The 123,171-nt window shown below is 40.2% G+C and overlaps 7 protein-coding genes and 1 long non-coding RNA gene across 17 annotated transcripts; 2 read left to right on the forward strand and 6 right to left on the reverse strand.

Annotated features, from left to right (window-relative positions):
• Positions 1 to 22,723: 22,723 nt before the first annotated feature.
• Positions 22,724 to 31,824, reverse strand: LOC148889476 (uncharacterized). Its single transcript, XR_016116955.1, has 3 exons — positions 31,222 to 31,824; positions 29,444 to 29,560; positions 22,724 to 23,903 (listed from the first exon to the last, which is right to left on the reverse strand). It is a non-coding gene; the product is annotated as an uncharacterized LOC148889476 (long non-coding RNA).
• A 602-nt stretch (positions 31,825 to 32,426) lies between these two features.
• mplkip (M-phase specific PLK1 interacting protein) lies at positions 32,427 to 33,973 on the reverse strand. Its single transcript, XM_089012519.1, has 2 exons — positions 33,563 to 33,973; positions 32,427 to 32,930 (listed from the first exon to the last, which is right to left on the reverse strand). The coding sequence occupies exons 1-2, from the start codon at positions 33,893 to 33,895 to the stop codon at positions 32,778 to 32,780; spliced, it is 486 nt and encodes a 161-aa protein (XP_088868645.1). The 5' UTR covers positions 33,896 to 33,973; the 3' UTR covers positions 32,427 to 32,777.
• Positions 33,974 to 34,443: 470 nt separating this feature from the next.
• Positions 34,444 to 73,819, reverse strand: tacc2 (transforming, acidic coiled-coil containing protein 2). Of its 7 annotated transcripts, XM_089012514.1 has the most exons (25): positions 73,243 to 73,819; positions 72,782 to 73,008; positions 69,023 to 69,088; positions 62,533 to 62,759; positions 62,206 to 62,313; positions 55,625 to 60,313; positions 54,605 to 55,084; positions 51,796 to 52,026; positions 48,537 to 48,637; positions 46,892 to 48,242; positions 45,737 to 45,794; positions 45,466 to 45,658; positions 45,161 to 45,210; positions 44,936 to 45,039; positions 44,685 to 44,838; positions 44,357 to 44,494; positions 44,046 to 44,138; positions 43,303 to 43,362; positions 41,656 to 41,796; positions 40,494 to 40,570; positions 39,618 to 39,661; positions 37,147 to 37,307; positions 36,949 to 37,055; positions 35,648 to 35,768; positions 34,444 to 35,446 (listed from the first exon to the last, which is right to left on the reverse strand). In XM_089012514.1, the coding sequence occupies exons 2-25, from the start codon at positions 72,890 to 72,892 to the stop codon at positions 35,381 to 35,383; spliced, it is 8,931 nt and encodes a 2,976-aa protein (XP_088868640.1). In that variant the 5' UTR covers positions 72,893 to 73,008; positions 73,243 to 73,819; the 3' UTR covers positions 34,444 to 35,380. The 7 variants fall into 7 exon arrangements, with proteins under 7 accessions (XP_088868640.1, XP_088868635.1, XP_088868633.1 ...); XM_089012509.1 differs by lacking the exons at positions 44,046 to 44,138; positions 62,533 to 62,759; positions 69,023 to 69,088; positions 72,782 to 73,008; positions 73,243 to 73,819 and having other exon boundaries at positions 62,206 to 62,376; XM_089012507.1 differs by lacking the exons at positions 44,046 to 44,138; positions 62,533 to 62,759; positions 69,023 to 69,088; positions 72,782 to 73,008; positions 73,243 to 73,819 and having other exon boundaries at positions 41,656 to 41,799; positions 62,206 to 62,376.
• Positions 73,820 to 74,950: 1,131 nt separating this feature from the next.
• On the forward strand, positions 74,951 to 78,151 carry LOC148889479 (uncharacterized). The gene has a single exon (XM_089012196.1). It carries the CDS (start codon positions 75,174 to 75,176, stop codon positions 76,866 to 76,868), a length of 1,695 nt encoding a protein of 564 aa, XP_088868322.1. The 5' UTR covers positions 74,951 to 75,173; the 3' UTR covers positions 76,869 to 78,151.
• A 2,469-nt stretch (positions 78,152 to 80,620) lies between these two features.
• On the reverse strand, positions 80,621 to 88,588 carry unm_sa35587 (un-named sa35587). Its single transcript, XM_089012198.1, has 7 exons — positions 88,244 to 88,588; positions 87,996 to 88,110; positions 87,779 to 87,913; positions 87,039 to 87,101; positions 82,180 to 82,265; positions 81,102 to 81,236; positions 80,621 to 81,020 (listed from the first exon to the last, which is right to left on the reverse strand). Exons 1-7 carry the CDS (start codon positions 88,337 to 88,339, stop codon positions 80,772 to 80,774), a joined length of 879 nt encoding a protein of 292 aa, XP_088868324.1. The 5' UTR covers positions 88,340 to 88,588; the 3' UTR covers positions 80,621 to 80,771.
• Positions 88,589 to 89,804: 1,216 nt separating this feature from the next.
• Positions 89,805 to 105,890, reverse strand: tmem63ba (transmembrane protein 63Ba). 3 transcript variants are annotated; one of them, XM_089012150.1, is made up of 24 exons: positions 105,585 to 105,890; positions 103,362 to 103,583; positions 103,198 to 103,277; positions 100,356 to 100,397; positions 98,330 to 98,417; positions 98,211 to 98,248; positions 97,971 to 98,113; positions 97,697 to 97,748; positions 97,496 to 97,604; positions 97,351 to 97,421; positions 96,969 to 97,049; positions 96,761 to 96,884; positions 95,915 to 96,048; positions 95,703 to 95,840; positions 95,448 to 95,601; positions 94,892 to 94,998; positions 94,684 to 94,770; positions 94,458 to 94,523; positions 93,799 to 93,961; positions 93,408 to 93,513; positions 93,098 to 93,265; positions 92,899 to 93,014; positions 92,743 to 92,814; positions 89,805 to 91,889 (listed from the first exon to the last, which is right to left on the reverse strand). In XM_089012150.1, exons 2-24 carry the CDS (start codon positions 103,557 to 103,559, stop codon positions 91,713 to 91,715), a joined length of 2,514 nt encoding a protein of 837 aa, XP_088868276.1. In that variant the 5' UTR covers positions 103,560 to 103,583; positions 105,585 to 105,890; the 3' UTR covers positions 89,805 to 91,712. The 3 variants fall into 3 exon arrangements, with proteins under 3 accessions (XP_088868276.1, XP_088868275.1, XP_088868277.1); XM_089012149.1 differs by having other exon boundaries at positions 89,805 to 91,892; positions 105,585 to 105,889; XM_089012151.1 differs by lacking the exon at positions 100,356 to 100,397 and having other exon boundaries at positions 89,805 to 91,892.
• A 165-nt stretch (positions 105,891 to 106,055) lies between these two features.
• Positions 106,056 to 107,539, forward strand: mrpl14 (mitochondrial ribosomal protein L14). Of its 2 annotated transcripts, none has more exons than XM_089011909.1 (3): positions 106,056 to 106,152; positions 106,456 to 106,537; positions 106,976 to 107,539. In XM_089011909.1, exons 2-3 carry the CDS (start codon positions 106,458 to 106,460, stop codon positions 107,343 to 107,345), a joined length of 450 nt encoding a protein of 149 aa, XP_088868035.1. In that variant the 5' UTR covers positions 106,056 to 106,152; positions 106,456 to 106,457; the 3' UTR covers positions 107,346 to 107,539. The 2 variants fall into 2 exon arrangements, with proteins under 2 accessions (XP_088868035.1, XP_088868034.1); XM_089011908.1 differs by lacking the exon at positions 106,056 to 106,152 and adding an exon at positions 106,191 to 106,261.
• Positions 107,535 to 121,007, reverse strand: LOC148889483 (calpain-1 catalytic subunit-like). Its single transcript, XM_089011906.1, has 22 exons — positions 120,382 to 121,007; positions 116,821 to 117,067; positions 116,167 to 116,236; positions 115,202 to 115,320; positions 114,998 to 115,131; positions 114,665 to 114,833; positions 114,199 to 114,282; positions 114,044 to 114,129; positions 113,864 to 113,938; positions 111,839 to 111,999; positions 111,591 to 111,760; positions 111,488 to 111,499; positions 110,688 to 110,899; positions 110,556 to 110,595; positions 110,384 to 110,449; positions 109,292 to 109,349; positions 109,097 to 109,161; positions 108,896 to 108,964; positions 108,743 to 108,821; positions 108,550 to 108,663; positions 108,393 to 108,451; positions 107,535 to 108,300 (listed from the first exon to the last, which is right to left on the reverse strand). Exons 1-22 carry the CDS (start codon positions 120,699 to 120,701, stop codon positions 108,274 to 108,276), a joined length of 2,436 nt encoding a protein of 811 aa, XP_088868032.1. The 5' UTR covers positions 120,702 to 121,007; the 3' UTR covers positions 107,535 to 108,273.
• Between the last annotated feature and the right edge of the window lie 2,164 nt (positions 121,008 to 123,171).

The raw sequence follows: 123,171 nt of genomic DNA on the forward strand, positions 1-123,171 counted from the left end.
GTACAGTAAAAAAGATCACTATGAAAGCAACCTGTGAAGTTCGTTTTGTCTGAAGGCAAATCAACAATGTCCTATCAATGAAATCTTTACAAGGTCTGGAGAGTTGCCCAGTAAATACAAACTCCAACATTTTGATCAGCACTTTCTTCCCTTAGCTACTTATTTCCTCCTCCATCTTCTGAAATTGAGGTCTGTGGAGTCAATTTTTGTTCAAATTGCATTTACAAGAAACACTGTTGACTCTAAATGCTGTTGCATGCTGTTTTTTTGGCCATGTGCAGGTCTCACTGGGTGTGTTTGTTGATTGGCCATACCCATCTGCACCATTCCGGACATTCTGATGCAGCAAGTATATGCCCTTGAAGATACATCCGGAGGAATGACAAATTCAGAACAGCAATTCAGTCTACAGTTACACCGCGTCTAAATAATGTTGCAGTGTGTCAAATGCAAATGCAATTTTGTGAGAGAAGAGGATGCACAAAACCGGGATAGATGGAGGACATTGATTCGCTGTGGCGACCCCTGAAGGGATAAGCCGAAAGGAAAAGAAGAAGAATAGTCAAATGCAATTTAGCTGAACAACAGTGAGACACAAACTGAGATATTTACATTGTGGACATAGGCATGGATACGAAATGCATTTAATTTTTATATATGACAACAGTGGGCATCACACACTGAATCAATTGAGTAATCATTTCACAGAGGGCTTTAATATTACCATTATCATCAACATTAGTGTATAAAAATCACACTGTGGGATTACACACAAAAGAATAGTGTTGGGCACATGACATATTTAAATCTTCAGATGCATCACATACGTGTTCAGCATTTAATAAGGGTTCCCACTGAATGTCACGACAATAGCCAACAACGGAGACAGGTCACTGCATCCTTAATACGCAAAGATATCTCAAACTACCCTTTTCAAAACACTAAATTGCCAAATTATCTACAAATACCATCTTGCTCAAATAAAGTAAAAACATAATAATTATACTATTGTTTTTTTATTATTGTATTATAATTATTATGAGACATTTAAAGTTTGTGACACTACTCTGTAACCTGTGGATTTCCCCCTTTTTCTCTTCTCTAATGACCTTTAATTGCACGTGTTTATGAAAAGGATGAAGGCACCAGACCCTTAAATAAGAAGTTGTTTCACACCAGGTGATTTTGGATTCATTGTTTGTTTGTTTTTCACTGACATAGCATTTTTCCCGGATAATATGAGACTGCCTGACTGGCATCTTCATCAGCACCTTTTCAAATTTCCTCCTGAAATTATCTTCAGTATCTTCAGTTACCAAAAGTGGTCTGTTATTTTTTTAAGATGTGTGTGTTTGTGTGTGAACATCACAGTTCAGTAGCACTACATGACAAGCTGCAGCAAAGGATGCTCTCAAGTAAATTGACAGGTGCACACAAAAAGCTTTTAATCCAAGAACTCTACGGTCAACGCTTGGACAAAAACATCTCAGGCACATAGCCGTTCCCATCTCCCCTGTGCGCAAAGACATTTATTATTAATAGAAGAAATCACAGGAAGCTTTTAATTGGCGAAGCTCTTGTGGGTGTCTCAAACGTAAGCGGGATGCTGTCACTGTCAATCAGCAAACCAGCTCAGCTCTAAGGAAAACGACGGGGTGTCGCACTTTCATGTGCACCTCCTGTCGACTGAGAAGGATGTAATTTGAAGATATCCATCTTCCCTCGTCACAATTTCTGATCAGCAACACCAAGTCCCAGGCTCAAACATACTAATTTGGGAATGACAGTTTGGGAATCACCAGAGGCAGGTATAGAGTCTATGGCACCATATGCAAATGTAAGGAGAGAATCAACTTGTCTGTCAGCCATGAACAAAATTAGGGAGTGGAAATGCATGACTACTAATAATGACTTGCCTCAGCAGATGGAAAACAAGTATTGAAGGATATATTGAAGTGGTTCGCAACCAAAGCCAACAGTCTGCATGCATGGGATGAATGTGAACATAAAGGCAAGCATCCGTGTTGGTGGAAAAAAGATCACTCATATAGGATTTCCGTTCCCATTTTCCATCCTGAATATTTGCATAATGATTGCTGATATATATCATCCTTCATGGAAAAAAGTCTAATGCATTGTAGTTAATAGATATGGTAATCATTTTTCTATTGACATATTTTTGTTTGTGTTGGTGAATTTCAAAGAACAAACTGTTTTTGTATTATAAATAACCCTAATAAAATAATATTTCTTGTTAACCTTATCCTCATTACTAATTTCCAAAGCTAGATATTGATATCCAAGTGACTACTGAATTTGTATAAGCAACACATTTTACGTGATAATACAGTGTATTGGCCTACGCCTGTATGTACATTTAATCAATGAGAAGAAACAATAACAATATACCTGGATAAAAAAAAATATTCACTAAGAAGCTGTGTGCTGCATTCTGTCCATACCTTTGAGTCCATTTGGTTCCTAACTCACATCTGATAATATTAATTCCTGAAAAATCTGACTCGCGCAGACATGTTTATCACACTGTAAAAATGCTGGTGTTGAATTAACACTTTTATCACTATCAAAGTGTCAAAATGCATCCATGCTATTCAGTGCTTAAAGGACACCATTTTTTGTTTCCTAACTGACATCAAAAAAAGTTTTATAGCACACCAATAAAAATGACTTCAAGTGTCCCAAAACTACTTCAAAACTATCTCAGAAAGTTTCAGTTTCAGAATGTCCCACCCCCTTGTTCGTGACGTCACACCAAGACGTCTTGCCCGGTAGGTAACATCACCAACTCAAAAACAAGACTTCCTGAATATTCAACGCGAGTCTTAAAACGTAAAATATAGCTATATGCAATGGAATCTCATTAAAATACGCTCAGTAGAAGTCATTTGAAGCCATTTTACAAATTATGGACACAATTTGTCCGGAGGCGTCGGTTGTCCTTTAAATAACACTTCTGAAAGTGTGCATATACTAAGTAGTGTGTTACAGCCACAAAATGTAGACTTGACAGTCTTCTTTCATCTCTTCTATGTGAAAACCGCCCGTCCCGATGCTCAAAATTAACGCTTACCTGAGTGGTGTTCAAGATGAATGTACAGCAGAGTTCAATTTCCCCTTGTGTGATTGTAACAAGTCCAATTAAAAGGGAAAAAAACTTTCATAAAAACAGAGCGAATTGACCCGATGAATTTACAATGCGGTAGACGAGCAGCACAACAAAGACAAAATGGCACTAAGTTAATATGATACGTTTCAAAATGGAAAGAAAAAGTTTGTAAATGGAATGTCTACCAAGTTGCTGGTTCCCATTGACACATTTGTCTTGAGGCTGGCTGGCACGGGGATTTGAAAGTTCCAATTGTCTGTCACATATTGACCCATGTTGGCTGACATCTCACACCAACCAGGTTATCTCCACTATATATATGTGTGAGTGTGTGCGCGTGTGTGTTTTCACATCCTTCTTTGCCACCGTCTGTCTCATGTGGCCCGCATGTGGCTTCCAGGGCCTTACCTCATTTGAACTCATCATGGCAACTTGGGACTGGACTGACAGGCTCATTTTCCACACTCTGTATGGAGCAGCTTAACAGCAGTGGTTCCATGTTTGCAGGCGCCCAGAGCGGTTTTATAATTAGCCACTTGCTCTCTCCCTCTAATGTGCCAGGAGTCTCTCACCATTTCGCTGGGTTTAGATCGCCTGGCAGATATGTAGCATATGCAAGCTACCACTGATGATAATAGTAGATGTATGGAGTTATGTGTTGACTTGATTTCACAGTTATAAGCTGAAGTGAGGTGACAGAAGGAGGGGAAGGCTGTCTCGCCATCATGTGTTGATAGCGCTCAGTCTCACAGCTCAGTGGGTGAGAATTGGGCCTGTGGCTTTTGGCTGATTGCTTGGATGTGAAATGGTTGTGTTTTAAGTGACGATGAGGCAAGCAAATTGGTGCTGTCAACCGGGTTCAAGTTAACCTTCTGCTGCTGGGGAAGTACGTTTCGTATATCTGTGGGTGCCCACATGCGTTATGGGGATGTGAGTACAGGTATATGCTGGTTTCAGCTGCAGGGTATATCAGCAGTCCTAGGCCAGAAGGTGAAAATGAAACAGAGAAAACTCTTTTTAATGGAGGGTTAGCAGGTTCATGTTCCTGATTCTGTCAATATCCAGGAGATACACACAAAAGGCGAATGAACCACCATTCCACGGGCCTCAAACACCTGATCAGTTCCTTGCAAAAGAACTTGATTGATGGTGGTCGCAGCAGAAAGTGGCTGTTTTTCTAAACTCTTGTCAACCATAAAAAGGGAAGCGCTCACGAACCAAGATTGAGGCAATTTTTTTATGCAATTAAAATTGTTTTGTTCCATAAAGAATTTTAGTTTTTTGAGTTCAGTTCATGAAAAATTGGAACAAAAACAACTGTTGCTTTTTTCCAGTACAGAGAGACATATATGTATATCAGAATCAGAATCAGAAAACCTTTATTCGTCCCACAATGGGGATATTTGCATATATATATATATTCCAAATGGCACCAGTCAAAGAACAGAACAAGTATTGCTCTACATAAAGATAGGTTAGGTGAGGAGACGCGTTCTAACTCCCTGGAAGTGAACACTTGGGTCATTCCAGAAAAGGGCTGCATTAAGTGAACTGTGAATGTTGGGCCGGGACAAGCATTTCTCCAGACCTAAACCCTAATGAGAACAGTGAAAGAACTCAAGGGTTTACACATCTACTACCTTGTTTATAATAATATGGCATAGAACAACCTTTGTTATGACAGATTTTAACATTGATGACTGTTCGAAACCATTTGTAGTAAGCTGTCTGACGAGCAACAAAGTAGATTGCATGCAATGAAGTCACGCTTGTTTTGCTTCTTGCTTTTTAGAATGGACGGCATCTGTTGTTCAGCTATGCATAAAGAAAGGATTGAAGATAGTGGTGGAAATGAAGCAATTACATCTTAAAAAATGACTTTGTATTGGCCAGCAGCTGTTAAATCGGTCAACCCTAGCAATAGCCCCCCTCACTACAGGAGGAGTGGTCTTCTCTGCACCACCATATCTATTATTCCCCGAAAAACTCCAAAGAAAGTCAGATGTGGCCTGAAGCTGGAGTTTGCTTTATAGAGTGTCGCTGTGGACAGAGATGGAAAAAGAGAGGATGAAGATGGGTCAGCAGGACCCCGAGGAGTGATAGCACAGCAAGAGGGGTCAAGAGATGGCTTTGTTACAAATGGATGTCTGGGATTTCCTTTGGCAAAGGCCAAGCAGGCCATTTCTTTGCTTGCTCCATTTTACAATTCTATGAACTAGAAGTCAAAGTGCAGACCTTCCACAAGGCCTAATTTAGGTGCACATCTAACAGACATTTCGTAGACATTAGAACCACCTCATCTCACTTGAAAAGCCAACTCGGAACCTTAGACTGTGTTCATTCACTGCTAGACATGTGCAAAAACGTGTCCACTCCAGTGCCAGGGTTTTTGTCATTGTCACTCAAATTAAAGGGCCCACAAAATATTGACTTTTACGACTAAATAAAAATTCTATGCAGCATAAGACACCTTACACTCTCTTCTTTCATCAGAAAATAAGAGTGAATTCCCAAATTATATCATACTGGCATTGTATGAGCTTGAAATGAGGGCAGCTGTCCAAAATATAATGCAATACATACACATTGGTTTATTTACCGTGTTATTTGTGTGGTTGTTTTCAGGGATTTATATGTGTGCTGCTTCATACTGACAGCTGTTCCTTGTGGTTTTAAACACCAGGTCTAAATCATCTTTTTTTCCATCAAAAAAATCCTTAAATTAAAGACGCAAAAGCATAAACTCACTTTTCATCAAATGACAACAATATTATATGGCCATGGGGCCATATAAGACCTCGCTAAATAGAAACCCCGTATCAGAATAGTTTTTGCACAATCACGCTGACTAACAAACAGGTAATAAAACCCTCTTGCTTGGTGAAAGTAGTCATCGTAGGGGCTGCATAATATCGAAACCTATTTGAGGGACAGACCTAGATATCATCCACTCACTAAGGTCTTTTCTTCAAGTGGTCAAGCCATAGAGGCAATCCACCCCTAAATTATAAAGTTTGCTGTTAAAGTACTGCAGCAAAGAGGGATTTTAAAAACTAGTACCAACCAAGTGAAGTGGAAAAGGGAACTATAATGAGCACACATCTGAGTGAGAAGAGCGAACGAGACGCTGGTGGCACGCAATGTGTGATTTCATTTGCAGGCATGGCTTCAACATTTCACTTGCTTGGTGTTGTTGTTACACTGTTACACTACCGGGAGCCTTTTCCACAGCTTCCGTATTGGTAATGCTTGACACGAGATGAATGTGTGATGATTCAAGAGAAAGTTATTCTCACTTCGGATGACTGTACAGGTTGAAGACCAACCTCTGAAATCTACAAGATGCACGTCTCCAGTTAGTTAAGCATCAGAATTCAGAGTACAGTGAAAAGGCTCTCAACCATTATTGTCCATTTTAGCATTGCTTGAAAAGAAATGCAAACCTGCTGCTAAGCAGTCGCAATAGTTTCTGAGCACAGTTGGGAAAAGTGCTTCAATTTGCGCAAGGTACATCATAATGGCAGGGCGTGTGCTTCATTCAAGCTCTCATGCGACGTCGGCCATGGTCACAGTTGGTGACTGAAGGCCCTGATTCATTTGATTGCATGTCAACTCAACTTTCAGGGTGAAGGAGTTTCTTTGCCAGTCAATTGCAGGTTAAGACGGAAATCAACCACAATCAAATTCACACCCTTGATCAATGTAGAGAAGTGGTTCCTCACCTTTTTAGCGGTAGTGATACTAGCCAGTTGACATGCACATTCAAAAGTTTCTAGGCAGATTCAGCCCAGAGCTGGAGTCCAATTTTAAAGAGCGAAAAAAAGTGTTCTTTTTACATTGTGCTATTTGAGATGAGTACTTCACTTGGTTAATTGCACTGTCAGTGCACTTTATAGCTGTATAGAATTTAAAAAAAAAAAAACGAATAAGAAAACCATTTTACCCTATGAACTGATATTGTACTGTATCTCAAATTATATCTGTGACGGGGCCATGTCATGAAACAATTTGGACAATGTGGCAATGTCCACAAGCAAATGAACACCAACTCTAATTATAATTTTCCATTGCAAGTTCAAGTGCTCCCAATTATTCCATTTGTTGATTTAAATCTAAAATGATTATGTTGGGACACATTTGGCCCAAGACTGCCATCTCTGTCTTTTAATGTTGCAGAATCACAAAACAAAGTGTTGCATTGCTGCTAAATGTGAGCTGTAGGCACAAGCAGCTATTTAATTGCTTTGGGTGCTGTTTTATATTCCGACTGTGTCATCCTCATAATGTTCTGTCGACTTCTGTCTCTTGCCTAATATTTCACTCTGTCAGTGCACCCCTCTTTGGAATTATGATTAAAGCATAGTATTAAAACACACTCACACACACACACAAATATATTGCAGTGGATCTAACTTTGGAAAGATAAATCTTCCTGCTTATTTTATTTCTTTTCATGACCTCCTTTTGTGCTTACCTTCAACCTTTTTTGGCCCTCTTGGCCACCTGAAAACAAGTGTTCACTCTCACCTAAAATTTTAAGCAGTTTCCTCACCACTGACCTGGGTTCAGCCTTTTCAAATGTAAGTGCTTTTTACGAGGTGAAGCCTGTTCTCGTAAATTGGAGTAATCCTATCATTAGTACACTGTTGAGTAATATTGTTTAAGACAAGACAGGACATGTTTGGATGAGCCCTTCACACTGTTCTCGCTGTGTTTGCGTGTGTGTAACTCAAGTATACCCAGCTGTTGAAAACTGTTAAAGTAGAGTCGTCTGTGGTTTCATCTTAACGTTGGAAATACTTTAATAGCTGTATGAGATATATTTCTGAAGAAACCACGAATTTATGCATTCCACTGTCGTTTCAGTTCAAGAATCAATGCAGGCAACCTTTTACAAGCTGCTCTGCTCGTATTCAATCAGTCACAAAATATGCATGTTCTGAACACACACAAAAAACAGCAGTATCTATATACTGTATTTTTTTGGTGTATAAGGCGCACCCAAGAGCCTTAATTTTCTTTAAAAGATGGCCCTGCGCCTTATACGCAGGTGCACTTTACATGTGAAGTAATATTGAACCACAACACGTCTTGTAACTACTGTCAGCAGTCACCGAATCCATTTCCCCCTGTAGGACAAGCCGTGCGTAACCCCAGCCTTTACTGTAGCGCCATATAATGTGGTGGGCATTATATTTGGAAAACTTTTAGATATTGATATAGCATATTTGGAGTTTTTTCATTCATTGAAGGTGCCCCTGAGAGTCACGTGCACATTCCATATGGAAAAAGTATGAAAGCATTCATTGGGGTGTGCGCCTTATACTTAAGTCCAAGATGGCGGCCGAGTAGTCAGCCATCAGCAAGTGCTCTCATGAGCCTTTTTTTTTTTTTTTTTTTTTTTTTTTGTGTTTTCTTCTGTCACTTTGTGTTGTGTGTCATGTGGACCGGATGCGGATTGTTTTTCAGAATTTTTGGCCACGACATTCATCAAGGAGGTAACTGTGCTGAGTGGTTGCGCCTTTTTGGTAGCACAAATATGCCAGTACTGTTTTTGAAATGGTGGAATAGCGGTGCCATTTGATTGTCATCGCTGGACACCACAGGCGCGATTGTGCTTTTTTGCGCCTGTCGTGGGCAGCATTTTCACAGCCCCACTTTGTTCAGCGAAAAGGTCGGTGCTGTTGGACAGTCTGCGCCTGGATGGATGCATGGCTTGAGGAATAAGAAGAAAGGAGTGTCAGTGTATATGTGGAACTGTGGCGGCTTGAAATCAAAGCAGATTTACGTGGGACAGGAGATGTGAGACAGTCTCTTTTCATGAATGGATGCTACAGCTTTGTGTTTGGTTCAACATTTAGTTTGTAGCAGACGTGCACATTCCACCATGACATCCATGATCCACTGGTGAAAAGGACGCTTTGATCCTTTCCTCTTTCTTCTAGAACTGCTTCTAGTAACAAAGAGGGGACAGATAGTTGTCATATTATGATTTTTTTTGTTCTTTTGACTTTAAGAAGGCGCAGCGAGAGTGGCTTTACAGATGCTCATGTATTTTGTTTTTCTACTTCTTTCATTCCTTTCATCACTTTGCTGCTGTGAAATGTAAATTTCTCCACTGCGAGACTAATAAAGGTGAATCCAATCCAATACACCGGTGTGCCTTATACACCGGAAAATTCTGTCTGTCTGCCTGCCTGCCTGCCTGTCTGTCTATCCCGGTCCTGCCTCACTTGAATAAATGTACTGTAAGTACCTACTGAGACAGTTGTGCATAATGAATAAATTATTACGAAGAAAATCATGAAGGAATCTGAAATAAAACACCTCTATTCTGACCGTATTTCCAATATTTCAAAACAATTTTAGTAGTTTCAAAAACATCAGCTACTTTTGACCAATATGGGAATTGTCATCAATATCATTAAAATGCAGTTATATATAAAAATCTTCTTGGCGTTTTGGCCCAGTAAGATGTCTTTTCATGGGGCCCCAAATCCCTGGCAGCGACCCTTCTTCACGGTTAATATGAAATTTACTATGTGCATCATACTGTGAGTTCCCGTGGTGAAAGCAGCTTTGAAACGAAGAAGTATCTTGTATTTTTCTCAAGTGCTCTGAATTAACTCCAGTGATTGCTACTATTTGCTGAGCTAAATTTTCCCATAGTGTGTCAGTTTGGATAAAGCAGAGGGAAACGGAAAACTCCAGCTAGAATACTTTCAAGTGTTTCCATCTAAGGTGATGAATTTTGAAAATACTCAAAATATTAACTTATTTGTCAAGTAACATAAAATGAAAACAATTGTTCGGAATCTGTTGAATATAGCTTGTGTTGTGTGTATGTTTGATTTTTAAACCAGCCTAATTTGTGGGTCATTGTTGGTGCCAAAATTATAAACGTGTCAAACTCATTTTTATGTATTTTATGTATGTATTTATTTTTGGAGAAAGTTTGAATTTACTTTGCAAAGTGTGTTTACATTTAAGTCATTCACTGCCATTCACAAATTTATTCGAGAATTGAAAATATGATGTAGGGTGCGATTCCCAAATTTTTTTCATGCTTGGTTGCTGATGAAGCGCTGGTCATGGCCGCTGGCAATGTTTTTTTCTTTTCCACAAGAAGGGAGTATTTCACTTTTTTTGCCTGTTTGCGCTTTGTTCTAGATTCAGCTGTTCAAGCACTATATAAACCAATATGCATGTATTGCATTGTATTTTGGACAGGCCACTCTCATTTCAAGCTCACATAACTCCAGACACATATAATTTAGGAAGTAACTTTTTTTCTGATGAAAGAAGAGAGTCTAAGGTTTCTAACGCTGTCTTGAATGTTGATGTAGTCCGGAAGCTCAATATTCTGTGGGTCCTGGAATTCAAGTGACAATGACAAAAATCGTGGCACTGGAAGGGACACATTTTTGCACATCTGGCAGTGAATGATACAATGTTCCTGTAGTTTAAATAAAAATGCTTCCAAATTTAACACAGCTCAGAAAAGTTTGTCTAACTTGTAATGAATAATAAAAACAAACATCAAGATATAACACCATATACTGCTGGTAACCTTCGAATTTTGCGAGCACATCCGCCGCATACAAAAATATAAAACGTGGCCCAATGAACCTTCACCTGTCATAGCACGTTGCTGTGTTTAACAAACGGTTAACTTTACCTCAAGTCTTAGTAACGAGGAAACCAACAGTAGAGTACGTCCCCAAGCAAGGATTGGATGCCTCACCACTGGTTCGTCTGTGTAAGCTCTCAGTCGTACAGGAGTGGTCCATCGATGACTTTAGTTCGCTGACGAAGCCTCTTGGATAGGAGGCGAAACGTCCGAAACCTTCACTTTTGTACAGATGACGGCTGAAGAAACCTTCTCATCGACTCACCTCTGGTTTCGACCATTTTTCCCCCCTCGACAAAGAAGTCAGAGTTTAACAGAGAAAAGCGATGAATACAAAAGAAAAAAAGGTGATAAGATTAACACAGGTGATTTGCATGCTTTCCCCCCTGCCCTACCTCACACACACACACGCGCACACACACACGCACACACACGCACATACATACATGCAAGCAAACTTCAAATATTATCTCATTTGGGTATACGGTACAAAAGTAAACATTATTTTGAGGCACCAGCACTTCACCTTAGGTTCTCTGTGGTTTCCACCTCCTTCACATTTGCTCTCAGGAGATGACGCTTTTTGCACCACTTCTGTTTCAGTGATCGCTGAAGTAAAGGCGGTCTATTTTTGTAATTCCCCATAGGATCAGGATTATACAAAGAAAGAGCTCTTTTGATGAGCTTTTTTTGTAGAATTACCTCCTCTACACCAATTTGATCTGACTTACAGGAGGAGTACACAGACTGCATCATGTCGGGGCACATATTTTTTCATGATATAGGTGCAGACATTTCTGTAAAAAAATATGTGAATCCAATTGCTGATGCGTACTGTTTGTGTGACAGTGGATTTGTCACGGTTTGCGAGGTGGTGATGGTTGTGGATCCCCAATAAGCAGGCAGGAGGGAGCAGCAGGTTGTATTTGACAAATTGTATTAAAATGAAGTCAGCAGGAACAAAATCTAAAACATCAAAGTAATATGAACAGAAAAATACAAACTATCAAAGAAAACCAAGAGTAAAAGTCTGCCAAGACAAAACAAACTTGACAGGGTGCAGAAAACACATGCACAGCATACAATGCAATGACCCGATACTGGATGGTCATGCCGGGAGTCCTTTTAACTGCCACTGATTGGAACGACCAACACCTGTGCGGCTGCAGGCAAGACCGAGAACGCTATCCGTTGGTCGCCATCCAGAACGTGGCAGTCTGCCACTGATCAGAACGACCAGCACCTGTGCAGGTGCATGCGGGGCCGACAGCGTCACCCGTTGGTCGCCAACCAGATTGTGACAGGGTTTGGTGTTTTTTTGTGATCAATGGTGTTGGGAGTGAGGAACTAATGGGGAGGAAAAGCAGGATAACAGAAGAGAGGAAAGGAAAGGTTGGGAGGGTGGAGAGGGACTGAACTTTGGAGCCAAAAGCAAATCGCATCAGTAACTGCTCCAGTCCAGGGTGAGGGCGGGATCAGTCAGCCGTACCATGAAAGTGGTATAATTAATTTTGGAGCACAATATCAACCGATATAATTGAGCAGTCTCCACTCATGAAGAACCTCTGTGTTGTCACTGGTGAGGCGCTAATTGATGGGAGAATAATGAGGTAAAGCGGATTTAGGGGTGGGGTTTGTGCAGGATATGATGATGGAAGTGCTGCTCGCACAGACGAGAACATATTTTTCAGCTTGGGTGGGTTCTGTTAGGCGGGTTTTATTTAGTTTCACCAGTGACGCACTGTCTGCTTTTATTCACACAAACGGCCATTAACGTGCGTTTGAGAAGCTGCTTCACCATCGTTTGGCCTGATATGAAAGAATTTAGCTGAAAGGGTAAAAAAAGAAAGAAAGAAAGAAAGAAAGAAAGAAAGAAAGAAAGAAAGAAAGAAAGAAAGAAAGAAAGAAAGAAAGAAAGAAAGAAAGAAAGAAAGAAAAGAAATCACAGGAGTCCACATGATGGGGATGGAGCGAGAGTTTAGGGGTTGCACAGGTCGCGTTGGGAGTTTCAATTGAGGAAAAGCGCAGGGTCAAGGATTTGTGAAGTGAGGGGCTGTGAGGAGGAGTGCTGGTGAAATCAGTTGGGGGAATAATAGGACAGCTAATTGGTTTTGACAAGTTTGGCGAGTTGGAAGTAATGTAGACATTTTTAAAGCCGAGACAAGAGAATATCCAGCAAAACTATGAGATAATCAGGGGTACCATTCAGGAGATGAATGGAAGGACAAGAGTGTGTGGGAGGGGAACCGAGCCATAACACAGACCCCGCTCATGACCCTGGTGGGTCTACGGAACCGGATCTGAGCCAATCGGGGGGCAAAATACTAAACGGAGGGAGCCAAAACCCTCTGAAAATCTGAGAATCTATTATTTTCCTCCTTTTTGTAATTTTTACTTACTTGCTAGACATTATCAATACGTTATGAATAGGGAAATAAGGAATAACAACACATTAGTAACATCATCAGGGCTATTTTACGTTTGCAGATCAATCACTGCACAGAAGTTACTCTGGGGTTAAGATATACACATATCTAGCACTTAAATTATTTAATTAGGATGAAAACTTTTTAAAATATAGTTTGGATATCATTGATGGTGTAGTACTACTGTATTTTAGCGATCTTTATTGGATTTACATTTTCGTTGGTAAAAATAAGCAGTAGCGATCATCTCCACAAAAAGGCAGAAACCTTCACATTTGCTTCCCCTTGTTTTCTGTGTGACTCCATATCATTCACATTAGTGCAGCTCTCCTCAAAGTAGCTGCAAGAATCAGCATGCGGTCAACTTGTGGTAGTCAGGGAGGGGGGGGGGGTCGGGGTTGGAGGGGGGGGGGAGAAAAAAAAGGACATATTTAAAGCTTTGCTGCCTTTGTCAGCTTTCACCTCACTTCCCCGCTTGTTCTTGTTTGCACAGTTTTTAATCCCGGCCTCCAACACGAAACGGTCACAGGTTTTGACAGCAGACTATAATGACCTAAATTGTTCTCGGTGGGGGGCGAGGTGTAAGCGAGCGTTTGAAGGATGAAAAATTGAGGTAGAATATTGTTTCATCAGAAACGATTTAGTATTTATTACAAATGTTTAATGCATTGCACAACACATTCTCCAGGGCTTCGACCAATTGGTAATTTCTAAATTTTATTAAGTGTGTTTACAGTTTACAAGTCTTCCTGAAGACGTGTCATGACATATCGACTTACACCAACCTGTACCTAGTCGTGGCATTAAAGGGTGGAAATGAAAACACGGATGACATATATGCATTTTCGGAAGTTTCACTTAATGTTTTAAGTTAATGCTATGTCATAGTTTATTTTTTTAAACGAAAAGCTACAATCAGTTGTGTGAAGAATGTAAGAGATTCGGTCGTACATTAACTCATTCACTGCCATTCCCGAATGTATTCATTGGCAAATTCTGTTGATGCAATTTCAACTGGATTCTATGTGAGGAAGAAACATACGGCATTGATTATTGATTCTAGGCATTGATTAAAAATCCACACAAAACAGTCAAATAATAGGTGACATCCGCAACAACTGTTTCTGAGATGTTCTAAACATACAGTGAGACCTCTACTTACGAACTTAATTGCTTCCCAGACAGTGTGTAAGGCGAAAAGTGTGTATTTAAAAAAAAATCCCATAGGAAACCATTAAAATCGGAATAGTCCGTTCCCAGGTTTCCATAAAATATACTTTTCAACTAAATAAGCCTTAAAACTACACACAACGTACCTTATTCTATGTATAATAAATGTGCTATTGTATTGTAATGAAAGAAATACACTGCATTGTATCATAAAGTCACTTTATTTACATTTGTGATGGTCATTGACGGCTTGATGGAATGGCGTTGGAGGTCGAAGGTCAAACGGAATTGCTGTTTGGAAAGAGAGGCACATTACATGAGGACTATAATTAAAGAAATAAACTGTGCTGTAAAATAAAGTTTTATTTACCTTTTTGATGGTCGTTGATGGCTTATGGAAGGAGAGTCACCTTCCATAAGGACTGTTGATAACTTAACCTCTGGTGCTGTTCGGTCGTGTGCTTCCGCCGAAGATCACTTCGCCAGCCGTGGTGGGTGTGTATTTTGAAAATAGTGCTTATTATAAGGTATAATTTTCAGAAATTTAAAGTTTGTAAGACGAAAAGTTTGTAACATAAGGTGTTTGTAAGTTGAGGTCTCACTGTACTGTACTTGAAAAGAGAGAAAACATATTTTCTATCCCATTAGGATATTTTAGAACTGTTTTGAAGAAAAGAAAACGAAAGGATATCTAATGCTTTAGTCAACACAAAAATGGAAACGGGTAAAATTGACATGTAACATAATGTGAGGGTTAAAAAAAACCTTTATTCATGTTACAATGAAGAAATTCCCAATTTACAGCAGCCAAGTTATGAAAGGAAGAAGTAGAACTGCTATGAAGGAACTGTGCAAACACCTTTGTGAAGTTTTATAACTCACTGGGAGGAAAAAATACATGGATCCCTAATTTGGGACAATTAAACCCACCTTCACTTTCACCTGCTGTGACTGCTTTTACAGTAGTTGCTTTCTGCACATCCATTGAAACTAAATGTCTCTTAATTTGCACATTAAAGACTCGTGGTGGGCTGGAAGAAAGATTTGGCATCAGAAAGATGCATACTTTCAATGCATCAGTTCATCAAATTCCTGAAAACAGATTTTGCAAGTGTAACGAATTGCTTACTTTGTTTATCAACAAAATCCCACCTCCTCAATGGTCATTTTACCCCCTTCTGTTAAACAAGGCTCATCTCATTAGTTTCTGTCTATTCACGTGACAACTGGCTTGTAAAGCTTGTAGCTTAGACAAAAACTGCAGCCTTTGCTGGATCTGATGTTCAAATTATAAAAACCTATATATTCCCTCAGGGCTTAAACCTTTCGAGTCTATATGAAATGGGTGCATCTCAGATCTCACCTCCTCATAGAACAATCAAATGCATCAATAAAGGTTTAATTAAGAAATGGTCCTCAAGAGCTTACGGGCCTTGGGGATTGGTGACAAAGAAAAGAACGGTATAGATATATACAAACACTTTTGTCATAAAAGACAATCCGTAAGCTTCACCTTTCCAAAGCACACGAAAGGGATATGTATTTAATATCTGAAAGCTTATGTGAATGTCACCAGCCATAAGGCCTTTTGTAATGAAAAAAAAAAAACTCAAATAAAAAAAAGATAAAATAAATGCAGCACTTTCCCCAATGACCAGACTGAAGAACGTAACAAGATTGATCACTGTGGAAATAAATTCCAAGTATAAAGGTATGTCTCCTCAAAATGACACTTTCCTTTATGAGTCATGGCAACAATTTCTGGATTGGTTGACACTCTCTGTGCTGCTTCCACCGCTCCATATGCTTCTCACATATCTGATTCTATTATAAACAGTCAGTTAATTTAGATGCTACTGGAACATCTGCATGAACATATTCACAGCCACACATGCACAACAACCCACAGGCTGGAATTAGCAAATGTCTCTCTCTTTCTCACTCTCTCTCACACACTCTGTCACTCTCTCGAGGATGCTGTGTCCTATTGCTGTAGTAGGTATGCTCAGGTGTGCTTTGTGTAAAAACTTCTGCATCTTGATGTTTGTGTCGGAGCATGTCTAGTCAGTCTGAGTTAGAGTATTTAGCAAATCACATTCCAGACTGATTCTGCTCTCTACTGATATGTGGTTCCATCATACAGACGCTCCCCAACTTACGAACAAGATACGTTCCGAGTGGTCGTTCGTAAGGTGAATTTGTAAGGTGAAGTTGTAAGGTGAAAGTGAAGTTGCTTCAGTGCTATATTTTGTGTGGAATGTACACTATGTTTAAGTCAAACACTGAATGGGGGAAGTATAAAACACAGACGCTCTAACAGTCGTAAAATAAATTTAGTAAGCCATTGCAGAACCTGCTGGCAGGTAATTACTGAATTATCTGGCAACAGCCATTACTTTTGCATCGCATGCTCCTGGAGCGTCAACTGGGAAGTGGGATTTCCTCCCCGCCCACATACTCTACAGTGTAGAGTCTACACAGTCAATTGTAAGCGAGATTGGCGGATCGGGCCCTGAACTCATTGGCAACACTTCAGCATAGGGCACTGTTTACTTTTTGTTATGCATCACGTCTTCCTGTAGCGTCAAGTGGGAAGATGGATTTTCTCCCCGCCCACATTCACTATACACAGCCAATCGCAAGCGAGCTTGGCCAGAAAAAGGCGCACAATAAAAAATTCTACTTAGAGCATCTCTGTCCAAATATTTTTCGACATACAGTACCCGCAAAAATGTTAGTATGTACTGTTTTCCGTAACTCGAATGTTTGTAAATTATGGAGCGTCTGTATTTCATTCTTGAATCAAGAATCAGCATGCATCAACCTCTTTGAATGATTGCAGGAATCCATTTGTTGAATTTATTATTGTTATTTTCATATTTCATATATTTTAAAGCACATCAGTACCATGGGACAACTGCTCTCTGTGTATGCATAGGAATGGGGGTCAAAACAATCTTTGCAAAGTTGCACAGTCCCTTTACAGCTGTTCCTATATTTTGTTCTTCAAGTTCTTCCTTTCATAATATACCTGCTGTGAGTTGGGAATGTGTTTATTGTGACAGAAATCTGTTTTTTTAATCATATTTAGAGATGAAAACGGACTGAATGAAGTGCCCCCTTCAAGCTGCCAACTTTACATCAGCCGCAAGTGACAATCTTCTTGTAATTACTTTTAAATGTACTTTGTGCATAGTGAGCTCCCATACGCACTCCAGCGTGTGACAAACACAGTACTTAAAAAAGTGAATCTTGTGCCATTTTTTTGTGGATGTGAACACAGATGGCTTGTTTTAATGCCGACCGGAGAAGCTTCTGCCCTTTCGCTTGAAACACACAAGATGATGCGCATATAGTCCTTGACACTATCACACTGATTTGCTTGAGACTTGCTGCTGGTCAACGCATGCAAAGTACTTTTATATGGAAAGAGTCGCAGATGTCGTTGGAGAAATGATGTAAAGTTGGTTAGGGAATGCCTTTCTGTACGTTCATGCGTGTCAGAGATGGTGACTCCTGCTTTTCATTCCTGTTTTTTGTTGGAAATAATGCCAAAAATCTCAACTACAGTATTGGCCGCATTACAAGGCACATCTTAATGGTGCATTTTAAAACTTTTTCCATATATAAATTGCACCAGATTATAAAGTGTGCCTTCAATGAATGACACATTTTAAAACAAGTTGTGACCATTATTTTCCTTTTTTGATGTCAAACACGAAAATAGAAATTGCTGAGGAGTGTAATGTGTGGTGTTTTCTGCATTTTTATGGGCTCAAAAATATTCCAGGGTTTTATCAGTTTATAGCAATACAATAATAAATATAATTTTCTGAGATTACCAATCTTTTTAAAACATTTTATGTTCCTTCGGGGTTTTCATGGAATATTTTGGCCTTGACATTCCCGAAATAAACATTTTTTTTAGAGACACTAATGCAAAAAAAAACAACACCATTCTAAATATTGTGCCAAAAACAAATATTATGGTAAAATCGAGAAGAAAAATTCACTTGGTGATTTTTTTTTTTTAGATTGCCGAAATAAAACGATTTTGATACATCCCAGCATGCATTGCGCACTACTTGTACGAGAGAAAATGGAGTCGGCGGCTGCCAGCTTGTGATGCCGGTTTGCAGCTTAGTATTACTCACATATAATGTGTACCGTATTATAAGGAGCCGGGTCATCTTTTGAAGAAAATGAAGGTCTTTGCGGGCATCTTATACACCGAAAAAAAACGGTACTACCACATTGACTACAGTATTTATTTTGTAATCTGATGGGTGGAGGGTGCCAGTGCACACTTGTTTGGTTCAATCATTTATATAAAAATAGCTCACCAAGCAGTCAAAGTGGTCCTTAAAACTTTATTTGATTTCTTCACAAGCTCTTTTGGGTGATCAAAGAAGGAGTTAAATGTTACATTTATGGAAAGACCGAACTTTGTTCAGGAGCAAAAAATAATGTCAAATTATCCATCTTTAAACCGGATAATATCACATAAGTTCTAGATCAGTCTTTTTCAACCTACTTTTGAGCCATGGCACGTTTTTTATATTGAAAAATTTTGCGGCACACCACTCACCACAATTGTTATAAAATGACACTCAGAATTTCATTACAATATAATTTTTCAATTTATTTTTACTCAATGTGAAACTACTCGGTAACTTGCTTTTAGCGCTGTCACATTTACCTTTGAGGTTTTTCCTGATAAGGTTGCCTGTTTCTCTGTATTGACACACAGGCGAACAAAATAGTCTGTCGGCTTGTTTTGAAGTGACTGGTGTTTTGTTTTGAGCTGGCGTTAAAGCTTGCTCTGCACCATGGCGCTGTTGGATAGATAGCTTCTCACCATACACCAGTCACAATAGAGTAGGTTTCGTCTCAAAGTAAGTCCATACAGAAGATAGTTTACACGAGATTGCACCGACTTTGCTTTCTTTTTCCCACCACTAATACTTGGGTCAGAATCTTGTACAGAGCCCACTTTGGAGTTTGCAGTTGTTGCAGTTGCCCTTTTTTACCTTCATATTATGTTGAGAAAAAAATGACGTTGATTGTGTTGTGTATCATTTTTATGCTCATGTAAAAATCCACACAAAACAATCAAATAATAGATGACATCAGCAACAACTTTTTCTGATATGTTATAAACATACTTGAAAAGAGAGACAACATATTTTCTATCCAATTAGGATCATTTTATAACTCTTAAAGAAAGAAAAAGGACATGATATCCAGTGCTTTTATCAACACAAAAAAATGGAAACGGGTAAAATTGACCCCTTAACATAATATGAGTGTCACTTTATCCTTTCCTTTGTGTCAGCTACCCTCACAGAACCTGGGCAAGCCACTTATGTTTCAAAGTAACTCAGGCAGGGGAGCACACATTAAACACAATTCTTCTTCTCCTCTCTTGATTCTGACTCACACTCTGTTCTTTCCTCTCCTCCATTTCACAGACTAAAAAGCCTTTCTGCTCCTTCGTCCGGAGTCCGGAGGTAGATCACTTTAATTCTGCTTCACAGATCTTTTTCAAAAAGACCCAAGACCCGGGGACCTCAGAACCGTTGACCGTTGGATGAACTCGGGTAAACCAGTCGGTTCCTGGACGCCTGTAACATGGCCATCATCTCACACGCTCTTATTGCCCCCCCAAAGCATTTTGCCCCCCCGCCCCGCCCCACCCTCACCACCACCACCCATCCCTTTTCCCTCTCTCGGCCTCCAAAGGCTTTCAGAATTTGAGTGTTTGCAACCACTTGTCACGTTATTTGGTCTTGTTGGCTGTCACTTTGCACAGAGAGGCCACTTAATGATTTAAAGGTACATGACCGGCATATAACTCATGAAGTCGTTTTTTGAGGGAGTGCATATTGTAAAGTCAGATTGAGGAGAAGTGATTATGAATATTAATTTTGTTTGCGTACCTTAAGTAAGGAGAGCAATCCATCTTTGTCATTTGTGTAATATTCTCTCTATTAGAACACACTCAAATATGTGTTACAGTAAAGTCTCGTTATATCGATATCGGATATATCGATAGTCCCGGTTATATCGATACTATTTCTATGCACGCTCAGAGAAAATTACATGCAAACAGGGTCGGATATATCGATAGTCCCGGTTATATCAATATTTTTTCGGACTCCCTTGAATATCGATATAACGAGACTTTACTGTACCACATTTTCTGTTGTACTGTACAAGGCGCACCCCTAATGAATGCTGTATTTTCAACCCCTTTCCATATATGTTAATGATAATCACAAATTGGCCAAGTCTATAAACCAGTGCTTTACGCAGGCAGAAAGATGAAATGTGTTGGGTTTATTTCCTCTTTCATTTTTTCCAATTCCTTAAAGGGCAGTCGGCGGGATTTGTGGTGATAATGTCTTCGGGTGACTGAGATTTGGGGATAAAACCTATTCCGATCGAAACAGCACACCTGCTACGGTGATGACCTTTGGCTAGAAGACATACTGTACATGGGTCATAAAATACTGACATTGTAACCATGTGCATGCTTCAATTTTTCGATGTGCTTTAGCCATTTGTTCCATTTATATATCTGCCTTTCAATGGATACCATTTTTTCTCTTTAGTTTACAAAGAATGGCTGAGAGTAGATTTTGGAATAATTTTACATAGTTTCATGTAAAAATTCTAATTTAGTTTGGAAATGTAGGTCAGGACTTTTGATATATCATTGAGACATCAGAGAAGGCCTTGTTAGCCTACAACTAGACGGCTTACTCCTGCAGTAGTGTGAACATTGTGTATAGTTTGTGAGGCCAAGTAGTGGAAATACTACAGTTCATGTGTAGTTACCTCTCTAACCAACTGGTAGTTGTAATCTCTTGCTGTCAAAGCTCGCCCATATTCCCTTAAATTTCCATTCTTGACAGTTCGAAGAACTGTTTTAAAATGAAGGTTGCACTATTTGTCCACGATGAGGTACTGAAGTACAGTTATGCTGATTCAATTCACCGGAATTGTGATGCTCCAACAATTGACTGATCCATGACTGTAACAACATCAAAACTGAACCCCTCAAGCAGTCAAAGGAAATGAATTCAGAGTGTAAATCAAGTAAACTGTCGAACATGAAATATCACCAGTGACATTATCAACAAGTAACTGCGAAGACACAATGGTCAGTTGGAATTGGAACTGCAAGGTCGGTTGGAGCCTGCATGTAGAAGTTAAGTGGGGTTAGACTGACTCCCAGTGGTCCTTATGTGAAACTCGGATTGAAAAACGCACAGCTCTTTCTTGCATTGTTGCAGCATTGTTATGCCCATTTCTCTCTGTATTATTTTTTAAACGTTTAAAAAATATTTATCTTTTATATGTTGTACAGTAAATCTTGAAAAGCATTTCAGTGTTGGAATGGATTACAATTCATTTTAACTAATCTGTTCTGTTTCAGTTATTTAAAAGTGGGTTTATTTTGCCTTTCAGTGTGTTCACCAATTTGATTTTAAATAGTTCAATGGAAACATAACCCAGCTGTTAATCGTTACCTGCAGGAACATCTAAACATTGGATAACAACGCATTGAAGTTTACATTTAAAGGACAACCAATGTTACTTTTTTGTTTTTTAACTGACATCAGAAAAAAATGTTTTATAGCATCTAAAATACCCAAAACACGCAGTATGATATTTTTAGTCAAATGCAAAACACCAATAAAAATGACTTAAAGTGTCCAAAATCTGCAAAAAAATTGAGCTGCGAATTGGGCATTTTCAGAAAGTCCCGCCCCCAGTTCGTGACGTCACGCCAAGACGTCTAGCATTGCTAGTGAATCAAAACAATGGCTTCAGATTCAGAGAATATGCTTTCTTGTTACACATCCAGTGATGAATATGATTCAAATAGTTCTGAAGAGGAAAACATACATGTTTGCAATCGATTAAAGAATTTATTTGTGCCATTTTGAGGCAACATTGGGGGTAAATCTCTCAACCAAAAAAAGAGGCACAAAATGGCGACCTCGTGTGGCCACCTCCGTTTCCACAGGATGATAAATTCCTTATATGGCGCTTGGACGCCCTCTTCTGGCCTTCTGGCGTCTTTTGAGTGCGACACGGGGTCCCCAGACCAAACAAGTACAGCAAAATATATTGACGTGATGGAACCGCTAGAATGCGTCTTTTTTACGGTCCTTTAGTGACGTCACGTACGGACTCGTTACCAACTCAAAAACAAGACTTCCGGAGTATTCAGCGCGAGTCTTAAAATGTAAAATATAGCTATATGCGGTGGAATCTTTGTAAAATACGCTCAGTAGAAGTCATTTGAAGCCATTTTACAAATTATGGACACAACATGTCCGGAGACGTCGGTTGTCCTTTAACTGTTGATCTGTATACTGTACCTCCATTTTGCTGGAATTGAGAAATAATTAGAAAAAAAGGACACCATGAATATAATTGTTCATGTGTTGTTTATTTGTGAAGACGTTGCAAATATGAACACAGCATTTATTGTACATTTAATTAATATTTGTACAATTCGACAATAGTCCGCACTGATCCATCGATCAGTAGATCTCGTGTGCGTGTGGTAGATGTTGTGTGTGTGTGTGTGTATGTGTGTGTGTGTGTGTGCGTGTGTGTGTGTGTGTGTGTGTGTGTGTGTGTGTGTTTGTATGTGAGTGTATATATATAATTTTGTTAGTTAGAGACTTCTTGCATCTGTAGCTTAGCTTTATTGATTGTCTTCCCAGTAATCACATTTTTGAGTTTGTAATGTTTCAACAAACAATATTGACGAAGGCAATGGATGCACATACACTATCCGGTTTTGTGTACTGTATCTCCAGCATTTATGGCCCTCACTGAGTGTAAAAGCTTCATCCGTGCGACATTTTTGGTTTCAGGCGTATGTGGATTTTCATTTTGTGCTAACGACTATCCCGTCACATTCCGAAATAGCTCATCAAACTGCTTTGAGTAGATGATGTGATAGTACACCAAACAACTTGGGCTCACCATTTGATTTTTAGCAACACTTGTGAAACATGCCGAACAGTCTAGCTGTCCACTTCAATCCCGGTGGGAACACCTGGTAAATGTTATTTGATGGTATTTCAGCACTTCCCTTCTCATTTTCTCGGTTTAAGAAAAGGCATCAGCCATAGCCACGTGAGAGCTTCTTAATGGCTTAAATTGTATGTGGTGTGCATAATCCAACCCGGCACACGTTAAACAAACTGCGCTTGGAAAGTTCAGAACAACACGTGTTGTAAATATATCTGTCAATGGCATTTTAATGGTCGGACAGTGAGGATGATGAAGAGTATATTATAGCTGCAGTCAGTTTTAAGACGTGATAAAATTCTTGTTTTCAAGGCCTACCAGAAAAAGCAGAGGGACAAACAAGTTAAAATAAACAAGGAATAACTGAGTGGGTGCAAACTGTCTGCGGCACTTGTGAAATTGCAGTCGCTGCTATAGCAGCAGTGAACTTTGTAGCTCTGTCTGTCAGCTTGTCTGCAGAAAGACTTGTAGGAGCAGGACTTCATCACCCCACCTGATAACAGAGAATTCAAACACAGGAAATGACCAGTGAAATATCGATCAACGGATGGATTAATCAAGCGAGAATATTTTTGTCACATTCGGATTTGCGTCAGGTGCGCCAAAAATGCCTTACTATACATGGTCGTTTTTTTCAGCTAAAAATGCCTTACTATACATGGTCGTTTTTATCGGCCAAAAATGCCTTACTATACATTGACGTTTTTTTCGGCTAAAAATGCCTTACTATACATGGTCGTTTTTTTCGGCTAAAAATGCCTTACTATACATTGCGTTTTTTTTTCGGCCAAAAATGCCTTGCTATACATTGTTGTTTTTTTTCGGCTAAAAATGCCTTACTATACATGGTCGTTTTTTTTGGGCTAAAAATGCCTTACTATACATGGATGTTTTTTTTCCACCAAAAATGCCTTATTATACATTGCGTTTTTTTTCGGCCAAAAATGCCTTACTATACATGGTCGTTTTTTTCGGCTAAAAATGCCTTACTATACATTGTCGTTTTTTTAGGCTAAAAATGCCTTACTATACATGGACGTTTTTTTTTCGGCTAAAAATGCCTTACTATACATTGTCGTTTTTTTTCGGCAAAAAATGCCTTACTATACATGGACGTTTATTTTCGACTAAAAATGCCTTACTATACATGGTCGTTGTTTTTTTTTCGGTTAAAAACGCCTTACTATACATGATCGTTTTTTTCGGCTAAAAATGCCTTCCTGTACATGGTCGTTTATTTCGGGCTAAAAACGCCTTGCTATTCATGGTCGTTTTTTGTGCCTAAAAACGCCTTGCTATACATGGTCGTTTTTTTCGGCTAAAAATGCCTTACTATACATGGATGTTTTTTTCCGCCTAAAAATGCCTTACTATACATTGTTGTTTTTTTCGGCTAAAAATGCCTTACTATACATGGTCGTTTTTTTGGGCCAAAAATGCTACTATACATGGTGGTTTTTTTCCGCTAAAAATGCCTTACTATACATGGACGTTTTTTTTTTCGGCTAAAAATGCCTTACTATACATTGTCGTTTTTTTCGGCTAAAAATGCCTTACTATACATGGTCGTTTTTTTGGCCAAAAATGCCTTACTATACATGGTTGTTTTTTTCCGCCAAAAATGCCTTATTATACATGGTCGTTTTTTTTCGGCTAAAAATGCCTTACTATACATGGATGTTTTTTTTCGCCAAAAATGCCTTACTATACATGGTCGTTTTTTTCAGCAAAAAATGCCTTACTATACATGGTCGTTTTTTTCGACAAAAAATGCCTTACTATATATGGTCGTTTTTTTCAGCTAAAAATGCCTTACTATACATGGTCGTTTTTATCGGCCAAAAATGCCTTACTATACATGGTGGTTTTTTTCGGCTAAAAATGCCTTACTATACATGGACGGTTTTTTTTCGGCTAAAAATGCCTTACTATACATTGTCGTTTTTTTCGGCTAAAAATGCCTTACTATACATGGTCGTTTTTTTCCGCCAAAAATGCCTTATTATACATGGTCGTTTTTTTCGGCTAAAAATGCCTTACTATACTTGGTTGTTTTTTTCCGCCAAAAATGCCTTATTATACATGGTCGTTTTTTTCGGCTAAAAATGCCTTACTATACATGGATGTTTTTTTTTCGCCAAAAATGCCTTACTATACATGGTCGTTTTTTTCGGCAAAAAATGCCTTACTATACATGGTCGTTTTTTTCGGCCAAAAATGCCTTACTATATATGGTCGTTTTTTTCAGCTAAAAATGCCTTACTATACATGGTCGTTTTTATCGGCCAAAAATGCCTTACTATACATGGTCGTTTTTTTTCGGCTAAAAATGCCTTACTATACATGGACGTTTTTTTTCGGCTAAAAATGCCTGACTAACCATTGTCGTTTTTTTTCGGCTAAAAATGCCTTACTATACGTGGTCGTTTTTTTCAGCTAAAAATGCCTTACTATACATTGTCGTTTTTTTCGGCTAAAAATGCCTTACTATACATGGACGTTTTTTTTCCGGCTAAAAATGCCTTACTATACATGGACGTTTTTTTTCCGGCTAAAAATGCCTTACTATACATGGTGGTTTTTTTCGGCTAAAAATGCCTTACTATACATGGTCGTTTTTTTGGCCAAAAATGCCTTACTATACATGGTCGTTTTTTTCCGCCAAAAATGCCTTATTATACATGGTGGTTTTTTTCCGCCAAAAATGCCTTACTATACATGGTCGTTTTTTTCCGCCAAAAATGCCTTATTATACATGCTCGTTTTTTTTTGGGCCAAAAATGCCTTACTATACATGGTGGTTTTTTTCCGCTAAAAATGCCTTACTATACATGGACGTTTTTTTTTTCGGCTAAAAATGCCTTACTATACATTGTCGTTTTTTTCGGCTAAAAATGCCTTACTATACATGGTCGTTTTTTTCGGCTAAAAATGCCTTACTGTACATGGTCGTTTTTTTCCGCCAAAAATGCCTTACTATACATGGACGTTTTTTTCCCGCCAAAAATGCCTTACTGTACATGGTTGTTTTTTTTCGGCTAAAAATGCCTTACTATACATGATCGTTTTTTTGTCTAAAAATGCCTTCCTATACATGGTCATTTATTTCGGGCTAAAAACGCCTTGCTATTCATGGTCGTTTTTTGTGCCTAAAAACGCCTTGCTATATATGGTCGTTTTTTGTGCCTAAAAACGCCTTACTATACATGGTTGTTTATTTCGCCTAAAAACGCCTTACTATACATGGTCGTGTTTTTTTTCTAAAAATGCCTTTTGATACATGGTCGTTTATTTCGGGCTAAAAACGCCTTACTATACATGGTTGTTTCTTTTCGGGCTAAAAACACCTTAGTACACATTGTTTTTTGTGGATGAAAAACACTACTCATGATTGTTAATGGTGGTGTACTCGTACATTCGCTTGATTTTGGTGCAGGCGGTGCAGGATCAAACCCTTCCTTTTTCCTGGGAATCCTCCATACTTCTCGTCAAACATGACCAATGTACTCAGCAAGTCAGAGTCACTTGTAGACTAGTGGTATACTCTCCGCCTTTGGCTGTGAGCAGTGTGGGTTCGAAACATGCATGGTAATTTGTCATAAAACAACTCTAAGCACTTTGATTCATTTTGCGCTGAACCTTTAATGGTTGTGGTCAAATATGAATAAAGTGCACCACAGGTCACCATCACTTGTAGTGTAGAGGTATACTTGCTCGCTTTGGCTGCAGGCAGTAAGGGTTCCATTCCTGCTGCCTTATTGGTCATTTATTTTGGCCTAAAAACACCTTACTATACATGATCGTTTTTTTCAGCATAAAAACACCTGAGAATACGTGGTCATTTTTTGCGGCCAAAAAGGCATACTATACATGATCTGGGTTTTTTTTTTCAGGCTAAAAACGGCTAAGAATACATTATCTTTTTTTCCGGCTGAAAACGCCTTACTATACATGTAAAACACCGTAATATAGTTGTTGTTTTTTTCAGGCTCAAACTGCCCTGGTAAACATTTGTTTTTTTTCGGCCTAAAAACACCTTACAAGGTTGCAGTGGCGAGCCGTGCATTTCACACCTTGGCCTTCAGTAGGGCGATGTCTGGATCAATCCACCCTTAATAACTATATTATGACTCTAGAACCTTGACTGCAGCTACATCTGCGACTGACTCATATAAAAAGTGTGGTGTGATTTACTACAAGTCCACTAGAGGGTATTGTTATCCAGGATGTAAGAGCTGCGAGAAGGCCTTGGTGTTGCCAACTCGAAAATCTAATAATAATAATAATAATAATAATAATAATAATAATAATAATAATAATAATAATAAAATTAGTGTATAAGCCCCTTTCAATTTGTTAAAGCAACAGTTTTTTCGACACGTATTTTATGCTACAGGACCTGCAGAACTGATTTGAAGGTGTCCAGGTAGTTTTCTGACACTAGTAACAAGTGAAGGCTGAAATGTGATTGGTTAAATGCTTAAATATGAAAACACATGTCTGGAAGCAGTGCAACAGGGGAAAAGTAATGAAAGGAAGCTGAAAGATTATTTGGAATTATTTATTAAGAATTCATGGGCAAATATAATTAGCATCAGTCTGTGATTCAGATAGAGAAGGCCTCGCAGGCCCTGACGCGCCTCCGCTGGTATATATGTATGCATGCATTCATGTATGTATGTATGTATGTATGTATGTATGTATGTATGTATGTATGTATGCATGCATGCATGCATGCATGTATGTATGTATGTATGTATGTATGCATGTATGTATGTATGTAGTACGTACGTACAGTGGAACCTCGGTTTTCGAACGTCTCACAGTTCGAACAAATCGGTGTTCGAACGCCAATACGACGCGTGAGTGCGTACGAGAGGGTGGGGTGCTGAGCGGCGTACGGGTGTATCGCTCTCTCCGTGACCTGTTGTCGCTTGCGGACGTGCTGCCTTTTGCTCTAGCGTTTAATATAGGTGTACGAAGAGTTTTAGCCCCTAATCATGCCTCCAAAGTAAGTAAGTGTTGCTAAAAGTGACAAAAGAAAAGTAGTGTGTACAACTATTGCATTTAAGAAAGAAATAATCGCAAAGTATGAAGATGGTGTGCGAGTGTCTGATCTGGCTCGGGAATACAGCATGGCGAAATCTACGATCAGTACGATATTAAAGAATAATGAGGCTGTGAAATCTAGTGATGTGGCTGTGGGAGTGAGAGCAAGTGTCATTGGATAGATATTTTAAGAGAAAAGAACATCTTGTATCCGCGTCATCCGTAGCTGTCACGTTCCGAGCGAGAGTGACGGCAGCTGACTCGGCGGAACGTAGTGGAATGTTTGGGATCCCAAAGCAGGCGGCAGAGACGTACCACCCAAGCAGGATGTTTATTCACAAATAAAAGAAAACACAGCGAGTAAGAAGGCAGGGGGTGATCCGACCCGCTTACTACGCCAAAAAGCAAATGACATACGAGGGTGCAAAATGACGCAATCCCGGAAGATGACATAAATTTATGGGACACAGGGAAAATACCTCGGACTGGATACACTCGCGCATCGAAGGAAGAGTTCAGGTACGGTGGCGAGATGAGTCAATCAATCGCGATGCCCCGTGTCCGTGATTGGAGAATTGACAGCAGGTGGAGGGCGGCTGGGAGAGGCAGCCCCGCGCCCCGCTGTCAACTCGCAAGTGACAGGAGCAAAGAGATGGTTTCGGTGTTCGAAAAAAAAATCGCTTTTCGAACAGGGTCCTGGAACGAATTATGGTCGAGAACCGAGGTATCACTGTACGTGTGTGTGTGTGTGTGTGTGTGTGTGTGTGTGTGTGTGTGTGTGTGTGTGTGTGTGTGTGTGTGTGTGTGTGTGTGTGTGTGTGTGTGCGTGCGTGCGTGCGTGTGTGTGTGTGTGTGTGTGTATATATGAGTGTGTGTATGTATGTATGCATGCATGTATGTATTATAAGCAAATACATTTTTTGCACCCAAGGTAAGAATAGAAAAAAATTAACAAGGCTGACGCGCTGTCAGTATGGGACTCACTGTTTTGGCCCACCACCACGGCACAGGCATCAGAGTAGCTGGGACATGTTCGGGAGCCTTGGCGGTTGCAGTCTTCATTATTTGAGCCCATACACGTGTAACATTGGAGAGCCATAGCTGGAGAAAACACAATAAAGGGAGGAATACTTTTAAAAATGTATTGGATCGTAGCATATTGATTAAGGACTTGTCAAATCTGACTAAAAATATTATTGAACCAAGAATGAAAATGATAGTAGATTTTCATTCATTTGAATTGGATTGGATATGCCTTTATTAGTCTCACAGTGGAGAAATTGAAACCAAAACATATCAATTACAAGTCGCCTCCCAAAATAAAGAAATCCGTTGACACACTGAATTGTAGGGCTCAGCGCCAGAGCTGGCTCGCTAATAGCTAATATCTGCAATTGCTAAGGATTGAAAATTAAAATGAAAACACCTTCAAAATATTTTTTTAAATGTGGTTCTTACTATTCATGCTTTAAATGCAAAATCAAAAAGAATCTAAATATAAATCCCAATTATTGTGGACAATTGTGAAAATGATAATGTTAAAGCAGTAAGGCAACGGTTCGCCTCCCTTTCGGCTGATCGGTACTTGCCAGCGCTCTGTGGGGAAAGTGGTGAATTTAATGATGATGTAAAAGTGTCAAAACAACTTTAATTCCTTAAATCCTAAGGGAAGGAAAAAAAGTGAAAATAAGAGGAAGAGAAACGAGAAATAAAGATATACAACAGGGGAATGGGGCATACTTTGTCAATACAGCCTTGGCAGTGTAGCAAATTGTATCATCAAACTTTTAATCAATAAATAACTTGGTACTATATTTTAGGGATCTTAGCTTATAAATCATCTATTTCGATAAAATCTTGTCAAGTAGTAGTGTCGACCCTCACATCTGCTTAATGTTTTTTCCCTCCTTTGAGGTCAATAAGAATGCGACCCCTTTCTGCCCCTTTTTTAAATTTGATGTGTAAACCTCCTTGTACTACAGTTGTCGAAAGCAGGGTTGTCAATATTTTTAAAACGGAGAGCTGCTTTTTGAGTATTGACTATGAATGAGGAGGGCAACACACTTCGGAAATAACAAATTTGTCCAAATGACATTTAATACTGCTGCCACCGTATGTTTATATGAATGGCATTGTTTTGAGACATTGGCTATGTTCATTATTTCTCACAATAATTAGGAAACAGATCAATGTCGATGTACAACACTTTGTTTCAATAAATCCTTGCTAGTGTTTGCATTTTCAAATCATCAATTATACAGCATTCAAAGAAAATCTTTATTTTAGCATTTAGACCTACTATATTGTGACATTTATGTGTGAAGATGAGTTACAACAAGTAATGTGCAGGTGTTCTACTCAGCATATTCATGCACCATTACTGCATTACTGCCCCAAGCTCTCTACACACATGATAAAAGCATTATCTTGCAGTCCTGTTAAGGGATTAGATGCTGGGATTGCATGCCATGTGCTAAACAGACACAAAAATAGCACATCTGATTGTGTTTTGCATGTTTATAGTATGTGCTCGAGCATATACATAGTTTTGCAGCATTCCATATAGTTCATTATCATTTAACTGTTATGTTTTGAATGTAAATAGTATATGCAGTGCATTTTGGACTCATGCCTACATTCTAGAAGATTAAAGAAAACAAAACCAGACTCATCGCCAGAAGGCAACAAAACTGTGGATAACTAAATCAATCATGAGGTACAACAACGTTAGAAAAAGACATGAGACTTCAAGAAAAACTTACCATATGATGTGAGCATGACTACGGAAATCAAACTCAACAAACAGGACAACAAAGCTCTCATGGTGGTGCCGCGTCAACGTAAAGCAGACGAAAAGCACCTTAGAATCTACCACTGAGTCTTACAAAACTTAATCTGATCTGTCAGACAAGCTAATATGATGCAGACACGATTATCAGACCCTCAATAGGTCCCCTTCTGTTCTGACTTTCTTGTTACTGTTATCTCCTCAAACGGACACTGCGTGCAGTTTGAGCATCTTTCTTGTAGCCACGCCCATTTGTTGTTTTATTTGTAGTACTAACTGTAACCATATAACACCGCTAGAGGGCAGTGTTCTCTACACAATGGGGAATAAGAGCATTGGTGGGTGGGGGCGAGCGAGAGTGGTTGGACAGTTCGTGTACGTGTAGTTGCGAAATTGCAGTGGACTGCAAATTTCTTCATTGGGACGAATAAAGGTTTTCTGATTCTGATTCTCTATCATGGAGTTTTCATTCACGATAACACATCCTCATGTCTCATGCTTACTTCATCCCTCCTTAAACTGTGGCTGACCACTAAAGAGTGCATCTATCTTAACTCATTAAGTTTCTATGACACCTAACGAACAAGATACGTTCCGAGCGGTCGTTCGTAAGGTGAATTTGGTTGTAAGTTGCCTCAGTGCTATATTTTGTGTGGAACGTACACTATGTTTAAGTCAAACACTAAATGGGGGAAGTATAAAACACAGACGCTCTAACAGTCATAAAATAAATTCACACCTACTGTAGTACGACAAAATATATACTTGGGTCTTCAGTAAGCCATTACTGAAGCTGCTGGCACGTAATTACTGATTTACTTGCCAACAGCCATTAATTTGCACACTTCATGAAGCCCACATACTCTACGCAGCCAATTGTAAGCGAGCTCAGCGGATCGGGGCCTGAACTTGTTGGTGGCCTGAACCTGTCGCTGATTAGTCAGCCTTGATGTCCGTCGCGTAAATATCCAGCCCTTGAAACCTCCAATGTGTCTTTGTGCGTGTGTGAAGTACATTACGTAGCCAATCGCAAGCGATGGAAAAAGGCACGCAATACCAAATCTAATTTACAGCATCAATATTTTAAGACATACCCGCAAAAATGTTCGGATGTACCATTGTTCGGAGCTCGAATGTTTGCAAGTCAGGAAATTAACTCGATACATGCTCAGAAAAATGTTTGTTTTAGATCCATTTAATAATAATCATGTTCATTACAAATACATGGTTTTCCCAAAATAAAATATGTATATGTGCAATTGCAACACATACCGGTAAGTGTGCAAAATATCCAACCAGCCTATTTTTTGCATTCGGAAAAGCTGCACCATTTGACAAAAAAAAATCTGTACATTATCTGTACTTTACATACAGAACAAAGAAACATGGAAATAATTGTTTCTCATACTGATAAAGAAGGAAAATGTGGCATTTTGTTCACCAAAAATAACACACAGAATCTCAGAACAGCGCATAGAACTAACCCGATATAAAATGTCGACACACCCGGTAAACTGAATGATTCTTGCATTAATCTGGTATCTCCCTGCTATTTGCTGTTATCTGATATTGATCCTGTTTTGGGATTGGTGGTGTTTCAGTGTGTTTTGGCTGCAGTGCTGCCCAAGGATCCTCCAACATGGATGGACTAAAGTATCTCTCGATCGGGCCAGAAGACTCACTCTGGAAAGACAAACAAAGAAAGCACTTTAGTCACACACATGTATGATTGATTTCTGCATTCAATGATCATAAAATTTGATTCAACTCTTCATTAGTGTGGAAAGACAGTCAATTTAAATCATAACACACACACACGCATACTGACAGACAAGACACACAATGGGAAAGCGCCCAATTGAAGACTTGTATTATATTATCTGGGTACAATATTTGTTTTCAATTTACCGGTTGTGCTTCTGAATATTCTGATATCGCTTTTATGAGAACATTTAAATTCGCATTAATAAAACATCTCTCCAATTTATTGGTGCAAATACACAAGGGACACTTTATACCGGAGAGACCTCAAATAATATGAAAATACTGCAGCGTCATCAATGTATTCGAGTTGGGGCTACTGTGCTCGTGGCAACGTAAAATGGCCGCTGGTGGCTTCGTTTCTCGCTTCTACAACAGTCTACCCAGGTATGAGGTCGATCGTCTCCTACAATTTTGAAGATAATCCATTGTGTTTTTATATTGCCAGTACAGAGGTAAATCATATTTTGGTTTGAAAGCCTCGCATATGTTGTCATTTCATTCCGTCGGATTCCTCGGAAGACGGCGGGCACCATGTCCCTGTTTTGTGTTACCTGCACATTCATAGCCGATGGACTGAAGTTCCCTCGCCTTCCGTAACTGTTTCCCCTTCGTTGCTTCTCTCCGAAATTCCGGCCACCGCTGCCGTAACTAGCCGGTGACCCTGCATAGCCTCGTCCTACACCACCGTACCTTCCTGGCGAACCTCCTCGATGTCCACGGGTAAAACCAGGCGAATATGTCGGGGAATTGGGCGAGTATGTGTGGTAGCCCCGAGCAGAAGCACCGCCATAATGTCCATCGCCTCTGGAGGGTGTGCGAGCCCAACCCGAAGGCGGGGAAGGAAAGCTTTCGTTCCAGTGAGATCTGGTCGGGGTTCGATCCATATCGGTTCCAAATGGACTTAAATACTTGCCACAACAATGAAACAGAACGGAAATGAACCGGAACCTGAACTCGAGTGTTCTGCGTTTGAAACGACAGCACCACCCAGTGGTCATAAAACGTTTTTTTTTTTTCTTACTTATTTGCCTTTTATTTAACCTACAAATGTGTCATTTTTGCCTGATTCCGTATTTTAGGTCACGGAGAAATTTGATTTTCTTGCCATTGGACAGTGAAATGTAAATTCCGTAACTCAGATTTTTAGTGCAGCATAAAATGGATGTAAGACAAAAGACAAAAATTAAATAAAATAAATGGTCAAGTGAGGAAGGTCATTCATGGATGTGGAAAAATAAATAGTACAATGTGTATAGAAAAAAGTTTGCTTTAAAAATAAAATATTGTTTATTTATTTTAGTTAGACTTAACCCAACATTTAATAATATTGCATTGTTTTCCTAACCACCCATACATTGTATTATAATTAACCAATTATTTAATGAAACCAAGTATTTTAACATACTTTTATCCAAACCTTTTTTTACAAATCTTGCTGCAGAATTTTTTTTTATTGAGATACAGAGCCCTTCATAATTACTGGCATTGGAACAAAAGGTTAAGGCGTGTTAAAATCCTTAAAATAAGTTACATTTTTGGTGCAGAAGCATACTGTTTAACTGAAATTTACAGAATAGTGTTTATTGCACTTTGTAAGCAGACACTGTACAGCAGCTGTGCAGACATGTTACTCATCAGTGTGACACAACAACCCAAACTGGGGCACACCTGAATACAGTCACGAGTAGTTTGGTTTATATCAAAATAAACTAAGAAAAATAAAGTCCCATCAAGACAGCTATGACAAATATCTACAAATTACAAGGTCACGCGAGGGAACCACAATAGGCTACCGTTCCCACAAATATACAAACTCAGACAAATCAATAATTATCCGTGTTTTACATAGGGAGCACATAAAACGTCTGTTCCATAATTAACATTTTCTACATTTCATACATAATGGACACGATTTCTTTTCTTGCATGCAATAAGCTACAGTGATTATTTTTATTCTCTTAGCGCTATATCCGACTATAAAATGGGCTGTTGCTCCTTTTTTCATTTTCTGTTGTAGGAGAAGGCATTCAGAGAAGTGGGTAAACAGTCTTCTTCCTCAGTGGCTGTCATGGCAACATCATAACGATAAAACCCACAACCAATCTTCGTTAATATACGCACGCACGTACACACACTGTTATACAAATGAATGACAATGGTGCAGTTTCTAAAACACCAACTAAGACCCTTGATACAGTACAGAACAGTGACACATACAAAAATATACAGCGTGGCGAAAAGTAAGCCATCTGTGCGCGTCCTGTTTACACAAAGTCAGTAGGAAATTTGCTATAAGACCAGTGTGGCTTGAAGAGTCTATCCAAGTATTTGTTTTCCTCCAACACAACTATTGCGTTCACATGTGAGTGTTAGCACTTGCCCATCTTGGCTATTAACTCATCGCAAATCTTCGTGAGCTCTTCAATTTCTTTGTTCTGGAAAAAAAGTTTTACAGAGAAATATCCATGTTAGATAATACAAACTTCAAATATTTGTATAATCTGAAGTAATCGAACATTTGAAAGATCATTCTTCAACAACATTGGCCTTCGTGCACCCATGACATTTGACTTCACTCTTGCAATGGAGTCACCAAATCTGATTTGGTGACTCCATAAAGTGCTGATCCAACTGACCTTTTGCTCCAACGTGCGCTCCAGAGAGTCCACTTTCATCTGCTCCTTCCTCAGACTGGCTTGGTGGGCAGCTTGCTCCTGCTTGGACTTGGCCCTCACTTGAGCTATTTCTGCATTGGCCCTAGAAACACACAAGGCACCTTTGTAGATGTCCGAGCGTGAGTCCAAGTCCCAGGTTTGGAAACGGTTCAGGAAATACAGTGATACCTCAGTTTACGAACTTAATTGGTTCCCAGATAGTGTGTGTAAGGTAAACAGTTCATCTGCCAAACATTTATTTCCCATAAGAAACCATTAAAAATTCGAACAATCCGTTCCCAGCTGCCCATAAAACATAATTTTCTACTACATAAGACTTAAAACTACACAAATTATACATTATGCATAATAAATGTGCCATTGGATTGTAATTAAAGAAATAAACTGTACTATATAATAAAGTTGTTTTATTTACCTTTGTGATGGTCTTTGAGGTAGTTGACTCTTGACGATATTCGAGTGAAGTTGCCGTGCTTTCTCTGCGATAACACCCTCACTAACACGGTCCCCTGCTAGCTGCTTTACGTTAATCCAAAACAAAAGACGTTTTTCAACGTCTTCTATTGCCTGAGACCGTTGCTTAGACACAGAGAAACACCCTTAGCCACACGTAGCAATGGTCGACTTAGCATACCGGTACTGGGACGCTAAGTCACACAAACGTACACCTCGTTCATGTTTTTCGATGATTTCCTTCTTCTGCTCGACCGAAATTTTCTTTTGTGTCCTCTTTGGCTTAACACTAGCCTGTGGTAGGATCTTTTTCGGTAGCGTAATAGCAAATGTACTCCACTCGGTAACAAACCACATCTGCACTGGGGTGTGGAAAACTAGTCCGCCAGCCAACGTGGCGCTGTTCGACCGTGTGGTTTGGTGTTCATCCGCCGAAAACTAGTCCACCAGCCACCGTGGCGCTGTGTGGTTTGGTTTGTCCGCCGAAAACTACTTTGTATGCCAAGATTATATTCTCGCAAATTTAATGTTCGTAAGCAGAAAAGTTCGTGAGCTATAGCGTTCGTAAGCCGAGGTATCACTGTATATTATTGCGTGCTGATGCGAAAATAAGTTAACTTGTTGGAATCAAAAGCATTTTAGAGGTTCAAGTCTTCAAACCTTGGCTGTGCTTTTGTTATACTTTTGATGCGGTTCTCACTAATGACACCAGCAAGTGCAACATGTTGCTCGCAGCTCCGAGATCAACACGAAAAGACAATAAAAATACACTGTTTGATTCTCAAGTCAAATTGACAAACTGGCTTTACTTGTCTAGCTTCTCCTCTGCATGAATCTTCAGAGCTTGGTAGCGCTGTTCCTCTTTGCGAACTCTGCACAGATACTCTTGAGCGCATTTCTTCAACACGTCTTCATTCTACAGTGACACAGTCGATCATTTCCTTCAATTGATTTGGTTTTTCAAGCTATTCATTCACCGACAAGGATCGTCGTGGTATTTTCATTACCTTGCGGAAACCCTCAAGCACTTCTTTCATCTTCTCATAGCGTCGGAAGAGGTCAGCCAGAGATTTTTCTACAGAGTTGAGGTCGGCACAGGCCTGATCTTTTTCGATGATAAGCTGTTGAATGGTGTGGTGGGACAGCGACTTCTCTTTCTGGTCGTCCTCTAACATGCACACATATGTAACAGTGTATCTGGTGAAGAAACTTGAGTTGGGTACAATTGTTAACTCATTCACTGCCAGACAATTTGCTAAATTGTGTGCACTCCATTGGCAGGGTTTTTGTCATTTTCACTCAAATTGCAGGACCCACAGAATATTGACTTTTAGGACAACATAAACATTTAATGCAGGATAAGAAATATTAGACTCTTTTCTTTCATCAGAAAAAAAATTGTTAATTCCTAAATTATATGGATCTGGAGTAACATGAGGTGCAAGTGGGGGCGGCTGTACAAAAGGCAAATGCTGCCCCCTCGTGGAAGGGAACAAATATTGCCAAAGGTCTGACCGGCGCCATATTGGCAACCTCCCGCCCGCAAGAAAAATTAAAACCCGAAATATTCGGGAATGGCCCTCCACGTCATATTTTCAAATCATGAATACATTCAGGAATGCCAGTGAATGAGTTAAAAATGTAAACAGCCATACATTTAGAAAAATATTTAAACAGATCGTTTACAATGTACATTTTGTGAACCACAAAACAGCAGTGAATGGAAAAAAAGGGTTCTTCACATACACAGTAGAAAAAGAGAGTTGGGTTACTTTTGTGTTAAAGTCACCCGATATAGGGTTAAGAAACCTTATATGGCCACTTTTCAATCTGATGAGATACAACATGCCAAAACACTTAAAGGACAACCGACGTCTCTGGACAAGTTGTGTCCATAATTTGTAAAATGGCTTCAAATGACTTCTACTGAGCGTATTTTAATAAGATTCCACCGCATATAGCTATATTTTACGTTTTAAGACTTGCTCTGAATATTCAGGAAGTCTTGTTTTTGAGTTGGTGACGAGTCCGTACGTGACGTCACTAAAGGAACGCCCCTAACCGAAAAAAAAGACACATTGTAGCAGTCCTTCCATCACGTCCACGTATTTTGCTGTACGTTTGGTCTGAAAACCGTGTTGCACCCACAAGCCGCCAGAAGAGGGCGTCCAAGCTCCATATAAGGAATTTATCAGCCTGTGGAAATGGAGGTGGCCACAGGTGGTCGCCATTTTGTGCCTCTTTTCTGGTGATCGATTTCCCCCCCAATGTTGCCTCAAAATAGCATGGAATAAATTCTTTAATTGATTGCAAACATGTATGCTTTCCTCTTCAGAACTATTTGGATCATATTCATAACTGGATGTGTAACAAGAAAGCATATTCTCCGAATCTGAAGCCATTGTTTGGATTCTCCAGCAATGCAAGACGTCCTGGCGTGACATCACGAACTGGGGGCGGGACTTTCTGAAAATGCCCAATTCGCAGCTCAATTTTTTTGCAGATTTTGGACACTTTAAGTCATTTTTATTGGTGTTTTGCATTTGAATAAAAATATCATACTGCGTGTTTTGGGTATTTTAGATGCTATAAAACAATTCTGATGTTAGTTAAGAAACAAAAAAGTGACGTCGGTTGTCCTTTAATTATAAATATAGGTCTCTTGATGAGATGTCTTTAGTAATTATTTTTATATTAAGTGGGCGTTCCCATTAGTTATGTTCTGCCGATTGCGCTGCCTAGCACACTCTGAGTCTTGTTTTTTTTCTCCCTGTAATGTTTTTTTTTCATCCCCTGAGAGAGTTCACTTCCGAATGAGATATATTCCAACAACTCCCATGCTCCTGCCTTTCTTGCTGCCAAAGCGACAGCAACATACAAACTATGCTATTTCGCAATGATGTACATTGCCAAAGTACTGTACACCCTTTGTTAAACAAGGTCCGTGGCACGCATACCAGAGACATCTTGACCACATCAATACTGGCGTGATGCCAAACAGAAAGACAATGCCAATGTTTAGACACAAATGAGAAGGAAATGATATGAACATGGACAAGCACATGAAAGTGGACATGAGGCAGGCTGAGAGTTGCGTCGGCTCCTTCCGTGACAAACGAATGGGAAAATGTGAGCGAGCACACAAGTCGAAGCATGATGTTGCAGTACTCACCTGGCATGCCTGTTGGGATTATCAAATAGCAAGGGGCACACATAGGAGCAAAACAGAAACAAAAGGGAGCGTGTTAAGTCAAGCTGGGAACCCATGGCACGTGAGAGCTGAGCATGAGCCAAGTGTGACTTTAAGGTATCAAAAGTCCAACAGCAAGCAGTCAAGCTGGCTTGAAACCGGAGCACCTTAAGAATCAGTGGCAATGAATACACTCCATTATGCAGTGTGCTCAAAGGTGGCATCAGCAATGTTAATGTGCACGAAATAGCTTCAAAGTGACATGATGGTATTCAATCACAAACTCACCTATCATCTGTGCAATCGTCTTCTCATACTCAGAAACAATCCTCCTACAGATAAGAATGTGGAAAGATGTGACTCGGTAGTACCACTGAAATTTTAAGTCAGCATTATTTATATTGGCCAAAACAAAATACAGTACAATGTTTTTAAAAATAGATTCTTTGGGGGAAAATACATTCAAGAGAAATACCATATTTTCCGTTGTACTGTACAAGGCGCACCCCTAATGAATGCTGTATTTTCAACCCCTTTCCATATATAAGGCGCACCAGAGTATAAGGCGCACCTTCAATGAATGACAAAAGTTTCCCAAATATAATATATAAAGGTTTTCCAAATATGATATATATAAATATATAAAAGTTTTCCAAATATAAGGCACGCCATATTATAAGGCGCAACAGTAGAGGCTGGGGTTATGCACCACTTCTTCTACAGGGGGAAAATGTAGTCGGCGGCAGCATATTACTTCACATACAGTATAAGGAGCACCCGCGTATAAGGCTCAGAGCCACATTTTGAAGAAAATCAAGGCTTTTGGGTGCGCCTTATACGCCGGAAAATATAGTAATAATCCCCTGCCCCAACCCTCATCTCCCTTCTTCTTGATCTCACTAAATCTACATTAAGTAAGCTTAGTAGTCAATGCCTTACTGGCCAGATGGATCCTGACCAACCGCCTTCTGACCACCACCAATGTTTTTTTATTTCTACATCCTTTTTAAGTAATGAGACATTTGAATCGTTGGTCAATAAGGTGAATAAGAAAATGACAAAACTTGGAAGCTATACTGAAAATATTTCAGACAAATACTGTCCATAGTCTGGATTTAAGTGCAAGCTTCCAACAGCATTTTTATTCAAAACAGAACATGATACCTCATCTCCTGCACCTCCTGGCGGCTGTCTTCGTATTTCCTCTGCCACTCCTGCGCCTCCCTCTCTTTTGTTACAATCTAAAGCGGGAGGGATCTTGTTAAATTGGATGTGAAACAACAGTGTCAGACAACTTCAACACAATCAAACACAAAAGCTTCACTATATTTCAAGATGACGATGATTTCATGATCATTTATGGCGGTGTAGAAAATGCATTATCTGGAAAGCTGATCCTAATATCTCGAGGTAACAACATTTTAAAAATAAAAACATTATCTTCCTAGCGCTATGTATATACAGATGCTCCCCAACTTACAAACGAGATACATTCCGAACGGTCGTTCGTAAGGTGAAGTCGTTCGTAAATTGTTTCAGTGCTATATTTTGTATGGAATTTATGTTTAAGGCTTATATAAATATGTTTAAGGGTTATATAAGTATGTTTAACGCTTGTATAAGTAACCTTTATTGGTTTGTACTGAAAAATAAACATGTAATAAAATAGAGTAAAGTCTCGTTATATCGATATCGGTTATATCGATAGTACTGCTTATTACGATACTATTTCTATGAACGCAAGGAGAAAATTTACATGCCACAGGATCGGATATATCGATAGTCCGGTTATATCGATATTTTTTCCGACTCTCGAGAATATCGATATAACGAGACTTTACTGTATATGCTATATAAAGATATGTACATGTACAACTGTAGAGAATACTACATATGTTAGAGAGAGAGGGGTCTCACAGCGCCTCACGTCGGTATTAGCGGCAGAAAGAAGCACTACTTGGAAAAAAGCCGCGCAATACAAAATCTAACTTACAGCATCTCTGCACAAACATTTGTCGACATACCCGCAAAAATTTTCGGATGTACTGTTGTTCGTAACTCGAATGTTCGTAAGTATGGGAGCATCTGTATAATATATAAAAGGCAAATGTCTTATTTTTTCTTCATGTTACAGTTGCTGGTCTATAGTTTGGATTCTCCTCAACATGATAAGTAGCGACCAGGTACAAAAAAATGTTACATTTTATAAAGTGATGTCTTGGACAGCATTGACAAAACTTTAGCAACATCATCAATTCTACAGCTATTGTATTGAAAGTCGGTCGTAGCACTGAGTGTAACTGTGAAAAAAAACTTTTTGGGGCACCTCTTCCTTTGCAATTCCCAACGAGTGGTCCAGATCTTTGGGAAGATGTGGACTCTCTCCATCTATGTAGCTGTTAGCGGTCCGGGCGTACAGCATGTTTTTCGATACGGAACTCTCTGATGGTGATGACACATCTCGATGCTGCTTCATTGATCCAAAGGAGAGTAGTGAAAGGAAAGGAAACATAACCGGTTAAATCCCCGTCAAGACAAAACCCACTGCCACATTTGGCTTTGACTGAATGTTCTCAGCAAGATACCTGAACCTAAACTACAGGGCAGCATCCAATTGCATCAAAAGGTACCACACAGCAAAATCAATATATAAATGGGGCAGGCTTGTGATGTTCCTGAAGACTTGGCCAGCTGCAGAATGAATTGATGAGACAGTCTTCATAGCAGAATGATTGTCTTGTTAAGAGAGCAAAGCTTGTTTACGATTGGCACAGGCACGGGAGAAGGGGGGTATGGGGCGAAAACGGTATCAAATAGAAGAGTTGGGGGGTGGCGGGGCAGCCCAGACCGCACAGCACGGCAAACATGTTAGTTTCATAGAAAAGCACATTACGTTATTTCACTTGTCCTACCACAAACAAGCCCGAGCTGATTGATGACTTTGTTTCCAATAACACAGTATTAGGCCAGATCCAAACATTATGAGATTTTAAGATCGCTAAAGCTAATAGATTCTGAGGGGATTAATTCATTGAGATGGATTAGGGTGAGACCACAGGGAGCTGCAATGTTACTGAAACTGCTGTAATATGTCACAGAAGAGAATCAAATCTTGGAGCAGACGAGGGATTTTCAACTTTTTGGTTCCAATTTGGTGGTATGGTAGTAGTATGCCTTCAAAGATAATTTTATTCCATCGTTCAAACAAATGAACAACGTTTGCAATTCTCACATGACAGAACAAAAGCATCTCCATGCATCATCAACATATAATGTTACTGGAAATCTCTTCTTCATTTCCAGCTTAGCATTTGGCAAAAGCTAGACAAAAAAATATTCACAACAGCAGCACGATGAGATGAAAACGTAGGAGGACAAAAATAGATCAAGGAGCACAACAGCTCGATGGCTTGTTCTCTTTCAGGAGACTTTACGAGTGATACTAGAGGCCCTAAAACACACATTCTCATAGAACCTATACATGTGGCTGCGTAGATTGGGGTGGGATCCACTAAATGGGCCTAAAACTGCTCGTAGGGGGTATCCAGCACAGTCATTTGGTATTCGGACAGTTGGCTTGAAGATGTGGTGGTTACAATAAATAACACAAATGAATCTGTCATGTTGATGACCTTGACATTTGAAATCAGTTATAAACTGAGGACCGTTATGCCATCTAGTGGAAATGTATTTAAGTGTTCTGTCTGTCATAGATAAATAAAAATCATAGTGTTGCCGATGGTTTGATGGTGTGGATGAGAGTGTGAATTGGTCTTGATATTTGCCATGAGATAGACTGGTGACCAGTTAAGGGTGTCGTCTGACTTTTTGCTATATAAGTACATCCATTTGTGTCGCACTGAGATACAAAAGCTAATTGACCGAAAAGCACAACTGTCAAAATATCGAAGGACTGAGCAGGATATGTATTAAAGGGGCAGGTCATATACTGTACAGGAAGTCTTCCTCTTACTTTCAGTAACGGTGAACCGTTGATGTTCCACCGTCGTGTACTGGGTTTCTTAAGGCGGGACTGTGAAATGTGTGGGACAAATGTTTGAGATAAATCCATGAGAAACACCTGGGGAGATATGCACTGTACACAGCATGTGGCGTCTTGAAAATTGAAGTGCTCCTATACAGCGCAGAACATCTCAGAGGAAAAAACGCTAAAGGTTTTAGACATAAAAAAAAAATCTGAAATTGGAGATTTAAAAGAGAGAAAACTACAGACACCAACCCATAATAGATGTTTGATTTTTCAGTAAGACTCAACGCACCAAATGTGACCAGTATTTTTAAAGATGATCAACCCAACAAATGAGCTCCATGATGTGCACTGAATGCCATCACTGTTTTTTTTATCAGTCACATTCAAGCCTCTTGTGAACGGGCAACATGCAAAATAAAGGCAGGGATCTAAAATTACAATCAAACACTCTGTTCCTTGGGGCTCAGCCCCACAGTGTTGCTGCAGATTTGACGGCATGTTAAATTTGGGATGAGGGGAGCTCGATACTCGGAGGGGCTGACAATGCAGTGGTGCAGCCGATATGTTTATAAGGCCATGAGTTCACTCAGAACTGTGTGTTTAAGGAGAGGGGGGATCATGCACCAATTGTAAAGTCCAGGTCATATACATTCATCAAAATGCATCCTGGCAAAGCACACACAGACACACACTGAAATCAGGTGCAGGCTAAATCAACGCAGTACCTGGGGGGTTACAGTGGAGAGGGAGGGGCACTGAGAGATGTTTTTGGCTACTTGCAGAGCCTCTATCCGCAGGGCAGCAAGCACCAGCTCCTCCTGGGCCGCACAAATTGTTTTTTTTTTTTTTTTTTTTGTCAAATGTTGGGGTGTGCGACCCAAGGATGAGGGAGTAAAGGAAAAGCAGATACAACACTTGAGTTGACCGCACAGCGCACTCGGTCTGAGGTCACTTCACTCAACATTTCTCACAATAATTAGGGAATGAAAAGGCAAAGGTGGGATGTTTTCATAAAAAAGTTATCAGGTTAACACACCTGGAGTTTTTGGGCGAATGCATTAGGGTTGGTCTCAGCGAGGTCGGGTTCCAGGTACTGCACTGTGTGGTCACACTCAGACAGTCTTTCTAACAGGGACAGGGTCAGGGCTGAAGAAGGGACCTCTTGGCTATTGAGCTATAGTGGGTGATCGGGGGGCATGGTCAGATTTTGGGGTCAGCATGGCAAAGCAAGCGCTCAGCGACTAAGTGGAAGAACTGGAAACTTGTTGGATTGTTTGGTGGAGACTTCCAGATCCTGATTTCTGTCAATTCGGCGACTAGGGATCACACTGAGAACTAAGAGTAGTTGTACACTTGTAACATACCTGCTCATCCCTCTCTGTGCTTTGTGTTCGACTAAGCACTTCGTTTTCTCTTTTCCTGCCCTTTTCTCCAGCGCAGCCTTCGGGACCTGGCCGTGAATTTAGGGCGGGAGTCTTCATGCTGGCTGTGATCTGAGCCTCCATTTCCTCAAAACTCCTGCACAGAAACAGAACACATTCAGCCCAAATTTGTAAAGTTTGATCTACTAGCAAATGAACTATTCCAAATGTCCACTCCACGATTGCAGTTGTACCCTGTGCAAGGGGAGTTGGGCTCCGATCCGTGTGGATCCTTGTTTGCGGTGTTTGATAGCGAGTCCAACTTTAGGTAAAGTGATGGGTTCTTCACAGACGATGGCTACCAGAAATATAAAAATAAATGAGTTGATGACATATTTTTGATGTTGTCGAGTAACCACTGAGACATGGAGAATGTACTGATCCAGACGATAAGACAGGAACTTAGATCAAATACTCACAGATGAGGAAGAGCCAATTTTCTCCATGTACTCTATTTCATAGTCTTGCACTGAAAGGCAAAACAGACACGGATGAAACATGGCTGACAACTCCAACAGACCACAGAAAAATAAAATAAAATAAAATAAAATAAAAATGTGTTGGGTAAAGAATCTGTTGAATGTTATGGTGTGTGTGTATGTGTACGTGTATGTATGTATGTATGTGTGTGTGTGTGTGTGTGTGTGTGTGTGTGTGTGTGTGTGTGTTCAAGTTTGAAGGTGAACACATCAGAACCATACATTCACTGGACAGCACATCGAACCTGAAGACGGAAGACTGCTCTCATTGACAAAGGATGACAAATCTGATGGGTGAGGAAAATCCTGCTGGTCGAAGTTCAAGTCTGCATCGACGTCATGCAAGCCTGCCCACTTGTGACTGGTGGAGGAGGCCAGCTTCTCCTCATCCGTGGCATGGCCGTCCTGTGGGGGAATCGAGCCGGGGTCATCTGCATCCTGCCATCGAAACAGACATGGATTCAACAAATAGAGCAAAATAAGTGATATCCAGGATGTATACATATATGAACTTACCTGCGCGTTGTCGGCCAACTGTGATTTCTTCGGTGACCGCTTTACCCTAAAAGTGTTGCTGGAGAAACAGATCGTCATGAATGCAGTCACACAATCAGCTCAAAACTCGATGCAATCCCTAACCTCTGCAAAACAGGACTCTGATGTTTGCATACTCACAAGATTTAACCGTTTTTAAAGCTCTATATTGGACTTCAATTCAAGATATTAAGATTGCTTTACAGTAACAGTACATTTGATTACTTAACACATTGGCCCCAAAAAATGATAGGGCCGAAGTTATGGTTAATGAAGCAGGTTGATTAGGACATTGATGACATTTACTCACAATTATGAAAGATGTTTGATGCAAATAAATAAATAAATTCAAAAGAGAGAATAAGTGTCAAAAAAATAAACATGTAACATTTCAACACTACATAACGTTCGACAGTTGCAGAGAATAATAAAGAAATATTCATGATTCAACCCCACGACCTGAATAAAGAATAAATATATGAGTGTAGCTGAAAATACAGACGGATGAATAGTTTCACTGCCAGTCATCATGAAGCACTTTCCAGTGTAAAATTCATACATTGTTAAATGATATTCAAGTAATAATCTCCTTTGGTGGCATGCGTTTCTTTTTGAAAATGGCAACACACAAATCCAATGGAGACTGACATAAATGACGTCAAATATTTTCGCTGCTTGTTGAAATGATACAAGTCAAATTTAATGAATCTCACCTTTGTTAGATATAAAACTGATGATTTAAATGTCCTTTAGCGTCCATCGATTATTATTGACAATAAAAAAGATTGATGATGTGTTGACTGAGTCAGCTATTGAGATGTTAAAGTTAAAGGCTGATAGCTAACCAAAAATGAAAAAAAGAGCTAACATGCTGGTTTACGGAGAATGAATTAGGATGGATAGTTGTGTTGTCCCCGTACTTACAACAAACAACATAGTGTGGGAACATCCCTGGACCTCCTGTGACATGACAATACAGCGCATTGAGTGGGTATGAAAAGTCTACACACCTCAGTTGGAATGGCAAATTTTTATAGGAGACTAAGGTTGTATAGACTTTTTATATTCACTAGTCCAGGTGACAGAGAGATGGACAAAAGACACGATAACCACACAGTGTGAATACAACCAACTTACGATTTGATAGGAGTTTTCTTCTTTTTGGTCGGTTTGTTCAGATTTTGATCTTCGAGCTCCCCGATATTGTCATTTTCCATGTCATCATTTGACGACAACTCAATGGAGGCCGAGGCCTTTGCGGGTGAGGTCGCCATCTTGTTGGAGGACTTAAACGGGTCAACGATAGAGTCGTCAAAATCAAAACTGTAGCCAGGCCCAGATGCTTTTGGAGAGTTAGCTACAGCCGTCTTTGTCAAAAACGGATTGAAGTTTGGATCGTCCCACTTATTCGACTGAAAGTCATAAGAACCCTTAGAAACAGGTTTTTCCTCTTTGTTCCCATTATGTTCTGCTGGAAGGTTATTGTTCAGCTGCTCGGTCTGTCCTGAGTGGGCCTTGTTTAATCCCACCTTTGGTTTCCTCAGGGGCATTTTGGCACCGGGTTTCTTGGCCGGTTTCTTTGGTGGGGGAGACGCTCCGTGTGATGCCTCAATACTCTCTTCTGAGTAGTCAAACTCCAGCCTCACAGACTCCTGCTTCAGTACAAGAGGTTGATCTTTGGGCTTGGTAATGGCCACCTCGGCAGAAGCTGGATGAGGAATCTGCCTGACAGCAGTGACAGGGGGAGACTTCGGCGGGGGACTCTTCCGGCCAAGAACAGGAGAGTTGGCAATCTTACTCCCACCAGTATTGAATGGGTCTATGCTCTCAATGTTCTCTGGATCCCATTTATAAGAGCCGCTGGGAGGGTAGGGGAGGTTTTCTTTGAGTGGAAGACTAGCTGGGAGATGGTTCTCCTCCTGGCGCAAAGGTAAGGCAGGGCCGGCGAGGCTGCCCTTTGGTTCTGTATGAGTGTTTTCTTCTGGTAGGGGAGGTGGAGTGTCGACATGCGTTATTCTCGTCTTTCTGAGGGTTCCTACAGGACTTCCACCTTCTGCAGGACTTCCTCTGTCTTCGCCCTCCAAAGTCACACTTTGATGCTTTGCTCGCTTAATGATCTCTGGCGGACTAATCGTAGAACTTGGCTTCTCCGGGTTGGAGTTCTGCCTCAGGAGAGGTTTCTTTTTTACAGATGCAGGGCGGACTTTCCTGGGCTTGCGTAATGTCCCCGGATTGCTCTCTGTGCCTACGCTGAAGGATTCCGAATGCGGGCGGAAGCCTTGTGTTGCCGATCCATCCAAACCAGAAGTGTCAAGTTCTCCACTCTGGAGGCTGAGAGAACGAGTAAGTGGTTGACTTGTTGTCTCGGAGGCAAAACGTTCAATGTTGTATGTGCCACTCGCAGCAATTGGTCTGTCCTCATCGAAAACTATTGCAAGAGGCTCAGAAATCAAGTCAGATGAGAAAGTTCTCACAGAGGGATCTTCTCCTGAAAAAAAATGAAGAAAAAACTATTTTGAACAAGAACTTGAATAGGGAGGGTGTCAGTTACTCATGGATTTTCAATCACTCATGAATGTCATTTTTAACACAGATTTTAAGATCGCTCTTGCAATTCTGCTGGATGAAATTGTTTAGTTACAAAGACATTTCTACTAAAATAATTATCACAATAAAATCATCAGTCCACTCTGACCTGTTTTGTTTAATTCCACCAGGGGATGCAAGAGCATCCTCCTTTTTATCTTTTATTTGACTCACGTTATACATATTTTTTCCTGACCTTTGTCATCAGTGGGTAATAACTGGTTCTGTTGATCAGCAGGAGCCTTCACTGGTGTTGTCGATTCAGGAGTCTCGAATGCTCCATCAGAATCAGAGCTCCTATGACAAAAAGACATTTGCAAACAAAGTTAATGCGGTCATAGATTATTCTTATATCAATCACCATGATCGTGAGTTAATAGTCAGCCATCTTTTACCAGCCTAGTATTATCAAGTTCAATAATTTTGGGTGGAAATCTGGAGTAGCCATACCAAATGTCATCTATGAGAAACAACAACAGAAGTAAATGCTGTTCTGTTTTCATCAGCACAAGAGATCTTTGAAATGAACAAGTATGTCGGATCGATGCCCGATTCATCATCACTGTGGTATTCCGTAGCATGTGTCTCTCGCATCCCATCCTGTCTCACCTCTGTCTGACCAGCGCCCCTGCAGCCTCAATCATGCTGTCATGACGTGAGCTCCAAGAGAGATGGCGGAACAACCCGAAACCGGGATCCAAGTCTGAGCTGTCTGGTACCACTCCCAGCAGTGTGTCCCAGCCCCAGCAAGCCCACTGCAGTGGAGACAGAGCCTGCCACACACTCACCGCCATAACATCCAAAAGACGACAGCCAGCGTCTGATTTTCAATATTCAGCTATCCCCTTTTAATCAATTGCCTCAGTCCTTTCACAATGATTCTCCAGTGATTATCAGCCATAGCCATGGGTCAGCAGCAAAAGATGACTTCCCATTTGAATGAGGCTGCAGACTGCTTGCACAATTTCCCTTCCCTCGCTGAGCCTCCATAGCTACATCAATTTTCCACCACCCTACACGTCGACATTTCTCTTCCATCTGTTTAGTCGTTCCAGAATTCATCTCGATGAATGACATTTAAATTACCATGGAGACAGACGCTCCCTTTGTATTTTTGGGATTTGGCCGTTCTGACACGTGGACAATAAAAATGAAGATGAATAGATTAAATTTGCTGTCTTCCGTCCACCAAGGGACACACGATTACGCTTGCTTCAATACAATACAATACAATACAATACAATACAATACAATACAATATATATTGATTTATATCGCACTTTAAGCAGTAACTAAGTGCTTAACATGGGCAACGACGTATTGTATACAGGAAATAAAGCAGTCACAAAGATAGTCGAAAGCACTATTTCACCAGATAAGTGAAATAGTGAATCTTTATGCCTAAAACACTACCACATCCAGAATGATTCTCAAAACAATGAAGACATTGGGTTCTCACTTTCAGAATGAGGTATTCCCATATAGCCTAATCTGATATATTGAGAGCACGCAGATGGCACATACAAACACCCCTAACAACAAAAACGTGTTGCATGAGCAGCAAGTAGAGGGTTAAAAAGATTTGCATAGAGATAATGAGATCAGATAAATGCATGGTTCAGGGTCACAATTCCCAACATCTATCAAAACACAACTTTTATTTTGGGAGAAAAAAAATCCAAAAGCACATGGGTTGTGTCATCTAAAAACACTTCCAAATTTGCTTTCCTGGGTGCTTTCTTTAGGGGCCTAACTATAAGCATGGCAAAATATACGTTGAAAGGAAACCTTACACAAACATTCCAGCAATAGAAGGTAAATGAAAGACTTCAGTCGAGACTTAACCAAGCTTCCCTTTGATAAATCATTCATCCCCACATTAAAAATGACGGGTCCTTGCTCTACAGTGCCCAAGTGTGTGAGCTATAAATAAAACGAAGTGGAGCACTCTTCTCCTGTCTCTAACTCTATCATCCAGTAATAGTCCGCCACACACCGTGCTCCATTTTAAAACCGGTTCCTGCTCCAGGGCAACAACAATGGGGAGCAGGCAAAACGGGAGCCAGCCAGCTTGAAATCACCGCCTCCATCTGGCCTGCACCCTCCACTTATAAATGATTCACATGTGCAAGTGACTGCGCATGTGCGCGGATCCTTTATTTACATCACAATACCAAATGACAACAAAGATCCATCGCCGGTACTACGGCTACATGCAGCCCAAGTGATATAAATGCAGAAAGTGGTGATGAAAAATACAATTAAATAAATAGAAGCTTAAGACTCACATGTGTTCTTGAGTAGGACAGAAGGTCTGTCCTTGCTCCATGGATTCGTTGGCTCCCATTCTTAGCTACCTCTGTTTCTATCCCCCCACCGCACCTGCGCCCGTAATTCACATCCACTTGCTTCAGTCTCCTCTTTGCTTGTGATCCTTGCAGCTATGTGCCATCTCCTAATATTGCACTGCAGAGAATAACCTCATGTTCTCATCAAATCACTGGGCAATTAAATGCTTGCCAATGTATGCGTGGATTCCCTCAACCTCAGTTTCCACACACTTGGTAGACACGATCCTGTTGCCGTGTGGTTCATCTAGAAAATGATGCTGAAACATTATAGTACAAAAGGTTTGACTCAATCAAAATGATGCAAGAACAAGCCAGCTTTCTTCATCTACCGTGCGGGTACGAGGTGTCTCTGAGCTGTGATGCTGCATACACTGCCTCCTCCCCTTCAATTGCCATTGCCCCCCTCTTCCCCACCCACTCCTCTACAGCAACAGCAGCAGATGCCTGCGTCTTTAAAAAGACAAGCAGCCACTTTCTTGATGACTACCACCTCCATGCGGTGGGTAATAAAACAATAGAGCACCCAAAACAGCTTTGGTGCGTCCTTTTAAAATGATGCCTCGTGCTATTGCTTTTCCTTTCGCTAAATCATTCTTTTCATCCAAAATCTGCATCAAAAATACTTGCGCCGTCCTTTATGAAACAACCACAAAATGACTGAAGTAAACATAAGCCTCAAACATAATACGTAGTAGTGATTTGATTTCAGTCGGGCCAATTGTGTTAGTGTTACTACACCAGCTTTCATATAAGATCCGAATCGATCGCTCCGCAGCAGCCCTCAAGTTGAACCATTCAGAATTCTACAAAAATAAAATAATAAAAGACATTAAAAAACGTCAAATTTTGAAATATGTGTGTGCTGTTCCGATTTATTTGCCTCCTACAGAAATGTTGAGAGTAGATGTATACTTTGATTTGTCAGTGTTAGCCATGTGGCGGATTTTTATCAAGCAAGCTAAAAGGAGCACTGTCAAACATGCGTATGGTTTCCATCTGAGCTGAGAACATGCATGAAAAGGAACAGCTCAAACGACATCTGATCAATGCCAAAAAACTGTTTTGTGGATCTCACATTGAGCAAAAAGGCAGTTTAAGGGATACCTTGGAAGAAGGCGGCAAGATGCAGAGGTTGGGCAGGGGTCGTCACTCTGGTGACTAGAAGGTGCCAATGGGGAGGCAGGAGATGGAGGAAGAAGAAGTTGGTGGGGGGGTGCAGGTTGGGTCTTCTCTGGTGAAGGAGGTGGAGTCGTGGGAAGGGGGGCAGACGTAAGTTGTCTGGGAGAACTTATTGGCAAGGCAGCGCTCCTCTCTGGTTGTTCAGTGAGTGGTCGTCTACGGGAGGGGGAGCACAGAATGTCAACAGATGCCTCTTCTCAAGTGTTACAGACTTACCTCACGATACTTGTGTGACCTCAGCTAAACCAAATATGTAAAGAGTGACAAGCTTTCTCAAAACCATCCCGAGTTTGGCTTTGGAATCAAACTGCAAGCAGTCAAATCGCCTTCTCCACTTCACGCAAGTGTCGTCTTTCTCTCCTTGTACACTACGTATGAACGGAGAAGCCCAACTGTGTCATGCTTGGTCGTAATTGGCCATCTGGGGGTGTGGATTTGGCACTGATCCAAGTTCATCTTATCAGGAGGGCTCGCCTCTAATCCGACGGGCAATGTGACGGACGTGCATGCAGCTGTTACCACTTGGGACAGGCCTGGTGCTTAGCTCTAAAAATATTTCGGCCAGTCTGCAGAACTAAAACATGTTTGGGGTAATGGATTAGCTTGGCAAGGGTGCCAACTATATTAGGCCCTCTCAGTAAAATTTGCCTTTGCGGTGAGCAAGTGGCAATTTCTGTAATCAGCAGTGTGCGTTCGGACGGGTACAAGAAAGTTTTCAATGTGCTCATTTATTACAACTTCCTGTTTCCGATTTAAGATTCGACCATTTCAACTCTCAATCAACTCTCCAATGCGATTTGGCCTCATGCTTCCCATGACAAATTCTTTCAATGCCAAAAAATATTTCTGCACACTGAAAATAGACAAAGCCAAGTCATTATTCACTTCACTTGTATCATCAGAAGCATAGTCAGATACAGTTACCATGGCAACTCATCTATTTACAGTTCACTGTTATTTTTTAAAGCAAGAACAAAGGAAAAATGTCGTTCACATTCAACATGAAACAGTACAAGGACATCTGTGCACGCTTCCTATTTAGAAAGGCAACAATCATGTCCCGTATCAAGCAGGTGAGGAGGGTGAAACTCGTAAATGCGTGAGTCATTTGAAACTCTTTATCGCCTTCTGTCTTTGCGTCTTTCGACTTGACCCTCCCCTCTGCCCATCTGCTGAGGTCAGAAGAGCGCAAGAGTTACCTTCACGCCATATGGTATGTCCACCTGAAGTGACTTAACACAAGCGCACCCACACACCCAGAAAAGAGCAACAAATTTAAAAGCAACTCACCCGTATTTCTGCCATAGCAGAAATAATGCCTATGCCTATGGCTCACACTAAGGCTAAGTAAAATGATGGAAGCGCTTCTGGTGATTTCCAAACCACCCGAGGCACTTTTCTGTGTGTCCCAGGGCAGTCATGCACGCACAGCATACAGCACATGCTCAAGTATTTGTCTTGAACTCTGGCTTTTGTTCAACTGTCTGCTCTGTGCAAATGACTTCAGAGGGCCCGTGTACAAGAGGGCAGGCTGGGACTGTATAGGGAGGGGAGGACGCGCCTGCTTAGGGGCGGGGAAAAGCACGCACACACACACACACGCCTGAGGAGACAGTGCTGGACCAGGCCGAGCAGTCAAATATTTTGCCCTGCAATATATATATATATTGGTAGGTCATGGAAAATAATTTTGGATGAAGTTGAACCCTATTTATTCATTCCTTTATTTTTAATCAAATGGGATATTATCACTTCACCCACAACACTAAAGCAATACGGGATAATATATTTCATTCGTAGTCTTGATTCTGTTAGTAAATTATTACGTACAGTGATAATTTTCCCAAAGATGGACAAATGCTGTCCAATCTGAAAAATGCTGAACTAATCATATGTTCAGCAAATAAAAAAATACGGATTTGCGGTGTATATAAATGATTCTCGAACCCCTTCCAAATTGATACAGACTACTCAGCTCATGATGTCAGAATGTTTCATATTGTTTTCTTTTTTTGGGTCAATGCAGAAGGGGCAAACGTCTTTAGCTCAATGTCTATGATTGTTTTTTTTCAGCATAAAACATCATATACATGAGATGTCTTGAATCATTTTCTCTGGAGCTGTACACAAGCATAATCAATATCATGACGATGAGTTTTCTTGCCTCTGATAAAATCTATAACTAGCCACAGCTTTAAAAGACTGGATTTTCATTTGGCATATATTTTTAGCATTATCTAAATATCAGAACAATATTCTTTTGTGAGTAAGTTTGTTATCAAGATCTTGGCAACTCAATGCCTGCGTGAAAATAAAGTCACGCAGATGACGATAGCCATTGTCCATCATCCCATTCTCGAGTCCGAGCAAAAGTGAGCAAACTGTGACTAACACAGATTTAAACATGTACAGCCTTTACTCAAAATGCAGAACAAAAAATATTCAAGTGGTGAGACGAAGAAACAGCGCAGAAGGCACCAGAGGACAACCCAATGACAAAGAGCAGAGGACGATCCTGAACATCTCTTTACATAGATGTGACTCCTTAAGTTATGGATGACCAACGTGCGACTTTCCATCCTTTTCAGAGAGTAAATGACCGAAAGGGAAGCATGACGCCTGTTTAAGCTCACTGCAGGTGACTTACGGACAACAATGTGTCATCCATCAGGTTTGTTTTGGAGTAAATATGATTAAGCATGGATAATATTATTTAAAAAAATCTGACACTTACCCACTTTTCTGTAGCACCAACGTAGGATCAAGAGCTGCTTCTGTGCTTTCCTCGGCAGAGTTTTGAGGTGTTTCTTCTCGATGTTCACTGATTGGCTTGGTTGGTTCGAGGTATTCTATTATTTTCTGACTTTTATCCAAAGACTCTTTCTCCAGTTTACTTATGTCAAGTTCCAGAAGTTCACCTGGGATCTTTGCTGGTTTTGAGAGCTTAATTTGATGTGCTGATGTTCCTGCACTATTTATAAGGTTATTTTCTCTGCGCTCTTCTTCATTGACAATTTCTGTCACCTTTCGGCCCTCTTCTAGCTGTCCTGCAAGATCTAGTTCAGGATGTGACGTTCTGATGTCCGTTTGCTCCGGATGTGACGTTCTGATGTCCGTTTGCGCCTGAAAGATCTCCTCTGGTTCCGAGGGAATAGCTGCGGCCTCAGTAGGAGTGAGAAACTCTTGCTGAGGAGACTCCAGAGATGGAAGGACTCTGAGAAAATAAAATGAGAAAAGGAATGGGATAATCATTTAATTTTACACCACATGCCGTGCATGAGGAATGACTGACGAACAACAAGTGTGTATGTCGGTAAAGGTAAAGCAACTTCTTGAGTTTACACGAGCACTTGAAACATGTGAGTTTTGGATTTTTTCAAATTGAGCGTGCTGTGTGAAAGAAGAGGAAAAAGGTCCATTCTTGTCATTGAGAGATATCGCAGCTGATGTCATCCTTTCAACATAAAGGGCCGCATTACTTGCATGAGGCCCCAACATCTGATCTCAGCACAAAGTGCATCAGTGTACCACCTCATTCATATTCATTCTCAGCCTCTTTTCTTCAACAACACTCAACACAAGTGTTGAACGCGCGATACAAGTGCAGCTACACAAACTAGATTTTACTGAATGTTTATAAAGACATGTTTTAGATATTTTTTATATTGTACCAAAATCATCACGAAAAATTCCAGTCGATATTGCAATTTATATTTCAACACCCCCCCCCCCCCCCTCATGCGCTTTCGTTTACCTTAGGATTTCTGCGCTCTCTTGTTCAGTCTGCCCATCGAAAGCAGCTTCTCTAAGAGCCATGATCCAGTTTGGGTCTGGTTCTTGTGTCGTGAATCCAGCCGAATTGCCTGATTTATGGGATGCGTGTTGAAAATCAGAGTCACAGGCAGGAGGGTGTACAACATCATCAGGTGATGGTGATGGCAAGGAGATGAGATTGGGAAGTTCCTCACTTGGGGGGAACACGACTTGAGCGAGCATTGGATCCTCATCTTGTCTTTCTGATGAAACAATGGATGTGTATTTGGTGATGTTGGGTTGTGGATTACTAGTTGGGTCATTGTCATTATCCATTGTCTGACTGAATTTGCAATCCTGGTGAGGAGCGTGGGTTGAGATGACAGCAGATGATGGCCCGTTACCTTGAGGAACAACAGTTTCTCGAAGTCCATTCTTTTTTGTGGCTTTATCGTCCTTGATTTTAACCTTGCGTGTTCCCTGTGTTGAGAAATCAGCAATTTCATCATCTATCGCTAATTTGTTTCTCCCTGCGGTCTCCTGCACATGCAATCCTTTTACTGGTGTTTTACTCAGACTACGAGCTGTATCATACTCATTAGTACGACTGCTTTCTTCTTCCAAATTGGACAATCCCAAAGGTGAACTATCAAGATGATCTAAAAAAGGCTCGGCAGAAACAGCGTTGCCTGGAAGGATGAAAGGATTTCCTTGTAGCCCTTCAAATGAATCTGAATGGTTGCTTTCTGTCTTACCTTGACTCCCCAAACTATTCTGAAATTCCTTGCTGTGCACTAAATCTGTTCCTGAACCCTCGTCTTCCAAACCACATGTATCATGACTCATCTCAAGCCTAAACTTGTCCACCTGAGTCTTTTTTACTTGCTCTAAAATGTTTTGACCAATTGAGTTTTTGCTATCAGTCATTTCAACTTTCTCCACATCTACTACTTGTTCAGTTACACTACCATTTTCTCTTGACAACTCACCCTGACTTTCTGATTTCTCAAAAGCTCCCCAGTCCCTACCTACCACCTCTGTTACCTCAGAAAGTGGTACTTGGATCGCTTTGACTCGGCTGTTTGTCTTTCCGCCTTCTTCAAATGCCTCCATAAAACCACCTGGCAATTCGTCTGTGGAATATTTGGATAGCAGATCTTGTTGCGTTTGCTCCTGTTGCAGAACCAAACTGTTCATTTCAGAATGTGAACAAAAATCGGTTGATGTGGCCCGGTTGTCCTCCACTGTTTCTGCCAAAGATTGGGGCAAATACTGGGTGAAAACATCATGTTCACGTTGTATTTCTGCTTCCAAATTCTTTTCAATATTTGGTTCCATACTTTGGATGTCAAATTTATGTGACTGTGACAGTTCTCCAGTTCCTTCCTCACCGTCTTTATCTGGGTCCTCATTCTCTTGTGGTGTCATATTTCCTATGTGAAGTTTGCCAACGGCTACTGTTTCCTTTTGATTATTGAGATGCTCACTTTTCCATTTGAGTGACATGGACGGGTTTTCACTCATGTTCTGTTTCTTCTTGACATGACACAGTTCAGTGTTATGCCACGTCCCATCAGGCTTGTTAGAGCTGAGTGGGCAAATGTCAATTATGACGTTGGGTGTTGCTTGAGTCACATCGTGATAGCCGTCATTTCCCAGGATGCACTCTGGACCTTGTTTTTCCACTTGCAATGGTGTCCCTTTGTAGTCAGATGACAGAGTGGATGCACACTCTGTATCATTTCTATCTCCTTCAATCAAACTAGTTTTTGGTTCTCCATCATTTGCTTTTTCGTGTTCCTGATCATCTACTAAAGACAATTGCGTCTCAGTACTGTCACAGTTAGTATAGTCTTGAGCAATTCCTTCAGAAGAAGCAACCTCAAATTCTTCAACCAAGTCACTTAATAAAATGTCGTTCTTAGAGAGTTCGCTCAGCTTTTCTGTGCTTTTTGTTAGTTCTGTAGCATCACCTGTGGGAATTGTGGTGGTTTCAACACAGTCACCGTGTTCAGCATGACTAAGGTTTTTCTCAATTAGTGTGCTGTCTTGACTGGATGGATCAGTCGCAGTATTCTTGAATTTACCGTGCATATCCAAAAGAATGCCATTCTCTGACATTGGTGTGGCACTTTGAATCGCAGCTTCATCCTTGGCAAAAGATATGTGACTGATGGTTTCTGGTTTCTTTAAACTGAGGAAGTCCGGGTAAATATAACTGGCCTCAACAACAGGATGGTACAAATTCTCGTGTACTGTCAATGGGGGCAATGAAGCACATCCCAAAGCAGACATAGGCATGTTTCCCACTTCTTTAGTGGCACTATGGTCTTCTTTCAAACTATCCACAAAGTGAACTCGGTTGTTACGTCCAATTTGGTCATGTGACTTACCCTCAGTGCTGTTCGGAGTCTGAGTCGGCTCTTGAATGTTGACTTTGGTCTTAGCCACCGTGGATTGGGGCGTGTTTGTTTCAGATTGGACCTGTTGATTGTCACTGGTAGCAGCGAGTGAAGTACCTTTGATGGGCGACACCTCACAAGTGGTTCCTGAACACAGTGGCTCTTCAGTCTTCAAATTATGCTGGATGCCGACTCCACTGTCTGCATTGCTTTGTTCGCCGTGAGGTAGCAAAGGTGAAAATGCTGCAGTCAGGTCCTCCTCAGTGCAAAGGCTTGCTGTGATCCTGTCACCGCTGCTCAGTGACTTCACAGATGACTCTGCAACATCAGTGGCTGGACATGGCTTTTTTTCAGCTACCGACGCCCCTTTAGCAGCCCCTTCTGGAAGGCTGACTGAACTGCAATAAGCCACTCCTTGCTCCATTCCCGCAGTACTATCGCTCGGATGATCACCACCAGCGAGTATCCCATGGGGAAAATTATTAACATTTTCTTCAAAACACAGTGGCTCCTTTTGTCTGTCGTCCTCTCCTGCTGAAGAGCTCACTGCCTCTGCACTGCTTGTCTCCTTCTCCCCTTTTGAACAACTCTCAACCGAAGCATGTGGCATTTTGCTGTTGCAGCTTTCCTCACGAATAGACCGTCTCTGTTCGTTTGGGAAACGAGGTGCACGACTGACTGATGAAAGCTGGATGCTAGTATCCAAGAGGCTCTTACTCTCTTCGTTTCCCTCCGCTTCCCTTCCTGGCTCTCCCTTCTCGATGCCTGCGATAGCTTTGATAGCTACCCCCTCGCATGAATCACAACTCACACGTTCTCCCTCACTTTTTATCACTTCTTGCATCGTGTGTGTTATTAGTGGCAACGCAGCAACCTCCACAAAAGCATCTTCAACGGCCCTCTCCACGCAACTCTCTGCCACACAAGCCGGGATGCTCTTCAATTTGTGTATCTGTACTTTTGTAGAAACATTATCCTTACATGATTGATTTTCTTTGGCCTTATCGAAAACATCAGCTGTAGTTTGAACATGTGCTATCCTATGCTTATTGATGAGACCTGCGGTTGTACCATGTGTCCTCTGTGGGATGTTGCCAGTCTTGTTGTTTTTTCCACACTGAGTATCCGTTGAATTTATGTTGTCGGACTGATTAGCGTGTGAAGAAACAACACTGAATGTAGAACAGGCCAACTCAATAAAATGACCCTGCTGGCTATGAGATGAGCAGGAGGAGCTTGGCGTTCCCTTGGGACAAAAGTCGTCATTAAGTTGGGCTCCACACATGGTAGTCTCTCTGTCTGAAACCGAAGATGCAATTGTCTCTGACTCATATTGATTCCCTGTATTTATGAATGAGAAAGACTGTAATTCCTTTTTTGCATCTGCTGCATTCCTGTCCTCCGCTCCTGTGTCTTTGTTCACTTCCACCCTTTTCTTTTTCTTGTGTTTCTTTTTGTCTCTCTTTTTCATCCTTTTGTTATGTGCAGGCTCACTTTGTTCATTGCTGGCAGAAATAATTTGTGTGTCGTCTTCAGCGCGACAATTTGATCCTGTTTCCTCCACTACATCTTTCTTCTTAGAATAATGACATTTAGACTCTGAAAACTCTTGAACACAGTAATTTGGATCAATGTTACTTGGATTTACAGTGGAAGTTGGAATCTGAGTTCCAAGTTTTAAATCGCCAACTTGATTTGTATCAATGTCTTCCTCCACATTGTCCCGATTACAATTCTGGGGGCTAATATCACAAGTGGCTACATTGTAATTAACATTTGCTTCATTCAGTATGGAACCTTCAGACTTTTCCCAATGTGAATCAGGACCCGTTTGATTCTGCTTGGCCTCCTTTGTTATTTCTTCTGGCTCAGGATTTTCTCTTCCAAGTATGTAGTCCCTGAAACTAAACACAACTGAATCCACCTGGCTGCTGCTCCCTTTCCCACTGTTTCCATGTGTACTTTTGTTCATGATTTTGCTGTTACCATGTCCAGACTGGTCTGCCACATCAGGCAGTGATGATGACTCATCAAACTTTGTAACTGTGGCCGGTCTAGCTGTCCAATCCTCTTCGTCCATTTTTTCATGCTTGGTGCGGATGGGTTCGCTGAGATGAGAAACGCTCAGTAAGGCCATTTGTTTCTCGAATTCCTGAAAGGCCGCCGGGAGCTCGGGGTCAGGAAGGGCAGGCAAAGTAGGGGTCAAGTGTTGGCCAACTGGATGAGGTGTGGCAAGGGCCTGAGATGACAGCGGTGCATCTGCAAGGAGTGGGTCGGCGCCGTGAGGCCTGAGACGAGGGTAGGGTGCGTTAGTTAAGAGTGTGGACTTTCAGACACCACAGCTGCTCATTCCATGATTCCACACAAGGTTGCTTGTAGTTGACAAGGCTCATGCTCAAGCATATCACTCACGTGTGCGCACGCACAAAGCAGCTTGAGTTGAAAGGCCTATCATATACCAGCTGGTTCAAAACAGTTGGTTATTAAATAACAACGCACCACTGTCTGACCGCAGCATTTTAGAGAAAGCACATTTGTTATTAAACCCTGCCTTTCTATGTTACAGAATTCCAGGATCCAAATTACAAACACAAACGGATTAATTATTAAAGCACTGACAAAGCATGACAAAACACCAAGTTTAATAATGCCACTTTTAGACCACAGCTGAGCATTCAACACAACACTGTGGGATTGTATGAACCTCTGTGATCCATTCTCTACTTGACTCGAGAGGGACAACTGAGGTACCATGAACTTTATCATGACCAGCCGGAATAAACTCACTGTAGTCAGCGTTAGGTACACCCGCAGAGTTTAAAAATACATCATCATGAATATATGAAAAATACATCTAATGAAATATTCAGAATTATACAGATAATAATTTTCCTTTTAGATTGACAATATCGGTTAATTTCACAATGTTGGTATGGTGACTGAACGCTACTCTATCATAATCAAATGTTTTTATTGGACATATTTTCACACCGCTTTGTCCCGAACGGCCGGTAGGTGAGCCAAATGTGGTTACTTGTGTCTTCGGGACAAATTTTACAATCTGCAAAATGTTGATCTAATATGATGAAATCAAAATCACAGTAAATGGCTGGATATTTTGTATCGGAGAGACAAAAAGTATTACTTTTGACAACTGTTTTTTTTCTTGCACTGGCAGTACAAAATCTATATATTAAATAAATCAGTACATAAAATCTATTAATTAGCTATTAGATAGCTACCTTTCTATCTATATGAGTTACTTCCGGGTTGAGTGAACGCTGGCGCATGTGGCTGCCGCTGCTCACCCACAGAAAAACGTATCCTGTGACTGTGAAGTGACCTAGAGAGTTTTAAAAGGCGCTTATAAATCTTCTTCCTTTCCTTTCGGCTTTTCCCTTCAAGGGGTCGCCACAGCAAATCAGTGTCCTCCGTCTTTAGAGGTTTGATCCACATATTTGTTTTGGCCAAGCTTTTACGTCGGATGCCCTTCCTGACACAACCCTCTGATGAAATGTATTATTACTATTAAAACAGATAGCTAAATCTCTGCGTGAAGAAGGTCCCCTCCACCCTCACCGGAGTAATATGTATATTTAAATTAGTCCATTAAAGATCACATACCCAATCTAGCAAGTTGTTTCTGGAAAACAACTTAGATTAATATGAATTCACCCGAGCATTAAAGTAACTTACTATATATCTCAATCTTGCTTTGTTGGGACAAAACCCACACAGAAAAGATGAACAGTAGATCATACGCAAACATAAACAGAACATTCCGTTAGCTTCCCCGTATCAGTCCATGCTTTCTGATTTCATTATTAATTAGACCAGGGGTGTCAAAGTCATTTTTTGCCGCGGGCCACATTGTAGTTATGGTTTCCTCTCGAGGGCCGTTATGAATTTGGGGAACGCATTAGAATGTTTAAATCCCTTCAAATATTACATATAGAGCACACAGCAAATTAATGAATAACTCGTTTTCAAATCTGAAGTCAAGAATAATGACTTTTATTGTGGTTGACATCCAAAAATATGAAATTTTGGCTCAGATTCTAGCAATCATCATGGAATTTAACAAGTTTGATTTGCTTTCGCGGGCCGAAAAAAATGATGTGGCGGGCCGGATTTGGCCCGCGGGCCTTGACTTTGACACCTGTGCATTACAGTCCAGTACCTGCAATCTAGAACTACCAGAGGATGACTGACTTCCATGTGATGTTGCAAGCCAGCCAGCAGGGGGTTTACCTGCTCACATGACCCTCCTGCTGTGCTACTCTGAAGTCTGTTAACACAACCCCAGGACAAGTGCATATGTATTTTCATACAGAAGAAACATACAAGATGTGTTGTGCTCTCCAATACGAGTTACCAAAATTATTCAAAATGAAAGAAAAGCCCCACAAGTGTTACATGTTGAGTATTTAGTCACATATATTATATTTTTTTTTTCTCACATTAATTGCGGAAATAATGGTGTAACATTTTTCTATCCCACACTCACCCTAGTGAGGACTCCCAGATGTTAAGGTCACTGGTAAAATCAAGACTGGGCAGCAGGTCATGGGGAAACTCCAGTTCTTCTTTGTCTTCAGTGGCTTCTGACGTATCTTTGCTCTCCTCTACACCGGTGATGGTTGGGACATCTAGGAACACAGGCTGGGAGAGCAAACTCTGCTGGCTAGTGCATGCCTGAGGCAACAACACACCAGCGTCCTTCTGGGCTTCAGTCTGTAGGGAAGAAAAACAAAATAAAACACGTTGGATAGAAATGAGGACAGACACTGTACATAAGACCGTATTCTTCAGCATTTTTTTGGTTCACCATTCATAAATTAAACTTTTTTTCCTGTGTAACCTAGTCCTAGGAAATCACTGAATGAGTCACCTTTTTGCATATTTGTTCGGTGCTCTTTCCGTGCTGCTCTAAGATACTGCTTAACTGCTATGAATTGAAATACATTCTATAACAGCAACTCATGGATGGGTGCAAAGTATGACAACCTTAAAACTCAATTCAATACTTTTTAAATACCGTATTCTCCGGTGTATAAGGCGCATCGGAGTATAAGGCACACCCCTAATGAATGGTGTATTTTCAAACTTTCTATGTATCAGCCGCACCGTAGTGTAAGGCGCACCATCAATGAAGTTTTCCAAATATAAGGGTTTCAAAATAAAAGGCACACTAAATTATAAAGTTCTACAGTAGAGGCTGGCGTTATGCACTACTTCTTTGACAGGGGGAAATGGAGTCACTGGATGCTAACAGTCGTTGTTGTGGCTCAATGTTACTTCACATATAACACGCACCTGCGTAGAAGGCGCAGGGTCGTCTTTTGAAGAAAATCAAGGCTATTGGGTGTGCCTTATGCACCGGAAAATACAGTACCTTTTTAATATTGTCAGTTGTTATACAAGTATAGACATAAGTGAACCAATGCAAAAAAATACAATAAAAAACCCAGCCTTTGAAGATATTTATACAATACAATATAATACAATACATATGAATTTATATATCACTTTAACAGTGGAAGCTGTAACAGCGCTTAACATGGACAACTATTGTATACAAGAAATAAAGCAGTCACAAAGATAGTAGAAAGCTCGCTCCAGTGAGTAAAACTAAGATCATGTCTGAATCACACAGAAACAAACGAGTAGAGCGATCATCAGAATCAGAATCATCTTTATTGCCAAGTATGTAGAACACACAAGGAATTTGTTTCCGGTCGAACACACTGCACTAGTATCATCAGCAAAAAAATTGCAAAGAGGCACTATACAATTCCATTTGGGCTACTGTTCAAAGAGTTAATGGCTTGGGGGAAGAAGCTGTTTAAATGTCTGCTGGACAATAATAATAATTGTGTTGTTACATGCAAACAATCAAATACCACTGAATGACTGCAAGACTGCAGCTGCGGTATGTGATTTCATCTAAACACGTTACGTGAATTTGGTGACAAACTGAATGAATTAAGCCTGGTTCATTTCTTTGAGGAACAGTTTACTTAAAGTCGAAGTTAACAAAGCCAAGACAGAAGAAGCAAAACCAATCAATGGATATGGTAAAGACCAACAATGCAACATCTCCAAAGTCTTTTAATGTTTATCCAATTAGATCAGTGCACCAATGTACCCGTATGTAGAAAAGTTGTTAGCACCGATGCGTGTTTGCGTGTTGGGGAAAAAAATTGAAACAACTGCAGCTCTAAGGCAAAGATGAGTAAATAACTCCACCTGTGTTAGGAAACACAATAAAGGTTTCAGCCTGCAGTGATGCACACCTAATATTTACTGATAACTGATACTCACCTTGACCTTCCCGGTGTGCTTTCATAATAATGAAAATGAATACCTAAACACCACACAGCTCAACGTGCTATTTAAACACCTGCACACAAGTACTTTAATTAAATAAAAATGACATACGTAATTGCAGCAGACGGTTTGAGAAGTAAAACGCCATGAGGACAAACTAGCCAGGTTATGAAAATCCCTGAGTGGACTAGATTTTTTTCTTTTATGTTTTTATTTTAAGGAAATGGTAGTGGTATGTATTTAAATTACATTCAGCATTCATCCCCTTTCAAATTGCTGCTGTGGAGTGCACATTTCCCCATTGTGGGACGAATAAAGGTTTTCTGATTCTGATTACTTTATTAATTATGAATGTTTAAATGCAGCAGCAGCAGCTTGGAACCAGACACGATATCGGCTAGTTTCAATGTGGAACTTAAAGTTTCTTTCTGTTTTTTGTCAATTGAAATATAAAGGTCTCCATCAAACCGTCATTTATGAGTTGACCTTGTGCGGTGAAGTAAATCAGTGTAAATGTGCAGTTCAGTTAAGGTGGAGTCAAAAGTGTGGTGGGGTGAGTGGAGTCGCTGGTATTGTGGCCTTAATTAGTTTTGTTAATGCCCAGTCGTCTTTTACGGATTGCAAAACTGCATGTTAGCATCTCTATTTTAATTATTTGAATCCATTCATTTATTTCTTGTCAACAGCACTTATCCTCATTACATGTGCAGGCAAAGCCCTGGACAAAGGGGCAAATACACCCATGACTGGTCGCTGTCCAATCGCGGGGACCAAAGGAAAAACAACCAATCACTCACATTCACCCCGATACACAGTTTTAAGCTGTTCAACCTACCATGCATGTTTTTGGAATGTGGGAGGAAACAACAGTACCAAGAGAAAACCTACACATGCAGACCATGGCAACTCCACACAGGAATCCTTACCTTAACCCATTTATGCCGAACGTGTTCATGTGAGCAGAGATAAATTCATTTTCAAATGCATTGATGTTGTTTCTTGCCACATTAACTCATTCACTGCCATTTACAAATTTATTCGGGAATTGAAAATATGACGTGGAGCGCCATTCCCGAATTTTATGGGTTTTGTTTTTTCGTGCTTGGGTACCGATAAGGTGCTGGCCATTGCCACTGGCAATGTTTTCTTTTGTTTTTGAAAGGTGGCAGCATTTGCTTTTTGTCCATGTTAGCGCTTCGTTCCAGCTTCAGTTGTTGTTAAAGCGCTATTTAAACCAATGTGTATGTATTGCATTGTATTGTATTTTGGACAGCTGCCCTCATTTCAAGCTCATATAACTCCAGACCAATATAATTTTGGAATTATCTCTTTTTTTCGAACTAAAGAAGAGAGTGTAACATTTCTAACCCAGTATTGAATGTTCATGTAGTCCGCAAACTCAATATTCTATTGGACCTGGAATTCAAGTGACAATGACAAAAATCCTGGCACTGGAGTGGACAAATTTTTGCAAGCCTGGCAGTGAACGAGTCAATTACTGTTTATGATTGGCAACAGTTAACGTATTTTATTTAACATTTCATGTCAGCATTCTTTATATATACAAACTGTAGCAGTGAGTGTGGTGGTGTGGTGAGTATAATTTTGCTTTTTTGATTGTTGCTGTGTGTTGTGTGCTGTGCTGATGACCATTTTGTGTTCGGGAACCTTTTATTGGATTATTGGATTATTGGATATGCCTTTATTACTGAGCGAGTTGCTTGTTCTGTAGCCACAAAGAGACATAAGTCTTATTGTGCCGGTCCCAAGCCCGGATAAATACAGAGGGTTGTGTCAGGAAGGGCATCCGACGTAAAAGCTGGGTCAAAACAAACATGCGTATCATACCTCTGAAGATGGAGGTGACTGATTCGCTGTGGCGACCCCTTGAAGGGAAAAGCCGAAAGGAAAAGAAGAAGAAGAAGATATATAATAATATCATTGTTAAATATATATTACGTTTGAACCTTTGACACTCTGTTTTGATTCTGTTTTTTAATGAATTTATCCGTGTTGCAAATTTCCCATAATAGTCCCACGATGGGACAATTATGTCTCTTTGTGGGACTATTAATGGCTTTCTGATTCTGATACATATGCACACGCTCGGCGTGAATGGGTTATGATTCAAACTTCAAATATCAAACGTGTAAGGAAACCCCCCTTGTCACTCATCTATTGTGCTAACAATTTTTGTTCATGATATTCTATTATTTTAAAAACGACATATCATATGGACAATTGATCTTCTTGCTGCTCAATTGTTGCATTTCCAAATGTAATAATAATGCATTTAAATTATATGCTTCCATTATGATGATTATCCAACTTAGATTTCTTGTATATTGAATAATGTGTGAATGAATCCCACAAATGTATCATTACGTGTATATGCTTGCAATATTGCCCCGCACTCACCATAGTTCCTTCTTAACTATAGTAAATAATAAACACCGGTCGAGATCAACACTGCAATACACTAAAAGCGCAATAATAAAAACACTGCAAAACGTTCTGACGGTGCCAATGAAAACTGGCCATTATCTACGTGAAGACGGATTTGTAGCCGATGACACCTCTGGTGATTGCGTATTGTTTGTGCATTTTGAACACTCATCTGCCTTACGGAAGAGCAGCTAATGTCACAGTAGCAACTGTCCACTCAGCACTATGCAGGGCACAAGCATTGGTGACTGCAATACACTTTCATTTAATTCAAGGCATGAAACCATTTGGAAGTTTGACACAAGAGAGCGCAGCACTCGTTTCAGTCCATCAAAACCCCTCATCATGGTACACTCTTGCTTGAACAAAACTTGAACGCAAAGTAAAACAATGCAATTTGTCATTGACCACTTGTTTACACGAGTGCCGTTTCACACACGACTGTTGTACAGTGTCGCCCTGCCTGCCCAGCAAAAACTGGAACAGAAGCTTGAAAATAGAACACAGAGTAGAAAAGATTCAGCATGTACTTACTCAATATGATCAAGCATATTATTTTCTTTCTGTCCCTCCACTGCACTCCACTGTTTAGGAACACACAAACATGTTCCAACACATGCAACCGCTCTCCTCTTCTTTTCTTGGCTGAGTAGTTTGGCCAGCTCCTCCTTCTCCTGCCTTCTGCCGCCTCCCTTCTAAATTTCCATGTGCTTCCTCAAAATCTTTGACTGCGCAAGCGCTTCTGTTTTGGTGGTACAAACACTGCTGCTGAATCACTTGACTGGCAGAAGGGAAGGACCGGGAATTCTCCTCCCCCTTCCATTTAACCACTGTTCCTACTCCCTTCTCTTCCTCAATTTGCCCTCGCCTTTGTGCTCTACTCCTCCCTTTCCACCACTTTTCAAGAACACACCCTCTCTTCCCCCCTCCCCCCTTTGCGGTTTGTGTATTCCAGCTGAATGCACAGTCTGACAGCTAGTGGTCATGCAGGTGAATGTTGGGAATTGGGCCAAGGGGCAAGTCTGTGGTGACCCCCCCATCCCCTCGCGCACCCAACTTCCCTGAGAGAAGATCAGGTTGCAATGTATTTTGCTTTTTGCACACAAACACAAACTTCAATCACACTTCTAGGGTTGTTTATGACATTATTGCAGGACAAAACATGATTTCCCTGATGGATACAGGAAGACGCAGAGGATTCACAAGGAGTGATCCAACAACCAATTAAAAAAAAGCATGTACCGGTACAATATTTTAACTCATTCACTGCCATTCACGAATTGATTCGGGAATTGAAAATGTGATGTAGAGCGGCGTTCCCAAATTTGTTTGGGTTTTGTTTTTTCTTGTTTGGGTAATGGCCTCTGGCAATGTTTTTTTCCCTTTCCACAAGGAGGCAGCATTTCCCTCTTTTCCATGTTAGCGCTTTGTTCCAGCTTCAGGTGTTGTTAAAACGCTATATAAACCAATATGTATGTATTGCATTGTATTTTGGACAACCGCCCTCATTTCAAGATCATATAACTCCCATAACATATAAGACCCATATAATTTCGGAATTATTTTTTTTTTCGATGAAAGAAGAGAGTCTAAGTTTTCTTTCTTACGCTGCATTGAATGTTTATGTAGTCCTAAAACTCAATATTCTGTGCGTCCCGGAATTCGAGTGACAATGAGAAAAACCCTGGCACTGGAGTGGACACATTGTTGCAAATCTGGCAGTGAATGGGTTAAAAAGGTTATCTTACCAGGACAGTAGACAGGTGGCTAGACAGACATAAACTATCTAGAGATACAACTCCAGGACAAATTATGCTGCACACTTTGTCATTATCATTTCATGGTTTAATGTGAACACAGGTGAATATATTAGTGGGTCTATTATGAAGCATTTCAATTCATGGAGATTGTTTCTGACATCAGTTTTATCTTCGTAGGGTGCCTGAAAATAAAATGTATGATTTACTCTAATACTACAATTGTCCATCATGATAGTTAAAAAAAACTCTGATATTAGTGAAGGAGAGGAGTGTGTATTATTTAATGTTCGATTGTTTATTTTATTTATTTTTAGATTTGTGGAAAGAATGGGGATTGGTAATGTTGTTGTTTTTTGCTCGTTCTGTAATGTTTATTTATTTATTTTTTCCATGCACGCATAGCTTCTAAAGATTCTTCATCCAATACCAACCACTCACACTCGTGTTTTTTTAATTTAGTACCTGCAAGGGTTCGGTGTGATTTTCTTGGGGTGGGACGAGAATGTTTTCACGGGCGCCCTCTTCTGGCTGAAATTACAAATTTGATGGTTGACAATTTTGCACGGAGAGATGGAGACCACTGACATTATTAGTAAAATTATACAGTACATCGTTGTTTTTTTTCATACCACACGATGTAAATGCAACTCTCTGGTCCTCATGACTGTTTCTGAGGCCCGTCTACATTAATCCCATCAGGATAATCCAGAATTCCAATTGAGGGTCTTGAGTAAAGTGTATACGTTTATATAGCTACAATTATACATGCTTCCAGAGCAGCCCAATACAACACAAAGATGGGTGGACAACAAATTAGATTTACTCTCGTCAAAGCCATACAAATGTAGATGCTGCAACTTCACAAGGGTACCAAAGCATTTTATCTTTAGTTGCTTGTCATTTCATATTTGTAATAGTAGTATGACTACTAGTGGCAGTAATCGTATTAGTCCCATGAGTAGCAGTACTAAAATCTATTAATGAACGTTCTGAGACCAGTGATTTCATCATTTTTTTCCAGGGTTGGAGTTCAAGCATTCAGTTTGTTACAGTAAATTGGGTTATATTATCTGCATGTATAAAAGGAGTACATTATGGAATCATAGAATTGGTATTGTTCGTGTTTGTATAAGCAAACACATGAGTACAGGGATAAGTAGAAGCACGTGTATTGTTCATATTTGTTGAAGCAGTTGTAGTGCTAAAAAGCAAAACAGCAAATACGTCTCTTGCGTGTCCTTACCAAAGCCTCAGTCGTGCTGCTCTCGTTTCCCATTTCTCATCAGGCCGAGCGGCACGAGGACCCCCCCAGGCAGAGACACAGAGAGACAAAATGTGCAGGCAAGTTGAGGTCCCTCAGTGAACTCCTTTTCCATAGGATTAGAGCAGCAGACAGAGAATGCTAAGTATGAAAGGGTATGTAGTTTTAGAGATTAGAAAACACAACCTGTACTTACAGTACCACACACACACTCAGGCCAAAGGGCAACCTTAACGAGCCTCAGTATGGGCTGAAAGCCAAAAGAACATGTTCAATTACATAAAAATATCGTAATGTTAAGCAGATTCTTTACTTACAGACAGTGTATTGTAGGTGTTCAAATACCTGACATGTTTCGGCGACTACTTCCGCCTTCGTCAGATGGTCACAGCAACATCCGTGACACTCTGACGAAGGCGGAAGTAGTCGCCGAAACATGTCAGGTATTTGAACACCTACAATACACTGTCTGTAAGTAAGGAATCTGCTTAACATTAGTTATCAAGTAGACAGGATGAATTTAGTACAACCATAAAAATATAGATTTAATAAATTCCCACTCCACTTCATTGAGAAAGAAGTGATTCAAATCAATGTTTTTGTGGTCAAAGCGATATTGTGTCAATGTATATGAATATGTTGATGGGGGGGGGGCACAGTGCCAGCCCATTCGAATATTTGGATGACCGGAATTATTTAGCAATGTGACAGGAGCAAAATATTACACATTATGTTACAAACTACACCGCCAATAAGAAACATACTGCATTGTAACACTACCTTCCCAGGTGTCATATCACGAGTAAAGAATACTAGAGTGTAAATCTGCAGGTTCACTTATCCCCCCCAGGGAGATTTGTTTGTGCATGGCTGGCGATACGACTTAAAAGTGAACACGCACAATTAGAAAGCACTGACCTGAATATGTTACATTTTAAAAATAGATGCATCTGCCTTGTACTGTACCTCAGTAAGGTTCATAGTTCGACCCACAGCAATACGCGCAACAACGAAAATGATTCTTTTTTGGTAATCTCTGACGACTGACGTCATTTACAGAATGTTGAGTCGACATTCAGCCATTGTAATGCATTGTTGATTGTCCCGTTAACTGCTCTTTGCCTCTTCAAATTGATAATCAATGAATAAATCTGGTTGTTGTTTATGAAATAATTTGAAGTACAGTAAAGTCTCGTTATATCGATATCGGATATATCGATAGTCCCGGTTATATCGATACTATTTCTATGCACGCACTGAGAAAATTACATGCAAACAGGGTCGGATATATCGATAGTCCCGGTTATATCGATATTTTTTCGGACTCCCTTGAATATCGATATAACGAGACTTTACTGTATTATATACGTGCACTGTAAATGGATGTAATTCTGTACGAAAGCATTCAACGTTTAAAGCACCACCTGCTTTAAATATTTTCATTGTTGATCTTAGTTTTACTCCCTGGTGCTTTCTACCATCTTTGTGACTGTTTTATTTCCTGTACTGTACGTATATGATAATTGTCCATGTTAAGCACTCTGTTACAGCTTCAGCTGTTGTTAAAGTGCTATATAAATCAATATGTATTGTATTGTATTGCATGTTATTGTATTGAGTGCATATAATTATTAATAGGTACATTTCAGAGTAATAAAGTTTGTTGCTGTGTTTATTCTACAGCACGACAACTCGCTCCAGCCTTCTTGCTATTTGGATGAAAGGGATGTAATTTCAGCCTCCATGCTGCAATTGTGTGCGCACTTTCACTAGCGGTTGCATTTCAGAGCTTTTTTTTCCATGACAAAAAGCACACTGGTTATAAACTGGACCATGAGAGCATTGTTCATTTAATAAGAGTGCCAAACATGGAAACTGGTGGTGACTTTCCTGTATGTTCCTCCTGCGATTGCACAACTATAATCACTTCTATTAATAAAAATATTCTCAATACATTCTATAACTTTAATGTAAGATTAATCAAACACATTCTCCACAGTGACATGTTTTTAAATAGTAGCTTCCCTTTAAAATGCAACTCACACATACAAATCCAAATTTTTAACGTCTTCATCACATTTCAAATAGTAAACCACAGAAAACAAAGGGCAGCGGTTTGCTACTCACCACAGCTAAGAAAACATAATGTCCCCCACAAGCTCCATCGGTCTGTGTTTACTGTCTGACTAAACTTCTCTCATCTCCTGCATGGAGCCTCAGTTTCTCTGATGCTATTTTTTGCCTTGCACGTGGGGTAAGCAGGTGGGGGCTGCGCTAAAGGGGGTTAATAGGTGGCCCGAGGTGACCGCTGGACAGAGGAGAAGCAAAGAGAGTTGGAAAGCGGATGGAAGACAGCGGAGGGAGGAGATAGAACAAGAGCCGAGGAGGCCATCACTGCTGAGAGGTCATTTACACTTGGATACATAACAGTGTGAATACACTGTGCTCTAATGGGGACCCAGCTAAGTCTTGCGACACACCTTTTTTCTGAATCATTTAATGAATGTCAGTCAACAGTCTTCTGAATTAATTCAATATTTTTCGATTTCAATTTCAAATAATGTGAGAGTCCTGACCTCAACACCTTTTGGATGAAATAGAAGCTGCAAGGCATGTATACACTCTGGTATAACCAACTATTTCCAAACACACACACTAGATAGTAGAAAACACCAGGGAGTAAAACCATTGTACATTTCTGCTTCATTGTGCGCAAAATGTGAACCTACTTACCTTCATGAGAACAACCAAATAATGCTAATACAACCAAATCATGCTAATTTATGAGAGACGTATTTTCTTCAATTCCATTCGAATGTGTAATAATCCGCAGCACCCACCATCTCCAACAGGCTTTCCTAACACCATCTACAATTGATGTCGCACTTTCCCCATCACAGCTCAGCTCTTTACATTTGCAATGACTACAATTTATTTTCTCTTCTTTCGCCACCGTTTACCTGTCTTGGTGAAATTCCGATGCAGCCACCCATTCTGTATTCCATATCCTCTTCCGGCGAAGTGACTCTGGCGTTACAAGGCTTGCAGAGCACCGTCCTACAGAACTGCATCCTCGTCGCTCAGCAGCCACAGCACCGCCGAGTCGGCGAGATCTTTTATAACGTGTCCGTCTAAGTGGCGAGCAAATGCGCTGCCTTGGCATTGCCCGTGGCGCATCGGCGACATCCTTTCAAGTCATGGTTGTGGGGGGAAAAACAATCCTCAATTACATAAGCAATACTGTCTCGTCAAATGAGCGAGAGATGGGAAGTGATGTTGCTAAGGCTTTTTTCATGCCTATCAATCTCGCATCAGTTGCTGGAGCACACGAGGGCATTGGCGTTACAGGGATGTGCACAGCAAGGGGCGGCGACGTGCTGGTGAGGGTAGGTATAAGGAAGCGGAATAAAGGATGCCTTACCATTTAAGCGCTTCAGGAGGGAGCAATAATGATGGCAGTACACCATAACAAGCGCAGTCAACCAAACCGAACATATCCGGAGTAGAGCAGGGGTCAATTCAATTGATTTTTCAATTGTAACCTTATTTTGAAATCCCAGTGACTGACCGTGAATTTCATTGATAGGCCTTCAGCAGTGCTACGTACGTCTGAATCAATCCAGACTGGAAAAGGTGTGGTTTACTACGAGTCCACTAGAGGGTACAATTAGCCAGGAAATAACTTACTGACCTTTTTTAATGACGTCCATTTTTTCTTGAAAAGACCGTCTTGAAAATGACTAACAGTAAATCTCCAACCAAATCTATTTCTGCTCCTCCTTCAGCCATTGTGGGTAAACACATACACAATATATTTGCTTATGCACCTCACTACCGATACAGTGTGCTAGCTCTGTACAGTATGCTCTTGTCACTAGCGGCGTGTGGTCAGAGCAGTTTTCGCAATCTGTGATTGGCTAGTGACTAGCTAATCATAGTTTGGGAAAACTTTTACATTGACCAGCGCCTTCAATAAGGTGTTGGTACTTCTTTTGGGTTGCCAACTAAAAATCTGTTTGGCTAGACGTTAGAACAACAGTTTGATCGACACATTTGATGCAACAGGGCCCGCAGAACTGGTTGTGAAGGCGTCCAGGTAATTTTCTGACCCTGTTAACAAATGATGGCTGAAATGTGATTGGTTGAATGCTTAAATACGAAAACACACATCTGGAAACAGTGCAACAGGGGAAAACTAATGGAAGGAAGCTGAAAGACAATTTGGAATTATTTAATAACAATTCATGGACAAAATAAAATTAACAGAAAGAAGTCCGTGATTCTGATATTTTTAAGCAGCAGAGAAGGCTTTGCAGGCCCTGACGGTCCGCCACTGGATGGCAGTACAGCCAAACAAGAGCAGTCAATCAAACATAACCAAGGTAAAACAGTAGTCAATTCAATTGATATTTCAATTTAAAACCTTATTTTGAAATTCCAACTCTAGTATAAAACCACAACACGAGTAAAACCCTACATTGAAACCCGAGCTCTATTTTAAAGTGTTTTTTTTTCAAACCCTGCCCAACCTTGCCCAAGTCCAAAACAATAAATAAACCCTTAAAGCTGCCAGGGTTTGACCGACATTCTTAGCCATGCCATGGCAACACCCAAGTGGTAAGTCACTTTCAGCTGCTGCAATTTGCAAAAGGTGAGGAGATGTGTGTGTGCTTGTTTTTTTACGTTGACTCTGGTGTATTTAAAAAAAAACGGTTGTATATTTTGCCATAAAGTACAATAATGTTTAAATTTAAGAGCCCATTATTTTCACAGCAAATACACTACAGTCACAGGATTCAATTGTATTGAATCGTGCAATGTATTTGTTTTAATTCTCTATGACTCCCCCTCCTCCTAAATGGCATCTGCGTATGGTAGACAATGTTGATGAAATAGATTCTGTTAAAATCAATACCATGAAAAGTGTAGAGGTAAAAATACCTCATCATTTTGTAACATTTTTCCACAGATGTTCCTGTTGATATGCTTGTTTTAAAATTGTTAATTTCGACACTTACAAGCCAATGCACATTTGTGATAATTTACTGATAACATTTCAATATATATATATATATATATATATATATATATATATATATATATATATATATATATATATATATATATATATATATATATATATATATATTTTTTTTCCTCTCGTGTTGATTTCAAATGACGATGAGTGGGTTTTATTTAGACATTTTTTCAGGGGTGAGGCATAATGAACCGGTCACGTGGACAAACTAATCCCTTCGTGACCTCGTCGCTATGAAAAAGTGACTGAGCCTTAGTCTACTTTCAGGCTCCTCTGTGCATCTCTGCGGTCAGTAACGTCGATATTCTTTCAGTATGGGGGAGTTAGGGTCATCTTGGCCTCCGCCTCACTTGGATTTGAACAACTTTGACTCCGCATATGCCGAAAATAGCAGGTATGTTTTAACAAGCCCTCGCTCCTTGGATGCCTGTGCACGACTTGGCGTCAAACCTGTTCAACTCCTGATGAAATGTAATGATTTATTGCCCGGGCGTTGTGATTCGCCTTTAGAGGAAGTGAAAGTTATGCAGCGAATCAATGAAAAACAAAGAAGGACACTTTTGAAAATGTGCCGAGACGAGAGGGAGAGGATTATCCAGCAGGTTGCTAGGTGGCCGACCACTAAGAAAGTCTCAAGCCTGGAAACGAGACATGACGCCAAGCTGAAGAACGACATCATTGTTGATGAGACAATGGATCCGATACCATACGCAGACCTGTGTTTCCAGGACAAACGTGTGAGAAAAATATATTGCTCTGCTGCAGGACAACCGGACAGCAACACAACCTGCAGCCTAGGTGACCTCGGAAACTCTCCCGCCATACAAATGAAACTACAGAGGCTGACTGAGACCATCAGGAGGAAAATGCACGTGTCGGTATCCCAGACGGACCGCAAAATTGCAGCTCTTATGCTGGTGAAGCACCAGGATGAGGTGGACCGCCTCAATCACAAGCAGCAGAAGGACGATGAGCGAGAGCAGGCCCAAAGGCAAACGGAAGCACAGCAGGCAGAGGCGGAAAAAAGGAGGACGGAGAAGCTGATGCAAAGCGTGCACCGCTGGCACCGGGAACTGGAGGCTCGCAGGAGGCTGAGAGCGCGTCGGGAAGAAGAGCGAGCAGGACGGCTCAAAAGAGAGGTGATGCTTCAAGAGGAGCGCTGGAAGAGGCTGAAGGAGCAGGTGGAGGCACGGCGTCGAGGGCAGATGGCAGCTGCGCAGAAGGATGCACAAGGGAGGAAATGTTGCCAGGAGAAAGTGCTGAGAGAAATAGAGGAGGTGGACAAAAGGCAACGAGACAAGGAGAAACAAGCAGCCGCGGAGAGGGAGCAGAGCGCCAGGAGGCGCAAACTGCAGTTGGAGAAAAAGGAGATGAAGCGCCTGCGGGAGGAAAACCGAAGGGAGCTTCTGCACCACATCCTCTTCAAACAGCAAGTGGAGAAACGGGTGGAGGACGACGAGTCTCGCTTGAGGGACGCAATGGAGAGGAAGATGTTGCATTCACGTGTGAAACACGCTCGCGACACGGAGGCCCGGTTAGTGGAGATCCAAAAACAGGCGGCACAGGAGGAGAAGCAGATGCTGAGGACGCAACTCAGGGCAAAGCTGCAGAACATCCAGCAGCTCACGCACAAACACCTCCTGGTCAAGCTGAGTCAGCAGCGCACGCAGAAAGCCGTGGAACATACGTGGGACCAGCAAAGGAAGAAAGCCCAGCAAATGCATCAGCGCAACAAACTCAGGCAGCTGCGCCACCGCCGATTACAAGAGAGCCTGCAGAAAGAGGAGGAAGCTTTGAGGAAGGCCAGGGATAACAGCGTCGCCATGAAGGAGCGCAGGTGCGAGAGGCTGCTTCGAGAGCGGGAACGCATCCGGCAGGAGGCGCACACGCGAGCCCTGGCGTCATTTGACTTGAGGGAGAGAGTCAGGCAGCAGACTCAAAGTCGCTCGTTTGCTCAGATGGCTCAAGAAGCTCAGCTGGCTGCCTCCATCAGCCGCATGAACCTGTGAAACCACAATCGTTGAGCCCTCATTGGGAAGGTCTTCAAACACGCTTTGTCGCATTTAGCTAGCAATTGTTGATACCAGATTGGTCGTGTGCCTTGGAAAATTGCAGGGATGCATCAGGGAAATTAAAGGGCAACCGACGTCACTTTTTTGTTTTTTAACTGACATCAGAAAAACGTTTTATAGCATCTAAAATACCCAAAACATGTAGTATGATATTTTTATTCAAATGCAAAACGCCAATAAAATGACTTGAAGTGTCCAAAATCTGCAAAAAATTCAGCTGCGAATTGGGCATTTTCAGAAAGTCCCGCCCCCAGTTCGTGATGTCACGCCAAGACGTCTTGCATTGCTGGAGAATAAAAACAATGGCTTCAGATTCGGAGAATATGCTTTCTTGTTACACATACAGTTATGAATATGATTCAAATAGTTCTGAAGAGGAAAGCATACATGTTTGCAATCGATTAAAGAATTTATTCCGTGTCATTTTGAGGCAAACGGGCGGGGGGGAATGTCTCACCCAAAAAGAGGCAATAAAATGGCCACCGAGCTGTGAGGAATGAATCAGCCCGTTTCCACAGGGTGATACATTCCTTCCATGGAGCTTGCCTCCCTCTGCTGGCGGCTTTTGGATGTAACACAAGGGTTTAAAAAAAACAGTACAGCAAAATACATTGACGTGATGGAAAGATGCTACAATGCATCTTTTTTACGGTCAGGAGGCGGTCCTTTTCTGACGTCACGTGAGGACTCGTTATCAACTCAAAAGCAAGACTTCCTGAATGTTCAGAGCGAGTCTTAAAAAGTAAAATATAGCTATATGTGGTGGAATCTTATTAAAATACGCCCAGTAGAAGTCATTTGAAGCCATTTTACAAATTATGGACCCAACTTGTCTGGAGACATCGGTTGTCCTTTAAGATAGTGTTGGAAAAGGGGGCTAAATTTAACGAGATTGCTGAAGTACACTAAACTGATTGAAATGAACCAAAATACATTCATTGGAGCGAGCATATTTCTAAATTGCAAATGAAAAACCATTATTTGAGTAAAATGTATTTTTCTAATATATTAACAATTTCAATTTAGGTCAACAAATTTAATCCTACATAAAATAGCCATGTTTGTATTCTTGTAATTTTGTTTGGTGGTTCGTCATCATCTGCAGTTGTTCCTGCAGGGTTCTATTGTACAAGTCAAGTATCAACGGTAGTTGATGTGAACGTTCCAAAATTGCATCGTCTGTAATGAAGACGGACGGGATTTATCCAGGCATCATAGCAAAGTCGCTGCCATAAAGTTGTGAGCTTTCGGTTTGAACCATCGCTATGGGCTCCCTCCCTGCCATTTCAAATTTCTACCTCTGCTTGTCTGATCTTCTCATATTCGATAAACATGCATGTTCGTTTAATGTGTTAATAACAATAAGTGCTATGAAAAATGGACGATAATCAATCTAAAGCAGGGATTGGGTAACTTTCACCCATACGTGCTAGTCCGCTGAATAAACAAATTAAAAGTTGAGGTTTTTTATTACCAACACTAAAAGTTATAAAAAAAACACTGATAAACATTCAGTACGCATTGCCATAAGGGGAAGGGGAAGAGGAAATGGTGAGAAAAAAATCTGAAAAAAGGTAATACATGGGTGCGAAAGTAATTCTGCAGTGGGAGATCAAAGTTATAACGTAATATCACCAGGTCCTATTTGCGCTTACACTGCTATATAGTACGAATACGCCTAAATGTTGATATTTTTTGGTGATTTCAAACAATAAACATTTTGAGGAAGTTGATTTTTGGAAGAAAAAAAAGGCACCTCATAAGTTCTTCTAGTTAATGTTGGCAAGTGAACCCTTTGCACCGGGAAAAAATAATGTGTGTTTATTTTATTGTTGGGTTAGGCTAGTGGATCTTTTTTGAAGAATGTATTATCAAAAAGTAACTTTATTAATATATATAGATGCACATTGATCATATTTAAAAGAGCATCCAGTTGCATATGTGGGCCCCAGTTGCACGAATGAAAAATTGTACCCGCCCCCTCCAGCATTGAAGTTGCCCGTCCCCGATTTACAGCCATTTTTTAAGTGCAGTATATTGTGCTGGGAACAAGTAGAAATAAGAAAAACCTGATTGAAGGTAATACCTTCCTTCCAATTTGTTTGCTGTGATATGGAAATAGTGTACTAAAGACAACATAATGTATAAAATATGCCTTTCATCGCATCCAAAAATTAAACTTGCTTTAATCCACAACAATCACTCAAACTAAGGGTTTCCGGGGAACAGATTAACAAGGGTAAATTGCCTCCCTATGCACAGTATTGGACCCACAAAAACTGTGCCGTCATCGTGCCATACAGCCAGTTCAGTTACAGGCGCAGTCACACAAATAATGCACGCAAGTGTACAAAATCCGGGAGCATATACTCTTATGAGGTCATATGTTTACACACCTGAGGTCAATGTCAATTTATGTGTGACAAATATTTTTGTACACGTTTTTCGCACTTCAGACTCAATGAAAAGTCTATGTATGTAGGTTGTTTCGGGTGTGTTTTGATAGCACAGTTTTAAAGGACAACCGACACCTTCGGACAAGTTGTGTTCATAATTTGTTAAATCGCTTCAAATGACTTCTACTGAGCGTATTTTACAAAGATTCCACCACATATAGCTATATTTTACGTTTTAAGACTCGCGCTGAACATTCCGGAAGTCTTGTTTTTGAGCTGGTGACGAGTCCTCACCCTACGTCACTGAAGGAACGCCCCTCACCGAGAAAGGACACACCTTGCATCACCTGCATTTTGCGGTACTTTGTTTGGTCTGAAAACTTCGTGTTGATGGTTGTCGAAATTAGAAGGAAAACACATAAATAACGCAATGGTGAATCGTTGTATGTTACACCGAGACAACTCTTTCATATTCGTTGACAAAAATTCCAAGGTGAAGAATAAAACTATTTCCAACGTAGCTCTTCCGCCATCTTCTGCGACACTACACCTCAGTCTTGATCACTCAAAATGACCCTGAAGACCTTCTTTAATCGATTGCAAACATTTATACTTTCCCCTTCAGAACTATTTGAATCATATTCATGACCGGATGTGTAACAACAAAGCATTTTCTCCGAATGTGAAGCCATTGTTTTGATTCTCGAGCAAGGCAAGACGTCTTGGGGTGACGTCACGAACTGGGGGCGGGACTTTCTGAAAATGCCCCATTGGCAGATCAATTTTTTTGCAGATTTTGGACACTTAAGTCATTTTTATTGGTGTTTTGCATTTGACTAAAAATATCAGCCTGCGTGTTTGGGTATTTTAGATGCTATAAAACGTTTTTCTGATGTCAGTTAGGAAACAAAAAAGTGATGTTGGTTGTTCTTTAAATAAAGCAGGATAAGGATTGTATCAGAGCAGTACCTCAAAGCATCAACTATTGTTTTATATGAAAACGCAGGGTGACAAAAAGGCTGACTTGAGTTTTCGCTTCAGTGCTGACTAATGCCCCTCAGTGAAATTTGGGATTTTTCTTCAGTGTACTAACGCAACTAATCCACACAGACAACAAAGAGTCTGTCATTTATCAATGTCAGTAACTATTCCACACAGACAACAAATAGTCTGTCATTTATCAGTGTAATTTGGTTGGGCAATGACATATTTGTCTCCACTCTAAAATAGTGACTGTGACCTGCAACCAGATTGTCAGTATTTTACACTCACAAATGATGTGAAATCCTGTGCTCCAGTAACCCGTGTTCCGATTTAATTTCTCTGGTTCCACATCTGCATAGTGATTGCTTAGATTCTGCATTCACATTGTGAATGTGTGACATTGAGTGAACATTAATGTCTATCGTGATAAAAATGTTCAGTTTCGACTTCCAATTCCTTGTCAATCATCATGAAGCCCCAGAGCCAGTAAGACAGGAAAAGTAATTCCGAGAATAAGAGCGACACTCTCCTTAAGGCCTAAGTGGTTCTGGAGCTTGGGATGACTAGCCTCTGGGCCTGCACAACTGCCATTGCTACTGCTGAGGATGTCAGGAAGAACGTGCACTGTGGCCACAAAGAGGAAAGTCCCTCCCGAGAATAGCATACCGACACCCGTTGCGCTGAGTTGGTTCTGGGGTGACGAGCTGGTCTGCAGTCACAAACAGATTCCCTATTATAATAGCAGTATGAGGTAGAATGACAAATACTAAACCTGTGTGTGGTGTCTTACCATGTGCAGTATAAAGTATGTAGGAATGGCAACAATTGGTGCTGCAGCAGAAAAGGCCAACAAATGTCCCTGGATGGACTTTCTTCCCAGTCTTGCGTGAATCAGAAAGGCAACTAAACCAAAAGCTGCCGGAGCCTAACAGACAAAACACGTTTAGAGGTTGAATACTCACTTCTGTAATTCAAGTGATGCAATTCAGAGTTTGGGGGAAGAAGGAAGGTTCAAGTGGCACAGTTCACATTCGTTTACATACTTGATACATTTGTTGATTTTCTATTTGCTTAAGATGACAGAATTGTGTTTTTTTAAGAAAATTTGACATTATTTCCTTCAAAACAAAAGTGGGTATACATTTCATTCGTATTTTGTATCATAGCCTATTAACGGAATTATATGCATATAAATCGTCACATTGCTCAATATGGCATGCCAAATCATGGATAGGACCCTGCATCCCTTCACGTTTTGTGAATCCATATTGTTCACATTCGTCCAACTACTTAATTTTTTTTGTTCGATGTAGGCTAAGTTAAACAGAAAAAATACATGAAACAAATAACACGACACATTATTATGACAGTAATACGCTAACAACTGAGCGAACTAAATTTCCCATTGCAATGATTGAACAAGCAATATAATGTGATCATCTGCAGCCATTGACAGCCAAGCGGGTGTGTCATAAGTAAATGGAAAAAAAAAATTATTATCCCATGACTGTAAAGTGTCCTTGAGAGTTTTGAAAGGCACATCAAAATAAAATGTATTATGAAAAATGCCTAGTTGAGTAGGCCGTGTCTTAACCTGCATAGCTGAGTCTCCTGTCGAACCCCTGATCACTGATCCCATGGGGTATGATAAGTTAAGAACCTATAACTTATTAGATCCCTACATGACATTATTTGGTAAAATGATCGAGCCTTCCGGTTAACAAAAAGATCTGGTTTGACTGCTCTTAACAAACAAAAGCAACAGCTCATTTGGTGTCACCATTCTTTTTTTGTTTGTCCTTGTAAATTACAACTTCCCACCACTAATGAAGATAATATACTGTCATTGATCTTTGTCATAATCTCACCTTGTGTAGAATCACGGCTAAAAACACGATGACTTGCACTGTCACCTGGCCTGTGGCTACCACTGCACCCAGAGCGAAGCCGTCAGCTATTTGCAAAGAAAAAAGCACAGGACAGAAGCAGCAAATATTAAGCGGGTTCTGACCTCCAATGCCAAAATGTTGTTTGTTTGCTTTTGTTGTGTTTGTACCTGCTTCAAAACATAGCAAAAATAAAATTGCACATTTTCCCCTCGTGACGCACATTTGGTGCATGACCAACAGTTCCGACTGATTATCGTTTTCCCCATAGCCCTTCAAAAAAAATTGTGAAAGAGGAAAATTTGCCTTTTTTGGGTGCACTGTCGGGCGGCCCGGTAGTCGAGTGGGTAGCACACCGGCTTCACAGTGCAGAGGTCGCCGGTTCGCGTCCCGGTCCGGCCTCCCTGTGTGGAGTTTGCATGTTCTCCCCGGACCCGCGTGGGTTTTCTCCGGGTCCTCCGGTTTCCTCCCACACTCCAAAAACATGCATGGCAGGCAGATTGACCACTCCAAATTGTCCCTAGGTGTGAGTGTGACTGTTGTATGTCTATGTGTGCCCTGCGATTGGCTGGCAATCAATTCAGGGTGTCCCCTGCCTCGTGCCCAAAGACAGCTGAGATAGGCTCCAGCAACCCCCGCGACCCTAATGAGGAATAAGCGGTACGGAAAATGAGATGAGATGAGATGGGTGCACTGTCCCCTTTGTATATATGGGGGGATGGGAGGCATGAAATAATACAAAACCAAGTCAATGTTCTATTTTCTGCCTTTAGGGGTGATTCTGGGAAATTAAAAAAGGGGGACAGTAGACCCCTTTGTCTCTGACTAGGGAGCCAATTTCTAAAATTGATAGGGCCCGATTTAACGAGATTACCGGAATAAACAAAACTGATTGAAATAAACCAAAATAAATTCATTTGAGCATGATATTTCTAAATTGCAAATAAAAAACATTATTTGAGTAAAATCTATTTCTCTAGTATATCAACAAAAAAATATAATTAAAGTCAAAGAATGTATTCATAGATAAAAACAAAAAAATCAATTTTGTTTAGTTATTGCACAATCAATCCTGTGCTATTTTGATACTCTACAGTATTACAGAGAAGACAGAGAACACATTTAGCACTTCTTACTAGTGTCTACTTAAAAAAAATATTTGCTTTGAAGATTTCCAATGTGGTACACCAGTATGCTAAACAAATTGTCACTACCCTCCGCAGACTTCGTTGGTTGTTTCTTAAAACACGAGTTTGTTTTCTGCCTGTTTTCAATGTATTGTATAATTTTATTCCTGTTATGGTCCAAATTTCAAACATCCACCATGGTTGATGTAAATACTGCAAAGCACCATGGGTAAATGGATATTTGATTATCTCTTTCGGCAGTTTCCGGCGAATCACGGAAAAGCCCGAGATATCCTCAACCTCAACTTTGGAAAGTATTGAAACAAATGCAAGGTAGTTATGTGTCAGAGATATGACAGTCAGACACACGGAACCAGAAAGATTGTCTGTACTGCCGGCAGGAAACGCAGTCATCAATGACATACGTCTGAAAACGCCAAGCTATTTATTGAGAGTATATGTAAATTAAAGTGATACATTCGTAAAACATAGTTTTCTTGATTAGCATACCACGCCTCTGGGCGTTCTGAGCAACAACAGATGTAAGCAATACAACATCGTCTTTCCATGAACTGATAAGTTTGTATCCTGGCTAATGACCTCTTCCTGTGATAAGGAGTTTCCCCAAGTCCTAAATTCTGTCCAAGGCCTGCTATCGTAGATAAAGGTAACAGTTTTAGTGGGTTGTGTCTGTTTCACTCTGATTTACTGTGGCCATCTGCGCCTTGACTCTGGGCCTATTGTTTAGTTGGCCAGCAAAGCACTTTTAAACATGATAACTTATTATTCTCCATCATTATGGCTAGATATCGGTGACGCAAAATAGCAGATGACGAAAGTTAAAACCGCTAAAGGAAAACGAACAGCTTTCAAATTTGGTTTCACTAAATGTGTTTCTTTGTCTATTTTAACAGTTCTTCACTTTTCTGTTGTGAAATGTGGGAGACGAATAAAGGCAAATCCAATCCAATCATGTAGCAATATGCGCTAATCGTAATAGATTTGCTCCGGTCCTGGCGCAGAGGAGTTCCAAAGTTGCGCCAGTCGCTGTCAAAATGCGCAAGTGGCCTCTTTGTGAAAATGTACACATTGTGCTTAAAGATGTCAAAGTGGGCCTCATTTACATCATAACCACCCCAACACAGTTTCTCACTCAATGAATTGGCAACTAGGCTGAGTGGAAAATCACTTGCAAGTGATAGCTGCAGTCTGTAAAAAAAACAAGAGGTGAGTAAACAGAGCCATGCAAAGTATTTTATAGAAACCTGCCGAACAGAACACACTCCATCACTTGCTAAAATTGTTGATGGTGGGGTGGGGTAGGTATTTAATGTAGTGGGTGTGGGGCCGGTATTTGTTTCAGGTGACATGTCACACCCCACAGAACGATCTACACCAGGAGTGCAGAACCAGTCGATCATGGTGAACCGGCAGTCGGCGGACGGATTGCAAGTCGACCACAGTGGTTGCCGGGACAAATTGGACATGTGTGTTTGGCCATGTTATTAACTCACTCACTGCCATTACCGGATTTATTCGGGAATTGAAAATATGACGTGGTGCGCCATTCCCGAATTTGTTCGGGTTTTGGTTTTTCTTCCGGTGGGTGCCAATAAAGCGCTGGTCAGACCTCTGGCAATGTTTTTTTTTTCTCTCGCAGGAGGGGGTAACATTTGCTTTTCGTACAACTGCCCTCACTTGCACCTCATCTTTATTCGGACCCATATAATTGAGGAATTAACCAATGAAGGAATAGACTCAGGTTTCTTACACTCCATTAAATATTTAGCTTGTCCTAAAACTCAATATTCTGTGGGTCCTGAAATTTGAGTTAAAATGACAAAAACACTGACACTGGAGTGGACACATTTTTGCACGTCTAGCAGTGAATGGGTGAAATGTATATATTTTTGTATAAGTGTACACCGCAGCCGAAAAATTCGATGAGTCTCACATCCAGAAAAAAGCTATCAAAGAAAATTACATTTTAAAAAGTAGCTTTAATCTTGTCTTGTGGTCAAACATCGTAGAGTACATGGGGAAAGTGAATAAGGTTGCGCAACTGTCCATGTTTTTATGTTCCTGTTATGTTTATTATTTTGCTTTGTATTGACCATAATGTGAAGTGCTTTATTACAGCTGCAGCTGTTGTGAAAGCTTCCCCCGTCATGGCGCCTCCACAGCAGCTCCTAACCCTTTTGCAATCCCTTTCCGTTCTACTATGTTGTTTATTTTATTTCTCTTATGCATACAGAATATTTTGTTGCCCACCCGTACCCCTTTCAATTTTGCTTCTGTAGATTGCAAATTTTCACATTATGGGACGATCAAAGGCTTTCGGATTCTGATTCTGATCTACAGTGGCGCATGACCTGCATCGCAAGAAGTTGTTAGCGGTCAGCAGTCTGCATCCACAGCTTTCAATCAGAGCCGTCAAGATACCAGTAATTTTCGTTTACATTCAGAGCTTTTTTTAAAATCTGCAATTCACCCATCTGACTGTAAAAGAAAGGGAATCTGAGTGCCAGGAGCAGCATTTTACAACGGTACATGTGACGTATGATAGAGCTGCACCCATCACATACATAATGATACAAAGGTGCGTCCCTTCATCTCTGTGTCAGGTTTCTAAATAAAGTCAGCAGTTATTTCCTTGTTACAAACTCAGTCTTGTCATGAATCTAATTTATTTTTCTGTGTCCTTCATGTTCGGTTACATTGTTGTTGTTGCATATCCCGGCAAGCACGTGCATGTGCCTCTGTGCGTATGCGTGAACATGCAGTAAAGCAGAACTTAAAATATTAACAATGGCGTTTGTCGCTAAGCTTATTCTACGGTAATTTTGAAACAACACTGTTTTGTTGAAATGATAATAACATGAAAAAAGTGCAACGTAAATCACAAATAAATGTGTTAATTATAACACATATGACAAGGATTAGGGTCCCGGTAATTCCAACTGATTTAGCCTTGAAGAGAGACTTTGAACTGATTGCCACTTAAATCACAAGGTAATCCTTCATACAAAGAAACCTACATGCCTCTCCCTAATCCTGTTTCTCCACAATCATTAAGTGCTGATTTGGTCTATTTCAGTCACACACTATATTAACTCATTCACTGCAGGACTCTGTGCAAAAATGTGTCCACTCCAGTGCCAGGGTTTTTGTGATTTTCACTCAAACTACAGGACCCACAGAATTGGATTGAATTGGAAGAGGAAAAGAAAGAAAAAAGTAGAAAAACAAAATACAGGAGCTGCTGGAATGGCAGCCACTCTCGCAAAACAAAAAAACTAAACAAACAAATAATAAACAAATAATATTCCTTTCATTACTTTGCTGCTGTGAAATGTAAATTTTTCCACTGTGAGACTAATAAAGGCAAATCCAATCCTATTCATGAGCTCAAAACATAGTATGTATGTCAGTGCCGCCATAAAGACTGTAATTGTTTAACTATTCCCACTTTTGGTTTCCAGCTCACAAGTTGGAAATCACTTCTCTAAGGCAAGACTTTAATTTAAAAAATAAATAAATAAATAAATAAATAAATAAATAAATAAATAAATAAAGCACACATGGTCAGTCACATGAAGTCTGCTCCCTGACTTGTGGATGACCCTTTGCTCTAGTGTACTGAAATGTGTTGTGTGTCGCATGCAAACAAACACTTCTAGAAGTGGAGTTAATATTAATACAGTATTACTCTACCTGCGGCGTGAATAACCAGCCCCAGTGTGGCTGTGATGGCATCACTGTTAGGATTTGTTTTTCCTGAAATGACAAAAGACATACAACATTCGTCAAGGCGAATTGACCTAGATTTAAAGCATAAAATCAAAGATTTGTTCAATACCCGGGTTCACACAGAACCATGTACGCAGATTAGACGGACCTCAATCGGAGTAAGAAGAATGAAAGACAAGTTCTTTGGACGTGGGTGCAAAAAGAAATGCTATCAGGACATTCATTCATTAATTAATTCATCTTCATAACTGCTTTATCCCTATACTGGTCACGGGGGTGCTGGAGCCTATTCCAGCTGTCTTTGGGCACCAGTTGTGGGACATGTTGAACTGGTTGCCAGCCAATCACAGAAACAAACAACCATTCGTGCTCACACTCACACCTAGGGACAACTTGGAGTGTTTAATCAGCCTGCCGTGGATGTTTTTAGAATGTGGGCAAAACCCACGCAAGCACAGGGAGAATGTGCAAACTTCACAAAGAAAGGCTGCAGCTGAAATTGAACCCGGTAGCTTTGCACAGTGAATTCGGAGTGCTCAGCACTTGACCACTGGACCGCCCTCGATGAGGACACTCTTATCATAAAATATTTTAGCATCTCTGCTGAGTATGATGAATTATTTAAATGTTGTGTTTTTGTCTCGTTTACATGACACTAGTCCATTGTGCTATATTGCTAAGGTCAAAATATCATGTCTACTCACTGCAACCGGAGAAGTAACTCGCCAGCTGATCCACCACAAACATGAAGGTGAAGCCTGACGTCAAAGCCACGCCAATCCAAGGCTGAGGCGACGAGGCACTTTCTCTGGATGACTCGTTAACAGCAGATGAAGAAGCTGCAAGAAAAGAGAAATTACAAAAATAAGGACATACACCAATACATGAAAACACAGTGCATCTCTCTGGTGTGATGATGACCATTTTGTAGTGTCCAGGACTCTTGAATTAAGCCCACTCCTTCGGGGATGGTGATTGCAAGGGCTGTACCGCACAGGAAACCTGCACCGAGGATGGAGATCAAGTGCAGGCTTCTCTGAAACGCGGACACACACACTCGGTTATTTTACTATCTACAGTTAATTACCATATAAGGACACAAATCGCAGTTGTTTTGAGGACATGATGGCGGAAAGAAATGTCGCAGTTTTGTAACGAGAACAACTTACCTCCGAAAGTCGAAACAACAAAGGGATGAATCCGAGTAGGAAAGAACCGACGAACATTGCTACCGATATTAATGTAATGCTCAACCCTCCGTCCATTTCGTCTTGCTTTCGAAACGGATTTTTTTAAAGTCAAAAGTCGTCTCGTCTGTGTTTTTTTCCTCATTAAACGGGACAATGTGCGGCCAGCATTTGTTATAAAACATGTTCTCCCATTCTCGTCTTCCACGTCCAGCTTTCGTCCGTGACCGCCCTGCTACTGCTGAGTGCTGAGCAAGGGAAGAAAAAAGCAGAAGGGCACGCCGTCGCGCTTCTTTAACTCTTTATGGAACAAGCCTCGAAGTGCATTCAAAATTAGCATTTTACTTCCTTATGCTCATATATCAAAGCAACGATCCCCCCCCCCCTTCTCTCTCTCTCTCCCCCCAAAAACTGTATTATGTTAGTATTAGTTCTGATTTGTTGGCCTGGCCAGAAATCTGTCAATATTTTTTCCCCTTCTACCAGGGGGCAGCAGTTCCCTTTTATCAATGATAGCACTTTATTCCAGCATCAGCTGTTATTAAAGCGCTATATAAACCAATATGTATGTATTGCAATTTATTTTGGACAACCACTCTCCTTTCAAGATCATATAACTTCAGACAGATATAATTTAGAAAATAACTTTTTTTCTGATGAATGAAGAGAGTCTCAGGTTTCTTACGCTGCATTGAATGTTTATGTAGTCCTGAAACTCAATATTCTGTGGTTTCTGGAATTCGAGTGACAATGACAAAGTGGACTCATTTTTGCACATGACCGACAGTGAATGAGTGATGTTTTGTGGGTCTGTTGTCAACTCACTAAATTACCGGTAATCAGGATGTGTTGTATTGTATTGGGCTTAACATTTGAGCAGGTTTGTCTGTCCCAATAACTTTGCTCACTTTCAAAAAAGGAGTTGTTTAACACATTTAGTATGTATGTAAATCTTCTTTTTCTTTCGGCTTTTCACTTCAAAGGGTCGCCACAGCAAATCAGTGTCCTCCATCTTTAGAGGTCTGATCCGCATTTTTGTTTTGGCCAAGCGTTTACGTTGGATGCCCTTCCTGACACCACCCTCTGTATTTATCCGGGCTTGGGACCGGCACAAGAAGACTCATGTCCGTTTGTGGCTACAGAACAAGCAACTCGCTCGGTAAAAGGCTCCCAAACACAAAATGGTCATCAGCACAGCAACATTCAAAAAAAGGAAAAAGGAAAAACGCTACTCACCATTTGATGACAATGCTCTGATCTTACCGTGAAATGGGCATCTCTTTCCCTACATTACATCACAAACTGAACTTCAAAGTCCTTTAGATGCTTTATCTTCCAGTCACAGTGTGTATATATATATATATATATTATATATATATATATATATATATATATATATATATATATATATATATATATATATATATATATATATGATCATCTCTTTCTCTCTATTACAAAAGTCCTTTAAGCACACAAAAGCTAAAAACTGCTAAATTAACTCAACAAAAGTAGCACAAATGCCACGACATAAAAAGTGGAATTTAGTTTGTTTGTTTGTTTAATACTGTCCTTTTCATCTTTCCCCAAGAAAGAAGTGCAATTTTAAAACAAAGTGTTTTGCTGAACAGTCAGAAAACAGAACAAGCTAACAACTTCTATTTACAAAGACTTTGTTGTTAACAAAAACTATTGTTTTATTTCCAGTGAATTCAGAGATGCATAGATTAGCTAAAACAACATGATTCACAATGTCGATGACTTTACAGAAAATATCTTTAAAATTATAAGACATCACTCAGGCCAACAGACTGACACACATGAATGTTCTCCTTGAGATGACACGACATCTGCTATTTCTGATTTAATACACAATAGCACATGTATGGTTGTCCAATGAACCAATGCTCATTGCCTATTAGCTACCTTTATTAGCATCTCATCTAATGTTGCAGTGGTCAGCTACATTCAAAGTGGAACAAATAGTGTTGTCAACATATTCCACCAGAACCCGTTCAGAAATAATAGAGGTATGCAAATGTTGAGGTATGGAACAATCGGAAGAGAACACCAATTGAACAAGTCAGACAATTATTTTGTTAGAACTGTACCAAAATAATAGACGCGTTCTAAAAACAGGTCACGGTAACTTGTCGGTGTTGTGAATGGAGCCGATGGTGAGTTTCTATTGACCTTGGCAGTTGCTTTAGTAGAGTTGTCATTGTGAAAGTAATGGAGTGGGTCTGAAACATTAACTTTTTCAACATCACTGAATTGAAAACTTATCGCGGAAAAAGATAGTTATTTTCCATCCGCCCTTCCTCAGTAAGATTAAAAAATGACACATTTGATGCACAATAAGGCCTCCTTTGTGTGTGTGTGTGCGTGTGTGTGGTGTATTTCACATGAAATAATGTTACTTGGTTAAGCTTGAAGTATTTAAATGTTGAATGCATCTTACCCACAGTTATGACAGTTGAGTTCTTTTGTTATTTCACATTTCATTATCGACCGTACACAATTGAATGAAAATAACTTACAAATCAGTTTGCAGAGGGTTTCAACAGCTACAAGAGATATTTTAAGTCACCTAATAGGCTCTACATGATCAAGTGCCTATCCAAAAGTTAACAAGGGCAAATATGTGACAAACTAGTCATCCAGTTTCCACCATAAAATGAATTAAAATATCACTATCCGTGCATATTTGTAAACCTATGGGGTTGGAAAGAAAACAGCTAATGTCAACTATCATAACAGATTGACCCACCAAACTGTCTGTCCCTATTCAACCCAAAGTCCTCTTATATCAGGGTAAGGAGCAGCAGTCCAACAGCAATCGTAACTATCTGCATCGCTTCACTCTAGTGTGCTATGAGATCGCTCATCATCCATAGTGGGAACGAAATGTGTTTAAATCAATGCCCAAGAAGGTCATGTGCTAAAAGAAAATAGTCATCTTCTCTTTAATGGGATTTCGGAAACATCTGCACCTCACTTGAGAACCGCATTAGATATGGAACGCTCTGTGAGGATATGTTGGAGTACTAGGAGATGATTCTGGAAAATTTGCCACTTCTTGAAGAGCACGCAATTGACGGTACCTTTGTGGAAAGTCAGGATTACTGGAGTTCAAAGTCTTCTCGTTATACGTGTAACGATGTTGAGGAGGAGAGAGCATAATTCCCTTCAATACAGGGCCAAAGAGTTCTTGTCAACCTTTGTCTTTTCCCTGGGTCCGTGCCCTATGAAGGTTCATCTGATGGCCATTGCTGCCGTGTAAGACTGTAAGAATCCTTGAGCTAGAATCCATGTAATTATTAGTAGACAACACGTATCCATTAGTTTTTCACCTCTCCATCAAATTGAGATTCTTTGATGAACTTGTTGGCTCTCTTCCGGTTCATTTATTCAGTGCATTCTTCTCAGTGGCTTTTAACTTTGTGTTGTCTCAGTGTCGCACTTCATTATCAATGAGTCTATCCTCTCCTGACTGGAAGTCCTCATTGAGGCCATTTTCCACATTGATGATTTCCTCATCTTGGGATGACCCCTGACCATCGTCCTCGCCACTGCCTGATCCGGCCTCCTCTGAATTTGGATCTTGCAGAACCTCAGCGATGTACATCTGCTGTTGGGAAGGCGAACCAAGATTACAAATAAAATCTTTCTCAAAAGCAACCTTGAAAAGAGGCACTGTCTGCAACATTTTTACAAAAAGCTTTTAGCTGATACTGATCAGAATCAATGAATGTGATCACGGTCAGTGTTCAGAATTGTATTAAAAATACTGCTTATTTACAGATGTTTGTATTCTGTGAGTGATTTTCTTTAGACGCCACGTTAATATGGATTACTGCGCTCCCTGCTGTTACATTTGAAGATTGCATTGCGTGGCAGGGAGTAATAATTCAGAGGCAACATTAGATAAGAGAGGCAAAAAATTGCATTGGGCCACTGTGAATTTCGGAAAGTTTCCCAAACGGCCAGACTTGGAAACCCCCGTTAAAGGTTTCCACATATGCCTCATTCCGCCCCCCAATAACCCAACCTTTCAAAAGTACACAGTATAAATCCATGAATGGAATTATATTTTTAAGAATCAAAATAAACAATGCATCAGCAGTGTCTGACAAGATCGGAGTACTCTATATGCAATGTACTTTGAGGTATCATTGTGTCACAAAGCTAAGGGCTCAAAAAGTAACTACTGATGAGATTTTGGAAGGAGAAACAGCCGGACACAACGAGGAATGTTAGAACCGCCTAAAAAATATCCACAACAAGCCAAAGGTAAATGTTCTTTGCTTTCATTGAGGTTATCTACCGAAAAAAAAAAATACTGAAATGAAGCACTGCTGTGACTGATTTTGTGTCCATTTGTACTGAATTTGCATGTTAGTTAATGATGGCACATTGTCTATACATTTACACCTGTGCGAGACACTCAAACGTACAAGGACATTTGCCCAAATACTTACTGCAGCTTTGTTCGAGTCAGTAGTGCACTCTATATGCCCATTCACAGTCACATTCAATTCTTGAGTGTCAATCTGAAACACACAAAACACATATATTTAAGTCAAGTTAAAACAACATTTTAAATAAAAACAGTACCACTGAACAGGTTTTGTTACCTTGTAGTTGTGTGCGCTCAAATATTTAAAATGTCCAAAGCAGACATGCAAGAGGCAGACAGTGATTGTGATGATCAATACTATGAACGTGAACATAGAGATTGCAGCTGAAAACCCTGAGAAAGGAAATTTGGAGGACATCTGTTAATCAGGCACTTTAATTCGTCATTTGTGGTCTGTAGATGGAGTGCTTTTCTACCAGAGCGCATCGTGGAGAAGAAAAGGAGCCAAAATAGACAGAGAATTGGAGCAGCCACAACTTGGTTGACGGCTCCAGAATGGATTTTCTTGTCCAGTTTGGAAGGCAGGTAAGCATAGTACATGTTGTACCTATCTGCGAGGTGTTTGAGCAGCATATACATCAGCCCTGCACAAAGAAGTGGAGTATGAAGTAAGAACAAATCCGATTAGGCTGGCTGATGAGCGACTGTATGAAGAACAGAACAACATAATTGCATCAGGTTGCATTAGCAGTTGCAGACGAGGGCAATTGAAAAAGCAGAATTTACCGAAGGGGACAATGATTGGGCAGGTGATGCTGTAGGTCATAACCACTGTGAAGACACACATCATCCAGGCATAAGCCGCTCCAAACTGGAACTCGTAGGCTTGATGCTACATAATGAAAAGATAAATATCAGAATTGAATCATGGTATTTTAATCTTCAAACTTGGATTGGAAAATTGGAAAAACATTGCTTTCATATTTGCCCAGATAGGTTTACGATAAAATATTAATACAGCTATCATATTTTTGACTTTCCATCATGAGCAGGTTTCATGCAAGAAAATATAGGGCGGTATGAGTGGTCACGGTCACAAAAAGGGATACAGATGGTTTAAGTCACCCCAAAATGAATAACAAATTGAGCATTGTTGGTGAGGAACCCGCATACTAACCCTTTTTACGTTCCTGCGCTCGGCTGCGGATCGGGCAAGGCAAAGGCGGATCATGTACATAAGCAGACCGGGGATCCTGAGCAAGTCCATGGCATTGCCGATGAATGCAGATGCAATGACATAGTTCACAAAGAAGGCTCCATTGTCCGGAAGGAACACGCACCTGATTTGGGTACCACAGACAGATCATAGTGATTAAAAGCTTCAATCTACTTTCATTCACTCATAATCTGTATTGCCTGCCCTTTTTAGGGCTAATTTGACTGGAGCTCAGGACCTCAGCTGTCTTTAGGCTAGAGGTGGGAAATACCCCCTAGTAGTAGACAATCGTTCACACTCACTTTAAGACCTATGGGCAATTTCAAAGTCTTCAATTAAGCTCATTTACATTTTTTTTTCCAATATGTGACAAAGCCATAACACCTCAAAGAAAGGCTATCAGCGTGTGATGTAGACAATTCTAACTATTGTTTTAGGTAAAAAGTGACTTATACAATAACAATTTAATACTCAACATTCTCATTTACTAGGATTCAGAGTACATGCTAAAAATGATAAATACCGTATGTTCCAGTGCAGAATGATTGAAGCGTTGAACACACACATATTTCAGTGAATAATTGCTGTAAAGCTTTTGCTTCTCTGCATATGCAACTTACTCAAATCTCACTTTCGCATCTGCCAAGAATCTTTTGTCAAAAAGCCACCGGAAGAACACATCCAAACTACGGACAGACAAAAAAAAAAACATAGTTACAACTAACAGCTACATCATTAACACAGTTAAATCAAAACAAACACAGTAATGTAAATACAAAAAAATACAAATATGTACGGTACAGTAAACATCCTTTTTTATGTGAAAACAAAAAAATTATGCAGTACCTGCTTAGACCAAGGGAGGGCAGTAGGAGCACCATAAAGATTAGAAATGTGTAGCATTTGTGCATAGTAGTTCTGTTCTCGCCAGACCTGTAGGAAAGAAGGGACACATTATCAATATGTAGACACAAAAAGAAAAACACGCAAACACGCACACACACAAACGCGCCCACACACATCCTGAAATGATTGATTTAAGTAAAAATCCTACCGAGTCCAATGGGCTTCAAAGAAGGCAGAGTAGTAGACAATGGTAGGAAGTAATGCAGAGAAGGACCACAGCAGGAGGGTGGGGAAAAATTGAGTGATAATTGGATTCTGTGGGAAAAAAAGTAGACACACACTAAAAGGTTGTGACAAGAACTCCACGACGAAATAGTGTCTAAACAGAGGGCCAAAGCTTAGCTCCGTCCATATATTTGTACAGATTCTAAAAGTAATCTGAGGACCATCTTTAAATGATGGCAAATAAAGTAAATTATGATAAAACGTCTAATCCGCCTATACATTCAACAGTTTGCCCTGGTAGACTTGCATGGGGACAAAAAAGATGGGATTGTTTTTCCATAAAAAGACAAGACGATTTAAGTTATGAAAGACTATTTTCCTGCAAATGTAACAGTAAAGCTTGGAGGAATTACTTCATTACTTAATATTAGAGATTTGCAGAGTATTATAATTATCGTTCCTTTGTATGATTTAGAAAAAATATATAAGGTTGGCTGAGTATGATTTATTATTATTTTTCTAGAGAAAAATGCCCTCACGTTTAAGTACTCCACTGGTTTGGTCACATTGAACTTGTCCATAGTTGAGATAATGATGGCTGGTGTGGTGAGGAAGAATAGAAGGAGGAAGAGGACACAGTTTATGATCAAGCAGCGGATCCACCACGAGAAACCTCCCAATGACAGATGCTCCCTAGGGGACAAAAAAAAAATAATGTCATAATTGGATCAAAAGCTGGACTGGCCAACACAGCTGGTTACGTAGCTGACGCAGTGACTTGAATTTACACTAACCAGTAGACATTGTGTGGATCGGGGGCGTAGCTCACAGTCCAGTTGTGTGTCTGGAGTTTGTCACTAAATGCAGAGCTCTTAGGCTCTCTGCGACAGTGGCAGCCCTGACATTTGCAAGCGTTGAAGTCCTTCAAGATTCTGAGAGAAAATCATTCACATGCATTTACGGAACTTTTTATATATGCATAATACATAAACAGTGTATTTCTTACATTGCAGTGATGGATTCATTTTGAAAGGTGACAAATGCCATTCCTAAAGGTTTCCTGTTGACCTTCTCTCTCTCCTTCCTGTAGCCATCTTTTAATTGAGCTTCCAGCTTGGTATAATAGGTCACAGCCTCTTCCTGTGTGAAGATAAACATCCAAATGTGGTTCAAAGTCAAAGTCAGCTTTATTGTCAAATATGCTAATATGCATGACATACAGCACAGATGAATGAGATGGTTGAGATTTGTAGTGCATTTAAGATTGGATTTCTGAAATGAATATACAGTGGATACAGAAACGTACACACATCTGTTCAAATGCCAGACATGTGTGATATCCAAAAAAATTAAACAATGGGGAATAATTTCTAAATTTGCCATACTCCACCACTATTAATGTGTCATAAACTTAACAACTCAAAATCAGTAGTAATTATAGTAGTAGTCAATAGTGTGTGTGATTTATGAACAGTTCAAATACTACTTCAGGTTTCTTAAAATCCCAAGGGTGTCAGGAAAAGACCACTCGAACATACATATGGCAAGTTATAAGGGGGTCTGCAGATGATGCAGCTATATGATCATTATCATTTCTTTTTGTAAGTTATAGGCTGTTTTAATGGTCGAAAAAAGATTTAGAAAATGTTAAGTATTGCCTCATTTTTTTATTTCATTAAAATGGCATTACAGGGGTGTGTGGACTCCTGATCCACTCAAACTTATCAGAGAAATAAGCAGAATAGCAAAAAAGCTATCATCGTATACAAAAAAAGACAGTCAGACAGACAATTGACTGCCAGAAAACTAAGCCGTGTTATTGTTTTGAGATAATAGGAAAAGTTTGTCTAACCTGCTCACAACCTTTGATGATGCAACAGCAAAGGTGTCCACATGGCTTTGGGTTTATCATGGTGGCCATGTGCTCTTTAGCCTGCAGATCAAGGAAGAATTTTTTGCTGCGCTCAGCTTTCTTCCTGCATACAAAACAGTCATACTTCACCCCGATGACTTGACAAACAAAGGATTAATCGTCATTTTCTACCGTGTTAAATTGGTACCTTTCAGAGTTCAGATACATCAGCCTGGCTACATTGTAACAGATGCGAGCTTCCAGCACAGCACAGTTTTCATATGCTTGCCTAGTCAAAGGGAGGGAGAGAATCATATTACAAGAAGAGTGGAGACAACATTCTGCATAATAAATGCTGGTTAAGTGGGATAAGGGCCAAGCATCCCTCCTTACGAGAAGGAAATGACACATGACCTGCTTATACTTATAGTCTGGCCATTGTCTCATACTGGGTACATAGTTGCCGAAACCAGCTTTAAGAGGAAAAGGCATGGCACTCATATACGCTAATGCAGTTATGGAATACATGAGCAGACAGGAAATGAGATTCAATATGAAATCACACCCAAAAAATATTTGAAAGCCCTTACTCAAAGTGTTGCTTTATTTCCGTTTCTTCTGCATATTTGGAGAGTCCATTGACAAATAATGTTCTTTTGACCTGCAGTGATTTTGGAAGTAAGAATGTCATTTTTTTTCAAAGTTTGATTGTGGAAGGAATTGTGTGAAACCAACCAGGTCATCCTCGGCGTAGTGCATCTTAGAGGTGTGTCTTCTCATGCTGCATACTGTCAGTAACAGGTAAAGGAATGCAAATATGGTGTGCAGCCACAAAAGCGCATTACTGGATAAGATAAAAGGATGACATATCAAGTGTTAAGCAACAAAGACTGTAAATCACATTGGTGCAAATATTGCTGCTCAAGAAACACTCACTCTGCATCAAGATTGGCTATAGTCGTTCTTCCAAAATTATATGCATTGTTTTCTGTCGGAAAAAAAGACAAGTTAGACTCCTGGTGAAATGTGTTGAGATCAGACATTGAAATGAGTTACAAGTTAAAAAAATATTCATTTTATGTTTGTAGGAAGAGGAGCAATGACACACATTGACTGTAAAAGGACTCAAGACGGTTCAAAAGATTTTCATTATAATTTTGTGTCACACAAAGTGGTCCCATACTATTGTTAGAAAACATGGTGAACTCACCAAGTAGGTTTCCTGAGAAGTTAACAGGCAATATGATGCCAACAGAGAGCACACCCACCACTACCAACAGGCCAATGATGTGGCGTTGAAAGGACAAATAATGCACTGCATCCTCCCCACACTTCTCCCTTATCTCATCATCCCTACAAGGTAAAAAATATCAAGAAAGTGTGAGGTATCTGTATCTGGACAAAAAAAATATTTATACAAGGTATCTAATAAAGAGCAAGGCTGACTGACTTGATTCGGAAGATGGCAGTGAGCCAGGAACAGAAGCCCTATAAGAGAAAAGAGCAATAATATGAACGAAACATGGCCAAAAACACATTCCTGATCTCAAAAAGCAGCAAAGTTCTTACTGTGTCTCTCTGATCTATGTCAACCGAACTGGAAACTGAGGTGAGGCGCTCATAGCGTTCAGGTGCCTCCGTTAAGGCAGCGACTGCACTGTGGACATAACACAACCCATAGCATTGTTATGGCTTAAAAGGGAGGGGAAAACTCAACACATTGGAACTGCCATTAGTAGAATGGGAAAGCTTGTACACACATGAACGCAACCTTTTATCATTGCATTTCCAGTAAAACGGTGCACTGGAAGCATAAGAGGATGGATTTATTCAGCTGGCCCTTTCAGACAAGACCCATGGTTTATTGCACAGACTAGAGGCGTTCTGAGATCATCCCTTAACAGTAAGAGTAACACCAATGGTTGCTTTCAAAATAAGAGACCTTGGAAAGTGAGTTTGTAATGTTGATCTTCATAACTTGTTTCTGCCCAAAGAGATCTCAGCCCAGAAGAAGCTCAGACACATGAACAAGCAGCAGATCCTCTTGAGTTCAGCAGAGGGAATGTGCTTTCCCTTAACTTACTCTATTCACGGGTCACCAACACGCTACCCTTGGGCATCAGGTAGGCCGCAGTACCAATTTGTATTCAAAATAACTCTTCAGAAATGATTAAAAGGTTTCTTCAGTCGTCACCTGGACTTCTTTGAAGGTGTCGGATGTTTCGCTTCTCATCCAAGAGGCTGTGTCAGTGAACTAAAATTTTGCTGGTAGCTCTGGCCCTATATATATATCCCTCCTCGTCAGAAATGCTACACTGTGATTTCCTAGGAGTGTGATAAGAAGTGAATCATAAAAAATATGAATATTTTGCAGTTATTTATAGCAATATGTTACATAATGACATTTACGTGTTCCCTTTCGTGTCATCTCATGGTTGATAATTATTGTGAGAAATCAATGTGATCAGTATCACAGATGAAGACTATTAGCAATATCATAGCACAAGGCAATTAGAACAAATGCTTTATTGCCGAAGTATGTGTAAAGGAAAACCCTCATCATTAATGAGTGTCCAAAAAGTAGTTTTCAGTTTGAAAATGGTTGGAGACCCCTGAAACCCTACAAACGCAAGAGTGAGGTGAGCACTTTTTGGTATCATAGCTTAAAGGACAACCAACGTCACTTTTTTGTTTCCCAACTGACATCAGAAAAACGTTTTATAGCATCTAAAATACCCAAAACACGCAGTATGATATTTTTATTCAAATGCAAAACACCAATAAAAATTACTTAAATTGTCCAAAATCAGCCCGATGAATGAATCAGCCTGTTTCCACAGGCTGATAAATTCCTTACATGGAGCTTGGACGCCCACTTCTGGCTCTTTCTGGTGCAACACGAGGTTTTCAGACCAAACAAGCATTGACGTGATGCTACAATGTGTCCTTTTTTTCCGGTCAGGGGCGTTCCTTCAGTGACGTCACGTACGGACTCGTCACCAACTCAAAAACAAGACTTCCGGAATATTCAGCACAAGTCTTAAAACGGTAGAATCTTTGTAAAATACGCTCAGTAGAAGTCATTTGAAGCCATTTTACAAATTATGGACACAACTTGTCCGAAGACGTCGGTTGTCCTTTAAGGAAGTGCTGATGCTCCGCTGGAGCTCAAGGTGTGTTTATCAGAAGAGTATTGTAGCCCCCGTGAGAATGACGCCTTCATTTCAATGAGAAATTAGAGAGGGATTCTCTCAAGTGTAGCAATCAAGGTGAAGACTAAATTAAGTAGCATTCCAACCTCAATCTAAGAGTCTTGTCTGTGAGCATCATGCTGTGCAGCCACACAAGAGAAGGCCACGCTTCAGAAAGAGGTTAATACAGAGATTAGTACACAGATCTAATTAAAGACAAGGACACAACAACACAAGAATGACATTGGCAAGAAGAGCAGGGAGATCATTTAGGACCCTGGCACTGGGAAACACCTGGAGGAAAAAAGCTAAAACACCAAGAATGGGGAAACCTAAAAGTGGTAGCTAGGTTAACAATAGAAAGAGGAAGCAAGTAAAGAAAAGGCAATACAAATATAACATACTATTCCCGATCATCCAGACGACTGTAGCGCTGATCCATTATCCTGGTGAAAAGACAGGCAAAACATTTTCGCTGATACAAAGCAACCCTGCCATTAAGGAACTCTACACAGAGGAAAAATTTCAGACGAACTTTTCTAATTAGCTTCCTAGCACACAACAAACACACCAGCAATGAACAGATATGTAAGCACGGCACTTACATAGTCTGCTTTCAATATTTGACAAAAGACTGACAGTATATTGGCGTTTTCGTGTTTATTATGTTTGTTAAAGTCATAAGTGCCTTGCATGCTGGGTCCGAGAGGACAGTAATTTCATCTGTGCTGTATGTCATGCATATTTGACAATAAAGCTTACTTTGACTTTGAGCTGCCACCCCCTCTTATCACCCCACAACCCAATTATCACTAGACATGCAGCTGCAAAAATAGTGGAGGAGTAAAATCCAAATGTCCACAGCTGGCAACATGTCATGAGGTCAACCTTTTCAGAATTCACAAGGTTTTTAGCGTTCTCTGCCTAGAGTTGACATTTTTTATCTTACCATTCAAATTTATTGGTGAAATTATTTATGCATTCTTCTGAACAGCATACTACTGCAAAGCAGCTTTTTAGTGGTCGATTAGATGCTTTGGGTGAAACTTGGATCCACAAGTATAATTTCTAATGTATCGAGCTATAGTCAAATGGAAAATAACTGTAATTTAATAATTACAATAATGTCATCATTGTATAAATCCATACTTGCAATGATGTTGAGGATGTTGTGAAATTACGCCCATGTGTAAATTTTACAAATGCTAAGAATTAAAACTCGACATTTTGTCTCCCAATATGCTTATTACACTTGATCATACAGCTGTTAATCTAAATACAGTGATACCTCGGCTTATGGACACTTTAACTCACAAACTTTAAATATAACCTTGGCATAAAAACTAGTTTTCGGCAGATGAACCAAACAACACAGCACCACGGTGGATGGCGGACTAGTTTTCGGCGGATGAACACCAAACCACACGGTCGCCAAGCACCACTGTGGCTTGCGGACTAGTTTTTCACGCCCCCTTTGAGTGCAGACGTGGTTTGCTATCGAGTGGAGTACTTTTGCTATTATAGGGCCGAAAAGACCCCATCACAGGCTTGTGTTAAGCCAAAGAGGACACAAAAGAAAATTACGGTTGAGCAGAAGAAGGAGATCATTGAAAAACATGATCGAGGTGTGCATTTGTGTGACTAAGCCTCCCAGTACCAGTAAGCTAAATCGACCATTGCTACGTGTGGATAAGGGTGCTTCTGTGTTGTCTAAGCAATAGACCGTGTGAGTGAGGGTATAATAGAAGAAAACTTCACTCGGATATCATCAAGAGGCAACTACATCAACGACCATCACAAAGGTAAATAAAACAACTTGATTATACAGTACAGGTTATTTCTTTAATTACAATACAATACAATACAATAGTGTGTGTAGTGTGTAGTTTTAAGGCTTGTTTAGTAGAAAATTATGTTTTATGGGGACCTGGGAACGCATTATGCTCATTTTTAATGGTTTCTTATGGGAAATAAATGTTTGGGAGACAAACTTTTCGATGGACACCCACTTTCTGGGAAACAATTAAGTTCGTAGGCTGAGGTGTCACTGTAATATTCACCCTTCCAGTCACAGCGGTTATAGCTGTAGACAGCCTATCCTGTTATTTGTTTACAGGTTATGATGACTGATGCATTATAGGGTGAACTTCAAGTTTGATTTAACCAAAAGTGCTTAGACTCAACCCGACACACCACGTGCTGCTGACACAGACTTCCTGTCTGGGTCAAATCATTGAGCGGTAAACTCCAGTTAGACAAAGATCACTTCATTTTGCCGTGTCAACTGTGTATTCAAGCGATTTTTTTTGTATGGGACAAAAAAATGACAAGGCATATGTTCCATATGGTGTAAAGGACATATGTTCACTGTTGGCACACTTTCTGTTTTATAACCTAATCCATGATAATGACTTAGTATAAAAACAGATTGTGTGTAGCTGTCTGACACACTAAACTTGGCAGAAAATGCCTCAGTGAAGCTAGTAAACTAGCTAGTCATCGGAACAGCTGTGAAGAAATAAGATGCCATTGATTCTTTTACTTGTCATTGATTCCTGATTTGTTTCCTTGTTGTTGATATGATATACTGAAAATGAGTGGATTGACAACTTTTTTATCTATTTAACCTTTTGAAATTTGAGGAAAGACAGCTTATGCAAGACAATATGTATTGCTGTATACAGCGTTTTCACAACAGCTTCAGCTCTAGCAAAGAATAGGTAACACAAAATAAGTAAATAACACACCCATCCATCCATTTTCCATCCCACTTAGGGTCGCGGGGGGTGCTGGAGCCTATCTCAGCTGTCTTCGGGCACGAGGCGGGAGACACCCTGAATTGGTTGCCAATTCGCAGGGCACCCAAAGACGTACAACAGTCACTGTCACACTCACACCTAGGGACAATTTGGAGTGGTCAATCTGCCTGACATGCATGTTTTTGGAGTGTGGGAGGAAACTGGAGGACCCGGAGAAAACCCACGCGGGCCCGGGGAGAACATGCAAACTCCACACAGGGAGGCTGGACCGGGACGCGAACCAGCGACCTATGCAATGTGAAGCCGGTGTGCTAACCACTCTACTACCAGGCCGCCCCAGTAAATAATACATACAAAAATAAAATAATAAAATATTAAGAACAATATATTTCAAATTGTCTTTGTTGATGAAACATACATTCCTTTTTGGTGCAGATTCCTGAAGTAAACAAATACTTTTAAACATATCCTGTCAAAGATATTTTACCTGTCAGCATCAGTGACCAGAGCGAGACGTCCATAGTCCCACGCTACTTTTCGAAGGAAAGAGAACACGACCAGCAAGCCCTGCGAGTGCACATTTATTTGCAAGAAATGAATGGATAAGAAAAATAATGACTAGCGTATTGATCATGGGGAAAAACCACTCACCAAAAAGCACATGAAATCAAGGGCGAGAACAGTTGGTACTCCACCAAAGGGCAAGCCCTGTAGCACCGTGCTGCGAATTCGGGCCGAGTAACAATACTCTTTGGAGGTGGCATTGGGTGGAAGCGTTGTCGCACAGCTTTGCAAGTCAGAGCAGGCTTGTGCCCCCCAGATGGCCATCCCTAACACCAGCACTTGCATCGCTCACTGCCACATGCTGACAATCTGTAAATAAGTATTTGTAGTAGTGTTTTGAGAACATTCAATAGAATTTTCCTTTCCATGCTGAAAAGGAACACGATAGTAGCAGGAAATGCTTTCTAAAGGTGACATTTCTTCCTGGTCACTGCCCAATTGTGGGGCCAACACATTCAACAACTAAAATGTGTTTATTTTACTCCCAATAAGCTCATTTCTCCCATTTTGTGCTGTTACAACAAAAATATTTTATGGTCTTTTTACAAATTAATTGAGCACCGTCAAAATCAAATCCAAGCGTTTGCAGGACCAGTCATCATTACGTATAAAATAAAAAACAAACTGGATCTGATATTTAGAGGGTAAGAGTGAAAATCAAATGACTGCAGAAAATTCTGATTTTTGTCAAAGACTGTAAAAGGTTAGAAAAAAAGGTTAGTGCAGTTTTACTTGCAAATATTTTTTCATGTCACAAGGCAATTGATAGTGAAAAAATAATATACAGTAAAGTCTCGTTATATCGATATTCAAGGGAGTCCGAAAAAATATCGATATAACCGGGACTATCGATATATCCGACCCTGTTTGCATGTAATTTTCTCCGTGCGTGCATAGAAATAGTATCGATATAACCGGGACTATCGATATATCCGATATCGATATAACGAGACTTTACTGTATGTAGCAAGTGATTGCAAAACAATTGTACATTTGCAAACACTCATAAGACGTTTGCAAGATTGGTGAAGCAGTTTGTGAAAATTACTGATATATCTGTGTTTGTATTTAGAGGTCAAGAGTAAAAAGTGTGCATCAAAAGAAATACTCAGCAAGTACAGATACTTGCTAAGTTTACTTGTGTACAGCAAAGACACACTCCGTTACTTCCCACTACCCTCTACAGGCAACCACCATTTGAGACTCACATACTTTGCATGTTTTGATAAGGACATCAAAACAACATTGATGTGTCCTAGACTTGAGTGTGCTGGTACATGTGTTGACACAGTTGCACTCCTTTATATTTGCCCTTCAACCCACTCACTATTAGGAGCATCCGCGATGTTGAGCGCTCATCTGCCCTAACACTAAGTCGTTTATCTGCTCCATGGAATGCTGTGACATCACTGCGGCAAGATGCAGCCGGAGGCCAACAATAAACCAATAGAGACCACAGGGTTCAAATGGGCCGATGTCAGCCCGAGGAGGACACTGCACATCCTCCTATGCCCATGAACATGGCCACATATTTTTTGACTGCTGAATTGTCCTTATCACCTTCTTTAAAGTGACTCTCAAATGTACTTGACGCTGCTTACGTTGCACTTGTGGTTACCCAATGTAAATAACGTCGGAGTTTGTCAGGGTTGCAATGCTGAATTAATATGTAAATTATCGACTCGACACTGGTCAAGTTGCGACAGCGATAAAAACAGGCCCAAAAAGCAAAACATTTTAGCCATAGAAGCTGCATTAACTAATAGATCGTTCTGTATCTCTACTGTGTCGCAAAGTTAAAATGTAATCATTGGCAGACAGGCAACAGATAGTCAAGTATCCAACGCTATTTACTGTCGTGGCCTATGGGAGTTGAGTCGTTGGAATTATTATAATCGTGTGACGTTCTTTAATAAAGCGCCGCGTATTAACAAAAAAATTACCAGAGTCGCTTACTCCGAGTATTAGTCTGCTAACGGTAACAATACATAATTCATCTGTGTAAGCTCTCAGTCGTACAGGAGTGGTCCATCGATGAGAAGGTTTCTTCAGCCGTCATCTGTACAATTTCGAAGGTTTCGGACGTTTTTCAGCAGTCAAAAAATATGGATAGGAGGCGAAACGTCCGAAACCTTCAAAATTGTACAGATGACGGCTGAAGAAACCTTCTCATCAATACATAATTCAGTTTACATGTGCTGCGAAGCATAAAGTTCATTCAGAAGTACGAAATTGACATTATAAACTCAACACTGTTTAAAATGAGAGCAAATGGTATGAACGAGTTCATTCCCGCGCCGGTTGACTTACCTTTCCGAATGCATTAAACAAGTTAAGTCGTCAGCGGACTTGTTACTTCGTCAATAGGAGGCTAGCAGTTAAGCGTAGCCTTAGCGCTAACTATTAGCTGATCTACGTACCATAAACCAGTTAGAGTCGGCCAAACTACATGTATTTTTTAGGTTTAACGTCCCTCGTCATAACACCAGGCTAAGAGAAAATGAAACTAGGTATCTGAGCAAACAATCCACCATGAACCCGTTTACAATAGTGCGCTCGTCAACGCAGTGACTATTGTGCATGTCAAGACAGCCGGTTGGACAACTCTCAAGACGGGCCAGTCCAGCGGGCGGAAACGCCAATCATGCTTCAAGTGTGACTGACATAGACGTATGATTTCTAGAAATGTCGAGCAGGGTCACAACCGAATCGTCCTAACAGAACTTTCGCGCTTGGGAAGAATCTAGTTGTATATTTCTATTTCCAAAAGCGCATGCGTATGACGTATTTAGATGGGGGAAAATAGTCAACTCGATCTGTGACATTAGTGATTTCTTTAACATGTGCACACTGTTAATATGTAACTACCATTAAAAAGGTAAAGTATTTTCGACATTTACAATCTGTCAAATTGAATGTGTAAATCACCTCTTGTCGCTGGTTAATGACGTCACATATTTGACATTGGCATGGATTGAACAAGAACGGTAATGAATTTTACATTTACTGTATCTAAAACTATTGCATAGGTAGGACAAAATCAGGCATTTTTATTGTTTGTAAAACTGTTTGAATTAATTCACATTAATAATGGACTACGTTTGTTTCAACCATAAGTTAGCGATAGTATTAGCCGCAGACGCTTGTACAATTTAAAGCTCCTGAACAATATTCTTTGCAGTGATGGCGCTGCATCTGTTTGCAAGATCTCTCACCGGGCTCCCCATTGAAACGCTGTGCTTTATTCCGCACAGGACATTCGGGTAAGTTTTCTGGCAGCACGCGGGTCGCCACTCTATTACTGCAACGTGACTTTTGTATTACGTATTTGATGATACGCAACGTGACTACCTGTATTGTATTATATTATTTGATATTGAAAGGCATCGTGTTCACACGTAATTATTAATTAAATATTTTAGTTATATTAAGAAATTTAAAGTACATGCGAATTGATGCCACATTGTTCGATGCATGTTGCCCTGTGATCTGCCAATTACATTGTATGAAATCTCAACCGCTGGATCACATAGTAAACACATTTTCTAACACTACATATTTTATACTCCCACTACATTATTCGAGTCGCTCAAATGGAAAAGACATGCCAGTTGGCCTGAGTACTTCATAAATGAAATGTATTATTATTATTTCTGAATGAGCATCCTGTCAAAAATAAATGTAAAAAAAACTTTCTCCAGTGTGTCCGCTGCTCTTGCTGCCATTCAAAAAATGACCAGAGTGCGAGTTGTGGATAACAGCTCTCTCGGAAATACACCTTACCATCGGCCTCCAAGAGTGATCCATGTATACACCAAGAACGGCGTTGGAAAGGTTGGTGACAAAGTGTTGCTGGCCATTAAAGGACAGAAGAAAGCAGCACTAATTGTTGGTCACAAAATGCCAGGAGAACGTATGAATCCACGCTTCGATTCAAATAACGTTGTTCTGATCGAGGAGAATGGGAACCCCACAGGAACAAGGATTAAGGTTCCCATACCCACTCATTTACGTAAACGAATGGAAGGGGACTACTCAAAAGTGCTGGCAATCGCTAGTTCTTTTGTTTGATTGAAAACCTCTCCACTGGGTTATTTTGTCAATTAAAACATTGTATGTAATAGGATCACGTTTCTGTTTGACACTCATCTCTTTGCTTACAATAAATACAACCTTTGCCTTAAACGCATGGCATGGTCTGTTAAACAAGTTAATGTGGGTCAACTCAAATGTTATGGACGCAATCAATAAACCTTAAAATTAAGGATGTTAATGGCATTTATTGAAGGCACAACACACATTCTGAATGCAAAACACAACTGGCACATTTTAATTTAGCTGCTTATAGCTAAGGACATGTATAAGGCATTCCAATACTGTGATCCCTGTAAATGCAAGCAAAAGTGTTTAACGTGAGGCATTTATGCTAGCAGCTTGACCTAAAATATCAGTGCAAAGTAAACCCGTACGATCAAACCTCACAGATCTGCGGCTTGATTCCAACAACATGAAAACAATAGGTTTAAAAACATCATATGCTCAAGTTTGACTCGCTACCTGGGTGGGTGCAAAGTTGAATGCATGCTATCCTGTTAAAAATGTAAGTCATATACAAACTAGGAAAACCTCATGTCAATGTGATGATTAGTGAAAACGTAATTTTTAAAGCACCACTAATATGTTTTCATTGCAAAATATTTTAGATCTTCTAAGAAGGCCAATCAAAAATAGAGAAATATCACCATGCAAATAACTTGCCACTCTCTGGTTACGCATATACTCATGCAGGAGTGATAGCTGCATACCTCAGGTTTGCATAGTTTTACAACTTTTTAATGGGAGACACGTTGGTTGGACTTTTCAATGTGTTTATACAACTCCTTTGCTACTTTAGGTATACCAGGCTGGGAAATGTTACATGATTTTCAATACTGAGCATTCAAAACAATGATGGCAATCTGCAGGCTGCTGCCATCCTTCACTTGGTATTGAGTCCTCTTCAACCGCACATGGTCAGGTAAAGCCACTAACAAAGATGAGATGAGAGAGAGAGAGAGAGAGTAATGCAGTGGGGGAAGTTAAATGGAAAGACTTTCAATTCAAGAATTCAGAACTCACCTCGATGAGGGTCAATTCAGCCACTCCCGAAGACTCTTTGTCAAACTGCAGAAAAGACCCTGTGTGAGGAAATAAATGCAATTCATACATTATTGAATCGCCACGATGAGTTTAAGGGCAGTTACACACAATATAACTGCAGTGGAAGAGTACTCACTGAACATGGCCTCAAGCTTGACCAAGCAGCATATGAAGTTATCAAAATCGATCATCTCATTCTCTGCATACCGGGCCACCAGAATCTCGTTCAGTCTGTTGTTTAATTTGAAACCTTCAAAAGATAAACACATGAGGGTAGATCTCGCTTGTCAACTGTTATTTAAATGTAACTGAGTACTAAGCATTTGTACCTGCTGCCTCCACGGCAAGACGCATCTCATAGGAACTCATGGCACCTGACTTGTCAAGATCAAACTGCCTAAAGACAAGCTGTAATCAAAGCAAATACATGTTTACTTTTGTTTAAATCCCTGTAATGAACGACACACCTTTTATTCACTCACCAACCACTTTCGAATCTTATTCCAAAGAACCTGGAACTCCACCACTCCCAAGCGTGCACTTCCATCTTTCTAATTAAAATCTTGTCACGGAGTTTAACTTAATCAATCAATGCAATGCAAAACTCTGATGCAATTACAGTACTCTGTCTTAAAACTGTATTGTAGTTTTTGAAATTGATTTCTGTTCAGACAAGAGGATACGTCCATAAGGTTGACCATAGTTCTGCAAGACTCCAAACTGAAGCCGTCCGTCTTCAGATCCTTATCTGAGAGAATACCAAAAGTGGAGTTACACAGAAGCTATTCAGGAAATGGACGGTGTATACACGAGAGGCATACTAACATGTCAGCCTTCCAGCAGCTATAAATCTATCATCGCGAATAAACAAAACTCACGGCGCGAGACGACTCTGTTCAGAATGGTCCTCAGCTCCCGAATGGAAATCTCCATGTCCTCCATGAAAGATACTTCAATTCAGTAACATTATTTTAAAGGACAACCGACGTCACGCTTTTGTTTCCTAACTGACATCAGAAAAACGTTTTATAGCATCTAAAATACCCAAAACACGCAGTATATTTTTATTCAAATGAAAAACACAGATAAAAATGACTTAAAGTGTCAATACTCTGCAAAAAATGAGCTGCGAATTGGGCATTTTCAGAAAGTCCCGCCCCCAGTTCGTGACGTCACGCCAAGACGTCTTGCATTGCTGGAGAATCAAAACAATGGCTTCAGATTCGGAGAATATGCTTTCTTGTTACACATACAGTTATGATTATGATTCAAATAGTTCTGAAGAGGAAAGCATACATGTTTGCAATCGATTAAAGAATTTATTCCGTGCCATTTTGAGGCAACATTGGGGGGAAATGTCTCACCCAAAAAGAGGCAGAAAATGGCGACCTCCTGTGAGGAATTAATCAGCCCGTGTCCACAGGCTGATAAATTCTTTCCATGGAGCTTGGACCCCCTCTTCTGGCTCTTTCTGGTGCAACACGTGGTTTTCAGACCAAACAAGCATTGATGTGATGGAAGGACTTCTACAATGTGTCCTTTTTTTCGGTCAGGGGCGTTCCTTCAGTGACATCACGTACGGACTCGTCACCAACTCAAAAACAAGACTTCCGGAATATTCAGCACGAGTCTTAAAACGTAAAATATAGCTATATGCGGTGGAATCTTTGTAAAATACGCTCAGTAGAAGTCATTTGAAGCCATTTTACAAATTATGAACACAACTTGTCTGTAGACGTCGCTTGTCTTTTAAAATTTAAAACATCATTTGTACAAATATACATCCATTGAAATACATATGTATTATATTTCTCAGAAATAATATACTTTTCCCATGTTATTAAACACTTTCATCATTATTATTCCATATCTTAGGGGACTGGTTGAGAAAAATAAAACTGGTCTTGTCTCTCGGTGAGGTGGGGATTAAGTTTCATTGACTAAATATGGCTGAGTTTTGCACATCTTACCTCTCCTGCTAGTTGGGCAAACATTGACTTGAAGGACTCATCAATGGTATCCTCAGTTATTTCTTCCTGAAGCCAAGGAGAATTAGAATACGGTTTATGTAGCATCACATATGTTGAGATATTCAAACTTCTTCCCATTTATCGAATGTGTCAAACAGACAGGTACACATACCTCTTCTCCTAAATCAGCAGAGATTTCATCATCCAGTTCTCTGCAATATACAATGATATAACACTTGGCTTTTTTACAACCCTTGAAATCAGACCATTCAACAAGATCAACTGTGGTGAAAAAAAGACATACTCTGTTTCTGATTGTTTCTCAGTGAAGACTCTGAGGACAAAGTCAGCCTCTTTACCAGCCTCAAAAGTTGATGGGACAATGAGATACTCTCCAGGAGGTAGACGGAGCCGTGTGCTCACTTCACGGAGGTTAATGAAAGTCTCAGAGCGAGCACAAGATTGATTGCTCAGAAAGAAATTCTTCTTCAGGTGGACATTCTGGCAACCTTTAAACTGAAGGCAGTAAGAAAAAAAAGTTTCCATTGGCCATTTTATTCATATTCTGTTTGAATCATGATTTTGAAATGTAGTTTTTCCAAACAGAAATAAGAAGGAATCCCAACTCATTTGCTGTGTGAAAAAGTCTGCCTCCATCAAATATAATGTCAAGTTCTGACTGAAACTAACATTCTAAAGATAATTGTGGCGTAAAACTGTTTTGTGTTACACTGAGAGAAGGTTCTAATGGTTTGCTGTGCTAATGTTAGCTAAAACGACCAAAATATAGCAGAAAAGTGATCTAAACAGACCTATGTTATTGTGGTTGTAGTTGGCAGTGGTACAACAGCACTTTACCCAGTTGTACCACTGCCAAATGCAATAATGAACACAGTTAAATTACACATCTCTAATGGAGTCATTCCAAACTTACCGCTACTGTCTTTGCACAGGCAGAATTTGAAATGCAACTTTTATTATTGGGAGCTCAATGTATTGTGCATGTCTACCTAATCAAGTGTCTGTGCAAAATATGGTATTATTAAAATATTGCACCAACAAAAAACATGTATTTACTTTACATATTGATGATGTAGTGCTTACCTCCTCAGGGATCTGCAAGGATACACAAAAGATAAAAAAGGTCATAAATTAAGAGTTCATTGCAGATTGATGAATAATGAACAGAACTTATCTTCACTCCTACCTCATATAGCGCAAAGCCTATGGTGTGCATATCCTGACCATGTCGGCGATAACGACGGCGGTCCTTCTGCATAAGTGCAACCAAGAAGCTACAGGCGACCTCATCGTCATCGGGGTCATCATCCTCCTCTAGCAATGTGATTTTATACTGAGGGTTTATCCAGAATGTGTCTAAAAAGATCACAGTTTATATTCAAGACTTGTGTTGTAAATTTTCAGAAAAATAGCTTCTGTCAGAACATGACTCACTGGGATTGTTCCTGCAACCTCCGGCACTGCTGCCCCTCCTCCATGTGCCATGAAATTTGATGGTGTTCCAGTGGCTGAGACAGTCCTCCTTCAGAGCGTCAGCAGTCAAATTACATATTTCAAGTCGGGAAAACTGTCTCAGGAATTCACTGAAGGACATCCTGGAAGTAAAGAAAAATGTGGAATTTCAAATTGCACCAAGTGGGTGGACATTTTGGATTTCACTTCTGTCAGATGATTCTGTATAGAACATTTGAAGAAGAGGTCAGAGCTTGGTATCCAGAATAGAAAGAAAACTCAAAACACAACGGCATTGAATGCACACTGTATTTTTAATATGTACTGTGTATAAAAATTACACATCATTATCGTTGATCATTCCAAAACATCCATTTTCTATAATGCTTATTCTTATAAAGGTATGTTCATATGTGAGATGGAGCCTATTCGTTGCCTCCCATATTTAAAGGACAACTGATACCATTTTTTTGTTTCCTAACTGACATCAGAAAAACTTTTTATTATAGCATCTAAAATACCAAAACACGCAAGCTGATATTTTTAGTCAAATGCAAAACACCAATAAAAATAACTTAAAGTGTGCTAAAACTGCAACAAATTGAGCTGCAAATTGTGGATTTTCAGAAAGTCCCGCCCCCAGTTCGTGACGCCACGCCAAGGCGTCTTGCCTTGCTCGAGAATCAAAACAATGGCTTCAGATTCGGAGAAGATGCTTTCTCTTGACCAGTTATGAATATGATTCAAATAGTTCTGAAGAGGAAAGCATAAATGTTTGCAATCGATTAAAGGAGTCCTCCCATATCAATTCGAGCCGTCAATGACAGCAATGTAGCACCCAGAAAATGCAGAAGATGGCGCCCAAGCTCCGTTGGAAATGGGTGATTTGTCTGCTGGGAATTTCTGTCAGCGAATATCAAATAGTTGTCTTGGTGCAACACACAACGATTCACCGTCGCATTATTTATGTGTTTTCCTTCTAATTTCGCCATCAACACGAAGTTTTCAGACCAAACAAAGTATCGCAAAATGCATTGTGTGTCGCTTTCTCGGTCCAGGCGTTCCAAACGTGACGTCATGTGGGGATCGTCATCAACTCGAAAACAAGACTTCCTGAATATTCAGCGCGAGTCTTAAAACGTAAAATATAGCTATATGCGGTGGAATCTTTGTAAAATATGCTCAGTAGAAGTCATTTGAAGTGATTTTACAAATTATGGACACAGGTTGTCCTTTAATCTCTTGGTTTAATGGAATATTGTGTCAATTGTGTGATTTCAGCCAGAGACTGTTACACCCGCGCTGCAAGGAGATATACCACCGCTCATTCCTACCAACTGCTGTCAGGCTTCTTAATAATAACGTGAACAAAAAAAAACCTGGACTCTTGCATTGTAAATAGTAGCACAGCCACTTTACTTATGTCGACTCAATACAGTTACATATATCAACGATGCGTTTTATACTGTATTTTTATACTTGCACTATATATGTACAGTTCATTTTATGAAACATTTTTGCGCACTAATACATTTCATTCTTCTGACATTTCTATTATGCATATGTGGAATACTTTGTTTTTATCTTTTCACCCCCCCCCCCCCCCCACTCCTTTTCAATTTTGCTGATGTCGATTGCAAATTTCCCCATTGTGGGACTACAAAAGGCTTTCTGATTCTAATTCAGTCATTCTGAGTGGTTGTTTTTCCGCTTGTGCCCAACATTTGGTTCGTGACCAGTACGGCACGTACCCTGACTTTTTTTCCAAAATCAGCTAAGATAGTTGTAATTGAACAAGCGTGATGAAAATTGAATGGATGGATACTACACATCTGAAGTTACTGCCTCAGAGTAAATCAATTTAAATTGAAGATTCCATGAATGGTAAAATATACCAAAGCCCAATTTAATGTTTACATCGGTTTGTTTGTAAGACTTCATTTTTTCATTGTTCCATATTAATATTCAATATATCCTGCTAATGGTTGCCGCATCCGTCACACATACCAAAACTCTCCATCTTCCATCTGCAGATGCACTTCATCACGTTCAGATGGATCAACATGCTCCCATTCCGAGGAACTACAAAGAATAAGAGTGTGTCATCAGATTTCAAATTATTTGGCTCCCGGCTCACGGAAATGGGATAACATCAATATAGATGTTTGTTATACTGTGAAAACTCACTTGTCACTCCAGGCACCGGTCCACTCCACTTGACCCCAAGGATTACGAATTCGGATTAAACGCTCCTGTCTGCCACGGTAATCTACCTAAATCACACAGACACGTGTTCAAAAAGAAATATAACGACAGTTACTGCCTAATAATACCTCACTCACCTCCTTAAGCCCAGTGACTGAATAGGCGTGGCCCTTCACCAGCTTCTTGAACGTTACAGCCTCCATATCAAAGGCACTGGTTATCTGGGACAAAAAAGGGCACATTGCTTTTCAGTGGGAAACCTCCGACGTACGAATAAACTGTAGTCCTGTGAACAAATGTTCTATGGTGGCTAACGGTGCAAATACAAAACTAACTCCACGATTTTGTTTGTGCCGGCCATCGCCTGCGTCCAATAAAACAAATGCATTAACTATACACCACACTACAATGTACACAAATAGGCAAAACTGCGTGATCACCGTTGAGTAACTTTTGAAAGTTGAATGACTAACTTTCAGTGTAATTATGCCGGGGAACTTTTTTTTTTTTACTAGTTTAAAATTTTATTTTGATATGTATGTCAAAAGTCTATCTGTCTAGTTTTCTGAAATACAGTATCAGTTAGGTGACTTGAGCCCTTACATCAATGGAGCAGCCCAGCAGGGAGCCTCTGTCCAGAGCTTTGCCGATGATCTTGTACAAATCTCTGGGAGCTTTGCTGAGTTCGTAACTCTCTGACACGCCACCTGTGAAGTCTTCAAAACCTTCAGTGGTACTTCCTCCAGACAAAGCTTCATAGGTTCCATTCAGCCTGATTGACACAACGAAGAAGACAATACACTAACTCTTCAGTAATATTGCCGGGAAACAGCAGCACTTCCTAATGTGGTGGAGATTTACACATTATTCTATTAGTACAGGCACTCCGCTGAATAATTTAAAGCCATACACTGAGGAGCCTTCTAAACTACCTACTTAGCATAAGCCTTCTCCAGAAGTGCACTCCAGAATTCATTGCCCTCAGCAGAATGCACAAACATCAGCTCGCCATCTTTGACAGGGAGTCTGTCATCTATGACGACATCAACCCATTCTCCAAACTGCCAGAACTAATAACAACAACTTCATCAGTCAAAATGACATAATCTTGCACAATCGGGATGTTTCTTTAAAAATTACCTGAAAGTGGAAAATTCCTGCGTAACTATCTGCAAAGGATTGGCCATGTGGGACAACCCGATGGAGCAGCTTTTCATTGAGGGTGAGAGAAGCAATGGCTGCCAAGAGCCAGCAGTCACCTGAACCACAAAATGCAAAGGAAATATTATTTGAATGTTCATTGTTCTGGTAATGAGCATGCAGATCTGATATTCGAGGAAGGAATTGAGCATGAATGGAAATGAAAGTGAAATGGCTATCTGAACGACTTTTGATGTTTCTTCTCTTTTTTTAAGTTAGAAGCAAAATGCCCCAAAAGGGTCCTTGAGGCTGTACTTATCACACTTTGCACACTTTAAACCATGGCCATTTTTAGCAGTACACAAGTAATATGTAGTTTGAATGTTTGCCAGTTCAATGAATATTTTGGGTTTAAACAAAAACCCTCACCATTATTTCAATCGTCTATACCATTTTTGTGTGGCAACCCCTGAAGGGAAGGGTGAAAGGAAAAGATATACTTTTTGTGACATTTTTGTTGGTACGCGTCTTAATTTAGTACCATGCCTTAATAAAGGTCAAGAAACACTGCTCTGACAAATGATGATTATAATGCATGTATGAATTGATTACACAGAAATTTTCTGCACCATATTAATACATCTTACAAATATGACTACTTTTGAACATCACATTTTATGATTTACCATGTTTGTGACAAACAAATATCTACTCCTACAGACAATTTAGAGTGTTCAATTAACCTCTCGAGCATGTCTTTAGAATTTGGAAGGAAACCTGAGAAAACCAGGGAGAACATGCACCACACAGGAAGACTTCATCCCAGATTTGAACCAACAACCTCTGAACTGTGAGATGGCTTTGGTAACCATGTGGCCAGTTCCCACCCATAGAAAGGGAGTAGGAGGCCATTTAGTCAGTTTACTGTGGGATTTGGGTAGGGAATTAAACCAAAGTGTACTCACCCAGTGCTCCTTGACAGATGTCAGTTCTAGTGGCACCACCAACAATGAATTGAGGCTGATTTACCAGTTCCTTAATGGAAATAAAAGCATGTCTTGGTGGGCACAACTCCACATTCCGAGACTAATTTTGTACGTGAATATAACGCCTAGATGGATTCCGATCATGCACACAGACTATTCTTACATCAAGGCTCCGAGGGACTAATCATGTAAACAAACGTGCTCAATATGGGGAGGAGAATGCAGACAGCTGAAGTGATCTAATCACCCCATGACACAACTTGTCCGATTCGTCTACATTTTCAGACATGAACTGGTCACTGATATGCTGTTTGCTGCGTTTATGTTCCTGTCGCCACCAAAGTGTTGATGTCCAAGTTACATGAGAAGCTAATCAGAGGTCAACATGAATAAACGTGTGAAGTAAAATAAGATATCCAGTACAGTGCATCACTATTAGCTCGTTTAACAATGGCACTGGCCAAATCTCGTGATTTCTCAGTCTCTTAAATTGTTTTAGAAAAAAAGGATGTTGCATTAAAACATTTCAAGGGAATGATCCATCCATTAAAACAACCAAGACAGAGGGTGCATTGTATGTTATTCAATCGAGGTAATGTGATGAAGCAATTGAACATTTGATAGTGGTCTTACCGTGGGTCTCATCCACTTCACATCTCTGGTTTTTGCAGAGTGGGGAGCAAGCTCCTTGAAGCCAAGCGATGGGGACTCAGCGGGGAAACAAGGGTCTTCAAAAAGGCAGCCCGACTCAATACACTGTTGCTTCAGTGTCTCGTAGTCCTGGTTGGAGAAGTGCACCGCCTGCTCATGGGAGCCCATACCTTCCGCTCGCAGTCTGTTGGCGTGTATGGTTGCAGATATCCCTCCAGCAGGATTCATACTAGCGCATGATAAAAATATGGAAGTGGGTGGTGGTGGAGGACTGAACTGTCTATTATTAGTATCAGTGGCACACTTTTGTCAAGAGGGTACAGCAACAAGTGTGAAGAGCAACCATACAAAGTACGGGTACTGACATGTTCTTTCAAGTGTACATCAAATCCGTCCGCCTAAATTGCATACCGTATTAGGGGTACATTAAATCCACATAGGCTCCATATTACGCAAACTTAAAAGTAGAAAAATATTTGATTGATACAGCTCATGAAACGGAGGCATTTTATCATCACAAAAAGGAAGTTCTACAGTATTACAAAATTATATTCTTACTGTTACAATTTACAGTGGAACCTCTAAAGTGGAATGTGATCATTCAAATAATTGATTTAAATGAGAATTACTATTTGAAAGGGGGAAAAAAGATACTTTTCACTTTGCAAAAGAGTTTTAGTGTAATTTTTGGGGGGTGTTTTTTTAAAGGGATATACTACAGCTCCATGTGCCATATTGTCCCTGCAATGAGAATGTGTTACATACTTTGAGTGCCTTTTCTTGTAAATAACAAGGAACTGGAATGCTCGTCACACAGTGGTGGGGCAAAACTGTTCCCTTCATGAAAATTAATCATGTTGAAAATCATTTCTTTATTTTTTATTATTGTTTTTTTTGCTGAGCATATGTTGATCATGGTTAAATATTGTGTAAACTGACTAATGGAATACACTTTGGGCTGCTTATGAGCACATTGTGTTGATGATTACTGCGTGCATGTAGAACGAGTGAGTAAATATTTTTTTCTGATAAATAATTGACATATAAGTAAAACATTCCGGAGCGCAGCACTCCTCAACTCAGTGTCATGTAATTCCTGACAGAATTGTAAACAGAAGAACATTCTGATGAATTGTTCAGGAAGGAAGGAAATATAAAAGCCATATCATTTTGCTCTGCCACTCCAGATACCACTGTATGTCATGTATGTTGTGTTCATATTGATTGTATGTTGGCTAAATATTTAGGAGACTGGGTCTTTTTTTATTTGATTTCTATTTATAGGCAAGATATTTCATTGTTCTATATCTTAAAGCCAATTTTTCATATCCTAAACTTGCTCAGGATTGCACTTCAAATTAATTTATTATATATTTTTTGTTTTGTTGCGGGTACATCATATATATAATATTTCACTGACACTAAAAACAACAACAAATAAATAACTATGATTTATCATGATAGTTTGTGGGTAAATATATACGTGGAACAAAATATTGTCAGAGGTCTTCCAAAAACACGAATGTGAATACTGTCCACTAACAAAAATGAAATGTCTATTATAAATCGAGCTGGCTTCTTGACCACCAGGCTTAACAAGTTTTCTGTGGGAAATATTTATTCCTGTCAAGTGAAAACCCAAACAGACCTCCGATTAGCGCTATACAATAGCATGCTTGAATTTGGTTAAATTACGGTAGGCAGTCGGCACCATTCATTTGCAGTGTGGGAGTAGACAGGTGGCATATTGAGTAACAAGTATGATATATATCCAGTGTTCAGGAATGCAGTACATTCGACCTTAGTGGTTCCAAAGTATAGGTCATGTATAATCAAATTGAACAGTTAAGGAGCGTACCAGGAGCATTGACAAGGTAGGTACAGCGGAAATGAAACAACTAAGATCAATACCACACCAGAATAACAAAGTGTCATTAAAGAAGTTAGTAACATGATACCTGATGTGCAGAGAGGCTGAGAGGAAGAGAGCGACACAAAAAGAGGAAAAAAGAGGAATGTCATTCTCTGATGATCTTGAAACAAAATGGCTATTTTCTCTATGTAACGTGGATTAAACAGAGTTGTTGGAGATGCACTTTAGTTAATGGGAGCTTCATTTATTTTTCCTTGAAGGCATTTGACTGATCAATGAGAGATTCATTCACAAATCTCCACATTGGACAAAATAGTGTGTCGCGGAAAATAGCCCGAACAGCTGACTATTAGTTACTCCTGGCAAATATAATTCCCAAACAGTGCTTTTACACGAGACCATCTTTTGTGCTGCTCTGTACCACTCAACAGAATCCTAAGGAATAGGGGTCAGTACACAGACCAGTCAGGAGTGGTGATCTAACGATGCAAAGTGAGAAAGTCACCTAAAATGCAAGCGAATAACTGTGTTTGGGGTGAAACATGCAATGTTTTAACAAGAAAGCAAGCATGCAACTCCACACAACCAATTTAAAATTAAGACAAAATAAGTTTGTTCCATGTTTGAGACCTTTGTTTTACCAGGCAGTCTTTCTGTAAGGACACTTAATTTACGTCAAGATTACACGATTGAAATAGCACAGCTGTTTTTTCCCAGACATCTGTGGACCTTTTAAAATCTCAATTTTCTTTCCTGCTTATCTTCATTATAGTTGTGGGTGAGCTGAAACTTATCTTAAATGAATGACCATGAGGAAGTGAATTCCATTCACATCGATGTAGTGTCCAATGAACCAAGCATGCATATTTCTGGGTAGGTCAGAGTCCAGAGTCAAACGACCCATTGTCAGAAATGTGGGGCAGATGTGCTTCCCACTATTTATGAGTGTCATGTACAATTGGCAAATGATGTTGCCAACATTTTATAATATATTTCTGATTTTCGAAAAAAATATGGTAAATGAATCCTGATTTTTAAAGAATGGGTTTGGGAGTGTGCAGTACAGACAAGAGAAGCGACCCTCAGGCTCCACCCCCCATGCTGTTGCTGAGCCATTCCATTCTGCAGCAGGAATGTTCTTGTGGCTCTACTCTGGCTAATTGTGAACTCTAGAACTCCTCCAATCCATAGTTGCAAGCAAATAGCTGATCAAAGCAGTTCTGTGGTAAGTGATGTCATCAAGAGTGCCTCAACATTTGTGAAATGCTGTCCTGGAAGTTACACTAATATTGCTACACACTCGTTTGCAGCATTGTGACAATACATTCATTTGATCGCTGTGATTCAAAAAGCATCTAGTATGCTAGGGATGCTCGGCCCCGGATTGTTGTCATGTGCACCTGTTCACAAGGCCCGTGTTTGCCGGCCCGCCAGTAATTAAAACGGGATTAAAAACACACAATAGCACATCAAGTTACGTCACTATTCGACCTCGAATGTGCCATCTCATGTCTTAAAAGTGGTCGCAGCTACACTGTATCAAACAAACAGCCCCCCACCCCCATATATGAGCGAGACAGGCAAACCGTTAGCCGCATACCAAACACTCATGCACGCAGTTGAATGACAACAAAAGAACAACGACCAAAATAACAATAAAAAAGACTCACCACCGCCTTAGACACGAATTGTGGTCTCCTCTGTGGGAGTCGAGTAATGCTAAGCCTGTAAAATGGGAAGTGAAAACTAGCGGTTCCGAAGCCAGAAGGGCAGGTCCAGCCTTCTCACTGTAGTGTATACACACACTTACACACACTGGCACTGCATTAGGAGGGGCGACGTCACTCAAGCGCGTAAACTCACTCACATGCACGCGTGCGCATACACAACCACACGAACACGCACACAAAACGCACGCATACACAACCACACGAACACACAACACACACAAACAAACACACACATACACTGTATACACACAAATACACATTCACACAACCACACCATCACACGAATACACGAACACAAACAGATGCACAACCACACAAACCCTCAAATACACAACCAAACAAACATAAATACACAACCACACACACACAAACACTCACACACAAACACACAAACAAATACACTTCCACACAAATACATATCCACACAAACACACGCACAAATACACAACTACACAAACAAATAAACACAAACACACACAAATACACAACCACACAAACATCCACAAACACACAAGACAAACACGAACACAAAAAAACACACGCTCACATTAATACGGCGCCATGCACGAGCTACCACTTGGGGCGCTCGTGTGACGTGTGGGTGTCTGCGTTTGGGTTGCGCCAATCCGTTAATAAAACATCAATCATCGGAACGAACATACTGGTGATGGAAACACAACCAAAACGACTCCCATTCTCAATGAAATCCGTTGAAGTACTTCGATATCCAATTAGGGGTACGTATTTTTAGAACGCTCTTTGTCCTCACAAGTAAGACTGTTTTGTGTAGTATCTTGGAAGGACCACTCCACGTTTATTTATCGAACGTTAATGTTATTAATTATCCTCTCTATGGGTTCAGAATCCTTCCCATTTGTATTTCAAAATAAAATGTAAAGTTTTGTTGATGAGCGAATTAAGTTCTTTGACACTTTTTTTAAATTCCTGAATTAATTAAACAATACACGTGATGGATTGAGTAACTCGGGATTTGCTCTGTTTTGCTTTCAGGATGTACAAGCAGAATAAGCATATAAAATGTAACAACCGGTGCACATCTATTGGCCTCTAAACAGTGTTTTTATTTCTCTACTTATTCGTGTAATCATGCTGATATTCCTTTCTGTTTAATCAAGGCCCGACTAACTCAACGGTAAGGTTTGTGTGTGTGTGTGCGCGCGCGTGTGCGTGTGAGAGGGCGCGTGTATGTGTGTGTGTGGGTGTGTACGTATATGCGTGCGCGTGTGCGCGTGTGTGTGATGTGAAAACCTTAACATAAAAGAGAAGAATGAAAGTTCGATATAAGGACTGACGGGATTCCACAAACATTGCAAAATCCATTAATACTTGGTAAAATTGCCACTCTATTCCTCTGGTATCATTTGGGTGAACAAGCAGGACTTGACTCACGTTTTGCTTTCAATAGGAGATCTTGAGGAAACATGACCATGACAGCTCTGGCACCATGAGCTCCCATGAGATGAGAGGTGTTGCCACTGAAGCAGGTTAAACATTTGACAAGTAACAACCTCACTTCATCACTTAAACACCATTGTTGAAATGTGACTTTTCAGTTTTGAAGCCAACTTAATCGGGGGAGGGGGGAGCTGTTAGGGGTCCGAAAAAAACTCAACAATTGTTGGAGTATTTAATCTTATTTAAAGCAGATTCTTTACTTACAGACAGTGTATTGTAGGTGTTCAAATACCTGACATGTTTCGGTGTATACTTCCGCCTTCGTCATATTCAATCTTGTTTACTTTTTATGAATCGTACTGGCGAGTGAGTGGGCGGGCGGCCGGATGGACCAGTAATGGTCATGTGTTGCCAATCAAGCTGGCCCCGGTCACCAAAGGCTCCCCTACCTATAAAAAAGGTGTCAATTACTGAACCAAAAACATTTGCAAATGTATTACTGCTCGAGATGTCTCAATCGTTTTAAAGAGTTTCCCAGACCCCGTCGTCGAGGAGGGAATTTCTCTAAACTTGGAGGAGATTGAATGTTTTTTTTCTTCACATGCCTAAACCTTACATAAATCCAATAAAATTGTACACTGTGAACATCTCACAACAGTATTGATAACTGAACTTGAATTCATATATCATTACTTGCCTATGATAATCAACGTACATGTGACAGATTGAAAGACTGATATTTTGAATTCTTTTTTTTTGGTTTCCATTTGAATGACGAAAAATGGTTTAACAAAACAGACTCATTTATAAAGACTTTAAAAAGCACTACACCCACTTCTCATTGTGTTACTATGAGATGGTGTACAAGGTATTTTATACTTCATGGAATGGGCTCATCAACATTCTGACTCATTTGTGGTGTTGAGCAGTTAAAAGTAAACTGGATAAGCCGGTCGGACGGGGGTGGAGCACGGCAAGTTCTTTCACTCGCCACAGGAACAAAACAAGCTTGGGAGAGGCTATGTAACTTAACTCGGTTCACGACAGGCACCATGCAGGATCTCGAGTAATCCACAAGCGCTGACAATGATCTCAACAGCTTTAAAAAAAAATAAAAAAGGTGAGAAAACCACACAAGCAAGGTGTGTGGTTTTTTTGGGGGGTGGAAGTGAATAAATAGCACCATTTTAAAAACTAATTCCATGCCATTTTGATTTTATTTTAATTTATTAATATACAGTATATTACTGGATTTCAAACCTAACATCAGCAATAATAGAAAGAAAAAAGGTGTGGTAAAAACAATACACAAAC

Source organism: Hippocampus bargibanti, linkage group LG13 (assembly GCF_051943395.1).
Source record: "Hippocampus bargibanti isolate YZ-2025 linkage group LG13, ASM5194339v1, whole genome shotgun sequence".
In the NCBI taxonomy this organism is placed as follows: domain Eukaryota; kingdom Metazoa; phylum Chordata; class Actinopteri; order Syngnathiformes; family Syngnathidae; genus Hippocampus; species Hippocampus bargibanti.

What these genes read in the sequence shown, in the direction of transcription:
- mplkip (XM_089012519.1), bottom strand. Translation starts at nt 33,895, where the DNA reads ATGGATCGAACCCCGACCAGATCTCACTGGAACGAAAGCTTTCCTTCC. An exon ending in CATCGGCTATGAATGTGCAG is followed by an intron (nt 32,931 to 33,562) that starts GTAACACAAAAC and finishes TTGTCTTTCCAG; the next exon opens with AGTGAGTCTTCTGGCCCGAT.
- tacc2 (XM_089012514.1), bottom strand. Translation starts at nt 72,892, where the DNA reads ATGCAGTTCTGTAGGACGGTGCTCTGCAAGCCTTGTAACGCCAGAGTC. An exon ending in TCGGAATTTCACCAAGACAG is followed by an intron (nt 69,089 to 72,781) that starts GTAAACGGTGGC and finishes TTGTAATTTCAG; the next exon opens with CCAGAAGAGGGCGCCCGTGA. An exon ending in CATTCGCCCAAAAACTCCAG is followed by an intron (nt 44,139 to 44,356) that starts GTGTGTTAACCT and finishes TGTGCGGCCCAG; the next exon opens with GAGGAGCTGGTGCTTGCTGC.
- LOC148889479 (XM_089012196.1), top strand. Translation starts at nt 75,174, where the DNA reads ATGGGGGAGTTAGGGTCATCTTGGCCTCCGCCTCACTTGGATTTGAAC.
- unm_sa35587 (XM_089012198.1), bottom strand. Translation starts at nt 88,339, where the DNA reads ATGGACGGAGGGTTGAGCATTACATTAATATCGGTAGCAATGTTCGTC. An exon ending in GTCCTGGACACTACAAAATG is followed by an intron (nt 87,914 to 87,995) that starts GTCATCATCACA and finishes CTTTTCTTGCAG; the next exon opens with CTTCTTCATCTGCTGTTAAC. An exon ending in GCTGGTTATTCACGCCGCAG is followed by an intron (nt 82,266 to 87,038) that starts GTAGAGTAATAC and finishes CTTTGCAAATAG; the next exon opens with CTGACGGCTTCGCTCTGGGT.
- tmem63ba (XM_089012149.1), bottom strand. Translation starts at nt 103,559, where the DNA reads ATGCAAGTGCTGGTGTTAGGGATGGCCATCTGGGGGGCACAAGCCTGC. An exon ending in ATGTATCTGAACTCTGAAAG is followed by an intron (nt 96,885 to 96,968) that starts GTACCAATTTAA and finishes TTTTGTATGCAG; the next exon opens with GAAGAAAGCTGAGCGCAGCA. An exon ending in CCCTCCCTTGGTCTAAGCAG is followed by an intron (nt 94,524 to 94,683) that starts GTACTGCATAAT and finishes GTCTGTCCGTAG; the next exon opens with TTTGGATGTGTTCTTCCGGT.
- mrpl14 (XM_089011909.1), top strand. Translation starts at nt 106,458, where the DNA reads ATGGCGCTGCATCTGTTTGCAAGATCTCTCACCGGGCTCCCCATTGAA. An exon ending in ATTCCGCACAGGACATTCGG is followed by an intron (nt 106,538 to 106,975) that starts GTAAGTTTTCTG and finishes AACTTTCTCCAG; the next exon opens with TGTGTCCGCTGCTCTTGCTG.
- LOC148889483 (XM_089011906.1), bottom strand. Translation starts at nt 120,701, where the DNA reads ATGTGTATTTGTGTGTATACAGTGTATGTGTGTGTTTGTTTGTGTGTG. An exon ending in CAGGAATTTTCCACTTTCAG is followed by an intron (nt 115,132 to 115,201) that starts GTAATTTTTAAA and finishes TGTTGTTATTAG; the next exon opens with TTCTGGCAGTTTGGAGAATG. An exon ending in ATGGAAGATGGAGAGTTTTG is followed by an intron (nt 112,000 to 113,863) that starts GTATGTGTGACG and finishes CTTTACTTCCAG; the next exon opens with GATGTCCTTCAGTGAATTCC.